Here is a 144,179-nt window from a genome sequence, read left to right on the forward strand (position 1 = left end):
GAGTTGGAAGGGACCATGTGGGTCATCAAGTCCAACCCCCTGCCCAAGCAGGAACCCTATAGCATCCCAGCCAAATGGCAGTCCAATTTCCTCTTTAAAATGTCCAGAGTATTGGAGTTCACAATGTCTGCTGGTAGGTTGTTCCACTGGTTGATCGTTCTGACCGTCCTTATTTCCAGGTTGAATCTCTCCTTGGTCAGCTTCCAGCCGTTGTTCCTCGTCCGGCCCTCTGGTTCCCTGGAGAATAAAGTGATCCCCTCTTCTTTGTGGCAACCCCTCGTATACCTGTAGACTGCTATCATGTCCGCTCTGCCCCTCTTTTTCTCTAGGCTATCCATGCCCAGTTCCCGCAGTCTCTCTTCGTAAGTCTTGGTTTCTAGACCCCTGATCATTTTGGTTGCTCTTTTCTGCACCTTCTCCAGAGTTTCAATGTCTTTTTTGAAGTGTGGTGACCAGAACTGAACACAGTACTCCAGGTGTGGTCTGACCAGGGCGTAGTAGAGTGTTCAGCATGTATTTTCTCCAACTATCTTAAATCAACTAACGTTTAACAAGTTCAAACTGGACATGATCCTGCAGTTCTTCCAGTCCAAACCACCCCCCACCCCCCGCTCAAGCAGAATTCAGTCTTCTACATTATATAAATTTCTATATACTATTTTATTTTTTAATTTTCTCATATCCTAGAAATGGACTACTGGACTCTCTGCTGACAGGAAAGAATTTACTATTTTCATCTTCCTGGGATAACCCAGTCTTGTTTTACTCGGGCACCAGGAAAATGAGAGGCTTCCAGATCTCCCCCCCCCCATCAGCTGTTACTTTAAAGCAGATGCTCCCTCTCACTTGTGGGGCAGAGGCTTCTCCAATGAGATCATCGGGCTAAGATTAGCATGGAAGAATCAGCAGGAAATTGATGAGGTTCAGTTGCTTTTACAGATGCACCTTGTCTTAAGACCACAGCTGAGGCCAAAATTTCTGTTGCTAAGCGAGACATTTTGTTTGTTTGTTCGTTTGTTTGTTTATTTATTTATTTATTTATTAAATTTGTATGCCTCCCCTCTCTGTAGACTAGGGGCGGCTCACAGCAGTGATAGAAACAATGTACAATACAAATCTAATAATACGAAGTTAAAAGCCCATAATTTAAAAAACATGCACACAACACACCATACATAAATTATATAGGCCTGGGGTAGATATTTCAATTCCCCCATGCCTGATGGCAGAGGTGGGTTTTGAGAGGTTTACGAAAGGCAAAGAGGGTGGGGGCAATTCTGATCTCTGGGGGGAGTTGGTTCCAGAGGGCCGGAGCCGCCACAGAGAAGGCTCTTCCCCTGGGTCCCGCCAAATGACATTGTTTAGTCGACGGGACCCGGAGAAGGCCAACATTTGTTTAATCGGTGAAATAAGTTTTGGCCCCATTTTACAACTTCCTTCATTACACTGAATCATTGCAGTTCTTAAATTAGTAACCTGATTGTTAAGTGAAGCTGACTTCCCCATTGACTTTACTTGTCAGAAGGTCTTAAAAGGAGACCAACTGGCCTTGGGACATAGCAATGGTCATAAGTATGAACCAGTTGCCAAGCGTCTGAATTTTGATCACGTTACCACGGAGATTCTGCTACGGTCGTAATTATGAAAACTGTCATAACTCACAATTTTCAGTGCCATTGTAACTTTGAACAGTCACTACACCTTGCAACGCCTTGCTCTCTTCATGCTTGAAAGACGGCGTTGAAGGGGTGACTTGATCGAAGTGTATAAAATCATGCATGGGATAGAAAAGGTGGATAGAGAAAAATTATTTTCTCTATCACACAATAGTAGGACAAGGGGACCCTCTCTAAAGCTCACAGGTGAGAAAGAGAGGACAAATCAAGGGAAATATTTCTTCACCCAGAGGATCATTGGTTTATGGAATTCACTTCCAGAAGAGGCCATGACAGCTGTCAGCTTTGATAGCTTCAGGGCAGGATGAGACAGATTCATGGATGACAAGTGTATCGGTGATTATTGAAATGGATGTCCATGTGCCGCCTCTATGTTGGTTGAGGCAGGCAGGATTCCCTTGAGTACCATTTGTTGGGGGTCCAGGGAAAGGGAGGGTCTTGCCTTCTCTTTCTGCTCAAGATCCCCAAGGACAATTGGGCCACTGTATGACACAGAATGCTGGACTCGATGGGCTTTGGCCTGATTCAGCATCGCTCTTCTTATGTTCTTATGTTCTTACTAAACGAATGGATGTAAGTCGAGGACTACTTGTACTGGTCTAACTGGAAAGCTGTTTGTTTTTTTCTCCCTCCCAATTATTGGAAACTTGTTAAAATGAGGTTATTTTCTGGATACTTTATTGTCCCCTAAGCATTAGGCACAAAATTCAGTTTTGGTAGCCCCAGTGCAAAAAGGATGTTGAGACTCTAGAAAAAGTGCAGAGAAGAGCGACAAAGATGATTAGGGGACTGGAGGCTAAAACATATGAAGAACAGTTGCAGGAATTGGGCATGGCTAGTTTAATGAAAAAAAGGACCGTTGGGGTGGGGGGGGCATGATAGCAGTCTTCCAATATCTCAGGGGTTGCCACAAAGAAGAAGGAATCAACCTATTCTCCAAAGCACCTGAGGGGAAAACAAGAAGCAATGGTGGAAACTAAACAAGGAGAGAAGCAACTTAGAACTAAGGAGAAATTTCCTGAAATAAGAATGGTTGATCCGTGGAACAGCTTGCCTCCGGAAGTTGTGAATGCTCCAACACTGGAAGTTTTTAAACAGATGTTAGATAACCATCTGTCTGAAGTAGTGTAGGGTTTCCTGCCTAAGCAGGAGGTTGGACTAGAAGACATCAAGGCCCCTTCCAATTCTGTCGTTGTTATTATTATTAAAATTGAGAAGGGAAATATACAGACAGTCCTTGACTTACAAAGGTTCATTTAGTGAACATTTGACATTACAATAGCACTGGAAAAAAAATACATACGATCTTTTTTCACACATATGGCCACTGCGGTGTTCCCAGAGTCACATGATCAAAATTCAGAGGCTTGGCAACTGACTCCCATTTATGACAGGTGCAGTCTCCTGGGGTCGTAAATCGAGGACTCCTGGTCATAGTTACCTCTAAGGTGAGCAGTGAGCAATCGCTCACTTAAAAATCATCATCAACTCAGAGTTTTCCAAACCTGCCCAGAAGCTGAGAGGGAAGGAGTGAGAGGGAAGGAGAGAGAGAGGAAGAGAGGAAGAGAGAGAAACAGATAGAAAAAAGAGAGGAAGGAAAAGAATGGGAGTAAGGAAGAGAGAAAGAAAATCAAAATCTAGTTTGAAATTAGCTCAACTATTTAAGTGGCATTTTCATATTGATAGAGTTGCCCTATTATGAGCTCACTGTTATAGACACACAGTACAGTATTTTATTTTGAAATTCTCTGAGGCAAAACAAGGTGGGTTTTTTGTTTGTTTGTTTGTTTGTTTATTTGTTTAATTACTTACTTACTTACTTACTTACTTATTATTTCTGTGCCGCCCAGTCCCGAAGGGACTGCCGCTCAGACACTATACTTTTCTGCCCACCCCCCAAAAAAATTAGAGGGAACACTGCTCCTGGTGGTCCCATTTTGAAGACTGCGATGGAATTATTTCCTTTGAACAAGGCAAGGTTGGTTCCTAGGAGCCCCAGTATCGGTTTTCATTGAGAAAAAGACTGAGATGACAACAGCTGCTATGCACGATGGAAGTAGAATTTAAATCTGGATGCAAAATTCCTCCCCACACCACCCTCCAACCCAGATTCCCCTCCCGGTTGCTTACTTAATCCTAAAAGAAATTTCTTGGAGCTTTAGAATAGCTAAGGACTCAAATCATTCTTACCAGGCCTCAATGATGTGACTATAATGCTATTTTTTGAAAAAGGGAACAGCATGGAGCCATGTTTAAAATCTTTGTATCGTTGTGGCTGTTCTGTCCCAACAATGAGCCCTTCAAGAAAAACACACACACACACACACACAGAGATTTTAATCATATAATTCTAATATTTATAAAGCAGAGGAATTTTTAAAATGCAGCGACAAGCAAGGAGTGTCTTTTCTGTGCAATTCTGTGTAATTATCATCCGAGAACAGATATCCAGTTCATAGCTATGTCTCCTTTGATCTCACATTATCAATGACTCACTTTGAGTTGGCAGGCAGCCTGAGGATAAGAAGTTTCTTCTTCTGGGTTGGTAATTTCATTCTAATAAACTAATTAGTTCCACATCTAACTCCGACCATCCATCACTCATATTATACAGTTGACTTCTGCACTCGCTCGTCTTAAGACTAACCCTTACATAGCCAGAAAATGTCCTGATTTTTCTAGAGAGCTATTCATGCATAGACCTCTTCCTGTTCAGCCATTCCTGTCTGCTGATACCCCTGTGCGCTCTTGCATCGAGCTCTTTCTCTTCTCCAGAGTTACTCATGGGAACCTCTGGAGGTGCAAGAGGCCCTGGTTGGCTTTCAGCCTTTGGCCCCACATCCTCTTCATCCTCCTCTCTCTCAGACTCAGGTGCTAAATATACTGGCCTAGGATACCAAGCCACACCCATTTCTCGATCCTCAGAATCTGTGCTCAGCTGAGGGGGACGCAGTGGGTATCTCTGCCAATTGGCCCCCATCTTCACCCAAATCTTCAACAAATCACTAGAGTTGTGCTATGTTCCTTCCTGCTTCAAACGCTCGACTATCATCCCAGTGCCAAAGAAACCCTCCATCAAGGAACTGAATGACTACAGACCAGTTGCTCTAACATCTGTAGTTATGAAAACCTTTGAAAGGCTAGTGATGTTCCATTTGAAAGCCATCACGGATCCACTATTAGACCCCCTGCAATTTGCATACCGAGCAAATAGATCAACAGATGATGCTGTTAATATGGCTCTACACTACATCCTTCAACATCTTGAATCTCCAATGACCTACGCCAGGGTCCTCTTTGTGGACTTCAGTTCAGCATTCAATACCATCGTACCGGACATTCTCTTAACCAAACTAAATCAGCTAGCGGTACCTGAACACACTTGTAAGTGGATCACAAGCTTCCTAACAGACAGGAAGCAGCAGGTGAAGCTAGGAAACATCACATCAGATATATGTACAATTAGCACAGGTGCCCCCCAAGGCTGTGTACTCTCACCACTTCTCTTCTCTCTATACACTAATGACTGCATCTCCTACGATCCATCTGTTAAACTACTGAAGTTTGCAGATGATACAACAGTGATCGGACTAATTCGAGACAATGATGAATCCGCATACAGACGGGAAGCTGAACAACTATCCTTGTGGTGTGACCAGAACAATCTAGAACTGAACACACTCAAAACCGTAGAAATGGTGGTAGACTTTAAAAGAAACCCTTCCACCTCTCACAATACTAGACAACACAGTATCAACAGTAGAGACCTTCAAATTTCTAGGTTCTATCATATCTCAAGACCTAAAATGGTCACCTAACATCAAAAACATCATCAAAAAAGCACAACAAAGAATGTTCTTTCTGCGCCAGCTCAGGAAGCTCAAACTGCCCAAGGAGCTGCTGATTCAGTTCTACAGAGGAATCATTGAGTCTGTCATCTGCACCTCTATAACTGTCTGGTTTGGTGCTGCAACCCAACAGGACCGACACAGACTTCAGAGGATAATCAGAATTGCAGAAAAAACAATTGCTGCCAACCTGCCTTCCATTGAGGACCTGTATACTGCACGAGTCAAAAAGAGGGCCGGTAAAATATTTACTGACCCCTCACATCCTGGACACAAATTGTTTCAACTCCTACCCTCAAAACGTCGCTACAGAGCACTGCACACCAAGACAACTAGACACAAGAACAGTTTTTTCTCGAACGCCCTCACTCTACTAAACAAATAATTCCCTCAACACTGTCAGATTTTCTACTAAATCTGCACTTCTATTCTACTAGTTTTTCTCATAATTCCTATCACCCATTTCCTCCCATGTTGACTGTATGACTGTAACTTGTTGCGTATATCCTGAGATTTTTTATTAATATTGCTTCTTCATTGCTTATTTGACCCCTATGACAATCATTAAGTGTTGTACCACATGATTCTTGACAAATGTATATTTTATTTTATGTACGTTGAGAGCATATGCACCAAGACAAATTCCTTGTGTGTCCAATCACACTTGGCCAATAAAAATTCTATTCTATTCTATTCTATTCTTATCAGATAAAAAGGGTTTAATACAGGGAGTCCTCGATTTACGATGGGGCACCCTCTCCTAAATGGGGCACCCTCTCCTAAATGTTTCACTTGACAGAAAGTTTGGGTTCAATTGTGGTCATAAGTCAAGGACTGCCCCATAGAGGGAATTTTGATCATGGGGTTACTGCAGAAGTAAATGGAAAAAACATGCATGTCACTTTTTTCTTGACGTCGTATCTTTGACCATCACAGAGGTGGGTTTGGACCGGTTCATGTAAACTGGTAGCAACCCCCTGGTGATGTCACAGTGACGCCATGGAACCGGTTCTGTCGGTGCCGGTCCATGGACGCTGGCATATTTTTGGGAGGATTTTTTGCTGTCTTTTTTTTTTCTTTTGCGAATGCACAGAATCTGAGTTTCTGGCACTGCGCCTGTGTCACCATCTTGTTTTCAGCTTTTTTTGGTGGGGGGGGGTTATTTTATATTTTGGCACTGCGCATGCACCCCTGAGGCACGCCCACACAGCATGGGAGTAAGCGAACCAGCAGCAAGGTAAGTTAGACCCCACCCCTGGACTATCACTAAACAAACCGTTGGAAGTCAGGATTACCCGCACTTTCCTAAGATTTTTCATCAAACCTCTTTTATCTTTTTGATTTAAATGCAAATGAAAAACTCCGTGGGCACCTCACCGTCGAGAAATCTCCCACAGTTTTGACAATTGTTCTGCCTTCTTAAATACACTGCTGAAAAATAAACCAAAGGGAACACTTAAACAACACAATATAACTCCAAGTAAATCAAACTTCCGTGAAATCTAACTGTCCACTTAGGAAGCAACACTGATGGACAATCCATTTCACCTGCTGTTGTGCCCATTCAACGTTGTACAGAACGAAGTATTCAATGGGAATATTTCCTTCATTCAGATCTAGGGTGTGTTATTTTGAGTGTTCCCTTCATTATTTTGAGCAGTATATTTTGCACTAAACTCATTTTAGATGTGCTTGGTCTGATGTAAACTACCTTCATGTCTGACCTAGCAATTTTAATACTTAAGATGGGAGCAAGCCCTTATCTCTTCATATAAGCCAATCGTTCTTTGACAGGATTGTATGGTGGGTTTTATAATGGGGTTTTTATTTTATTTTTTTATTTATTCATTTGTCCAATACATAAATACATAGGAAGAAAAATAGACATGTAGTAATATATATAAGGGTAAAAGTGAACTTAGAGGAGAGGATATATGAAAGAAAGAGAATATATATGATAAGTGAGAGAAAGGAAAGACAATTGGACAGGGGACGAAAGGCACACCAGTGCACTTATGTACGCCCCTGACTCGCCTCTTAGGAACCTGGAGAGGTCAATCGTGAAGAGTCTGAGGGAGAAATGTTGGGGGTTAGGGGTTGACACAATTGAGTCCGGTAATGAGTTCCACGCTTCGATAACTCGATTGTTGAAATCATATTTTTTACAGTCAAGTTTGGAGCGGTTCATATTAAGTTTGAATCTGTTGCGTGCTCTTGTGTTGTTGCATTTGAAGCTGAATTTTATAGTTTGGTATTTATATTTGACTTCTTACTATTGTTGTTGTATTGCATTTTATTTTGTTGTAAGCCACCCTGAGTCCTAAGGGATTGGGTGGCATAGAAGTCAAATTAAATAAATAAAATAAATTATTCCTTTGTGCAACACATCCATCCATATCCATTTCATAACTTCTGTTCACCAACCAGGGTAGCACATGGGACCAACAGCTGCTTCTAGGAAAGATGCCTCTAAATTTAGGCATCCTGGTTTTCTGCTGCCTGAACCATTGAACTTCGGCTCTCTGAGAAAGCAAGTAAGTGTGGTTCTCTTTTTTCTTCCTGTAAAGTTTGGGGACCTGGGTAGAATTAATTTCATTTTCTATATACTCTGCAATATCTCAGTCGGCTGCTTTTGAGACTCTTGAAGGATGGCGATGATCTTAATAGATGTGAGAAATGAGGTGAGAGAAATGAAAGCCGTCTTTTAATTAAAAAAATAAGATGTAATGTAATGTCTTCTGCCTTTTTAAGGTTTATAAATTTAAGTGAAAGGTTTGAGGCTTGGTGGAATCTCTCTTCTCCACCAAATGATATTCTATGGCTGTGAATTTGAAAGCTTCTCTTTGTTAATGTAAGCGGGATAAGGAAAAGAGCTCAGTTGAATGAACTTTGTTTGTTTGTTTGTTTGTTTGTTTGTCTGTCTGTCTATTTATTTGATTTGATTTGATTTGATTTGATTTGATTTGATTTGATTTGATTTGTATGCCGCCCCTCTCCGCAGACTCGGGGCGGCATACAAATCCAATAAATAAATAAATGAATGAATGAATGAATGAATGAATGAAGTTCATTCAACTGAGCTCTTTTTATGCAATGTATCAAGACAATTGAACAGTGGTTTCCTTTCTCTGATATTGTCATTTTTTTAAAAGGGTCAAAGCATAGAAACATAGAAGATTGATGGCAGAAAAAGACCTCATGGTCCACCTAGTCTGCCCTTAACACTATTTTCTGTATTTTATCTTAGGGTGGATCTATGTTTATCTCAGGCAGGTTTAAATTCAGTTACTGTGGATTTACCAACTATGTCTGCTGGAAGTTTGTTCCAAGCATCTACTACTCTTTCAGTCAAATAATATTTGCTCACATTACTTCTGATCTTTCCCGCAACTAACCTCAGATTGTGTCCCCTTGTTCTTGTGTTCACTTTCCTATTAAAACACTTCCCTCCTGAACCTTATTTAACCCTTTAACATATTTAAATGTTTCGATCATGTCCCCCCTTTTCCTTCTGTCCTCCAGACTATACAGGTTGAGTTCATGAAGTCTTTCCTGATACGTTTTATGCTTAAGCAATTGCAGCTGTATATGCATTTTGAGGTGGGAATAAGCTATCTGGTAGATTAAGTCTTTTCTTAAAAAACTGAGAACTTAGGTCAAAATAAATAAAACCAACACTTTTTGTTGAATCAAATGTTTCAAAGTAATTAGTTTGTTGCAATTTTAAAGAGGGATTCTCTTTCCTGTTCTACCACAACAAGAAACAAATTGTTATATCTTAATGGCTGATACACAGTAGTATCTCGTGATACGAACCCCTCATCATATGAACTTTTCGAGATACGAACCCGGGGTTTGGAATTTTTTTGCCTCTTCTTACGAACTTTTTTCGCCTAACAAACCCGCCGCCGCCGCCCGTTTTTGCAATCCTGGGGTTCCCCTGAGGCTCCCCTCCATGGGAAACCCCACCTCCCAGGTTCGCAAAAACAGGCACTCCGCTGGGCGCCGCCGCCCGTCTTTCACCTTCCGAAATAGCCGGGGTGCTTCTCAGCGTTCTCCCGAACGCTGAACCTGAAAGTTCAGCAAAAGTTCGGGTTTGGCATTCGGGTTCGGGAGAATGCCGAGAAGCGCCGTCACCCGGCTGTCACCTTCACAGAAGAACCGTGGAGCTGTCGGCCAGTCGGGAGGCTCAAACGGAGGTGGGGAATCCCAATAGAGAATTCCAGGGGTGGAGCTTTGACGTCCTTCATGGAGACGTCCTTCCTGGCCGACCGAAATGTGGACTCCAGGAAGGACGTCTTCGTGGGAGAACGCTGAGAAGCCCCCTGGCTGTTTATTTATTTATTTATTTATTGGACTTGTATGCCGCCCCTCTCTGTGGACTCAGGAAAGTTCACAACATATCAATTAAAAAACAGCATACAATAATACATCTAAATCCAATTAATATAGATAATTAATTTAAAACATTATAAAAAGGGTTAAACATTAAAAATCATTCATTCAAGTGCACACTATGAACATACTATACATTCAGTGACCAGAGGCTGGGATCTAATGACCCCAAGCCTGGCGGCATAAATAAGTTTTCAGATTCTTACAGAAGGCAAGGAGGATGGGGGGCAGTGCGAATCTCTGGGGCAGCTGATCCCAGAGGGCCGAGGGCCCCACAGAGAAGGCTCTTCCCCTAGTCCCTGCCAAGTGACATTGTCTAGGGACCTGGAGAAGGCCGACTTTGTGGGACCTAACTGGACGCTGGAATTCATATGGCAGTAGGCGGTCCCGTAAGTAATCTGGCCTGATGCCATGTAGGGCTTTATAGGCCATAACTCCTTGCCTTTCGTAAACTTCTCAAAACCCACCTTTGTCGTCAGGCATGGGGGAACTGAGATATTTCCCCTGGGCCTATATAATTTATGTATGGTATGTTTGTATGTATGTCTTTTTAATAATGGGGTTTTTAAATATTTTAAATTGTAAATTATTAGATTTGTCATGAACTGTTTTATTGTATTGTGAGCCGCCCCGAGGCTACGGAGAGGGGCGGCATACAAATCTAATAAACAAACAAACAAACAAACAAACAAACAACACTTTGAATCGCATCCAGAAACCAATAGGCAGCCAGCGCAGTCCGCAATACTTCATTTGGGCTCTTTATTTGTTAAAAATGAGAGAAACAATCCATTTCTCTCCCAACTTCCAAATCTTCAACATATATTCTTAATAATCTTGTGTAGTTTTAGGTATCATTATTAAATCTATGTTTGTACTACGTCTTATTGCTTTGTCTAACCTAAGATTTGTTGTATTTAGCATGTTGATATTTATAATGTCAATCACAATATTTAACTCACTCATATCTCTACTCTATTGTACATCTCTAAAAATTCGCAATTATGTCACCTCTATACTGCTAATCTCAATTTGTTTTATTTTTCTTATTCAAACACTCATGAATCCTTTTCTTCCCAACTTAGGCGGCCACAAGCAAGAGGATGGCCTCGTGTCTGTACGAATGTCTCTGTGAGGCCGAGCTCCAAAAGTATTACCCGCATTTTACCGCCCTCGGCTTCGAGAAGATCGATGAGCTTGCCAAGGTCTCCATGAAGGATTACAGCAAACTCGGGGTCCATAACATGAAAGACCGCAAGCGCCTCTTCCAGCTCATTCGAATTATCAAGATGCTGCAGGCCGAAGACGAAGCGGTCAGGAAAAAACGGGAAGATTCCCAGAAAAGCTCCCGCCGCCTGCGTCCCCAGCTCACTCGCTCCGGCCCGCGGAGACAGCTCCATTTTGAGTCCGAGGGAAAAGAGGAACAGAAAGAGTTTGAATCTGGGCCGTGTGCCTTCTCCCATGGTTCTTCAGCTGAGGAGGGTAAAGAGGAGGAGGCCGCTTCGGGGTTCAGCCATGATTCGGTCCACAAAAGACCCAGGAAGGAGTCCTTCAAAGTATCTGCAAGCTGGACGGAGGAGGACCAGCCGGTGGTTCCAGCTCCAGGCTCATCTAATGATGTTTTAGGAGACACGGACGTTTCCTTTGTACAGAGAGTAGCTCATATCTCGGGCTACAATTACGGGGTGCCTCGCTCTTACACCAGGTAATAACGTTTCATTCGCATTTCTCTTCATGGACGAGGGGCTAAGGTTCTGTCCTTTAGAGCAGTGTTTCCCAACCTTGGACACTTGAAAATATTTGGACTTTAACTCCCAGAATTCCCCAGCTGGCTGGGGAATTTTGGGAGTTGAAGTCCAGATATCTTCAAGTAGCCACAGTTGGGAAACACTGCTTTAGAGAACATAGAACAAGAGAGTCCAGCAGAATAAATGGCATATATGTTAATTGTTAGATGCTTAAGTTCTGATACCAAAGTAACCTATATATTATAAAGTTGTATGCTTTTATATGTTATGTTTTTGTTTGTATGTTTTTTTGTCTCTGTTTCTGTTGTTTTAAATGTAAATATTCAATAAAGATATTTTTTTAAAAAGAAAAAAAGAAAGAACAACAGAATGACGTGATAACAGCCCATTTGAAACCCTCTCTTTTCGTAGAGTGACTGCTGGTGAGAAAGAGACCCCGTGGATCGAAACGGACAAGATCCGCGTGTGCGTGCGAAAACGGCCCCTTGGTTTACGCGAAGAGCGGCGTGGGGAGGTGAACATCCTGACGGTGGAGGACAAGGAAACGCTTCTGCTCCACGAGAAGAAAGAGGCCGTGGACCTCACGCAGTACATCTTGCAGGTGGGGGAGGGGGTGAGCTGTGGCAGGCAGCAGTCGCTGCGGTCTGGTGCTCCATCTTGGTAGAAAATTCCGGGGTGCCCACACCCATGATTCAATGCCTGGGGAGGGGGAAAACAGCCTTCCCCACCCTCTGGAAGCCAGAAATGGTCGGTTTCCCATCATCTGATAGGCCTGGTAAACCCGTTGTGTACCCCTCTCAGGCTCCACTAGCTTCCCTGGAGACCAGGGAGGGCAAAAATACCCTCTCCCACCCCCCCGGAGGCCCCCTGGAAGCCGAGAACACCTTCCCAGAGCCTCCATGCAACCTGAAAATCAGCTGGCTGACACACACATGTGCAGTGGAGCTGAGCTAGGGCAACAGCTTGCATGCCGGCATGTTCTGCCGGGCTTCTTGTTGCGAGCCCCCAATTAAGTCCAAAAAGATAAATTCAAACACACACGTTTGTAAAGGAACTAAAGTTGTTCTATCGAAAGGAAAATACTTCCAGACACACTGTTAGTCAGTTAAAGTGCTCTCCCACAAGTCAACAGCCTTGAATGCTGTGAGGAACACAAAACTAAAACAGAGCAGAGAAAAAGCAGCTGCGAAGACGTCACAGCTACCCCCTTTTAGAGTCCTTGAGTCAAAATGTAAATGTACAATTGTTATTTTAGATTTTAAATTATTAGATTTGTCAATACAGATTGTTTTTTATCACTGTTGTGAGCCGCCCCGAGTCTGCGGAGAGGGGCAGCATACAAATCTAATAAATAATAATAATAATAATAATAATAATAATAATAATAATAATAAAAACTTAACTGAGTTAATCCAATAGTCCTGGAAAAACCTTGAAACAGGTCAAAGAGTCCTTGTGAAATCCTGATGTAAAACGCAGTTCTCACTATCATCAAAGGGATAAACTTCCACGCCCAGAGGCAGCAACGCTGGCTATTTAACAGCAGCTCCATTAGCCTAATTACCCCGGCCACAGGTGACATCACCCTGTGTCTGCGCACATCTATGAATGTCTCCCCTTCAGAAACTAATGATGATAAGAAAGATGATTCACTAACGGGGCAATCATCTGATGGGCTGCCTGTCCTTCTCTGTTGACCCCACTTCACTTTCAGAATCCTCCCCAGACACTTCACTGTCGGAAGCAGCCGGCAGCAGGATTCGCTCCTCTCAACCCCCACAGTCCTTGGAGCAGGAGCTGGCCCAGAGCCAACCACAACACCGGCAGATATGGCTCTGCGCGCCACTTGTGGCACACGTGCCATAGGTTCATCATCAGAACAATCCAACTCCTCATAACTTTGAATAATGAATCAGACCATATCCTGGGTTATTTCCGCTGCCATTATACCTAGATAAAGGAATTAAAACACTTTTTCCTTGCGCTAACTGCCCTTTCTGTGGTTTGCAGCATGTGTTTTATTTCGACGAAGTCTTTGGGGAGTCCTGTTCCAATCAAGACGTGTACATGAAGACAGCCCATCCTCTTATTCAACATGTCTTTAGTGGGTAAGAGTATCCTGGTTGAATATTTCTTCACTTTCATTGGCCTTCAGTCTTCAGAATCATAATCCGAATAGAGCTGGAAGGGACCTTGGAGATCTTCTAGTCCAGCCCCCTGCTCAAGCAGGAAATCCTATAGCATTTCAGACAAATGGTTGTCCAGTCTTTATCCAGTGTTGGAACACCCAAGATTTCTGGTGGCAAGCAGTTCCACTGGTTAATTCGCCTGCTAGAACATTTCTCCTTAATTCCAGGTTGCTTCTCTCCTTGATTAGTTTCCATCTGTTTCTTGCCCTGCCTTCTGGTGTTTTGGAAAATGAATTGACCCCCTCTTTCTGGCATTTTTGAATTTTGAAGGCACTCTTCAAATAAACATAGAGCATACCTAGCATGGGACATACTTGCTGTATTATTCGGAGTATAAGACGCACCTTAGTTTTGCGGGGAGGAAAATAGGAGGAAAAAATCTGCCTACCAGGTATTCACCTAGCTAGCATCCTTAGTCTGGTCAGCTTCAGCACATTATTTTATCCTCTGGTTGGGGTTGAAAAAACCTTTTTCGGAGGGAGTATCAATGAAAACAAGCCTGCAAGCAGGGAAGATCATTTGCAGCTTGTTACGGCTGGGGAAAAAAAGCTTTAGAAAAAGCTACATTTGGAGTACAAGACACACCCAAATTTTCAGCCTCTTTTGTGGGGGGAGGGAGAGGTGCATCTTATATACCAAAAAGTATGGTAAGTCATAAACAAAAGGTTTATTAATAATAATAATAATAACAATAATAATTTATTTTTATTTATTAATATATAATAATATTTTATTCACACAAAACAGTAATACACAGCAAACAAGATTGATATGCTGGATTTATTATTCTTTCCTTTGTTGCAGAGGCAATGCCACTTGCTTTGCGTACGGACAAACAGGGGCAGGGAAGACCTACACCATGTTTGGCACTCCTAAAGCCCCCGGCCTCTACGCGTTGGCTGCGAAAGAGATCTTCAAGCAACTGGAAACAACTCCGGCTAGGAAAGATCTCCACGTCTGGATCAGCTTTTATGAGATCTACTGCGGGCAGCTTTATGATCTGCTAAGTGGAAGAAAGAGGTATTTTAACTCTGGAAAGACACATCATTGGGTGGGGTGGGAAATGACTTAAATTGGAGGGAAGTTCGGTGGAATGACAGCTTCACAGAACACTCCACAAAGCTAGAGAGATTAGCTTGCTTTTTTTAAAATTGAAGTGTGCGCAATTGTGCAACTTGCTTGAACTATTTTATAAGGAGAGTCCTTGACTTCTGACAGTTCGTTTAATGAGCATTTGAAGTTACAACAGTGAAAAAAGTGACTATATAACTGTTTTTCTTTATTTGTCTTTATTTTCATATTTTCTACATCTTAATATTTCTAAACAGATCCACATCCATATTTATACATTAATATTCATTACCATATTTTTCAAAATATAAGACACACCGGAGTATAAGAGGCACCTTAGTTTTTGGGGAGGAAAATAGGGGAAAGAATCTGCTTACCAGGTATTCATCTCGCTAGCATCCTTGGTCTGCTCAGCTTCAGCACATCATTTTATCCCTTGGTTAGGGCTTAAAAAAAACCCTTATTCATAGAGAGTAACAATGAAAGAGCTTGCAAGCCGGTAAGAACTGGGAACATTGTTAGCAGCTGGTTAGGGCTGGAAAGAAACATTAGGAGCAAGTAGAGAATGGAAAAATAAAAACTCTACAAAGACTTGGAGCTTAGAAAACATTCTTTGCAGAGAATAACAATGAAAGAGCTTGCAAGACGGTAAGAGCTGGGAACATTGTTAGCAGCTGGTTAGGGCTGGAAAGAAACTTATTCAGAGCAAGTTAGAGCAATGAAACAAAACTCCTTCGGACTTGAAAAACATTCTTCACAAACAATGAAAGAGCCTTCAAGGTAATAATAATAATAATTAATTAATAATAATTTATTGGATTTGTATGCCGCCCCTCTCCGTAGACTTGGGGCGGCTAACAACAATAATAAACACAACATGTACAATCCAATAATAAAAAACAACTAAAAACCCCTATTATAAAACCAAACATACACACAAACATACCATGCATAACTTGTAATGGCCTAGGGGGAAGGAATATCTCAACTCCCCCATGCCTGGCAGTATAAATGAGTCTTGAGTACTTTACGAAAGATAGGGAGGGTGGGGGCAGTTCTAATCTCCGGGGGGAGTTGGTTCCAGAGGCCTGGGGCCGCCACATTGAAGGCTCTTCCCCTGGGGCCCGCCAAACGACATTGTTTAGTCGACGGGACCCGGAGGAGGCCAACTCTGTGGAACCTTATCGGTCGCTGGGATTTGTGCGGTAGCAGGCGGTTCCGGAGGTAATCTGGTCCATTGCCATGTAGGGCTTTAAAGGTCATGACCAACACTTTGAATTGTGACCGGAAACTGATCGGCAGCCAATGCAAGCCACGGAGTGTTGAAGAAACGTGGGCGAATCTGGGAAGCCCCACGATGGCTCTCGCGGCTGCGTTCTGCAAGGTAAGAGCTGGGAAGATCACTAGCAGCTAGTTAGGGCTGGGGGGGGGGGAAGCTACCCCCAAATTATCAGCCCCTTTTAGGGAGGAAAAAGGTGTCTCTTATACTCTGAAAAATACGGTAATACATTAATATTAATATTTATATAGTTTATACATTGTACGTTGCTTTTCCTCATTGTCAATTCTTATGTTCCCATCCCACACTGTCTCCTCATCTTTCTTTATCCACTCACACCATTTAATCCATATATTATGATATTCAGAGTCGTTTTGTCCATTTAGCTCTATCGTTAGTCTATTTTTTAAAGCCATTTGTCAAAACTTCTTCCAAAGTTTCTCTACTTATCTCTGAGGGCTTCTCTGCAGGCTTTATGCGAGGGAAGACAGTAAGCACGTGGTACAAATTGTTGGGCTGCGCGAAGTCCACGTGAACACAGTCAACTTGCTCCTGGAGGTAATTTTCGACCACTTGGAATTAAATTTTATCCTCTTGGGTTTATGATTGTCTTCCGCCTCTTTTTTTTTTTAAAAAAACCTTTATTAATTATTTACATTTAAAAAAAGAAAAAAACATTTACAGAAGAAGAAATAAATTACAAAAAAAAGAAAGGTACATACACTCAAGAGGAAATAAAGCATTACGCTTTATACACAGAGTATTTTTGGTATCAGAACTTAATAAGTGCAGCTGCTGGATTGCAGGATAATTGGTTTTTGCAGCTTATTCATTTATAACAATTTTTTCCTTATTTACTAATACACATAGGTCTCCTCAGTTTATTAATATCCATCTCTCTGCCATTACTTTCATTTCCTCTATATTTATTCCATGGTATAATGGTGCCTTGAAACAACAATATTTACATTTAGCAACAGTTTTGATTTTTCTCTCTCCCTTCTCCCCCCCCCTTTTAATTTGAATATGTATTCACGATGACAGTTTTAGTTATTTGTATAATTTGTGGGGGGGGGGTTTGTTATCCAGACATACCACCTGTCCCAGATGTTGTGAAATTCCTTGGTATCTTTGTCCTGTAGTTCTTGGGTGTCTTCCGCCTCTTGCTGTCCTCCTACCTCCTACCTTATCAGATGAATTTTGAGATAGAGGTCAGCAGTGAGGACCAGCAGCGAGGACCATTTTATAGTTATAGTTTATTAGATTTGTATGCCGCCCCTCTCCGAAGACCCTCTGAAGACGAAGATTTTGGAGAATTTGGGAAGCTTCAGTTAAATTGCTCTAGGGGCACAATGGGGTGGTGGGTGGGATGGAGAGGGACTGGAAGTTGAAGAGGAAGGTGTGGCTTGGAAGACCCCACGGCTCAGATCTTCCCCATGCTTGACTATGACATTATCCCATAATAGTGTTCTGTCCCAGCGATGAGCCTCCCCAAGAAATAGGCCCCCACACGCAGATTTTACAAGATTTAAGCATGCAATTCTAATATTTTAGGAACAGGGAAGTTTGGATTTTTAAATCCAGCAACAAGGCAAGGAATAAGTCCGTTTGGTGCCAGCTGCTAATTAGAATCCAAAACCGAAACCAGCTCATGGATAGTTTCTTTGATCACGCAGCTCTCTTTAACTGGCTCACTCTGAGTTGGCGGGAAGCCCTGAGATAAGTGATCCCAACTGCTCCATTCAAAAATCATCATTGCTGCTGTGAGCCGCCCCGAGTCTACGGAGAGGGGCGGCATACAAATTAAATAAATAAATAATAAATAAATAAATAAATAAAGATAATTTATTTATTTATTATTTGATTTGATTTGATTTGTATGCCGCCCCTCTCCATAGACTCGGGGCGGCTAACAACAATAATAAAACAACATATAACAAATGTAATATTTAAAATAACTAAAAACCTTTATTAAAAGCCAAACATACACACAAACATACCACGCATAAATTGTAAAGGCCTAAGGGGAAAGAGGATCTCAATTCCCCCATGCCTGACGGCAGAGGTGGGTTTTAAGGAGCTTCCGAAAGGCAAGGAGGGTGGGGGCAATTCTGATCTCTGGGGGGAGCTGGTTCCAGAGGGTCCAAGGGAGAGGTCCTAGCAGACATCTGGAACATAATGAAAGTTGACTTCTGCACTGAAGCGTCACATGGCTCAACCTTAAAAAGCCTAAGGGTTTGGCCAGTTGTTCTAGAGCAGTGTTTCCCAAACTTGGCAACTTGAAGATATCTGGACTTCAACTCCCAGAATTCCCCAGCCAGCGAATACTGGCTGGGGAATTCTGGAAGTCCAAATATCTTCAGGTTCCCAAGGTTGGGAAACACTGTTCTAGAGATCTATTCACCCAGAGACCCCCGGGGTAATATCAAGAGTGCTAGAAGAGAGGCGAATTTGCTCTCTACTTACCGTATTTTACGGAGTATAAGACGCACCAGAGTATAACATGCACCTTAGTTTTTGGGGAGCAAAATACGAAAAAGAATCTGCTTACCAGGTATTCATCTGACTAGCGTCCTTAGTCTGGTCAGTTTCAGCACATCATTTTATCCCTGATTAACGCTTTTTAAAAAACCTTATTTGGAGAGAAAAAACCCCTTATTTGCAAGCTGGGAACATTGTTAGCATCTGGTTAGAGCTGGAAAGAAACTTATTTGGAGGAAGTTAGAGCAATGAAAAAAAGCCTGCACAGACTTAGAGCTTGGAAAACATTCTTCGCAGAGAGTAACAATGAAAGAGCCTGCAAAGTAAGAGCTGGGAAGATCGTTAGCACCTGTTTAGGGCTGAAAAAATGCTTCGAAAAACCTACATTCAGATCTAAGACACACCCAATTTTTTAGCCTTTTTTAGGGAACAAAAAGTTGCGTCTTATACTCCAAAAAATACAGCACATACAAATATGAGTCCTTTGGGATTGGGCGGCATAGAAGTCAAATAAATGAATGAATGAATGCCCTGTCAGTGCTGGTGGGAGGGTTCTTGGTGGTTCATTGACTAGAGTGTCATTTTTTAATTGCTTGATTGTTGGTCTAATATTAAGGTGAGAGAGAGAAAGGGAAAGGGAAAGAGAAACCAACTAATAGAAGAGAACATTCGTAGCTCAGGATTGAAATGAGGGGTCCTTGGTCTTTGATCTCACCTGCTTTCTTGCAGACGTTTCACTACCAAACTGGGTAACATCATCCATGCTAGGAGGGAAGGGGGCTTGCTCTCTCTCTAGCTTGCCCATACTGACTGGATAAACCACTTATATATAAACAGAAGGCAAATCCATTCCTTTCTTGCACTTTTACTTAATTGGGTTGTATCTGCAAAAAAAACCCAGCCATGCTCAGGGAATGTGAAGGATCCTGCAATTTTATTACTGTCCAATTCCCCCTCCCCCGTACTTACCTGCTTTCAACACCCTCCACCCCCAGGTGATTCTGAAAGGCGGGAAAGAGCGCAGCACAGGAGCCACTGGAGTGAACTCTGATTCTTCCCGGTCCCACGCCATTATCCAGATTCAGATGAAAGACCCCGCAAACAGAGTGTTTGGGAGGTGAGTACAGAAGAAGGGGAAATAACAGGCTTTCCTGGAAGGTATGAGCAGAGTAATCCTTGTTTAAACCAAGGCTGGGCACACACAGAAACATTTAGATTGAGATTAGTTGTGAATAACTACTCAGCCACATACAGATATACAATCATAGCTCGTCTTACGAACCTAATTGGTTCCCAGGGGAGTTCGTAAGACGAAAGGTTTGTAAGACAAAACATTGTTTCCCATAGGAAACAATGTAAAGTCAATTAATCCGTGCGACAACAAAAAAAACCCTGCAAAAAAACGCTGCCGCCCGGCTGTCACCTTTTAAAACAGCCCGGGGGCTTCTCAGCGGTGTCCTGAACGCCGAACACCAAACCCGAACTTCCGGGTTCGGCGTTCGGGAGGCCGCTGAGAAGCCCCCCGGCTGTTTTAAAAGGTGACAGCCGGGCAGCGGGGCTTCCCAGCAGCCTCCTGAACCCCGAACCCGGAAGTTCAGCAAAAGTTCTGGGTTCAGGAGGCTGCTGGGAAGCCGCGCAGCCCGACTGTCACCTTTTAAAACAGCCGGGGGGCTTTGCAGCAGCTTCCTGAACGCCGAACCCGGAAGTTCGGGTTTGGCGTTCGTAAGACGAAAAAAGTTTGTAAGAAGAGGCAAAAAATTTCTGAACCCCGGGTTCGTATCTCGGGTTGTTCGTAAGACGAGGGGTTCGTATCTTGAGGTACCACTGTACTAACAAATTGAGAAGGAGAGAAAAGTGAAGGAGAAGGAGGAAAAGAGAAAAAAAAGGAAAGAGAGGAAAAGAAAAACTATACACATATACAACAAAGACATGTCAACCTCTCTGTTGACTATCCTATCACTCAACCTTTATTGTCTTGTTACATTTTTACTATTTACTGATGTTTTTAGTAATCATTGGTTTATCTAATTTGAATTTCAAGTTCTAAAACTGAAAGTTTATCCCATTGGTGTAGTCTATTAAATTACCTATCTACGGTTTCAACATTGTAAATGAAAGTGTCTGTCCTACTGTTAGATTCTATTTTATTGTAAAATTTAGGTCATCATTTTTGGTGGAGTTGTAGAATGAAAGTTTCACCACTTAAACAGGCTAGGGGAGTGGCCAGTTACCCCAAGCCTTACTCTCGAGTAGCCTTTCTCTGCATGCCCATGTATTGAGGACTAGGCTCCTCTTCTTCGTCTTCACTTATGGCAGCCTCTGGAGGCTGTGAAGGCCCCAGATGAATCTCTGCCTCTGGCACCGAGTCTTCTCCAGCCTCTTCATTGTCCCACTCTGGCACCAGCTGTGGGACAATAAATGAAGAGGCCACAGCAAAAACCTCATTGGGCAGATGAGCAACCAATCATGAACCTTGTCTTCTAGAATCTCATTTATTGACCTGGCTGGAAGCGAGAGGGCAGCTGATGCCAAGGACTCCGACCGACAGACAAAAATGGAAGGAGCAGAAATCAACCAGAGTCTTCTAGCAGTAAGTCATAAACGCAGGTTCTTCCCTGCTGAGTTCTTCTGAAGGCTCCACTTTATGACTGTTTGTTTGGTTAGGGCTGGGCTGGGTGGGTGGGGGATTTTGCCACACCTTCTTGACCCTCTGCCGGATCCTCGATGCCTTCCAGTAAAAGGCACTCCCAGCAGGTGACCCTCAGGATCCTCCAGCCATCCTACACCTAGTGGCCATCTGGCTCAGACTGGTTAGTCCTCAAGTTCCAATTCCTCCATTCAATTCCTCTATTCTGCATTCTATTCTATTCTATTCTATTCTATTCTTATTCTATTCTTCTATTTTCTATTATCCTATTCTATTCTGCTCTACATTCTTATTCTATTTTATATTCAATTCCTCTATTCTACATTCAGTTCCTCTCTTCTAAATTTTATTCTGCATACTATTCTATTCTATCCTTATTCTATTCTACTCTATTTTCTATTCTATTCTATTCTGTTCTACATTCTTATTCTATTTTATATTCAGTTCTTCTATTCTAAATTCTATTCCATTCTATTTTATATTCTATTCTATTTGGGCAATCCAACTGGGTTTTGTGGGAGCAGGGCCCCATCACTAAGTATTGATGAGTAAAGTCTTGTTTAATGTGTTTTTTCCCCTCTCTCTCTCTAGCTGAAAGAATGCATCCGTGCGCTCGATCAGGAACACACCCACACACCCTTCAGACAAAGCAAACTGACCCAGGTACTATTGGAGACTGACTTGGCTCCCCCCCTCCCCTAAGTTCTACAAACTTCGCTCCCTTTCTTTTTTCCAAAAATTGAAAACAGAGAATAACCCAGAAACAGAGGGAGCTCTTGATACAACAGTTCATTTAGGGACAATTCCACATTCCATTGCAGCATCTCCGAGGTCACGTGATCAAAATCCAGAATGGTTGGCAACTGGCATGTCCTTGTGATGGTTGCAGCATCCTGGGGTCCCCTTTTGCATTCATGGGGAAGCAACGTTCACTGAACTGCCATGTCACTAACTCCAACAACTGCAGTGATTCAATTACCATATTTTTCAGAGTATAAGACACAGCTTTTTCCTCCCTAAAAGAGGCTAAAAATTTGGGTGTGTCTTATGCTCTGAATGTAGCTTTTTCGAAGCATTCCTCCCCCCCCCCCAGCCCTAACTAGGTGCTAACGATGTTCCCAGCTCTTACCCATTTGCAAGCTCTTTCATTTGTTGCTCTCTGCAAAGAATGTTTCCCAAGCCCTAAGTCTTTGCAGGGTTTTTTTCATTGCTCTACTTGCTCCAGATGTTTCTTTCCAGCCCCAACCAGGGGCTAATGATTTTCCCAGCTCTTACTGGCTTGCAAACTCTTTCATTGTAACTCTCTCCGAATAAGGGTTTTTTTAAGCCCTAACCAGGGGACAAAATAATGCGCTGAATCTGACCAGACTAAGGACGCTAGCCAGATGAATATCTGGTAGGTAGATTTTTTTCACCCTATTTTCCTCCCAAAAAACTAAGGTGCATCTTATACTCCGAAAAATACGGTAACAGCTGTGGCAAGAAAGGTCCTAAACTGGAGCAAAACTTAACAAACATCTCACTTAGCAACAGGAATGTTGGGCTCCATCATGGTCATTCTTCAAGGACTATCTGTCGCTAACCTACCAAAGAGCTTTAAAAAAATTTGTGTCTCTCCTGAAGGTCCTGAAGGACTCTTTTGTGGGCAACTCCAAGACATGCATGATCGCCAACGTGTCCCCCAGCCACGTGGCCACAGAGCACACCTTGAATACTTTGCGCTATGCCGACAGGTAAGTGGCAGAACCGGCTTACAACCAGAGAAGAACGATGGCCAGACTAGAGCCTCGGTGGCACAGTGGTTAGAGTGCAGTGCTGCAAGCTCCTTCTGCTGATCCCTGGCTGTCAGCAGTGGCAGAACAAATCTCAGTGAACTCCAGGTTGACCCATCCTTCCAGGGTGGGTCAAGTGAGGGCCCAGATTGTTGGGGGCAAAATAGTATGACTCTCTAAACTGCTTAGAGAGGGCTGGAAAGCACTGTGAAGTGGTATACAGTATAAGTCTAATTGCTATTGCTATGTCCCGGGAGTTACAGGTGGTCCCCCTCCCCTTATGCATTTTTGGTTTCCCAGCATGCCCCTGGACTCTCTGGAAGTTGGCCTCCCTCTTCTCCTGCAGCCTCGGAAGCCCCAAAGACCCTGCACAGAGCCCTCGTGGGTGATTTCTATAGGGGCTGGAGAGGAAGGAGGGGAGGAAGGAAAGAAAGAAAGGGAGGAAGAGGAAGAGAAGAAAGAAAGGGCATTTGCAGATACCGGTAGCGGCGATTTGAAGTGGTTTGAAGTGGTTCACTGCTGGAGGGGCCAGGCAGCCAACAGGCCATAACAAGCATCTTTGAAAAGTTGCCTAGAAATCGTTCAGAATGACCTTGAGCCCCTCCTTGAGGGAAATGGGCCATTAAGAAGATTCCTGTACAAATAAATCATATCATCATTCATATCACCTGTCTCCAGACACAATTTAAGATGTTGATTATCGCCTATAAAGCCCTATGTGAATCAGCCAGACTATTAGGAAATACAAGTAGAAAGCTTGGCTGCATAGTTAGAGGTATAACAAGCAGGAAGAGGGAGATTGTGATCCCCTTATATAGAGCGCTGGTGAGACCACATTTGGAATACTGTGTCCAGTTCTGGAGACCTCACCTACAAAAAGATATTGACAAAATTGAATGGGTCCAAAGACGGGCTACAAGAATGGTGGAAGGTCTTAAGCATAAAATGTATCAGGAAAGACTTAATGAACTCAATCTGTAGAGTCTGGAGGACAGAAGGAAAAGGGGGGACATGATCGAAACATTTAAATATGTGAAAGGGTTAAATAAGGTCCAGGAGGGAAGTGTTTTTAATAGGAAAGTGAACACAAGAACAAGGGGACACAATCTGAAGTTAGTTGGAGAAAAGATCAGAAGCAACATGAGAAAATATTATTTCACTGAAAGAGTAGTAGATCCTTGGAACAAACTTCCAGCAGACATGGTTGGTAAATCCACAGGAACTGAATTTAAACATGCCTGGGATAAACATAGATCCATTGTAAGATAAAATACAGGAAATAGTATAAGGGCAGACTAGATGGACCATGAGGTCTTTTTCTGCTGTCAGTCTTCTATGTTTCTATGTTTCTATTTATGGGACCGCCTTCTGCCGCATAGCTCCCAGGGGCTGATAAGGGCCCACAGGGTTGGCCTTCTCCGGGTCCTGTCGGCTAGATCAGGGATAGGCAAAGTTGGCTCTTCTATGACACATGGACTTCAACTCCCAGAATTCCTGAGATAGCATGATTGGCTCAGGAATTCTGGGAGTTAAAATCCACAAGTCATAGAAGAGCCAACTTGCCTACCCCTGGGCTTGACAGTATCAGTTGGTGGGGCTGCAGGAGAGGGCCTTCTTTGTGGTGGCGCTAGCTCTCTAGAACCAGCTGCCGCCGGAGGTCCGTACTGCTCCCACCCTACTGGTCTTGTGGAAAGCCGTGAAAACCTGGCTCTGCCAGCAGGGCTGGGGCCGTTGAGCAATGTTACCATCTAGATTCAGCCAAAAAGATATGAATGACATTATCTTTTTTTAAATGGGTTTATTATTATTTTTTATACTATTTTTAGATGTTGTACACTGCCCAGAGTCCAGAAGGAGTAAATTAGAATAAATAAATAAATTACCTAATTAGATAGATAAATACCATATTTTTCAGAGTATAAGACACACCTTAGTTTTTGGGGAGGAAAATAGGGGAAAGAATCTGCTTAGCAGGTCTTCATCTGGCTAGCGTCCTTAATCTGGTCAGCTTCAGGACATTATTTTATCCCCTAGTTAGAGCTTTTAAAAAAAACCTTATTCACAGAGAGTAATCATGAAAGAGCTTGCAAGCCAGTAAGAGCTAGGAACATCATTAGCAGCTGGAAATAATCATTCAGAGCAAGTAGAACAATGGGAAAAACCCTGCAAAGACGTAAGGTCTTGGAAAACATTCTTCACAGAGAGTAACAATGAAAGAGCTTGCAAGGGAAGAGCTGGGAAGATCGTTAGCACCTGGTTAGAGCTGGGGGGAAAGCTTAAAAAAAAAAAAGGCTACTTTCAGAGTATAAAACACATCTGAATTTTCAGCTTCTTTTAGGGAGGGAAAAGGTGCATATTATTATTATTATTATTATTATTTATTGGATTTGTATGCCGCCCCTCTCCGTAGACTCGGGGCAGCTAACAACAATGATAAAAACAGCATGTGACAATCCAATAATAAAACAACTAAAAAACCCTTATTATAAACACATGCAAATGAAATGCAAATGAAACGTTATTACCCTTATTATAAAACCAAACATACACACAAACATACCATGCATAACTTGTAATGGCCTAGGGGGAAGGAGAGGGGCGGCATACAAATCTAAGTAATAAATAAAATAAATAAATAAATATCTCAACTCCCCCATGCCTGGCGGTATAAGTGAGTCTTGAGTAGTTTACGAAAGACGGAGGGTGGGGGCAATTCTAATCTCCGGGGGGGAGTTGGTTCCAGAGGGCCAGGGCCGCCACAGAGAAGGCTCTTCCCCTGAGGCCCGCCAAACGACATTGTTTAGTCGACGGGACCCGGAGAAGGCCAACTCTGTGGGACCGTATCGGCCGCTGGGATTCGTGTGGTAGCAGGCAGTTCCGGAGGTAATATGGTCCAATGCTATGTAGGGCTTTAAAGGTCATGACCAACACTTTGAATTGTGACCAGAAACTGATCGGCAGCCAAATAGAGAGAGAGAGAGAGAGAGATAAATAAATTCTTGGGTTTTTTTCGTTGTCAGGGTCAAAGAGCTGAAGAGGGGGATGAAATCTTGCACCCCTGTTGCCAGCAGACCCCGGGCAACAGGACAGACGTCTCCGAAGCGCCTCCAGCATTCTCCTTACCTCCAAGTTGGAGGGAAGAGCTCTCCCAAAAAAGTCAAGCTAGGCTTGCCTCACCCTCTGATGCTGACCCCCTTGATGTCCAAGTTGAAGACCTCTTCGCTCTTTCCACCGGCTCACCTTCCTTTCTCCTCCACTCCAAAAGGACAGGGGCGCAAAGAACCGTTGGGAGCTCCGTGGCCATCGGGTTGCCCCAGCGCAGAACAAGGGATGCCGAAGGCGGACTCGTCATCCAAGAATCTGGCTGAGGGACCTGTGGAAACTTCTGAGAAAAGCCAGCTTCGGAAGGACTCGGTGGCCAGGAGAGAAGGCGGCCCGGAGGATAGGCAGCGGGCGAAAGTCGAGGCGGTGCAAAAGCAACTGGTTCCCAGGGCCGATTTTTCCCATCACGGCTCAGATGGCCTGCCGGATCGCGAAGAAGATCCCGGCAGAGTCTTTGCGGATCGGTGCGTGGCCGCCTGGACGGACGCTTCCTCCCGTCAGAAAGACCGAGAGCAGCACCTGCGGCTCTACCACGAGCAGTTTCAGCAGCCTCCCCTCCTCCAGCAGAAATTAAACTACCAGCCCTTGGAAAAGTTTCTCGCTCGGTACAAGTCCCAGGAGGTCCAGGTGCGGCCGGAGGCCCCCTGCCCTGACTCCGTGTCCCCCCAATGCCGGGATGAAACCATGCAGCTGGAGGAACTGGACGACAGTGACTTCAGCGAGGATTCTTTCACTGCTGGGCCCGGTCGGAAAATGACGGATAGGGAAGCTGGAAAGCAAAGCAGCCAGAATTCCTTTTTCCTCCACCGGAGAGATTTCGGGGCTCGAGAACGGGACGGAGAAGACGAGCGGGAGCTCCTTTGTAAATGGTATGCGTTTGAGAAGGAAGGAAGGGCCTCGCCAAGCGCGGAAGAGTCCAGCAGCTACGAAGACAGTGGGAGAAGTTTAGGTGATTGGAGCTCAGGAGAAATATCAGCGGTGGGTTCTTTCCCACACAGGGGCATCCCTGAGAAACCTTATTGCTCGAAGGAAGACGGAAGGAATTCTCAAGGGTGGCCCATTGAGCAGAAGACGCCGAGATCGTTGGATCCGTCTCATGGTTTTCCCGACCCGCACTGCTCCCCACCAAGGAAGAGAACCCCAAGTCCGTCTCTGGCTGCCATCTTGCTGGAGCCTCCATTTTTTGAAAGAACCGGTCTGTCCAAAGAAAGAGACTTCCGCGGAGCTTTAGACTTCCCCATGGACCTGGCTGATGACTCAGGGACCCCTTTGTCCGTATCCTTCCTAAACTGGAGATCAACCGAGAATCAAGGAAAGAAGGAGACGGACGAAAAAGTCCTTGGCCTCCGCAGGCACCGGGAGGAAGACGTTCATGAAAGCAGGCCACCCGCCGCGTCCAGCATCTACGAAATCAACCACTGGGGGAGGAGAAGCGAACTGGGTCTTTCTCCAGGGTCCAAATTCCAGTGGCTCCCACGGTCTTGTCGCTGTCCGGCCGATGCCGCCATCTTGGAAACCGCATCGGCTTTCAGTGACTGCGTTTGTGGCTACCCCGGTGAAGATCCCCTGGCTGAGCTCTTTCCTGGGTGCGCAGACAGGGCCTCGCTTAGTGGGAACCTACGCACAAGCGAATACGCCACGATCTACGACTCCGATCCTGAAGTGGGAAAGATTGGCGTTTCGTGGCGCTATTCGGCTCATCTGGGTTTGGGGGGAAAAGAGACCCCTGTGCTCTTGGCCCCGTCCAGCCCGGGAGACAAGGGAGGGCTAGCTTCCCCTCCAGATGCTTTATCCGGTTCTGATGAGGCAGGAGACCAACCGGTCCCAGAACGAAGCCCCCCGGCACAGTCGGAGTTGCCTCACAGGACTCTGGAGCTGCAGAATTTGGAGGAAGCCTGCAGGAAGGAAGGAAGCCAGAATATACACCATTGTGAGGAGACGGAGCAGGAGGCGGGGGCTGAACCCCAGGGGACAGTTGTCAAGACTACAAAGAACTGGCGGAAGGTGGATGTGGCTGAAGATGCCCTGAAGGAGAAGGACGCTCTGGGAAGGTGAGGGAGAGACACAGAGAGAGAGATGGATAGAGAAAGATATTGAGATAGATAGGAGATAGGGATGATGGATGGATGGATGGATGGATGGATGGATGGATGGATGGGTGGGTGGGTGGGTGGATGGATGAGAAGGACGCTCTGGAAAGGTGAGGAGAGAGAAAGAGAGAGATGGATGGAGAGAGACATCGAGATAGATAGGAGATAGAGATGATGGGTGGATGGATGGAGGGAGGGAGGGAGGGATGGAAGGAGGAGGACACTCTGGAAAGGGTAGCCTATCTTTGAGCCCAAACCTTAGAGCTGATAGTGGCTGAGATCATCCTCGATTTACAACCACAATGGGAATCAGAATTTCCGTCGCTAAGCAAACCGGTTGAGTTCTGCACAATGTTAGAAAAAAATTGCCATGGTTGTTAAATAAATCACGCGGCCATTAAATGAACCCAGCTTGCCCCATTGAATTTGCTTGCCAGAAGCCAGCCGGGAAGTCCGGGTGGCAATCACGGCATATGGCAACAGTCATAAACACAGAGTGGTTGCCAAGCCAGCTGAATTTTGATCCCATGACCCATTGACCCTGCAACGGCCGCCAAGGGTGGGTCCTTAAGTCTCTCTTTTCACTTCCCCCTTGTAACTTAATACTGTCTCTAAACGCAACGGTTGTAAATCGAGGAGTGGCCCGAAAGGCATTTGGGTCAGAGGGCGCTCTTTCCTTCTCTCCAGCAGGCAGCTTGTTCTTCGGACCCATCAGGAGCAGCTGGACGAAATGGCCGCCCTGTCTTCTCAGGAGGAAAGCTTGATGGGCATGATGTCGGATTTGGTGAGTCTTGGGGATGAGCTTTGTTCATGTATGAGCAGAGGAAACCTTGTTTATACCAAGGTTGTGCACACACAAACCTTTAGATTGAGACCAGTGTGAATAACTACTCAGCCACACACAGATACACTAACTTGAATTAAAGTTTACTTTGAGAAATAACAAATTCAGATAAACAGTCTAAAGTCATACACGTAATAGGTCAGAATAACAATCCAAATATGATCAGAAACATAGAAACATAGAAGACTGACGGCAGAAAAAGACCTCATGGTCCATCTAGTCTGCCCTTATACTATTTCCTGTATTTTATCTTACAATGGATAAACATATATCCATTGTAAGATAAAATACAGGAAATAGTGTAAGGGTAGACTAGATGGACCATGAGGTCTTTTTCTGCCATCAGTCTTCTATGTTTCTATGATCAAGTACATAGTCTTTCTTACCAGTTGTCTTTGTCATAATCAGCAGACAAAGATCTCAAGCCTAAACACATTTTAGCTCTAATACATGACTACAACACAGAGAGATTGCAGAGTCAATGCAGATCATACCTAACAGTGAATAGTCAGACAAAGAGAAACAAGGTAGCAGGCAGTCCCATAGATAGTCTGGTCCTAAGCCATGTACAGCGTTAAAGGGGATAATCAACACCTTGAATTGCGTCCAGAGACTCACTGGTAGCCAATGCAGCTTGCGGAGAGCTGGAGTAATATGTGTGTACCTTGGTACACCAATGATAGCTCATACATGTTCTGCCGGGCTGTCTGGTAGGAGCCTCCTGAAAATTCAAGGGTACAAATTTCAGACACACAAACGTTTGAACATTCAAAACAATGTTCTTTATCACAAAATCCAAAATAAACTGAGCACCCTTTTTGTATTGCAAAGAGCACTCGTTCCAAAACAACCGGGAAGTCTGTACAATTTCCCTTAATCAGTCATTAAGTACTTAGCTAGCAGCTGTGAAGAAACTTCACACCCCTTCTTCTTCCAACAAAGTGAGACACACACACACTTTGCTCTGCGTTGGTTTCAAAGACGTTAAAAATCAACAAAGTCAAGGCACGATTCCTGACGAACTCCGATCAGATACTCTTCCACAACGGCCAAATCCACATGCTGCTATTTAATTACTGAAGCCCCCCCCAAACACAGGTGGCCTCTCTTATCTCCTGTAATATGTCCTTACTTGGTCTCTTCTATGCATAATTCTGCGCTTGCGTGGGTCCAAGACGTCTTCATCCGAATCAATGGAAGATAAGGGAGATTGACTGCCTGGGCTGTGTGCCAAGCCCCACTCTTCCAAGTCACTCCCACCTTCTTCTTCGTCCGAAGAAACTAAACTCTGAACTGACTCTGTCGGCAATAACACAGGCCTGTGACATGTTGAGGTTTCCCCTGCATCCACCTCCACATTCCCTGGGGCAGGAGCTGGACCACAGCCAACCACAACAATACATGTGCATTTTGAACCAGTTGAAATCTCCGAACGCTTTTCAAGGGTAGCCCCGTATAGAGCCCCATTTTTAAATGGAATTTCTTCCAAACTTTGAACTCAACCCCCAGAAAAGGCTCTCAAAAGCTCTCAAGTTCTCTATTTCTTTATTATTTATTAATTGGACTTTTATGCCCCCCCTCTCCGAGGACTCGAGGCGGCGTACAACATATAATAAAACAATGTATAACATTTTAGATCCAATTAATTAAATATAAAGTCTAAGTTCTCTTCTCCAGCAGGCTCTGAAGAGCAGCATTATCCCCTTCTCCCATTTCCCCCCCCCCTTTGATGTGCCTCTCATTCACTGATTGGTTCATTAAATTTATTTGCCGCCCGTCTCATTATCCGGCGAGCTCCCAGCACGAAAGCCACAAACATCCTTAAAAGGTTAAGATATTTCTGAAACAATAAAGAAATGGAAAACTCAAATAAAAATATTCCTTCTGCAGGTAGTCCTCGAGTGACGACCACAATTGAGCCCAAACTGTCTGTTGTTAATGGAGTCTCGCCCCATTTTGAACCCCCCCCCCCCCCGGACTCTCTTCTTATTTCTCATTTTCCTCTTAGGAATTTGAGGACTGTCTGACGAAACTGGACGAAATCCTGAGCCTGAAAGCCGAATGCATCCACCGGGCACGAAGCCAATTGCAGCTCTGCTTTGCTGCGCCCTCCAGCGGTACCACCACGCTACTACCGGTTTCCTCCACCTAGTCAGGAAGCGCCAGAGCCAGACCGGCTACGGATAGCACCTCCAAGCACCAAAGAGATCCGATTGTCAGGCTTGGCGTGTTTTCGGAAGAAACCTCCGTGCCGGTTAACAAGGGGATTTTGGCCGATGGCCCAAGACGGTTTCTCTCCCTCCCGGTTTTTGCAAAGCCCCCAAACTGCTTCAGGCTGGAATCTCCCAGGATCTGTTGAGAGAAAGGAGGGGATCTCGCCTGCTTCCCAAAGCCATCCAGTTTTTCCTGCCTGGCTGTCATTGTGTGGGTCTGAGTAGTGTCTGAGCTGTGAGCAAACACCCATGTTGGACAAAGGCAGCTGTGCGGTCACTTCCCCGCTTAACAAAAATTCTACATTAATACTTCCGCTTTCCCATTAGATGCTGTCATTCCATCAAGAGGCCCATCACGAAGCCAGAAGCCTCATCATCTGGAATTTATTTATCAAATTTAAAGGGCGACCTTCTCCTAACAAACTCAGGGCGACTTACAGCGATAAAATAGTAAAAAATATGACAATTTGAGGGACAAAAAGTGGAGAAGAAATGACTTGAAAGCCTGCAGGTGAATCAAGGCAGCTTTTCTAACCTGAAATCTTCACGTTGGCTCCACTAAATATTAGCGCTGGTGCAAACGTGCACCAGACGAGTCTCCCGATTCCTACCAACAGGTTCTACGGTTGTTACAATAGAAACTATGCAAGATTAGGAACCTGGCAGGAAGTTTGTGCAGCTAGTAGAAGATTCTCCAGACATGTTAAGGCTTCCGGGCCCTGCTCTGCAGTTTCAAAGACCGGCAATAAAGAACATTGGAAGAAATAGTAACTCCGGGGCAGGAGGCACGGAGCCGGTACCTTCAAACCTGGTGGGCTTTGAGCATCGGTTTGTGGCGAGATACACCCTTGGTTGTCCAATTCTTTCCTTGTCCAGCTCCTAAGTAGTAAGATTTAGGGGACAGTGGAACTCATAGTGAGAGCGATTCAGCCAGAGTTAGGAGCCAGTCACCGAGACCACTGAGAATGCTGCCTAAATAGCCATTATTTTGACCTCCGTTCACCTAAGCACATAGCCCAACCTTGCTACTACGCTGAGTAATTCCAATATTAGGTGCCATTTGGTCGTTGCAGGCTTGTCCCACCAAGCAGGAGATGAAAGACATCGATTTGACCTCGAGCATGTATGTTTTAGGGCCCAGAATGCAACCGCCACGCGTGCTCCTCAGCAGTGAAGAACCATGACATTAGAAAACGGTTGCAAAAAATGGAAACGGTGCAAACGGTTTAGCAAGACTTGTCAGAAACGCCTCAAAATAGATATAAACCCAGCAGATGGACCGAGGGCAGCATACCTACTGGTAATGTTTTTTTTAAAATGTAGAGATAGCTTGGTCGTTTCGCATTAAACACTTTGCCTTACCGTACCAAAAAAAAAGTGTCTTTAAATACCTTTAATATGTGGAGGTTCATGTGTTTTAAGGTTGTTGATTGCGGCAAATGCTGTGTAAGTTAGAATGAGTTTGAATCTATGCGTGTCATTTTATACTGAAGTTTTGCTTTGGAATTTGCTGTGTGACATTTCCCTCCAAATCAAGTACCCAGATCAGAATGTAATTTGATGGCTTGATTGCAAGAGTAATTCACTAGTGAAAAGAGGTGTACGTAGTTATGCCACTGTGTAATGGCGCCAGAAGTCCCCTCCAACTACAAACTTTCCCATCAGGGAACCGAGTGATGTGACACCTCAGCACAGCTGGTCCTTTAGAAATGTGGCATTTTGGGGGCGGCTAAGACAGGTGGGGCTCTCTACAATCAAACTTGACTTAGGCCATTATAAAATAAAATTTATTCATGATTGTTGGCTACGGATTTGGTAGTGTTTCCTTTTCACTAGATAGTACACGGGATAGAATTCTTTCTAGGCCCAGTGTGATTGGACACACAAGGAATTTGTCTTTGGTGCAGATGCTCTCAGTGTACATAAAAGAAAAAGAGACATTTGTCAAGAAACATGAGGGACAACACTTGACAATTGTCATAGGAGTCAAATAAGCAATCAGGAAACAATCGATCTTAAGAGGATGAATTGACATACAGTGGTACCTCATGATACGAACCCTGTCTTACAAACAACCTGAGATACGAACCCGGGGTTCAGAAATTTTTTGCCTCTTCTTACGAACTTTTTCCTTCTTATGAACCCGCCGCCGAGAAGCCCCGCCACCCTGCTGTCGCTTTTTGAAGCAGCCGGGGGGCTTCTCAGCGTCCTCCTGAACCCAAACGCCAAACCCGAACTTCCGGGTTCGGTGTTCGAGAGGCCGCCGAGAAGCCCCCGGCTGTTTCAAAAGACAACAGCCGGGCAGCGGGGCTTCTCGGCGGCCTCCTGAACGCTGAACCCAGAAGTTCGGGTTTGGCGTTCGGGTTCAGGAGGACGCTGAGAAGCCCAGCCTCCCAGCTGTCACCTTTTGAAACAGCCGGGGGGCTTCTCGGCGGCCTCTCGAACCCGAATGCCAAACCCGAACTTCCAGGTTCGGCATTCGGGAGGCCGCCGAGAAGCCCCCCGGCTGTTTCAAAAGACGACAGCCGGGCGGTGGGGCTTCTCGGCGGCCTCCCGAATGCCGAACCCGGAAGTTCGACAAAAGTTCGGGTTCGGGAGGCCACTGAGAAGCCCCGCCGCCCGGCTGTCACCTTTTGAAACAGCCGGGGGGCTTCTCGGCGGCCTCCCGAACGCCGAACCCGGAAGTTCGGGTTTGGCGTTTGGGTTCAGGAGGATGCTGAGAAGCCCCCAGGCTGTTTCAAAAGGTGACAGCCAGGCGGCAGCATTTTTTTTTCCCCGTTGCATGGATTAATTGATTTTACATTGTTTCTTATGGGAAACAATGTTTCGTCTTACAAACTTTTCGTCTTACGAACCTCCCCCGGGAACCAATTAGGTTCATAAGACAAGGTATTACTGTATTTCACACAATGACATTTCTCGTCTCTATAAGCGTGTTTCAAGGTCTGTACTGCTTTATGATATATTTACAACTCCCTGCAGCTTTAGCATCGGTGTCAACGCTCTCGGCTCCAAAGGTTCCAACCCTGAGTAGAACAGTTGCACATTCCACATTATCTTTTTTTCTTCCTCCCGTTTTAAAAAGCACTTTTTGTGTGTTCTCTTTGCTGCTGTGTTTATATTTGTAGGGCTTTTTTAAATGCTTTTTTTGGTCACTACTTTAAAAGTTATTACACACACTGTATAAGACACACTTTTTTCCTCCCTAAAAGAGGCTGAAAATTCAGGGGGGTCTTATATTCTGAATGTAGCTTTTTTCAAAGCTTTTTCCCCCCAGCCCTAACTAGGTGCTAATGATCTTCCCAGCTCTTACCTTGCAGGTTCTTTCATGGTTACTCTTTGCGAATAATTTTTTTCCAAGCCCCAAGTCTTTGCAGGGTTTTTTTTTCATTGCTCTCCTTGCTCCAAATGTTTCTTTCCAGCCCTAACCAGGTGCTAACCATGGTCCCAGCTCTTACCCACTTGCAAGCTTTCATTGTTACTCTTTGCGAATAAGGTTTTTTAAAGCCCTTAACCAGGGGATAAAACGAGGTGCTGAAGCTGGGAAGACTAAGGACACTAGCCAGATGAATACCTGGTAGGCAGATTCTTTTCCCTATTTTCCTCCCCAAATACTAACGTGCGTCTTATACTCCGAAAAATACAGCATGTATTTATGTATAGGTTTCCCTGTCTGTCTGAATCTAGGACAGTGTGCTCTCTCGCTCTCTCTATATACATAACCACAGCACACACACAAAATGTTTAGATGAATGCAAAGGCTGCCCTATCCAGCTGCGTCTGTGCTCTTTCTCTCTCTCTCCATATATATATATATATATATAGTGATACCTCATCTTACGAACGCCCCTTCATACAAACTTTTCATGATACAAACCCGGGGTTTACGATTTGTTTACCTTGTCTTAACAACCATTTTCATTTTACGAACCCTAGCCCGGGTGTGTGGGCTTTCTTACTGCGTGTGCGTTCCCTGCCACAGGGATTTCCCTGTCTTGTGACTCACCGCTGGGATTTCCCATTTGATTATAGCCCCCCCGGGATTCCTCACTCGGAGAAAGCGCTCTCGCAGCCACTTCACTGGGAGTGCTTTTGCCAAGCGCTTCCGGAATGCCCGCCTCGCCTCTCCTGCAGCCCCTTCGCTGACAGCCCTGGGCGAAAGCGCTCCCAGTGAAGGGGCTGTGAGAGGGGAGGGGCAGACGTTCCTGAAGCGCTCGGAGAAAACCCTCTCACGGCCCCTTCGCTGGGAGCGCTTTCACTGAGCCAACCCCTTCGCAGCTGGCCCTCTGCTCCAGCCCTGCCCTCCCAAAGGGTGGCGCTGCCATGTCCCGGCGGATTCCATCCCTCTGGCCAGGACAAGAGGATAGTGGCGGCGGCGGCGGTTTCCCTTTGAGAAGCAGCAGCAGCGCCAGGAATGTCACATCCACCCCCCGCCCCCGAACAAGGATCCAAATGCCGGCAGTATTGGGCAAAAGGGGTGAGTTTTGGGCTTGCAGGCATTATTCACTTTTCCCATGATTCCTATGAGAAACATGGTTTCATCTTATGAATTTTTCACCTTACAAACCTTTCCGAGAACCAGGTATTACTGTATATAAACACACTAACTTACCTATGAATCCCCCCTGCAGCCAGGCCATCTAAACGGAAGGACTTTCCACTGGCCTGCCTACAATTATACATTTGTTTTATTTAATGACTGGGCCAGCAAATCCCCATCGGCTCTAGAGCAGTTTGAAGATCCTAAGAAGGGTTAAAAAAAACAATAACCCAAACAAAACTGACACTCAACCCTGGCGAGGCGTCATGAGGCATTCATCCCAAAGGACAGGTTCAGGGTTACTCAGGACTACAAGGCCCCTGGGGCACCTACCTCCCCTCCCTGGGATGGGAAGGAAATGACTTGGCCTTGGGAGGTGTGTTTTTTCCAGATTCAAGTTCCGGAGTGCTGGGTCAAAGGCCATCAAAGCCAGCCCCTCAACGGGCTTCAATCAAACAAACGGGGGTCTTGAGGTTTAACAGAATTTTATTGTTGGGATTATTACAGGCAGACCTCGATTTATGACCAGGTTAGGAAGTTCTGACACCAGGGTCCCTGGTCGCATGACCGGATGCTCGGATGCTCGTCGGGGTGACTCAACCTTCCGAGGTCGGTAAAATGAGGATCCAGGTTGTTTGGGGACAACAGGCTGACATTGTAATGTTGTGTAGCCAGAGTGTGTTAAAGGACTGTGGAGTGGTGTGTTAAGTCTTAAATGCTACTGCTATTAGCAAACCGCGTTTACAGCCACCAGAAGCGTCCCACAATCACACAACCACAATTTTGAGGTTTTGGGTTGAAACCAGTGTTTACTTCTGGTTTCCAGTTAATTAAAAAAAACACCACAAAATGCCCCTTCTGGACCCTGGGTTGATGATGGCAGTGGTTCACTCAATGGCCACTACAAGAAAAGTTGTAAAAGCTGACCTGTCAACGCGACTTACAAAGCTCTACTCGGGTTATAAGTCGAGGACTATCTGTCCCTAGGAAGGGTCCCTCAAGGAACAAAACCCCAGGTGGCAGTTCTCGGAAAGAGACAGACAGCTGTCATGAGATCGATTCCCACACAGTATTTTAGGATGAAGAAAGGTCAGTCAGCAATTTGCCCAAATAATGCTAATTATTGACAGCTCGCCAATGGGGGGAAATCATAAAGCTGGATTTTCATAAAGGGGGTGGGTGGGGGGAAATGAGACTAGTCTCCCCTAAAGCCCGAGAACACATTTTAAGATTTTATTAGTATCTTTTCTGCAGAGCCAAAATAGCAAATCACTTTGAGGATCAAGACCGCTTATATATTTCTTTGTACGAATTTAAATCTTTAAACATGTACAACATAATACTTTTTCCGCTATCAAAAACCCCAAAGGCTGATTCCTACGACTAGATTAATCATTATAATTGTGAAGGGAAAACAAAAACGAAACGGAACCAACGAGGTGAATATTATAAAGAAAGTGCTTGAAAAAGAGAGACGACCCCCCCCAGCCCATCGCCAATTTTACACGGTTCTGTTAAAAAACCTGACCGTCACGTCATTTCTCCAGAACGACGTGGCTTAAATAGGAGCACAATGGTCAGCTTGGGTGGGGCAGAGCCAAAAACCTCTGGGTCAGATAGAAGAGCCGAGGGGCAAAAGATTTCACAGCTTATTATTTTGGGGGGAGGGGGGCTGTGAGGGGAACTGGTAGAAATCCACGAGCAGCCCAGGCCGCCACGGCAGCAAAAGCCACAAAGTTTCTTTCTCTGGGACGCACAACGGCCGTTACCGAACCAGTGTTGCGCTACGTTGACTAAGTTCCTTCTTCCCACCCTCCCCGCCTGGAGTAAAACTGACTTCCGTTTTCCTTTTTTTTTAAGTCTCACAATGTTTGCGGGAGGAGCAGGCAGACCAAGGAAAGCGGTTGCAAGGAAGTCGAGGGTAGAACCTTGCGGGCGAGGGTCCGGTTGATGCGCCTCGGAGTCCATTTTACAAAGGGGGAGGGGTGTGTGTGTGTGTGTCAGGGATGGAATTGGGGTGGGAGGATTGGGAGAAAAGGAAAAAAAACCAGCCTGTCACTTGCCTGAAGAACTCAGTCCGGTGTCTCTGGCCTCCCCAAAAAACCAAACGTGGGGGGGAAGGGCACTTAAAACTTTAATCTGATAAAAGTGGTTGGAACTCTGGGTGGGTGGGGGCACAGCCGGCCGGAGGGAGGGAGGGAGGGCGTGGAAAGGGACTGGCTCTTTCCGCTGCGACAGCCTCTCGAACGCAGGATCCTAGGGCCGTTCTCCTTCCCGAGGCAACACCAGAGAAACGTGGCTGGTGATGGTGGGAGGGGGGGAGGGAGTCCTGTGGCCCGCAGCGAGGGGCTGCTCCCCGCTCCTGGTGCCTTTCAGCTGGCCCCCGCTCGGGTCATTAAATCTTCCAGGGCGTCGTCCTGGTCGTTGTTGTGTAATAACAAAACTTCTTTAATGTCTTTCAGTTCGAAGCCCATTTCTTTAAATTTGCTCATGAGGTGGAGCATCTCGGTGGCCTGTGGAAAGGAAGGAGGGAAGGAAGGAGGAAGGAAGGGAGGGAGGAAAGAAAGAAAAGCAGGGAAGGAGGAAGGGAGGAAGGAAGATATAAACTATCAACTTAGTTTATGGAGTCTTAGTGGATAACGGAGTATTATTATTATTATTATTATTATTATTATTATTATTATTTATTATTATTATTATTATTTCTATGCCACCCTTCTCGAACCGACTGTTTTGGCTTCGAGAAGGTCTTGAGGCAGTGAAAAAGATGCCACATCAGGAGTGTCTCTGCATGGCTGGCTGAGGAATTCTGGGAGTTGAAGTCCACAAGTCAGTCAATCCAATCAGAATAGAGCTGGAAGGGACCTTGCGGGTCTTCTAGTCCAGCCCTCTGCTCCAGCAGCAGATCCTGTACCATTTCATACAAGTGGCTGTCCAATCTCTTAGCAATAGCAATAGCATTTAGACTTATCTACCACTTCACAATGCTTTTCCAGCCCCCTCTAAGCGGTTTACAGAGAATCAGCCTCTTGCCCCCAACAATCGGGGTCCTCGTTTGACCCACCTCGGAAGGACGGAAGGATGAGTCCACCTTTGAGCCAGTGGTGAGATTTGAACTGCTGAACTACAGCTAGCAGTTAGCTGAAGGAGCCTGCAGTGCTGCACTCTAACCACTGTGCCACTTAATATCAACACACATACACACTAAGCCACAAATCCAGCAATGGCTACAGTGCCATGTGTTGAGCCCCCTAGCCTGTTCCAGAAAGAGATTCAACAACATCACAACCAGAGTGATCTTTGGTGGCTCAGTGTTTAAAATGCCATATTACAGGCCAACTCACTGCTCACTACCAGCAGTTCGATTCTCACCGGCTCAAGGTGGACTCAGCCTTCCATCCTCCCAAGGTCAGTAAAGTGAGGACCCAGACAGCTGGGGGCAACAGGCTGAATCTGTAAACTGCTTAGAGAGGGCAGCACCATGAAGCAGTGTATAAGGGTTATTGCCAAGTTTATTGCTAACTCTGTTCACACTGGCTCAAGGTTGACGCAGCCTTGCGAGATCGATTGATGGTTGGGGCCAAAATGCTGACCCTGCAAAATTTATTTATTTATTTATTTATTAGATTTGTATGCCGCCCCTCTCCGTAGACTCGGGGCGGCTCACAATACAATAAAACAGTTCATGACAAATCTAATAATTTACTATTTAAAATATTTTAAAACCCCATTATTAAAAAGACATACATACAAACATACCTACATAAATTGTATAGGCCCAGGGGAAATATTTCAGTTCCCCCATGCCTGATGACAAAGGTGGGTTTTGAGAAGTTTACGAAAGGCAAGGAGGGTAGGGGCAGTTCTGATCTCTGGGGGGAGCTGGTTCCAGAGAGTCGGGGCCGCCACAGAGAAGGCTCTTCCCCTGGGGCCCGCCAACCGACATTGTTTAGTTGACGGGACCCGGAGAAGGCCCACTCTGTGGGACCTAATCGGTCGTGGGATTCGTGCAGCAGAAGGCGGTCTCGGAGATATTCTGGTCCGATGCCATGAAAATGCTTAGCGAGGGCTGTCAAGCGCCATGGCCAGAGCCATGAAGTCTCACCTTCTCTTCCGAGCACTGGTGCATTTCAAGAGCAGTTTCTACCAGGAGCGGATCAAAGCCCTTCTCACAGAGATGCCCACGGACAACCAGGTACTCCAGAATCTAGAGAGAGGATCCAGACAGAAGACGAGTTCAAAGGTTTGGTCTGCGAGTCCAGTTGCAACTTTTCCAGAGCGGAGTTGCCTGAGTTGACCAAGATCTCACCTGGTCCTATCAATAACTGGTTTCAGCTACCCACACATTTCATTCCCAATGGTATTCTTGTTCTGGTTGTCACTTAAGTGCAATTAGTCTTCAACTTAACATCAGTTCGTTTAGTGACTGTTCAAAGTTACAATGTTATTGAAAAAAATGTGACACGGCCATTTTCCAGAGTTGTGACCTTTGCATCATGCCTGTGATCATGATCAAAATCTAGATGCTTGTTAATTGACTCAGACTTATGACAGGACAGCTGATTCCCTTTGGTGACCTCCTCACAGATTCACCTAACAACCATGTCACTAATTGGATGATTGCAGTGATTCACTTAACAACTGTGGCAGGAGAAGGCCGTAGAATGGGGCAAAACTCACTTAATAACAACAAGAGAAATTTTGGGCTCAATTGTGATTGAAGGCAAGGCCTAGCTGTATTACTTAGCTATATGTTTAATTTACATCCCACCTTTTATTATATTTATAAATAACTCAAGCCTGTGAAAATAGCTAATACTCCTTCCTTCTATTTTCCCTACCGTAACCACCTGGTGAGGTGAGGTTAGGTAGAGGGACTGGCCCAAGGTCATCCACCTGCTTTCCATGCCTAAGGTGAAACTAGAACTCCCAGTCTCCTGGTGACTGACCCAGACACATACAACCAACTTTCATGCCTAAAAACAGGACTAGAACTCATCATCTCCTGATGTTTGGCCCAAGGTCACCTAGCCAGTTTTCATGGTTAATGTTACCGAGTGTGCAGAGTAACCCTTGAGTAACCAGAGATGCACAGAGAAAACATGGAGGTGGCAGTTATCCAGCTGATAGCCCAGAAATACAAGTAGTAATTTATTTATTAATTGGATTTGTATGCCGCCCCTCTCCGAGGACTTGGGACAGCTAGTTCAGATAACCAGCTACATTCAGTGTATAAATATTATTTACTTTGGCAAATAGCTTAGTCAAGAACAATCCTAGTCATACACAATGACATCAGTCAATATTCTCAGTACATAGACAATATTATAAACTTTCTCAATACATATAGCACAGACAAAGTAGCAGAAAATAAAGAGAGGCAGGCTTCTGGCTCCCTCTTGTGGCTAAATGCAATACTAACTCTTAAAGCTACAGTGTTTTAATTCATTTAAACATACATTGATAGTTGTACTGCCAAACCCAACCAGTTATGCACATACTACTAACAGTTAAGGCAGGATTCCTGGTGGCTGACCCCAAATTCCCCGGCCAACTTTCATGGCTAAGGCAGGATCAGAACTCAGCAGCTCCTAGTTTCTAGTCCATCATCTTAACCACAACCCACCCACCCCCTTGACTCACCCCATGTTGTTTGCTATGAAATGTTTCTGAAAGAGTCTGGCCATTTCTGGTGGTTGTTTAGATACAAAGAGGGATACTACCCTGTATCGCGTGACATACCACCACAATGGAGGCCAACATTTCTACTGCTAATTGCAGTTCATTTAGTGACAAGGTTGTTAACTGAATCTGGCTTCCCTACTCACTTTGCTTGTTGGAAGGCTGGCAAAGGGGATCACGTGACGCCAGGAGACTGCAAGAGTCACAAACAGAGCCTGAATTTTGACCGCAGGATCACAGGGATGATGCAACGGTCAGGACTGTGAAACAGTCAAGTCACTTTTTTCAGGGCCAGAGTAACTTTGAACTGTGTGAAGGGGAGGGATACCTCTACTTTCCCAAGCTCAGGGCTGGGTTTTACTTACCTTCCCTGCCGGTCCACATCACAATGGACATGCATGTTTTGCACGCGCCCCTCCCTGGAAATGACTCTCTGCGCATGCCCAGACGATTTGGCACATGCGTAGAGTGGGGGGGGGGGGGGGGTTGGCAATCGGCAGTGACTGGAGGACCAGTTTGGGAATGTGGACAGCAAGTTCGGTGATTGATGGGAAATTTCTGCTACCAGTTCTATAGAATTGGTCAGAACCTGCAGCAACCCACTGCTGCCCAGGCTCCCCCCCCCTCCATCAAAGCTCTTGAGTCGCTGTTGGTTTTTTCTCTGCCATAACACAAACACAATCCAAAAAAACCCCAACAACAACAAAAAAAGGAACTGTACAAATAACAGTTCAATGGGGGGGAGGGGTTATGTTCTGGCAGTTTTGCAGTTTCTTTTATAGGATGTAAGTACAATATTTCAACAAACAATTATGCCTTATCTATCTATATTTATAACGCTTGTATAATAAAAATTATTTTTTTTTAAAAAACACAAACGCCATCCTGTAAGTGCCACGAGGCGACTCCAAAATGACAAGGGACCAACGGGGCCTCTGAACACCCAAGCCAAAGCCAAGGTCAACCTGGGATCCCTTCTCCCGGGTGTCTGGGCAGAAGGGCATCTCCCTCTCACCTGTTCGATGCCCTGTCGGTTCCTCTTCATCGCTTTTAAGACATCTTCGTGCGAGTAGCCCATGCCCACGATGATGTCAAGACACTGCAGTTCGCTGGAGGTCAAGGCCTGCCCCACATCCCCATAGGAGACGCTGCTGGGCCCTTTTACACAGCTGCTGGTGGTCTTGGGCACTTGAGAGGTGAGGAAACTTTGGTGAGTTACCTAAGGGAGGGTCAAGAAGGGGAACATTTGAGGGGGAGGCAGAACACGGCTGGTGCCCCTAAGTCAAGGAGGAAGCTTTCAGCCATCCATCACCTATTTATCTATATCTAGTCTGTCTAGTCTGTCTGTCTATCTTTCTATCTGTATTTATCTCACCCCCTCTCTCCCCATCTCTCTATCTAATCTATCTGTATCTATGTATCTATGTATCTATGTATGTATCTATGTATCTATCTACCTACCTAACTACCTACCTATCTACCTACCTACCCTCTCATCTACCTATCTACTGTCTACCTCTTCCTTTTATCTCTTCTGTCTTCACTTATCTATGCCAACTATCTCTTCCAGCTCCTATCTCTTCTATCCTATGAGCCTTGGTGGTGCAATGGTTAGAGTGCAGTACTGCAAGCTGCTTCTGCTACTGCTGGCTGTAGCTCATCAGTTCAAATCTCTCTTGTGCAGTGCAGGTGAGTTGATTTCCTGTCCCAGCAGCAGACAGAGGAAGAGGTGCCGGGGAGGTGGAGCGATCTGGACACATCACACAGCCGTAGGAAAGTCAAGTCGGTGGGCTGGAGCGGGTGGGTGGCCGTGGGAGATTCATTTTCGGAGGGTGGCACTGGCAGCAGACGGAGGCAGAGGCAAGGGGTGGAAGGCAAGTCTCCCATTACCGTCCACCACTCCAGCCCACGGCCTCTTGGTTTCCTGCAGCACCTCCAGACCATGTACCTCTTCTGCGCCACCTCTGCCTGCACCTGGTGCTTGGACAGGTAATCAACACACCTATGCTTCACAGGCTGCAGCTGTTGACAGACACTGTTGGTCCATGCATGCTCAACACCTCCTTTGCTGGCCATGCCCCGTTCTCTCTGGGCGGGTCAAGGATCAGAGATAAAGAAGCCACACACACACTCGCAAAATTTGATCACAGCAAAAGTCTACTGATGAAACAAGTTCCTGCAATAAACTGGTGAACTCTAAAGAATTCCATGCTGACAGCGCAAAGATCTGGAAGCAGAAAGTCCTCTCAGCTTCGGTTCTCCGACCGCCATGATACAAAAGTTGTTCACCACGCCCGCTTTTTCTCAGGCGGTCCCTTATATACTGACAAGGCGTGGCCAAGTGTCCCATAGAGCTACTAATGCCAAGAACCGCTTCTTTTCAGATACTCATGTCTAGACACCGTCCTCCTGACTCTTGCATCTAATGGGGGGGGGGCTCCTCCTCTAATTCCCCATTGTCCTCCTCTGACTCACTCAATGCCATAACTGCAGGTGCTATAGTCTCTGGTGGGTCCCCAGTCTCTAACTCCCCCTCACTCTCAGACTCGGGTGCCAAGAACACTGGCCTTGGATACCAATACGCACATCTATCTCCTGGTCTTTGAAATCCATGACCAGCTGAGCTAGACGTGGACCACCCACAACATGCCTCCCTTCACTAGGGCTTATATTCAAGGTAGGGTTTATGTTAAGTGCATGCTTCAAAATCAGGCTAAGGCTTATTTTCGGGACAGATGGATGGCTGTAGACAGATAGATGTTAGCAACAGCACTTATATACAGTGTTCCCTCAATTTTTGCGGGTTCGAACTTCACGAATAGCCTATACCACGGTTTTTCAAAAAATATTAATTAAAATAATACTTCGCTGGTCTTTTTCTATACCACGGTTTTTCCCGTCATATGTCAGCGCCATATCGTCTGAATTAAGAGCTGTGGTAGTGCTGTGGTTAGAATGCAGTACTGAAGGCTACTGATCACTGACTGCCAGTAGTTTGGCAATTCGGATCTCACAAGGCACAAGGTTGACTCAGCCTTCCATCCTTCTGAGGCGGGTAAAATGAGGTTTAGAGTAAGCATATTGTTGGGGACAATAGGCTGACTCTAAATCACTTAGAGAAAGCTGTAAAACACTGTGAATTGGTACAGTGGAGAAGTCTAAGTGCTATAGCTATTGCTATTCTATGTGTCTGCACGCACATTTGTGTGTCTTCCTTTTTTGGGGGGGTACAATCAATTTAAATTCAAAATCTGTCAGAGTATAGGCAAATAAATAACAAAAATAATTATTGTTAATAAATAATTATGTTTATAAATATCAGGATCGCCAAGTGTCGTATTCAATGGTGAGTACCAGTAATAATGGTGAGTAAATGGTTGTTAAGGGAATGGGAAGTGGTAATTTAGGAGTTTAAAGTGTTAAGGGAAGGCTTGTGATACTGTCCATAGCCAAAAATGGTGTGTTTACTTCTGCATCTCTACTTCGCGGAAATTCAACTTTCGCGGGCGGTCTCGCAACGCATCCCCCGCAAAAATCGAGGGAACACTGTACTGCTTCACAGTGCTATACAGTGGTTTACAGAGCCAGCCTATTGCCCCCAACAATCTGGGTCCTCATTTTACTGACCACAGAAGGACGGAAGGCTGAGTCCAGGAACAAATATCTGGCAGTCAGCAGAATTAGCCTGCAATACAGCATTTTAACCAGTGTGCCACCATGGTTCCCCATAGTCCCAGGTTTGCCCAGGTCTTCATACCAAAGCATAAAAAGCCCACAAAAATAGCTTCACAAGGTAAAACCACTAGGCCAGGCCCGCAGGGGCAAAACTCGAGTTCAAAGAAGCAGTGTTAATAAAAATAATTCCTGTAAGACCCACAGGATGAGGGTTTAATTAACGCAGGCTCTACAGGAAAATCCACTCTCCCTTCATTGCAGGGGTCAGGCAACACAGCAATGACTAGTTTCCGTGCAGGAAGGTATATGGGCACCGGTGTTTCTTGTTCCTGGCCACTTGAAAGTCTGTGGACTTCAACTCCCAGAATTCCCCAGCCAGCATCTGAATTTTGGTTACATGACCAAAGGGATGCTGATGCAAGGGTTGTAATGTAAAAAAATGGTCATATGTCACTACCATTGTAACTCCAAACAGTAACTAAATGAACTGTTCTAAGTGGAGGGCTACCTGTACTTACCACCTGGAATCGGAGGCGACTAAGTCTGCTAATTGATACCAGATTGTTCCAAGTGATCTTCAATTTATGACTATTTGCTTAGTGACCATTTGAAGTTACAAAGGAAGAAAAAATAAGTGCAGTGGTAACCGTCAGTTCGGATCCTGTAAAAAGAGGATCAACGCTAAGAGAGCTGATTGATGAAGGAGATCTGGAAGGCTAAACAGCTCAATAAAAGGGTTGACAGGACGTCCATCCACCATTTTAAAAAAGGCTGACATATGCTAGGGATTATTAAAAATTATCCTTTTTCTTCCATATGGAAAATGTTGAGTCCCCTATGTTAGCTGCCTTCCTCTGCCCTCCTTCCAGCTGCAGGTGGGGAACTGGGCTTTGGGTGGGGAACGTTCAGTGCCAATGTAACTTTGGTCACTAAACGAATTGTAAATCGAAGATGATCTGTATTCCATTTCTGCCTTCCAAAAATTGATCCAGATTGATGGCTTTATTTGTACCTAAATTTGAGAAGATCATACTATTTAGAATAAGGGACCTTGGATGTCTTCTAGTCCAATCCCGTTTTAAAAATTCCATTGTTGGAGCATTCACAACTTCTGGAAGCAGGCTGTTCCACAGATTAACTGTTCTAACCGTCAGGAAATTTCTCCTTAGTTCTAAGTTGCTTCTCTCATTTAGTTTCCACCCATTGCTTCTTGTCCTACCCTCAGGTGCTTTGGATAATAGGTTGACTCCTTCTTCTTTGTGGCAACCCCTGAGATATTGGAAGAGTGCTCTCATGTCTCCCCTGGTCCTTCTCATGAAACTAGCCCTGCCCAGTTCCTGCCTCCATTCTTCATATGTTTAAGCCTCCAGTCCCCTAATCCTCTTTGTTGCTCTTCTCTGCACTTTTTCCAGAGTCTCAAAATCCTTTTTGCATTGTGGTGACTATAACTGAATGCAGTATTCCAAGGCATTATAGAGTGGTATTTAGAGACATAAATATATTGTTTTTGTTTAGTGTCGTTCTGTGTCTGTTTGATTCCTCCCCCACCCCCCATGGATCTTAATCTTTTGAACAAAATAAAAATTATGACAGAGAAAATTATACAGCCCCCACCATCAAGACCCCCCTCCTCTTCTTCTACTCATAGAAGCTCATGATCTACACCCCAAAAGCGCACTTCCTCTGTTGTGCAGCGCTTACCGCTGTGGCTGTAGTGAGCACCGGAATGTCTTCTGTACACGCTACGGAGGTGGTCTGGGAAGGGCCTCGGGACACGGAGGATAACGTTTGCGTGTCTAGGCCGGGGTCCACGCTGAAGGCGGGAGCCTCGATCCCATGGTGTCCGTTCAGTTCACCGGCTTTGTCCGGTAAAGCGCCCAGGAAAGTGCCATTGTGCCTGCGGTAGGTGCTTGCCAGCCTCGCCGCCCGCAAATCGCTCTCGTCCAAATCCAGCTTCGGGAAGGAGAGGGACTTGATGTTACTGACCGAGGTCGCGGGCGGGAGGGGCATCTTCTCGCAGCCGCCCAGCTGGGGCAAGGCCACGAGACCGTTGGGTTTGTGGAGGGGCTTGAGGTCCAAAGCTGCCCTTTCCAAAGAGGCCAAGACCTCCTGGTCTTGCAGGACCGACGGAGGCGCCACTTTGGGCAAGCCGCTGCCGTTGCCGCTGCCCTCGAGCAGTTGGGCCGCGATGGGCCCCGTGGTGTCGACGTGGATCTGGAGGATGTTCTTGAGTTCTTCCCGGTCGTCCAGGGTCTTCAGCTCCAACTTGTCGAAGGGGTCTTCTTCGCACTCAAAGTCCGCCGGGTTGAAGTCAGCCTTGGAGTGAGGAGGGCTCAAAGCCTTTTGCTTCAGAGCGCTGCTGTTGGCCGGGGTGGGAGTGAGGATGGAGTTGTGGTGCATGCCGGCCAGGATGGGGTTGATGGGGAGGGGCAGGGCGGCTCCTGGGCCACAGCCCTCGGGCAGGTGTTCCTCCGAGGCCCTCTTCACACTGGCCAGGGTCTCCTTGGCTTTCCGCTCCATCTCTTGCTGGACGGCTTGGATCCGCTTAATGTTCTCGGCCCACTCAATCGTTTTCCTTTCGAGAGAGAAGTCATACTGAGGAGAGAGAGAGAAACCATGGTTAACAGACAAATGAGAAGGTTTTGTATTTGGGGTTCAACAGTGGGGGTCCGTGGGGGGTCCCCAAGATTGGTGGGTTTTTCTTGCAGGCATTTCATGACCCAGTCAGGTAACATTATCAGTGCTAGAAGGGAGGGAGGTTTGTGGAATGGAAGAGGAGCGGTGATGGTGGAGATGGAAGCTGAGGAGGAAGATGAAGAAAATTAGAGAGGGGGAGGAGGAAAAGAGGAGGAAAGAGAGGAGGAAGAAAAGAGAAGAGGAGGAAAAGAGAGGAGGGAAAAAGGAAGAGATTAGATAATATCATCAGTGCTAAAAGGGAATGGGATTTGCTCTCACTTTTATATATTAGTATATAAAATAAGAGCAACCCCACTTGCTCCTGACACTGATGGTATTATTGTTATTTATTATTATTATTATTTATTAGATTTGTATGCCGATTTGTATGGTATTGCCCAGCTAGATTGCGAACCGTCTGCAAGAAAGCCACCTAGTCCAGAGAATACCGAGGATGCTACATACTGGAATATTGCAGAAGCTAAGATATTTCCCTAAAGGAAGAGCACCTATTGATAAATGCACCATCAGCTCCTTTTGGGTCGTTTATGGAGAACCACACAAGGGGCCTTTATTAAGGTGACTTCTGCAAAGGCTAGGTATGAAGTGAGAGCCCCATGGCTGTGAGGACACGTGGGGGCATTTTTCCCCCTACCAATCTAAAATCTTCCAAAGAGGAGGAACTTCAGAACAAAGAGGATCTCTTCCTTTGGCCGCAACTTCCACTTAAGTTCTCCCTGGTGAGGATTAACAAAGAGGTAGTGACAATTGCAGGGCTGTTGTCTGTTATTTGGCTTCTGCAAACAACACAACAGACGTGCAAACAAATCGAAGCAGTTCCGTTTGAGTCCCTTCGACATTGGGCGGCATATAAGTCAAATAAGTTAAATTAAAATTAAAATTAAGGGAACAGAAAGAATCCACCCAAACGAGGCCAACTAGAGAAGAGCTTTAAACCGAGGTGAGTCTTATCAAAGGCAAGAACTACAATGTACTATGTGTTAAAATAAAGCATCGTTTATTTTAATAAATGTCCAGAGTGGATGACTCACCTGGGCTTCCCGTATCAGTTGTAGAGAATCTGGCAAATAGAAGCCAATGGGGAGGCCCACTTTCGCCGGCCTTCTGAACTTTTCTCCTATCTTGAATGGAACATCATCAAGGTAACTGAAGGGCCCTGGAAGGAAGAAGACATATTGCTTCACCAGTTTGCTCAGGAAACGGTTAAAATCCTGGACTCAGTCCAGACCAGGGGACTCCAACTGTGGCCGCTTTTAAGACTTGTGGACTGCAATTCCCAGAATGCCTCAGCCAGAAAAACAAAATTCTGCTTTCACCACTCATGGTAGATGAAAAAAATGCCCAAACGGGCAAACCAGAAGTGCATTTTTCCAAACTTCCGGTCTGTCCGTTGGGGAAATTTTTTTGCTTCAGGAAGCTTCCCTGAAGCGTTCAGAGGACGAAACGGCCTTTCCCAAGGCCGAAAATCAGATGGCCAGCGTGCACATGCGCACTGGAGCTGAAACATGGAAAAGTCTCGTGTCTCCTCCCATATGGCTCCGTGTGCCACCTATGGCATGCATGCCATAGGTTCGCCTTCACGGAACTGGGCCATTAGGAAGGTTAAGCTCAGCCCAACTGAATTATTATTATTATTATTATTATTATTATTATTATTATTATTATTTATTAGATTTGTATGCCGCCCCTCTCCGTAGACTCAGGGCGGCTCACAACAATAACAGGAACAATGTAAAAAACAAATCTAATAATTTAAAAAACACTAAAAACCCCATTATTAAAAGCAAACACACACACAAACATTCCATGTATAAACTGTTCCAGCTGTAACACAAAAGGAGCATTATTGCCACTTCAACGGCAGGGCCGGTCTGTTTCTTGGTTCCGTCTCAGGAAAGTTCATTCTCCAGTGTTTGGATTCAACTGACCAATTTAAGTGGCTTGAGCTGCTCCCTGTCCTCACTGGATCTCCCCAATCTCAAACTCCTCATTTTCAAAGGGTTAGAAATTGTTTTGCCCACTTCCAAAACTGCCACTGCTTCAGTATACAGTAATTCAGTATACTGAAATAATTCCTTCAACACTGTCGAACTGTTTACTAAATCTGCACTACTATTACTACTAGTTTTTTCTCATCATTCCTATCACCCATCTCATGTAACTTGTTGCTTGAATCCTTACGATTTATATTAATATTGATTGTTTCCTGATTGCTTATTTGACCCCTGTGACCATCATTAAGTGTTGCACCTAATGATTCTTGACAAATGTCTATTTTCTTTTAGGTAGACTGAAAGTATCTGCACAAATTCCTTCTGTATCCAATCACACTTGGCCAACAAAGCTATTCTATTCTATTCTATTCTATAGAAAGCCCCATGACCATTTTTCATTGTAGTATCCCTGTCCTCATTTGGTCAAAATCTGCAAGCTTGGCAACTGATGTGTATTTATATGACAGTTGTCGTGTCCCTGGGTGATGTGACTAATCATCTTTTGTGTCTTTCTGACAAGCACAGTCGACAGGGAAGCTAGATCCATTTAACCTGTGTTACCAACTTAATCACTGCATTGAGTCACTTAACCAGGTTGGCAAGAAAGGTGATAAATCGGGCAAAACTCACTCCACGACTGTCTTGCTTAGCAATGGAAATTTTGGGCTCAAGTTGTGGTCGTAAATGGAAGACAATTTCTAAAGCCTATTAAGTTTCCATGAATAATTAAATCCTGTGGTCAGAATTCTTCATTTAATAGCCAGGGACAAAGTACACCCAGATGGGTAAGACAGATCCAGCCCCGGCCATTCACTTACCGTGAAAATCAGACCCCGACTTCTTAGAAGCCATTGAGAATCTGAAAGACATTTTTAAAAAGCAGAGTTAGCAACCTTCAGAAGAGTTATGGCACAGGGCACGTAAAGACAAAACTCCATTGTAGACGTTGCTCCATCTTATTGCAATGCACCAGGAATGCCCCAAAGCCCTGCTTTACAACAAGACTGGGTGGTCCTGGATTTAACTGTGGACCCCCAGGTAGGTATTTCAACTCTAACTCAGATTAAGGGAGTGGCACAGTGTCCAAACGGCTGATTGAAATGGCCTAGATATCCCATAAATGAGATTATGATTCAAAATTAACAGCTGAGAGAGCTTTGCTGCTGGTGACTAGGGGGGGAAGGTCCATTGGGGTTTCTCCAAAGCACCTGAAGGTAGGGCAAGAAGCAATGGGTGGAAACTAAACAAGGAGAAAAGTAACGTAGAACTAAGGAGAAATTTCCTGACAGTCAGAACGATTGATCAGTGGAACAGCCTGCCTCCAGAAGTTGTGAATGCTCCAACACTGGAAGTTTTAAAGCAGATGTTGGATAACTATCTGTCTGAAGTAGTGCAGGGTTTCCTACCTAAGCAGGGGGTTGGACTAGAAGACCTCCAAGGTCCCTTCCAACCCTGTTATTATTATTATAAATATCTGATTTCCACACCTTAATCCAGGGATGGTGACACAGGACAACATTCCACAACTATTCTTGAAAGCAGGCCCTGTTGCCATGTGCTTTTTGGAGGCTGGCTGAGAACAGGGCCTATATGTGCATGCAAACAACGCAAGACGGACTTTCTGAGAGGCCACAGTGGCACTAGGGAGGAAGCGGAGGCCTAGCTCCCCATTTCTGGCCCAGCCGGAGGGCTGCTAGCAAGTGAATCTGCTCAGAGCGCCCAGATTTGGAATAACAATAGCACTTAGACTTATATGCCGCTTTGCAGTTCTTTACAGCCCTAAGCAGTTTACAGTCAGCCTCTTGCCCCCAACGATCTGGATCCTCGTTTTACCCACTTTAGAATGATGGACGACTGAGTCAACCTGGAGCCTGGTGAGATTTGAAATGCCAAATCACAGGCAGCTGACAGTCTGCAGAAGTAGCCTGCAGTACTACACTCTAACCACCGCACCACCGAGGCTCAATAGCAATGGGACAACTTGCCCCAACCAGCTTATTGCAGCCAATTCACCGTGGGCAGTTTACCTTGGTTAACTTGCCATGGGACAATTCAACAATGTTACTGAATTAAAATAATTCAAGTGGGTTTTTTTGGTCGTCTGTATTTTTATTTAATGATCCTATTTTACCATTTATTCAATGTTAGTGTAACCCTTGTCCTGTAGCAAGTTGTCTGGTGGGGAGATGACCGTGGCATGTTGCCCTAGACCAGTGGTGATGAACCTTTTTTGCCTTGGGTGCCGAAAGAGGGTGGGTGTGCGCTGCCACACATGCGCGAATGCCCACACCCTTAATTCAATGCCTGGGGAGGGCAAAAACAGCTTCCCCTTCCCTCCAGAGGCCCTCTGGTGGCCAGAAATGGCCTGTTTCCCGACTTCTGGTGGGCCCAGTAGGGTTGTGTTTCGCCCTCCCCAGGCTCCAAAGGCTTCCCTGGAGCCAGGGGAAGCCAAAAACGCCCTCCCGGAGCCTCTACTTGAGCCAAACATCAGCTGGCCAGCACACACATGGAGCTGAGCTAGGGCAACGGCTCGTGTGCCAGCAGATATGGCTCCGTGTGCCACCTGTGGCATCCATGCGATAGGTTTGCCATCAGTGCCCTAGACTTCCTAGATTTGTGCGGGGGGGGGGGAAGGGAGAGAAAGACAGGAGAGAAAGAGATAGAAAAAACAGATAGAAGAGAGGAGGGAAAGGGAAGAGGGGGCAGAGAAGATAAGAGATAAGAGGAGAGAGTGGTGGTATAGAGGGAGGCGTGAGAGAGGAACAGGAGAGGAGAGGGACCAGCAGAGTCAACTTAGGTATTTTCCAAATTTTGGGCACATCACCATCACTATCCTAGTCTAACTTAAATCCCATCCAGGTATCTAGTGGGTTATAAACTATTAACCTCTAATAGCTGATCACCATTGGGTTCTTTTGAAAGCTTTCTTCAAACCTTGCTTAGGCAACTTGTACATCAAGCTACGTCTTCAACGTATTTATTCTGCTCAACTGCAAATTATTTAAAAAATGGAAGGTTGGAAGGCTTAAAGATCCCACTACAATGGGCAAACCAGGGTGGCTTTTATTGACATCACTGGTCGGGAGATGTCAGTTCAAAGCTTTAAATCATGGTTTATACATAAATCAAGAGGATTTTATCATCCTTTCTAATAAAAGTCTATTTTTTTTTGTTTGAAAGCACATGAATTATTTATATACTTTATTTATTTACAAATATAATTAAAAACAAGGAAAGGGGTTGGGAGAAGGGGGACAGAACGAAGGGTTGGGGATGGGGTAGAGTGGGAAGGGGAGGGAAAATTCAAAAACAAAACATTTATGATAGAATTGTAATACATGTGAGTTATAATACACAAGTGTCTTAGAGGGAGTGTAATAATTCTTACTTTCCTAATCTTACTATTTATATATGAAAATAACTCAAATGTCGTATTTCTTAATATATATAGGCAATAAAATTCTAGGTGTGAAAAGGAGGAGGAAAGAGAAAGAAAAGAAGAAAGGAAAAAAAAAGGAAAAGGGGGAGAGAGAAGAGTCTGCATTTAATGCAGACGTTTTTATGGACGACTTTTGTTTAGTTGTAGGGTGGGGAGTATATAGGTGATATAATGGGTGTATATAAAGATTAGTTATTCTAAGGGTAGTTAATACGTTTATAGTGTGTATTGAGTTAGTTAGAAGACAGATAAAAAGAGATTTAATATATTTTCTTGTTGCAAATTTGATTAGTTTTTGGTGCTTCTTTTCTAATTTATTTTAATATTAATTTAAGTGTTGAAGGTAGTTTTGGGTAGGATAGAGTATGAATTTTACAATAAAAGTTTTTTGTATTTTTTCTGAGAAACCCATTTATGCCAATTTTCCCATGCTTCGTAATATTCTGAGTCTTTTTTGTTTTGTGCTTCCATTGCTATTTTAGACATTTCAGCACATTCATTAATTTTCGTAATTATTGTGAAGAAAGAAGGTACTTGATCAGATTTCCAAAGAGAGGCATATGATATTCTGGCTGCAGTTATAATTTGTAATATCAGATATTTTTGTGTCTTGGTAAGATTTTGTCTGAATATCCCTAAAAGATAGAGCTCGGGTTTGAGTGGTAATTTGATTGACATGACTTGGTCGATTAGGGATTGTATTGTTGTCCAGTACTTTTGTGCAATTGGGCATGTCCACCATGTGTGGTAGTAAGTTCCAGATTTGGTCTTGCACTTCCAGCAGATCGGTGAGAAGTTGGGAAACATTTTGGATATTCTTGCTGGGGGCAAATGCCAACGATAAAACATTTTAATTTGGTTCTCCTTGTAAGACATTGCCGTTGTCATTTTATAATTTGATGTCCATGTTTTCTCCCACTCAGTTAGGTTAATCGTATATCCAAAATTCTGAGCCCAAGCTATCATACAACATTTCACTTGCTCTTCGGGATTTTCTTGGATTAGTAAGTAGTTATACAATTTTGAGATCATTTTTGTAGAAGGACCGAAAAGAATCGTGTCTATTACATTATTATTTTGAAATCCAAATTGCTTTTTGTGTTGTTCGTATTTTAATTTAATTTGTAAATATGTTAACCAGTCTATATTAATTCCTTGATTGTTCAGTTGTTGTTTGGGGATAAGAGCATCTGATTCGTCGAGTAGTTGTTGGTACCTCAGAATTTTAGAGTGCGAGAAAAGATTGGGAAAGATTAGTATTTCATTGGGGGATATCCATTTTGGTATTGAGATGTAATAATTTTTTTTAATAGTAAACCAGATTGTTATTAGTGTTTTGCGTAAGTAATGATTTTTAAAGTATTTGGGTATTTTGTGGTAGTCTGCTGTCAAGAAAGTGTGCCACCCAGCAAGAAGGTCGAATCCTTCCAGAGTTAAGAGTCTTGTATTTTGGAGCGTAATCCAAATATCCTTCTATCAAACTCTCAATATAACAGAACCGAACTGTACCGAACTTGATCAATTTAATAACACCATATTGTTGAACCACGAACCCTTTGATTTGGATTAATTTGGATTGAATTTCTTCTAATTTATTTAAATCTTATTTTGATATTTTTGGACTATATATATTGACAAAACCTCCTTATTCAATTGTGTAATACATAAAATATTGTAATATTTACTCTAGCTACTGAACTATTTATATAGATTATATTATATTATATTATATTAAGATAGATTGTACTATATTTAGGTAGAATATACTGATAGATTACTTTGAGTTGATAGCTTTACTTTATATTAACATTAAACTTTAGACTTTAGACTTTATTATTATTTATCCTTAATTAACTTTAAATAGCAAATAGTAACTGGATTTCTTTTTGATTCTATAACTTATAGTAACTTATAGTAATTCAATGTTTTAAGACTTATCGGATTTAATCAACTTAACTGATTCAACTGATTTAAACCCTTAATAGAGTAACCCCCCGATTGATTGACTGTCTTTCCCCTTATATTGAATATCGAATAATTGTACTACTGAATTATTACTTTCTCCCATTCTCTCTCCCCTTCTTTTTCTTTTCCATACATTGAGATATTATTACTGGAATCATACTGATTCAAATGCTATTTTATTGATAATTTGAACCCTAAATATAAATTGTCTTTCTCTTGCTACTTCTCAAGTGTAACAAATTCTGATATTCTCTTAACAACTCTCTACTAATTGTATCTTTAAAAAAAAACAATAACAAAAAACCTTTACTACATATACTGCAACTTTCTATACCACCTTAATCACTTTAACCTCATTACTTCCGACAACATTACATACATATTACACATTACATACACATTACATATACATTACATACACTTCTCTACACCACATAAATCCTTTTACTACATTATACACACCATTTATATATTGTTCTAACGACCTCTCCTTAACATAAAAATGTCTGCCTCAAATCAACCAACCCTTATGAAATCTTGGAAGAAAAACCCCAATCAGCCTGCAACACCAAATTCAACCCAGCAACGTTCAACTGACTTGTCAGACAAAACATCTCTCCAACAACAAACACAGGAAATTCCCAATATATCACTAAACGCCTTACTGGAGAAGATGAACAAAATGCAAGACACATGAATTATTTAGTGTTTATACATATAGTTCATTTTCAGAAGTTATGGTATTGTATGTAACACAATTATTTAACCAGGTTTTTTTTCATATTTGTTTTCATTAACAATTGAAATGTGACTCGGCATCAAGCTAGAGATATCCTGGAGTCTTTAGGAGCTGAATCAGCTCCTTTCGAGAACGGTCCTGAAAGCTATTTTTACCCTGAGAGCCTAAGAGGGCAGGGAATGATCACCAGATTTTAAATTGCATTAATGATTTTGCTTGCCTTTGGTTATTTCACTGTTAAATCAAAGTTGGTTATCGGAATGACAGTTAACATTTCATCTCCATATTAGCAAGCACCAGCAAATAAAACCAGTAGTTATTTTCATAATTATCTCTTTGATCCCTGTTTGTTTTTTTAAATAGGCACTTAACATACATTTTCAACTCTGATTCCAACTGTAAACTCAGATTCAAATTAACCAACTTTAAAATTCTTTATCTACTTTTCAACTTTGGCATGAAAGATCCACCAATGTGGTGGGAAATTTCAAAATATTTAAGCTAGAGGGATTTTTCTTCCAAACTAGATGGCTGTCTAGCACAGTTTTTGAATCTAAACTATTTCCAATTTAGTCAAAATATTTATTTAATTTACAGGGAGTTCTCGACTTACAACAGTTCACTTAGGGACCTGTCAGCATGTCAAAGAATTATGTACAATATTCCTAAGATAAAACTATATAGAGTTTTAGTAGACAGCCAGCCTAACTCAGACCAATCCAATTTAAATATAAATATTATTTACATATATCCAATAGAATAATTGTCAGTAACAAACCAAGTCATTCACAGAGACATCATCAATCAATCAATCATATACAAATACAAACAGAGATCAGAACACACAGTTCTCTACACCAGCGTTTCCCAACTGGTGTGCCACAGCACACGGTCAGGTGTGCCGCGAAGCTCCTAGGGAAGCTCCAGCTGGGCGGGGCGCTGCCGGTGCCTCCGACCTGGAGCTCCCACTCGCAGCTGTCCCCCGGCTCCTGCCCGATGGGGCCCAGCGCGTTTTATTAACCCTGCCCAGGAGTCAATCACCTACCTTTTGCAAAAGCCTACCTTTGGCGATTGGCTCCTGGGCAGGGTTCAAAAACTGAAAGATGCAGCTAAGTGCGCCATGGCTAAGTGCGCGTGGGGGGAATTTCACTGGCGGTGGCAGCAGCGGCATCAGGAGTAGCCGCCTCACAGCTGACCACCTTGCTCCTGCTACCGCCGGCAACCATCCCTCCCTCCGGGCCCCAAAGCTCACACTCTGCCGCCGCCAGAGAAGCTGCAGCTGGGCGGAGCGCACCGTATAAAACATGAAGAAAAGGTCCCGCGGAAAGGCGGGGTGGGGGGGTGCCGCCTCACAGCTGACCTTTTCTTGTTTTACGGTGCACTCCGCCCGGCTGGAGCTTCCCTGGCGGCGGCAGGGTGTGAGAAAATGGCTCCGGCAGCAGGTAAGTCGGCCTGGCTACCGGGAGGCGGAGCATGGCCGGGCGCCGCCTGGGAGGGCGAGGGGGTTGATGGCTGCTGCCTCTTAGCTGCAGAGCCGGGCGGAGGTGAAGACAACGGCGCTCTCCGGCTCGAGCTCTCTTTTTCTCTCTGTTGCCGGCAAGTCATCTCCCACCCCAAAGGGGGAGGCGGCTGCAGTCCCACGATGCCCTCCCACAGGAGCAACAATAAATACCAGGGCGGTCTATGTTTCAAGCCCCCCTTTTGCCCCTTGTCAGCTCCTCTGCAATTCTGCCCCTTCTTGGCTGAATCCCCAGCATTTGCTCCGATGGTTTTAAACACTGAGTCCGTGCTTAGGGCTGGTTGGTTCCCCTCTGAAGAAGCCTCGGTTAGGTTGCAGATTTTCCTGCTGCGTTTCGTTCTTGGAGAGCCGCTGGAATGAAGTTATGATGTGTTTCAATGGCGTGGTGAAAGAAAGAGAGAGAGAGAAAAAGGAGGGAAGAGAGAATGAGAAAGAAAGCAAGAGAAAAAGAGAGGGAAAGAAAGCAAGAGAGAGAGAAAGAGGGGGGAAGGAGGGAGAGGGAAAGACATAGAGGGAGGGAAGGAGGGAGAGAGAAAGAGAGCAAAAAAGAGAGGAAGAAAGAAAGAAAGAGGGATGGAGAGAAAGAAGGGAAGGAAGGAAGAGAGAGAAAGAGGGAGGGAGAAATAGAGCGAAATGGAGGAATAGATTTTTTTTTGTCCAAACTTTTCTTTAGCCGCCCCCCGCCCCCCCAATTCAGTGTTCCCCAGGATTTTGAAAATATGAATAATGTGCCGCGGCTCAAAAAAGATTGGGAAACACTGCTCTACACACAGCAATTCTACAATAATTCTCCCCTGAGAGGAATGCTGCTGGCTCCCTCTTATGGCCAACTGAATCATTACTCTTAAAGAAACATTATCAAACATACATTGTTGGTTAATTATAGCATTAACAGGACCATTCCAAATTACAACAGCATTGAAAAAAGTGACATGCGCATTTTTCAGACATGACCATTGCAACATCCCTATGGTCACATGATCTAAAAGTGGATGCTTGACAACTGACTCACATTTATGATGGTTACAGTGTCTTGAAGTCGTCTGATCCCCTTTTGCAACCTTCTGACAAGCAAATTCAAGGGGGGAGGCCAGATCACTTAACAGCAGTGTTATTAATTTAACAGCTGCAGCGATTGGCTTAACAACAATGGCAAGAAAAGTTGCAAACTGGGCTGAAACTCACCTAATAAATTTCTTGCTTAGCAACAGCTGAGGACTAGCTGTACTTGGAGAAAAACAACTTGTAGTCTTCCTGATCAGGTGTGCTAAATTGTGCTGTGCAAGGTCACACACTTGGATTATTCATCTGGTTGCCCTTTTTCAAGTGAGGGAATGTGGCAAAATAGAGCCCAGTTTTAAGACAAATTATGACTGTGTCCATGATTCAATCAGAATAGAGCTGGAAGGGACCCCAGAGGCCTTCTAGTCCAGCCTCCTGCTCCAGCAAGAGACCAATGTCTGTGATAGCGAGCGTATGGCACATGTGTCAGAAGTGGCATGCAGAGCTATCTCTCTGGCCACATGAACCATCACCTTTGGAATACTGTGTTCAGTTCTGGAGACCCCATCTACAAAAAGATATTGATAAAATTGAATAAGGTTCAGGAGGGAAGTGTTTTTAATAGGAAAGTGAACACAAGAACAAGGTGGCACAATCTGAGGTTAGTTGGGGGAATGATCGGAAGCAACGTGAGAAAATATTATTTGACTGAAAGAGTAGTAGATGCTTGGAACAAACTTCTGGCAGACGTGGTCGGTAAATCCACAGGAACTGAATTTAAACATGCCTGGGATAAACATCTATCCATCCTAAGATAAAATACAGGAAATAGTATAAGGGCAGACGAGATGGACCACGAGGACTTTTTCTGCCGGCAATCTTCTATGTTTCTATTGCTCTTCTGGGTTCCAGCGCACTGGACAGCTGGTCTTTATTTATTTATTTATTTAATTAAATTTGTATGCCACTCACTCCCGAAAGATTAAGGGCGTCTTCACGTGGGAACGGGGGACACTGGAAGAGCAGCTGCCCGTGCGCATAATCTTCTGGTTTCCACTGCACATGTGCACACCAGCCAGCTGGACTTCACGTGGACATGCATGCCAGAAACCGAAAAGCCAAGCAAGCATGCGCTGGCCAGGAGTGTCATGGGAGTTTTACCCCATTTCACAAGCTTCCATGGCACAGTTGTGAAGCGAATCACTGCATGGTCATTAAATGAATCTGGCTTCCCACTGACTTTGCTTGTCAGAACCTCGCAAATGATGATCATGTGACCCAGGGACACCGCAACTGTCATCATGCCAGTTGCCAAGCAACTAAATTTTGATCGTGGGACCATGGGGTTGCTGGAATGGCTGTAAGTGTGACAAACTGTCGTAAGTCACCTCTTTCAAGGTTGTAAGTCAAGAACTATCTGTACTGCAACCTTTGCAAGCTAAATAGCCAATAGGAAATAGAAAATTTTATACACATAATCCTAAAAATCAAATTAAAAACAGAGTAGTGTAAAAGCGTTATTTCCTAATTTTTTTTTGTTCATGGTCAGAAACCACAACTGAAACGAACCAGATCAGGGATAACAAAATGTTCCATTAGTGCCACCCACAAATTCATTCCTAAAGAGATGATATTTTGCAAAGGCCTGTAGCAATACTGAGACAGCTTGTTATTACAATTTTAAGTCGGCACATAAAACACAGAGACAAGTTGTATTGGCTGGCCATTTGTTGGCATCGTCCCTCCCTACACAAGACCATCTACTCTCTATAAATAGGTTGCACTGATAGCTGAAAGCTACACAGAACACCAGGATGGATCACAACTGAATTTGTGCGGTCGATGCGGTTTTACTTCTTGTTCACAAACTCAGCCAATTGAGAGTCTGGAGAAATATGAATATATATGTATATTGTCTTTGAACCGTGTCATGTCATATTAGCAAACTGAAGTTTTCTTGCTGTCCAAAGAATGAGATGCATCGTCTTTTGTTAAGGGTTGTTATTCTCACAGTTTGTGATTTCTAGTCCTGTCCTAGGTGGGAAAACTGGCCTGGGTGGCTTTGAGCCCATCACCAGGTGACTGGGAGTTCTAGTCCCACGTTAGACACAAAACCTGGCTGGGCAACTCTGGGCCGACCCCTCGGAAGCAAATGAGTTTCAGTCTTGCACAAAGCACAGAAGCTGGGTGACTTTGGACCAATCACCAGGAGATTTATTAGATTTCTATGCCACCCCTCTCGAAGCCACTCAGGGTGACATACAACATAATAAATACAAACAATATATGTGTAGAAATCTAATTATTTAAAAATATATATACAAAATTAGCAAAATTCTAAAAAAACCAAAACCCTGCAGTCATCCACATTCATCCAACTCAATCATTCACGACATCAGCCGTAGACAATCTCGTCGCTCATGGCCCCCTTGCCCGCCAGCAGAGTTAAGTCTTCAGAGCTTTATGAAAGACACGGTGGGAAGGGGCGGTATGTATCTCCAGAGGGAGTTCGTTCCAGAGGGCCGGGGCCCCCACAGAGAAGGTTCTTCCCCTAGGACAACACTGTCTGGCTGACAGGACCTGGGGAAGGCCGACTCTGTGGGACCTAACTGACCGCTGGGGTGCATGAGGCAGAAGACGGTCCCGGCGGTAATCTGGTCCTAAGCCATGTAGGGCTCTGTAGGTCATCACCAGCACTGGTGAGTCCTAGTCTGCGAAGTGTGACAAATGCTCATAAGCCACATATGTTTCAGCGCTTTGTAACTCTGAATGGTCCATTAAACAAACAGTTGTAAGTCCAGGGCCACCTATAACGACTGTCTCTGCCTTTCAGCCTCACTGGAGTTGTGTACAAGGCAGCATTTGGTTTCCACAAACCTCGAGGGCAGTGTTGGCAAAATGGGGGCATGTGCAGGAACATTAGAGCAGCTGACCAGTGCGCATGCATGCACCAGGAAGATGATTTTCTGGTTTCTGGCACACATGCGCACAAAGACCAGTTTGACGGTGCGCATGCATGCACCAGAAACCCAAAACCCACCTTCCTGGCACATGCATGCGCACCGGGAGGCTGCTCTTCTGGTTTCCGCCGTTCCCGCGCCTGTGAACACCAGGCGCCCGGCATGTAGGAACCCAAAAGAGTGATGGCTCATGTGCCTAGAGAAATGGCTCTGCATGCAACTTCCGGCAGGTGAGCCATAGGTTCACCATCATAGTTCTAGGGATTCAGTTAAAGTGAAGCACAACTAGAAGGCAAAAAGCTACGGTTTCCTTCAACAGACCTGTGTAATTGTTGCATTGTCATGGGATCCCTCCATCTATTTCTCTAATGAAATGGAGTAAATTTGAGATCCTGTGAGCTTTGCTATTGATAAAGAGTCTTGGTAGACAAAACATAAGTGACTCAGAGGGCAGATCTGTTCTCCTCCCATCCAACTTTCAAATAAACGACGGTTGGTTTTTGGAGAAACGGGGCTAAAATTAAAAGAGTCTATTCAGCTTCGTCTCAAAGGCCTTTTTGTTCCCAGCCCGAGCCTGCTGCAAATTTGGGAGATGTGGTGACTCTCCTAGCAAGGAGGGTTCTTTGTTCTTGGCACACACCCCCAAACCCAAGAATTATGAGAAGATGCAGCTACTCAAGCTATTTCCTGACATTCCTTGGCAACTCAGGCATTTTTTTTAAAAAAACCTTTTGGGGAAGATTAAAAGAGCAACTGTGATGCTTAGACTGGAGGTTTAGCGCAATAAACTTTAAATCCGGGTTGGCAAAAATCTGCAATAGATTACGCTAAAACAAAACATCTTAAGTGAGGATCTGGCTAGTTCAATGTGTGAAAGCGATCAATGGGATCCCACAAACTACACAGTTGTCGTGTGTCATTGAAATTCAGCCAAAGAGATTCTTTGGCACGAACCACAAAATGACATTTGCTGACTCTCTGCCTCCCCAAAATGTCCAGTTATTTGGATGAGTAATGACATGCGTCCGTTTTAAGAAATTCCAGATAAACTAAAGGAACTTATGGGAGTCCTGCTCTGCGGGAGAATAAACATATGGCTATCATATGATTTTAAGCGAGTGTTGGTTCTTCGTAACCACAGTTTTTGTCCATAATGATCTATCCCTAACCTGGCCTTCCAACATTAGTCTTCAAGTCAGCACAATTAATTTTGAGCTATCAAGCTGTCTCTTAGGACAGGAGTCCCCAAACCCCTAGTCTATTGACTGGCACTGGTCCGAAGCATGCCAGAAACCAGGCGAACAAGTGACCCCCCATCCGTGGGATGCTTGGGTTCTTTTTGGATGAGAAGCAAAACGTCTTCCAAGGAAAACCAGAAAGTCCGGTTGCCTCTTGGAAAAGGACCTCTGGGACAAACAAGACCTGGAGGACTCAGAATTTCCATACAGTTCCTTAAAACTTTCTCCAGTAGGTTTAGCTTTCAAAGTTCTCCCACGCCCTTGACCAGCCTTCTTTGAATCTGTTGCCATTTCTCTGAACTCTTCTTAAAATATGCAGGCACCTTCTCCAGCATCACAGCTCAAACAGGTCGATTTTCTTCCTGTCTTGTTATTTTTTTAAGGTCCAACTTTCACAACCCATTGGTAGCTCCAGGGAAGATGACAGAGAGGACTAATCTACATTTGACTGCCATGATGTCCTTGTTTTTCCAATAACCTGATTACGTATTTTTAGATCCCTTGCCTTCCAGTTGTTAGGCAGAAGCAACAACGTGCTAGATGATCCCATTGGTCATCAGCCAGAGGAAAACTGGTCAAATTATTAACAGATTCAAGTCAAAGTTCTTCCCAGCAGCCTGCATTTGATATTTCAAGGCTTTACAGTTCTTGCTTAAAAGGAAGATACAGAAGGAAAAACTTTGTTACAAGCTGCTCCCCTTATGCCTTTGTCAGGGAAATGAGGACTCTTCATAGACCAGCTCCAATCTGAGCTCAAGGGGTCTGACTCTGCTATTGGCCAGTAATACATGGTGTAACATCAATCACCTTTTGTTAATGTCTCCTGCATTTTTAGTATTGTCTCTTGTAAAAAATCTATAGATGCTTGTCCATCTTGCATATTTACGTTTGCACCTATCTTTTCATTGCTTACAGTGTTTTCCATTGTTTTCTGATTTGCTAGTGGTGCTGCTGCCGGTGTCTGCTATTTACCCCCTTTAGTTAATGGTGTGGTTGTAATTGTCCTCTGGGTAGAAGACTCTAACAACAGTGACTGGCAACACAGGTAGAAATTCATATTAATTATTATAATTTCTTTAAAGTTGTTGCATAGTAATAGTTTTTATAACTAATTAATCAATTGATCTTTGGTACAATCTGTAGTATATCAAGGTATAGGTAATAATTGCAGATCTCTATTTAAGTATAAATATAATATTAATATAAATATGGGTAGATACAGTGGTACCTCTACTTACAAACTTAATTCGTTCGGTGACCAGGTTCTTAAGTAGAAAAGTTTGTAAGAAGCAGCAATTTTTCCCATAGGAATCAATGTAAAAGCAAATACTGTGTGCGATTGGGGAACCACATGGAGGGTGGAGGCCCTGTTTTCTCCCAGGAGATTCCTAGAGGCGCCCCATGGAGGCTTCTCCCTGCCTTTTCCAGCCCTGTTTCCTCCCAGGAGATTCCTAGAGGCACCCCATGGAGGCTTCTCCCTGCCTTTTCCAATTACAGTTTCAGAGGCTCAGGTTTGTAAGTGAAAAATCGTTCTTGAGAAGAGGCAAAAAAATCTTGAACACCTGGTTCTTATCTAGAAAAGTTCATAAGTAGAGGTATTCCTAGGTAGAGGTACCACTGTACTTATTATGGTTGGGGTGTCCTGTCATCGTGTGATCCCCTTTTGCGACTGACAAGCATATTCAATGGGGAAGCCAGATTCACTTAAGAACCATGTTACTCACTTACCAACTGAGTGATTCACTTAGCAACTGTGATAAGGAAAGTTAGAGAACGGTGCAAATCTCATTTAATTGCTTCGCTTAGCAACAAAACTTTTGGGTTCAACTGGGTCACCTTTATCTCCAAACAAACAAGGTCAGAGGACATCAATGACTCTATAGTTCAACCCTAAGCTTATTAGCACAACGCACTACATCTTCAAGTTACATCTCGCTAAATGTAAACCTGACTTATAAGTGACAATGGATTAGGCTTATGAGTCTTTGATAAAAGTGTGGGATAGGCGGCAAAATAAAAATTACTCTTCTGCACATGCTTGCTTTCCTTTAGATCCAATTACAGATAGTCCTTATTTAGTGTCTGCTTCATTTAGCAACTGTTTGCAGTTATGATGGCTGATGAAAAAGTAACTGTGACCCACTCCTTGCCTTTACCAAGGCAGGTGTGTAAAGCAAAAGAGAGCTGAAGCATGATCATAAACATGGCTGCTGTTTCACTTAACAATCGAGTTGCAGCTCCCTCCTTTGATGGCTAAATAAGGACTCTTTCATTTTAAGACATTTCTCACCATGACTATAGTGGAATAAGGAGACCTAATGAAAGACTTCCTTCATTTCATGAACTGAAGAACCTGGCTCTAAAAAGGTAGAAAAACAAAAACTAAAATCTATGGAGAAAATTTGCCACTATGCAAAATCCTTACTTTCTAGAGACGGCAAATCTCCATATAAGGAGCTGAACCCTATTCTGTTATCAATCATACAGACAGAAAACAGAGTGTTCAAAATAGGGAATTACACCCAGTGGAAAGCAAAGTTAAAAGACACATAGTACAGCTAGAGTCCTTAACGTTTGACCACAATTGAGCCCAGAATTTATGTTATGAGAAATTCATTAAGTGAATTTTGCCCCATTTTAAGGCTGTTCTTGCCACATTTGTTAAGTGAATCACTGAAGTTGTTAAATTAGTAACACGACTCTTAAGTGAAATCCGGCTTCCTTGCTCACTTTGTTTGCCAGATGTTTTCAAAAGATGACGACATGATCCTGGGAAACATGAACTAGTCATCCAGCACCCAAATTTAAATCCTGTGACCATGGGAATGCTGCAAGGATCCCAAGTAACTTATTTCCCCCACAAAATAAGACCTTCCCTGATAATAAGCCCAATCGGGCTTTTGAGTGTATGGCAATAAGGCCAAGCACTTATTGCCAGGTTCAAAAATATATAAGATAGGGTTTTATTTTCGGGGAAGCACGGTATGAAAAATGATCATAACTTACTTTTTTCAGTGCTGTTGAAAAAAGCTGCTGTAAGTTGAGGACTAACTGTATTGAGATACACCCAGCACTTTTATCACTGCACAGGAAAATTAGGCTAGATGGTTTGCAATAAAATCAATTTTCTAATCGATGCAACAATTCCAGTTCTTGAAAAGGTAACTTTATCCCATCTTATGCCATGCTGTGATTACGGCACTGAACAGAAATGATACTGTACAACAAGAAAATAACACTTTATGAATATACAGGGGTATTATATTAGTTACAAGAAAAGCACGGTCAAGGAATTTAGCTTCTGTGATACATCCCACATGTATTTACACTCACAAACTGGAACCAAGAATCAAAAGAATAACTGGATTCTACTGGGCTAGCCAAACAATTGCAAATGATAATTTGACATTTCAACTCTGTACTATTTTGCCATGTACTTTCATATTGAAAAAGTAAATAACTGAATAAATAAATTTACATAGCATTTAATAGCCACTCCTGAAACCCTTATTTTAAAAAATCAAATAAGCAATTATCTCTATATAGTGGACAATTTGGGAACTGTGACAATTATATGAGAAAGAGGAAAAAAATCTGAGTTGGGGTGTTTCAGATCACAGCAAAGGTAAGAAATGTGTTATAATCAAACTGCAAGTGAGTAGGGTGAGTTAGTCAATCTGATATTAACTTTACGCAATTGAATTAGAGTAGCATACGGTATTAGGATAAATGTGGAAGCATAAAAAACTGTGAAATTTATCCATATTAAAAGGTAACAATAAATCACAAATTTGGTCTAACCAGTAAGAATGTAATGCTGAACAATCCTTAATCCCCACAAACATGACAAACTGTTACGACATCTCTTTCATGCAAAGCTAAAAGCCAAGAATATTGTTTTTTAAGTACAGAAAGGAAACCTCTGCCGTTTTGTGAACATTCTTTACAAAATTATCCATTTTACAACTGGAATCGCTAACACCAGGAAAGAACCATGCCAGCAGTAATTCAGTCCACAATCACATCACTGTGTCAGCATTCAGGCAGAAGTCATCATTTTGAGTAAGAGATTTTGGCTAGCCGCATTGTTTATTTTATTATTCTATTATTTTACTTTCGCTTGTTTAAAGTTTTTTTATTTCTTCATTATGGTTGCTAGCTGCCCCAGAATAGACCCAATGAAGAGTTAGGTGGCTAATAAATTTAATTATTATTATCATTTTCTAAAAAAGCACAGAGCATGGAAACTCCCTGTTTGGTAAGGTTATGATTTTTTTCCCCATTCAAGTCAAGACAAATAGTAGCTCAATATGGATGAATCTGAAGCTCAAAATACTATTTTAAGATGTTTCCAAAAGGATCAAAACATATTTTTAATGTTTAAAGTAAGTATTTCAAATTCAAAACAGGTCAAATCAAAAATATTTTGACACTGTTAACTAGCAATCTTGACTTTCTGGAAAGTTCTCAGAACTGGTTTCAGAAATCTTGCCTGATTGACAATAAATATAAGATAACGAATTTCTGTTTGGAAAACCCCTTGATATTTTGCAGTTCAGCTTCCGTAACACAGTGAGGATTTTTCACAAACTTCCAAAACCTGTTGTTCATATGTGTAACTGTTAAACAATCTATCTTTTGAAATCTCTTAAATCTCTTTCAGTAAATATTTTGGAAGTCTAGTTTTCCCATTCTAACCAATAGAAAAATAAAAAGAACCATAAAAATTATTTCCAGCTATGACAACAAGGACCCGTGCAATAAAGATAGGCCTGGCAACAGTTCAAATTAAAGACAGCCTTGGAAAAGGTGCTTTATGGCTAATAAAGAACTTCCAACTACAGTGGTACCTCGAGATACGAGTTTAATTCGTTCCGGACCTGGGCTCTTAAGTCGAGCAGCTCTTATCTCGAACGACTTTTCCCCATAGGAATTAATGTAAATAATTTTAATTGGTTCCAGCCCTCAAAAAACTCACAAAGTTAGTCTAAATTATGCAGAAAGACATGTTTTTAATGAAGAAATGTACATGTACATATAAATGAATAATGAAGTTTCTTTCACTTAACTTGTAAACTTTCTTAAACTTTTAAATTTACATATGTTCAACTTCTCTGCCACCCAATCCTGTAGGACAGAGGTCCCCAACCCTTTTTGCACCAGGGACCGGCTTTAAGCGATCAAGAGAGGAATGGGTGAATGAATGGACGGAGGGTGGGAAGGAAGGAAGGAAAGAGGGAAGGGACAGGAACAGAGGAAGGAAGCAAGGAAACTTATGAAAGGGGAGAGTAAGAGAGGAATGAGTGAAGGGAGGGAGGGAGGGAAGAAGGTGGGAAGGAGAAAGAAAAGAAGAAATAGAGGAAGGGAAGGTAAAAGAGAGAAAGAAAAAGAGCAAGAAAGAAAGAAAGAAAGAAAGAAAGGGGGAAGGGACAGGAACAGAGGAAGGAAGCAAGGAAACTTATGAAAGGGGAGAGTAAGAGAGGAATGAGTGAAGGGAGGGAGGGAGGGAAGAAGGTGGGAAGGAGAAAGAAAAGAAGAAATAGAGGAAGGGAAGGTAAAAGAGAGAAAGAAAAAGAGCAAGAAAGAAAGCTGCAAGCACCCCCCCGAACCCCCCAGGCCGGCTGCAACCTTTTAAAACACGTGCGCCGCTTCGCAGCTGTCTCCTGAAGCCGAACGCGGAAGTTAGCGTTTGGCTTCAGGAGACAGCTCCTTGGCGCTTGTATCTCGAATTTGGGCTTGTAAGTAGAACAAAAATATCTCTCCCCTCCCAGCTCTTATCTCGAGTTGCTCTTAAGTAGAGCAGCTCTTATGTCGGGGTTCCACTGTACAGTATTACAAAACACCACATCACACCACCACCTTGTGATCATGATCTGAGTGCTTTGCAACCTATTTGCACTTAGCCAAACACCCCTGCAATCATGTGATCCTGATTTGCAAGTTTCTCTATTGGCTTCCCCAATGACATTCTGGGGAAACTGGCAGGAAAATTTGGAAACTGCAAGAGAGAATTTCCTCTTGCCTCTGGGGCTGGTTGGAAGAGCTCTGGGCCTGTTGGCTCCTAGCTGAAAGAGTTTTTGGACGAAATCCAAGCAGGCACAGGGAATAGAGGCAAGAGCCAAGTAGGCTTTTCAGCTGCTGATCAGAGGCAGCACAGTAAATAAGAAGTGCAAGATGCTTTGGGGTGGGGGAGGTGGGGAGAAGTTCCAGTGCAGGCTGCACACAAGTAGAGCTCCTTTCAGAGGCTGAAAAAATCCTGGTTTTGACAAGGATAATTTTTAGCTTCTCAGCGGAGAGACATTCAAAAATGGTCTGTGGCAGTCTCCTCCACTTCCCTGAGGTGATTCCCACTACATACCTGGTTATCTGTCTGCTTAATAACAGGTAAGATCACTGAACAATTGCAATGAGGAATGCCAGATTTGTGATCATTGGCGAATCAGCCATGTGACATTTAATTACTGCATCACTCAACAACAGAGATTCTGGCCCCAAATGTAGCTGCATGTCCAGAACAACCTGTACTTTAAAACATATTGTATTACGTGTAAGTTAGTGGACTATGGCCTTTCAAATAAGGGAGCTTCAAGGAAATATAACTTTAGCAGAGACCTAAAACCACATGGATATAGATCTTTTTAACTATAAGATGTCCAAAATCATTAACGGGGTACGCAACGTATTTATTTATTGAGAAAATATATAAACAGGTAAGCAGCAATATAAACCAGAAAATTCAAATGGAACAGAAGCACAATGATAATTACCCTCCTGATAACCTACCAGCATCTTTTGTATTTTAATGCAGACACTTCTATATTGGAAATTATGGATGGTATTATAAAAAGTGTTGATGCTCAAGTTGTTTAGGAAAGTTTAAATATCTTAACTGTAGCTACTCAATAACTGAAGGACTAAATAAAATCATACATACTTCAAAATAAAAGGAATGTACTGTTCATATTCCAATATTCATGTTCTAATATGAGTACCCCCTTCTAATATCTAATGTTTTCAAGGATTATTCCACCGATAAATTATAATAATATTTCCCTACTTAAAAGCCTTCTTTGACAGTTCCTGAAATTTGTTACAAGACAGCAAGACTTTTCACCTCTGAACCTAAACAACACAATTGACCTTTCTGCATTCATGATATTTATTATGCCAGTTTGATGAAGGTCAATACTTTCTATAATCTTCCAATATTTCATGGAATATGTTAATTACTCGAATATATACTATACAAATACTGTAGTTTATTTTGCAATAATTTTTTTAAAATGCTTTGGTCCTCTTCCTTTGCCCAGCTATCCTCTGCAAATCCAAACTGAAAGTTCTCCATCTTCAAACCCATTTTATATCATAGGGATCATTAGGCTTAAATGTGGGTAGTTTTAGGTACTGTAGTAACCATAGTTCCCTCTAAGCTGAGCAGTGAGCAATCGCTCACTTAAAAATCATCATCAACTCAGAGTTTTCCAAACCTGCCCAGAAGCCGAGAGGGAAAGAGTGAGAGGGAAGGAGAGAGAGAGGAAGAGAGGAAGAGAGAGAAACAGATAGAAAAAAGAGAGGAAGGAAAAGAATGGGAGTAAGGAAGAGAGAAAGAAAATCAAAATCTAGTTTGAAACTAGCTCAACTATTTAAGTGGCATTTTGATATTGATAGAGTTGCCCTATTATGAGCTCACTGTTATAGACACACAGTACAGTATTTTATTTTGAAATTCTCTGAGGCAAAACAGGGTGGGTTTTTTGTTTGTTTGTTTGTTTGTTTGTTTGTTTGTCTGTCTGTCTGTCTGTCTGTCTGTCTGTCTGTCTGTCTGTCTGTCTATCTATCTATCTATCTATTTGTTTATTTATTATTTCTGTGCCGCCCAGTCCCGAAGGGACTGCCGCTCAGACACTATACTTTTCCGCCCACCCCAAAAAAAATTAGAGGGAACACTGGTAGTAACCAATTCTTTTTTTACCAACAACCATAATGTTTTAAATGTCCTTCCTCAATACATCATTTAAACAACAACAAAAGGTAATTATGTGTGAAAATTAATGCCCAAGTCTGGGAAGAGTAGAACATCAATGATTCGTAAAAAAAATAGCTGAGTAATTCAATCAGCACTGATTGAATCCAGTTCCTTTTTGGTGCCCCCCCCCCAAAAAAAACCATACACTATATTAATATGCAACTTCCCTCATAAGCCACACTATATAAATTATACAAGAGCTTTCCATCTCTATTGGTTATAGATTAGAATCTCAGTGTGAGAAACAGATGCATGCCCTTATACAAGTTGTGATTACTTCAAGGAGAAAAGACCGGTTTTATCTAGCAAAATACAGTACTGCCAAGACAATAGGAAACCTGTACTGTATTTGAGAATGGTGAAGAGGGATCCTCCCAATTCAGAAAGGGCTTTGCCTCTAGTTAAAACCCACTGTTTTTCATGTTTAAGTATTTATAGGACTATAATTTAAGTGACAGGACCCTGGAGATCTTAGTCAGTAACAAAGAACAATAACCCTGACTTGAAAATAGTTTTCTAGCCTTCAATTCACAGAAAAACATGTCAAAATATTTATAGAGCCCTTCCAATATATAAGGTATCTTGGGGGAGTTATCACAACCTATCTGTTCTGGTTCGGACCTAACCGGATTGGGACAAAGGAGAACCCACTCGCAAAGATTTCAGATCAAACACATTTATTTTTAAAAATGATTTGTACAAACTCTCTGACTCATCTGTCAAGAACACTGGCCTAGGGTACCGGTTCATCCTCCTCAGAATAGGTGACTAACTGACCTGGTCTGACTAACTGAACTGGTTGTGGACCATTCACAACATCACCAGGCAAGCATGGATTTATAGTCATGCACACAGAGAGATTGTTATCATATTATGTATTTCAAGCCTTCAGCAAAAATATGAATTTCATTTTTTGCAGACACAGTACCTTCCCCCCACAACAAAATCATGCTTATTCCTACAGAAACTATAATAAAGTACTGAATTTTTCAGAGCAGGAAAAGGGCACTCAGTTCTCATGTGCTAGTGCCTTATTTATAACCCACAGTCAGGCATACCAATATCAGTATAAAGCCTGGATTCATCTAGTCCAAACTAGGTTGCTTAGTAATTAAATGTTCAGACCATAACAGATCTTGATGTTCTCTGATCTTGGTTATTTTCTTGCAAATGTTTCATTGCTCAAGTAGATAACATCATCCGTGCTAGAAGGGAGTGGGCTGTGCTCTCTGTTTATATACAGGTAATCTGAGCCCAAAATTTCTGTTGCTAAGTGAGACATTTCTTAAGTGTGTTTTGTCCCATTTTACAACCTTTCTTGCCACAGCTGTTAAGTGAATCACTGCAGCCAATAAGTGAGTAACCTGGTTGTTAAATGAATCTGGCTTCCCTGTTGACTTGGCTTGTCAGAAGGTCCCAAAAGGGGATCACGTGACTTTGGGACACTGCAACCGTCATAAGTATGAACCAGTTGTCAAGCATCTGAATGTAAGAAGTCACTTTTTTCCGTTCCAATGTAACTTTGGTCACTAAGTGAACTGTTGTAAGTCAAGGACTTCCTGTACTGTACAAGAGTTTGTTTACTGACTGTTCAAAGTTACAACATTACTGAGAAAAGTGGCTTAGGATCTTTTTGCACTTATGACTATTGCAGAATTGCGATGGTCACATGATCAAAATTCATATGCTTAGCAACTGACTTGTATTTATGACGGCTGAGCTGAGTCCCTTTTGCAACCTCCTGACAAGCAAAGTCAATGGGGAAGCCAGATTCACTGAACAACTGTGGGGCAAACTTAACAACTGTGCCACTCAAATAACACACCCTAGACCTGAACGAATGAAATATTCTCCTTGAATACTTAGTTCTGTACAAAATTGAATGTGCACAACAGCTTGAGAAATTGATTGTCAATCAGTGTTGCTTCCTAAGTGGACAGTTTCATTTCACAGCAGTTTCATTTACTTGGAGTTATATTGTGTTGTTTAAGTGTTCCCTTTATTTTTTTGAGCAGTGTAGTTTTATAGCCTTCAATTCACAGTAAAACACATTGAAAGATTTACAGAGCCCTTCATATATATAAAGTATATTAGGGAGAGTTAGTACAACCTACCAAGAAAGAATGAATTTATAGCCATACACACAGAGAGATTGTTCAACTCTGAGCTAAGAATATTCCCCTTTTTTATCTTTATTCCCCTTTAGAGCCAGGGTGGCGCAGTGGTTAAGTTGACTCAGCCTTCCATCTGATTGTTGGGGACAAGAGGCTGGTTTTGTAAACTACTTAGAGAGGACTGTAAAAGCACTATGAAGTGGTGTGTAAGTCTAAATGCTTATTGAAAACATGCATGGTTTGCCCTAAGCGTCCTATCCGTTTCCCCATTTCCAGCCCCTTTGCAAGCCACAGAATAGCAGGGTGTCTAGGGGGGAAGCATTTTGAAATTCCCTGATATTTCCCTGCCATTTCCCTGTAACTTACAATCTAGTTAAGGTGCGGTCATAAATAACCTCATACTAAACAGCTAAGCCTTCTTCTAAGCCATAGAGAAATATCCCTAGCTGAGGAAGTTAAGTTGTTGCCACAGTTATGCTCATTTTTGCTTGACTCTGACAGGCAGCGCGATCCTTTTTTTTAAATAAGTTTTTTCCCTGACTTTTAAATACATACGTTTTTTCCCCTGACTTATTCTTTTTCACAAATTCCCTGATAATTCCCTGATTTCCAGGTTTGCTGGACACCGTGGAATGGGGCCGCAGATGGTTGATGGTCACCCACGAGTAGCAAGGCAGGCGTCTCTCCTTAAGACCAGATATTTCGGGGGAGAGAGACAAGGGCGGATCTTGCCACCCCAACTCCCCCCCCCTTTTTTTTGGCAGCAGCCACACCAACCAGGAAGTCTCCTGTTCTCGCTCTTTTCCTAATCCATCCCCCCAGTAAGATCAGGCTTTGGAAACTCCCCTCGGTCGCCCAAGTCTCTTATTTGTCTCAAAGCAGGAGGCCGGGCAGCCCCATCCGCCCCAAAATCGATTCCCACCCCCCCTCCAAAAAAAGAATACTGTCCGGGCAAAAGGGGAGCTACCTTCTCAGCGAGGCGGCCCGAGAGGGCGTCAAGAGGCCCATTCGAAGGCCGGAGTCCGATCTCAACTCGGAAGGCGGGTCCAGGGGGCATCCAGGCCAGCTCCCTGGCAACCCCGGGCCGAGAGAAAAACGGAGGGGCCGGATTTTCACCACCCCCGGGCCGAGCGTCACACCCCCGGCCACACTGCGCCGGCGCAGACTCCGAACCCCCTCCCTTCCCTGAGGAGAAAACGGCCTCTTTTTTTACCTCAGCGGCGCCCGGGAAATATGGGAAGACCGGCGCTGAGGCCTACTCACCCCGGCGGCTCCGCCTCGGACCCTGCGGCCGCTCGTCCTCCTCCTTCCCCTCTTCCTGACCCACGCGCGGCGGCGGCTCCGGCTTAGAATTCGCGGCCGATGACGGAGAAGGCCCACCGGCTCCCTCCTCCAGACGGTCCTCGGTAATGGGGCAACGCCATCTTGTCTCTCCGTCCCAGCCCAGCCCCTTCCGCCTCTGCCTCCACTTAGTCACGCGACGCGGAAGCAGGGGGCCAATAGGAGTTGGGAGACGGGGGAAAGGGGGCGTGTTCTTCAGCTGGGGTGGCGTGATTGGAGAGGGGGGACGCCCTTCGCTCGGAGGGGACGATGGGAAATGTGGTCCAAACCTTTTAACCAGGAACTCTGAGAAGCTCCTTTAGGATTTTTCTATTCCCCCACTTGGGGAAAAAATGGTTGGGTTTTGGGCTTTAAAAAATAAAGATTATATTAATATACAGGCAGTCCTTTACTTACAACCGTTCGTTTAGTCACTGTTCAAAGTGACATCACTGAAAAAGTGACTTGGGACCGTGTTTTTCACACTTAGCGACCGTTGCAGCATCCCCAAATTTTGATCACACAAACGTGGAGATGCTGTAAATCTCGTAAGTGTGAAAAACACAGTCCGGAATCACTTTTTCGGTGATGTTATCACTTTGAACAGTCACTAAACAAATGGTTGTTGTAAGTCAAGGACTGCCTATTTTTTAAAATAGATTATATTATTACTTTTATGTTATTAAAAGTAATATTTATATTATTTTAAAATAGATTATTATTATTACACTTAATAGATTGCAAGTTTGAAAAAATGCTAATCCCTTTTTTTAGTGAGGTTGTCATTTTGAATGGTCACTAAATGTTGTGAGTTGAGGTCTGCCTTTGTTTAAAGTCACTTTGACTTGCAGTGGATCAGTGATGGCGAACCTTTTTTCCCTCAGGTGCTGAAAAAGTGTGGGTGTGTGCTATCGCCCATGCGCAACTGCCCACACCCATAATTCAATATCCGGGGAGGATGAAAACAGCTTCCCCCCCCTCCAAAGGCCCTTGGGAGGCTGGAAACGGACTATTTCCCATCTTCTGGTGGGCCCAGTAGGCTCATGTTTCGCCCTCCCCGAGCTCCGAAGGCTTCCCTGGAGCCGGAGGAGGATCAAAACGCCCTCCCCCATCCCCCTGGAGGCTCTCTGGAAGCCAAAAACGCCCTCCCAGAGCCTCTGTGCAAACCAAAAATCAGCTGGCCTGCATACACATGCATGTTGGAGCTGAACTAAGGCAATGACCCATGTGCCAGCAGATATGGTTCCACGTGCCCATAGGTTCGCCATCACTGATCTAGATGGAACTAAATGGAACTACAATTGGCGGGATCCAGTCTGAGGAGCATCACACTGCAATGAAGGCATGTATTCAACCTTATCCATCTTTAAACAAATGGTTGCAAATCGAGGACTACCGCAGAGGAGGGAGACTGGGCTTGACACCCATCCTGAGTCCCAAAGCCCGCTGGCTAAACCTGTGCCAGTCCTTCTCTTTCAGCCATGGAAGAAGAAAACAAAGCGCTTCTGAAAACATGCCAAGAAAACAGCAGGGATTTGTTCAGATAATTGCCAGGACCTGAAGGCACTCAACAAACAAAAGGTTGGCCAGGATGAAGTTTCTAATCCTCTTCAATTGAAAAAGGAAACAAAAAAGATCAAAACACCTCCCGGTCAACAATCAACACCCAGGTAAACAAGAATTAACATCAGGATTAATGCCACACCGACAATCAGGCATGAAATGATACCCCAATGAAGGAAGAACCTGCTCAGGCAAACAAACTGGCATTAAAGAACAGCATATTCAAGGGAACACAAAGAACATTCCCATCAATGCTGACAAGCCTTGTTGCCGATCAGTTTTCGGTCACAATTCAAAGTGTTGGTTATGACCTATAAAGCCCTTCATGGCACCGGACCAGAATATCTCTGAGACCGCCTTCTGCCGCACAAATCCCAGCGACCAGTTAGGTCCCACAGAGTGGATCTTCTCTGAGTCCCGTCAACTAAGCAATGTCGCCTGGCGGGACCCAGGAGAAGAGCCTTCTCTGTGGCGGCCCCGGCCCTCTGGAACCAACTCCCCCCAGAGATTAGAACTGCCCCCACCCTCCTTGCCTTTCGTAAACAACTTAAAACCCACCTCTGCCGCCAGGCATGGAGGAATTGAGATCCTCTTTCCCCCTAGGCCTTTACAATTCTATGCATGGTATGTATGTATGTATGTTTGGTTTTTATATTAATGGATTTTTAATCATTTCTAATACCAAATTACTCTTGTACACTGTTTTATTGTCACTGTTAGCCGCCCCGAGTCTCTGGAGAGGGGCGGCATACAAATCCAATAAATGAATGAATGAATGAATGAATGAATGAATAAATAAATAAATAAATAAATAAATATCTCTCCCCCTTCTAGTACTTACTTAGTGTTCTCTCCAGCGACAAGCTCCCCCCCCCCCCAGAAATAGGCCCAAACACACCGATTTTACAAGATTAAAGTATGTAATTCTAATATTTTAGGAGCAGAGAGGTTTGGATTTAGAAACCCAGCAGCAAAGCAAAAAATAAGTAGGTTTGGTGCCAGCTGCTAATTAGAAACCAAAACTCAGAGATATTTTCTTTGATCACACAGCTCTCGTTAACTGACTGAGTTGGCAGGAAGTCCAGAGAGAATGAGTCCCAACTCCCCAGTTCATAATTCATCATTGAAATAATAATATCCCAAGAAAGAAATATGAGCACACATCTGGAATATAATGAAAGTTGTCTTCTGCACTGAAGCATCATATGGCTCAACTTTAAATAGCTTAAGGTCATTTCCAATTGTTCTAGAGATCTATTCACGCAGATATCTCCTCTTACTTAGTCACTCGTGCCATCTGGCAACTCTGCGTACCCTAGCATCAAGAAAAGATTACTCCTGACTCATGCACCTCGGGAGGTGCAGAAGACCCTGGTTTCTGACACCACATCATCTACAATCTCCTCCTATTAGACTAGGGTGTGAGGTACACAGGCCTACACCCATTTCTCGAACCTTGGGATCTGTGACCAGCTGTGCACGACACAGATGGGCCACAATACCTAGTTGGGTCATGGAACATCTGCAAGAAGAAAACCAAGCTCAGAGAGCACCAAGGATCCCACAGTTCTCCTCCCATCTCTTCTCCTCCATCATTCCACAAATCTCACTCCCTTCTAGCACTGATGATGCTACCAGGTTGGGTCATAAAACACCTGCAAGAAGAAAACAAAACTAGGAGAACAAGAAGGATCCCACAGTTCTTCTTCCTCCCTCTTCCTTCTCTTCTCCTTCACCACTCCACAAATCTCACTCCCTTCTAGCACTGCTGATGTTACCTAGTTGGATCATGAAACATCAACCAAGCTCACAGAGCACCAACCCACACCTCTTCATTGTCTCCATCAATTAACCTTCCAGGGACTACTTAAAACTGAGTTATTCTGAATGGCCTAATTGTGACCAGGTCAATATTGTGTACATTAAACTTTAATTCAACTTCTCTTCATTTGAAATTTAATTTGCCAAAGCTGTTTCATTGCTATGCATTGTAAGTGTTAGGAAACACCTTGAGTTTTAGGTTGCAGCACTCTATAAATTCAGCAAACCAATAAAAGAATAACAAGCAAGTTTGGTTTTATATTTCCATGTGGCCCAAAACATTCCTTCAAAATTAAACCTAGTAAGTCTCAAAAAGAATATAAGTCGCTGCTACTTAAATTATGCTTTTGAAAATCCCTTTTTCAGATGCTAACCTATTCCCCCCCCCCTCTAATTAGCTCAGTGGAAAATAGATTATACTTCCTGGCTCTTTTCTATGACATATTTTCCATGATTAATCAGAATAATTTGGTCAAATTTTTCTGGGATTGCAAAATGCTTCAGCGTTAATCAGACATTCATAGCAGGTATCAAACTAAAATGTACAGTAGTTGGTTATTTTGTTTAGAGTGTTGTATAAACACAGTTCCTCCTTTTCTATTAATAACTGGTGGCTTTTGTAATATTTTGCTTGTTCCTGATTACAAGAGTAATATTTAATATCCCGCAGTAATTTGGTTAAGAAATGTACCAAGAAAAGTCATAAGATGGAGCAAAACCAACTTACCAAATTTCTCACTTAGCGACATAAATTTTGGACGGAGTTGTGGTCGTAAATTGAAGAGGACCTGTACTTTTTCCAGCCTCAGAAAGACCTTGCAATAGTCTCTGGAGTTTCTCAGTCATCCAGATTGATCAATGCTTCAGATCTGACTGGATGGTGGGGAATGGAAGGATTTATGTTCCTTGCAGACAGCTGGTCATTTGCATCTTTTTAGAGAATCTGTTGAGGCCACCTGGAGGTTTATCTGTGTCTTCAGCTGCCCCCTAGTGGTGCAACTGGTTCCTGCAGTCTGCAATTTGGGGGAAATCCGTTCATACTCCCACACTATCCAAAGGGCGTGCATCCCAAAGTGCACGGCTAAAAATCTATGGAGCTTCTCAATCATCCAGGTCTCCCAAACATACTTTTTAAAGAGGCAACTTGACTTTCTCGTTTTTTCTTTGAAGATGTGTTGTTTCTCATCCAAGAAGCCTCTTCAGCTCTGACTGGATGGTGAGGAAGCGAAGGATTGATACTCTTTGCAGACAGCTGGTCATTTCCATCCTTTTTAGAGAGCCATTGAGGCCACTTGGAGGTTTGTCTGTGTCCTCAAGGTCACCTGAGTGGTGTAAATGATTCCTGCAGCCTGCCATTTTAAGGAATTCTGCAGTGAAAGCAGTGATGGCGCATGTTTAGAGTGCAGTACTGCAGGCTACTTCTGCTGATCACCGGCTGCAAGTAATTTGGCAGATCGAATCTCACCAGGCTCATAGTTGAGTCTCAGTCTCCCGTCCTTCCAAGGTGGGTCAAATGAAGACCCTGATTGTTGGGGGCAAGAAGCTGTTGTAGTTAGCTCTGGCCCAGCTCCTGCCCCAAGGACTGTGGATGTGGGGGAGACATCCACATGCTGCAGGCCTGTTTTGGCCCCGGTGGAATCTGATAATAAAGGCTCTTCTGACCAAGAAGACATGAGTGACAGGGAGGAGGAGAGTGTGGCAGACAGCTCAGAAGGAGATCAATTATCTAGCTCCTCCTTGGATTCAGAACAAGAGTTAATGATACAGCCACACATGCGGAGAGCGATGCATAGGCAACAACAACTGAGAGATTATTATCAAAGAAAATGAGGCCACCTGTGGTTGGATAGGGCTGTGGTCATTAGTGAGGCTGCTATAAATAGCAGCCTGTGGGTTTGGCCATTGTGGAGGATTATCTGATCCTTATGTTTCGTGACTGCTTTACTGACTTTGACCTTTTGTGTGCTGATTTCCCCCCGCTTTGAAACTAAACCAGAGCAAAGTGTGTTTACTTTGTGAAAGAAGAAGGACTGTGAATTACCTCACAGCTGCAAGCTAAGTATCACAGAACTGATAAGGGACTTGTACAAATTACCAGTTTGTTTGGAGACAGTGCTCTTTGCTATCCCAAAAGAGGGATTGGTTTAAGTGACTTTTCATTATAAAGAACATTGTTTTGAATTTTCAAACGTGTGTGTGTCTGAAATTTGTACCTGTGAATTTTTGGGAGGAGTCTACCAGAAAGCCCGACAGAACAGAGGCTGATTCTGTAAGCTGCTCAGAGAGGGCTGGAAAAGCACTGTGAAGCGGTATATACAGTAAGTCTGAGTGCTATTTATTTATTTATTCATTTATTTATTCATTTGTCCGATACACAAATACATAGGAAGAAAAATACACATGTGGTAATATATATAAGGGTAAAAGTGAACTTAGAGGAGAGGATATATGAAAGGATATTGCTATCCCATAGTGCATTGCTAAAAATTTATGGAGATTCTTAATCATCCAGATCATGATTATCCCAAAAGGTGCTTTTTCGGGAGGGCAACCTAATTCCCCACCATCCAGTCAGAGCTGAAGAAGCATCTTGGAGGGGAAACGAAATGTCTTCAAAGAAAAAACACGAAAGTCCAGTTGCCTCCTGAAAAAAGCACTTTTGGGGAGACGCTGCAATGCTTTCAGCTGCAGTAATTTTCCAACGAAGATTAAGTCTCAAGCATCATGTGCTTCTGATAAATTACACAGAACAGAGGAGTATGTGATTTTCAAAGATCATAGAAACGTTAACAGGAATCATGCGATTTACAGACTTAAGCCGATGATTGGAATCAGGAATAACATTGAAAAAATCTAGGCAGCGGGTGAGAGAAAGAAAGAAGCAATTGATAAGGTGATAATACACAAACGTTTTCATGACTGCTGTTGGGAATGGGGTCCAAAATAATGATGATAATTAAAAAAACAAGGCTCGTGGCAAGTGGTTCCTACTTATGACTGTTGCAGAGTTCCCAAGGTCACGTGATGCCCTTTCATGACCTTCAGACAGGCAAAGTCAGTAGTGAGTTGCTACCGGTAGGATAAGCCCAGGTGATGCAGTGGGTGGAGTGCAGTACTGCAGGCCACTAAAGCTGACTGCTAGATCTGCAGGTCAGCGGTTCAAATCTCACCACCGGCTCAAGGTTGACTCAGCCTTCCATCCTTCCGAGATGGGTAAAATGAGGACCTGGATTGTGGGGGCAATAGGCTGGCTCTGTTAAAAAGTGCTATTGCTAACTTGTTGTAAGCCGCCCTGAGTCTAAGGAGAAGGGCGGCATAAAAACCAAATAAATTGAATAAATAACTAAATAAATAAAGGACGGTGCACTGGTAGCGATTGCTGTGGTGTGCATTCAGCTTTAGTTAGCTTGCATATGAACGTGCGTCCAAGTGTGTTTTTCTTTCTGCGCATGTGCAGGAAGCAACATCTTGTGAAGGGACATGTCTGTGTGCGAGATTTCTGTGATTTTTGGTTTCATCCGCGGAAGCAAAAATATCACAGAAAATTGTTGAAATCTCGCTCTGGTGCACGTCCTCACGTGAGAGTTCGCTTGCTGTACATGTGTGGAAGCCAAATCCTGCGCTGATGCGCTTGTGGGCGCACATCCGCCTGCAAAGTCCTCGGAGGGCACACCTGTGGGGGGCAATTCTAGCGGCCTTTTGCTGGAAAGCCTGATTCACTTAACAACCATGTGACTAATGTAACAACTGCAGTTTATAATTTTATAATTATTATACAGTTTTATAATTTTGGCAAGAGAATTCGTAAAATTGGCCGAAACTCGTTGAGGGATAAATGTTTCACTTAGCCACATAAATCCTGTCCTCTGCGGCGGTCATAACTCGAGGACTACCTGTAACAACTGGAGGAAATCCTAGCGGGGCCTTTCTTAGGCCATCCAAGGTCCCCTGGCGACGCATAGGGGGCGCCATAACAACCACAATGGCGCCCTCCCCAACGCGCGCTTTGACCAATCAGAGAGTATTCCGCGGCCCAACCCCCGCGCTTGCCCAGTGCAGGGTGGTTAACCCCGCGGGCAGAAGCAAAGTCGGGCCCTGGAGCGGAGGATTCGGTTGCCGAGCAACCGCGAGCGGGCGTGGTCGCCTCGCGCGCCTGCGCAGTCTCCCCCACCCAGCCGGGTTGCCGTAAAGCGCGACGTCGTCGACCCGTTTGGCTGGCCTCCTCCCGCCGCGGGCGGGCGCGAAATGTCGTGAGCCGCCTCCGGCCGGTGGACGGCGCGGGAGCGACGGCGGGCGGGCGAGCGGCGGCGGCGGCATCCCATGCTCCGTCGCGGGCGGCGGCGGGCGTCCCTGTCCTTCCCCTTCCCCTTCATGCGGGGTCCGGGCCGGGGCCGCGCCCGAGTCGCCCCTGCCCGTTATGGCCAGGAAGACAGTTAGCAGGAAGAGGCGAGCGGCCGCCCCCGCGGCGGGGCCCGGCGGAGAGCAGGTGGGTGGCTGCCCTTCGCTCCTCCCCGAACTACAGGTCCCATCATGCGCTCCGCGCCGGGGAGGGACCTTTCCCATCACTCGCTGCCCCGTCTGGCGGAGAAGGCTGGGGGGGGGTTGTTTTTCTCGCTGCTATCCTGGACTACAAACTCCATCGTTCCCCTTCAGATGGATGGGATGACTACAGCGCCCATCGGCCTCTCCCCCCCTTGCTAAGGACGCTCGTTTGGGGGCGGGAGGGCCGGCTGGACTCGTAGCTATAGCTCCCAGGCGGGACTACAGCGCCCATCACTCCCGTTCTAGGCTTGATGGGATGACTACCGTTCCCTATCGCTCGCTTGCCTATTCTGAATGTGACTACAATGACTATGATTCCCGCCGGAACTACAGCCTCTATCCTTCCCACTCGGGGGGACGCGATGACTACAGTCCCCATCGTCCCCCGACCCTCTTCTAAGTACTCTCACGGAGAGGGATGGGCGGTGGACTACCTTCCCCATGGTCCCCAGCCAAGAAATGGGGATCATCGCTCCCTCCCCTTTTCTAAGCGCGCTAGGGGACTGCAGGTCCCATGCTGCCCGCCGGACCCTTCCCACCGCTCCCATTCAAGAGGATGGGATGACTACAGCCCCCATCGGTCCCTCCCGTCTTCTAACCGGGGCTGCGCTCCCAGGACCGCAGCTCCCATCCTCCATCCGGCGGGCGTTTGCCTTTCGGACCCGTTGCCCATCGTTCCCTAACCTCCAGGGCTCATCCTTGCCCATCGCCTTCAGCCGGTACTACAAAGCCCATCGCTCCCTCCCCTCCCTAACTGAAGTTCCCATCCTCCCGGGGGCCCTCTGCTCATCGCTCCCCGCCGGGACTACAAAGCCCATCGCTCCTCCTTCCGGACCCCTTGCCCATCGCCCCCAGCCGGGACTCCGGAGCCCCCGTGGGTGGGTGGGTGGTGTGACTTGGGGGCGCGGGCGGGTTGGGCGTTCGGAGCTCCCTAACCGACCGGGCGGCGATGCTTCGGAGCCGGCGGAGGGAGCTGGGGCGGCGGCGGGGGTCGAGGGCCCCGTCCCGGGGGAAGGTGGGCGGCCAGGGCTGCTCTTGGGGCCGGTCTCGGCCTGGGGAGGTTCCCTCTACGGTGAGGGCCCCCAAGATCTTCTGCAAGGCTTGGAGTTGGCGCTTTGGTCGTGTGAACGCGTGTCTTCTCTCTCGCGTGTTGGCAGGAGGGGAGGGCAGGGTAACGCTTCTTGGGCTGAAGGGGCGGGGCTAGAAGTGTTGGGCTGATTGAACTGATGAATGACAACCCTAGCTCTGGTTTAGCTCAGCCTGGCTTCACCAGCTCTGCTTTCAGATGGCTGGACTGCAAGTCCCAGAATTCCCCAGACAGCATGGCTGGCAGGAGAATTCTGGGACTTGAAGTCCACAAGTCTGAAAGTTGCCAAGGTTGGAGAGCCCTGCTCTTTTAGAGAAAGGTAAGGGAAATTTGAACCCTCACCCCACCCCATGTTTAAGTCGCTATGGTTAAGTAATGGTGGTTTAGCCCAGAGGTCTTCAGACTTACTAACTTTAAGGCTTGAGGACTTCAACTCTCAGATTTCTCCCCCTAGCATAGCTGACCTCTGACTTAGTTGACCTTTCTGTCTTCTTCCAAATCTTATCATTCATGGCTGGCTAGAGAATTCTGGGAGTTGAAGTCCACAAGTCTTAAAGTTGCCAAGGTTGGAGAGCCCTGCTATTAAAAGAAAAAGTAAGAAAAATTTGAGCCCCCCCTATCTTTAATAATTAATCTAATAATAATAATAATAATAATAATAATAATAATAATTATTATTATTATTATTATTTATTTATTAGATTTGTATGCCGCCCCTCTCCGAAGACTCGGGGCGGCTCACAGCAATAATAAAAACAATATTATAGTAGAACAAATCTAATATTAAAAAACATAAAACCCTATCATATTTCAAAAAAACCAAACACATTCATACCAAACATAAAACAAAATATAAAAGAGCCTGGGGGAAAGGTGTCTCAACTCCCCCATGCCTGGCGGTATAAGTGAGTCTTGAGTAGTTTACGAAAGACAGGGAGGGTGGGGGCAGTTCTAATCTCCGGGGGGAGTTGATTCCAGAGGGCCGGGGCCACCACAGCGAAGGCTCTTCCCCTGGGGCCCACCAAACGACATTGTTTAGTCAACGGGACCCGGAGAAGGCCAACTCTGTGGGACCTTATTGGTTGCTGGGATTCGTGCAGTAGCAGGCAGTTCCGGAGGTAATCTGGTCCAATGCCATTTAGGGCTTTAAAGGTCATAACCAACACTTTGAATTGTGATTGGAAACTGATCGGCAGCCAATGGAAGCCACGGAGTGTTGTAGAAACGTGGGCGAATCTTGGAAACCCCACGATGGCTCTCGTGGCCGCGTTCTGCACGATCTGAAGTTTCCGAACACTTTTCAAAGGTAGCCCCATGTAGAGAGTGTTGCAGTAGTCGAGCCTCGAGGTGATGAGGGCATGAGCGACTGTGAGCAATGACTGACTCCCTGTCCAAATAGGGCTGCAACTGGTGCACCAAGCGAACCTGGGCAAACGCCCCCCTCGCCACAGCCGAAAGATGATGTTCCAATGTCAGCTGTGGATCAAGGAGGACGCCCAAGTTGCGAACCCTCTCTGAGGCGGTCAGTAGTTCCCCCCCCCAGGGTAATGGACAGACAGATGGAATTGTCCTTAGGAGGCAAGACCCACAGCTACTCCGTCTTGTCTGGGTTGAGTTTAAGCTTCAACTCCTAGATTTCTCCAGCCAGCATAGCTGACCCATGACTTAGTTAACCTTTCTGGCCTCTATCACTCATGGCTCGCTGGAGAATTCTGGGAGTTGAAGTCCACAAGTCTTAAAGTTGCCATGTTTGAAGACCTCTGGTTTAGCCAAAGCTTTTTGTGGGAAGCACACAAGCCCTGGCCACCCCCTGCCAGCCATTTGGGCTTGGACCAGGACTTTATTAGTTAGGGTTGAGTATTTGTCTTTTTTATCTCATAAAATATGTACCATAAGGTATATAAGATTTATTATCATATCATAATGGTCAATAATATATTAGATTTCTGTTCTGCCCGTCTCGTCTGCAGATGGCTCTGAGTGGCCCACAGAGTTTCCTTTGTAGTTTTCAAACGTAATAATTGAGTGCAGGTAGTCCACCTCTACGACTACGACTACAATTGAGACTAGGATTTTTGTTGCTAAATGTGAGACATGTTAAGTCAGCAAAAGTCACTTAACAAATTTTATTTTATTTTTTAATTTTATTTAATTAGATTTATAGGCCGCCCTGCGTCTGTTTGCAGAAGGGCGGCCTATAAATCTAATAAAATAAAATAAATAAATAACATAAACTTTGTTAAGTGACTTTTGCTGACTTAATAGGCGGGGTGAGAAACCATTTAAAATTATGCAAAATGTAACTATGCAAATTAGGACAATAGAAACAGACTCTGTAAAAGTAAATTGGGAGATAGTCAGGCAGAAGCTTTTTTGGGGGGTGGGGAATCTTCCACAGCTGATGGGGGGGGAAATTAGGCTTTTTAAATAAGCACCCCTACATCACAGTCCCCAAGAACACAACTCCCTGGCCCCCATGGTTTTACAAAAAAACCCTGTAGAGTTGGTGGCAAATTGACAGAGTTTATTAGTTTATTAGGCCAGTGTTTCCCAACCTTGGCAACTTGAAGATATCTAGACTTCAACTCCCAGAATTCCTCAGCCAGCATTCGCTGGCTGGGGAATTCTGGGAGTTGAAGTCCAAATATCTTCAAGTTGCTACGGTTGGGAAACACTGTATTAGGGGATCTGGTAGCCTGGGATACTGCAACTGTGATAAATCAGTTGCCCAACAACTGGATTTTGGTCACCATGGGGATGCTATAATGGTCATGAGCGTGAAGAACAGTCATAAGTCACTTGTTTCAGTGCCGTTGTAACTTTGATGAAACTGTTGTAGGTCGAGGACCACCTGTACAGTATTAACATACAGGCTCAGCTTTTTATTTATTTTTCCTAATAATATATAGCAGCCATTTCTATCACAACAATCTGCAAAAAGTCCAGAAACGGTTTCGAAGTAGAGACACAAGATATTGTATTTTTTGTCTTTAATCAAAGCAGTTGGTTTGGCCATCTTTGCTTCCTCCGTTGGCTTTTGTAGGCATTTGTCCACTGTGGGAATCAAAGTACCGGCAGTCTTCAACTTACAACAGTCCATTTAATGATTGTACGACCATTTTTCACACTGTTGCAACATCCCCAAGGTCATGGGTTGGCAACTAACTCATATTTATGACGGTCGCCGTGTCCTGGGGTCATGTGATCCCCTTTTGCGACCTTGCGACAAAAATCAAATAAATAAATAAAAACAAACAAATAAATAAATAAATGCAGCACAAATCCCAGTGCCCGGTTAGGTTCCACAGAGTTGGCCTTCTCTGGGTCCTGTCAACTAAACAATGTCGGCTGGCGGGATCCAGGGGAAGAGCCTTCTCTGTGGCGGCCCCGACCCTCTGGAACCAGCTCCCCCCTGAGATTAAGACTGCCTCCACCCTCCTTGCCTTTCGTAAACTTCTTAAAACCCACCTCTGCTGTCAGGCATGGGGGAACTGAGGCATCTCCCCTTGCCTATGTAGTTTTATGTATGGTATGTTTGTGTGTATGCTTTTTAAATAATGGGGGTTTTAGGCTTTTAATGTTAAATTGTTATTTTAGACCTCAATATTAGATTTGTTATTGTATATTGTTTTATCACTGCTGTGAGCCGCCCCGAGTCTGCGGAGAGGGGCGGTATACAAATCTAAATAATAATAATAATAATAATAATAATAATAATAATAATAATAATAATAATTATTATTATTATTATTATTATTATAAATAAAGTCAGTGGGGAAGTCAGATTCAATTAACAACTATGTGACTAACTTAACAACTGCAGTGATTCATTTAACAACCGTGGCAAGGAAGGACATAAAATGGGGCAAAGCTCGCTTAACAAACATCTCTCTTAACAATACGAATTTTGGGATCCACTGTCATACATTAAGGACTTACATGTATCCTTCCAATTTTGTGCAAAGATCATTCTTCCTCCCGCCAGGGTATATAACATCGGAGTTCCAATTTTATTTTTCAAGTGTTTTGTCCATTAAGCGGAGGCCAAATGGCGCTTCAGGTTGGGCTTTTCTGGGGGGCAGACGTACCCAACGGCAGATCAAACTGATCTATTTCAACCCCTCAGAGCAGTGTTTCTGAACCCTGGCAATTTTAAGACACGTGGTCTTCAACTCCCAGAATTCCCCAGCTGGCTAGGGAATTCTGGGAGTCGAAGTCCACATGTCTTAAGTGGCCGGGCAGGGGAGCACAGCTTGTGCGTCACAGCTCATTAGCGAATCATGTGGGATCCGCAACCGGGGTGCAATTTATGGGAAAAGAAATGAGATTTAAAAAAAAAAAAAGAAAATAGAAAGAATGATATTTCACTCCAAATTGTATGGGACCACAGCAAAAGCAAATATCAGAGGATTGGATAAAACATATATGAATACAGTGTTCCCTTGATTTCCGTGGGGGATGCGTTCCGAGACCACCCGCGAAAGACGAATTTCCGCGAAGTAGAGATGCGGAAGTAAATACACCATTTTTGGCTATGAACAGTATCACAAGCCTTCCCTTAACACTTTAAACCCCTAAATTACCATTTCCCATTCCCTTAACAACCATTTACTCACCATTATTACTGGTACTCACCATTGAATAAGACACTTAGTGATCCTGATATTTATAAACATAATTTATTAACAATAATTATTTTTTTGTTATTTATTTGCAAAAATTATTAGTTTGGCGACGACATATGACGTCATCGGGTGGGAAAAACCGTGGTATAGGAAAAAACCCGCAAAGCATTTTTTAATTAATATGTTCTTAAAAACCGTGGTATAGGCGAAAATCGTGAAAATCGAGGGAACACTGTAAAAGAAATAAGCAGAGAAGACAAAATACAAAAGAATTAGAAGAAGAATACAAGAAATTAGAAAAAGAAATTCAGAAATTTTCACAAAATAAAAAGATTAAAAATGTGATGGGGCTCAAGAAACATAAGATGAATATGATGGAAAATGAAGAGGTGGTAAGGAAAATAAAAATGTCTAAACAGAACTTTTTTGAACACACAAATAAACCAGGGGGATGGTTAGCCTACAAACTGAAAGAAGTAAAGAGAAAAAAATGGATTAAAGAAGTGGAGGATACTGAGGGGAACCATCAATATCAAAACGAGGAGAAAAGAAAGATAGTGTGGATATACTATCAGGGTTTATATAAATAAGAAAAAGCAAATAAGGAAAATATAACACAGAGGAAGTAAAATTACCTAAAATACCAGAAAGGTTCAAGAGCTAGTTGGATGATAAAATAACAATTATGGAATTAACAGAGACAATTAAAAAACTGAAAAATGGTAAAGCACCAGGCCCAGATGCGTTGCCAGAAGAAATATACAACACTTTAGAGGAAACATTAGGAATTGTAATATTGGAACTTTAGAATAAACTTTTACTAGAGACAAAGATAGTGGATTCATGGTCAGAAGCATTTGTAACCCTAATTCTGAAAGAAGAGACTGATTTACAGAAAATAGGCCTATAGGCCAATCTCACTTTTGAATGCGAAATATAAAATATTTACTTCCATAATGGTGAGTAGACTTAAAAAATTCTTAAGTGAATTTATACATTCAGACCAGAATGTATTTTTACCTAAAAAGCAGATTAAGGATAATATGCAAATAATTTTGAATATGTTAGAATGCTATGAAGTGCATTCTGGAAAACAAGTGGCATTGATGTTTTTAGATGCACAGAAGGCATTTGATAATGTGAACTGGCAATTTATGGTAATGCAACTTCAAAAATATGGATTTTGGAAACATATTTATTAATGCAATTAAAACAACTTATTCTAAACAATCAGCAAAAGTAATGGTGACTGGAGACAGGACAGAGACTGTGGATATAATGAAAGGAACAAGGCAAGGATGTGCTTTATCTCCACTTTTATATGTTTTATATAGACAAATACATAAAAGGAATGAAAATATAAAAAGAGGAATATAAATTGCAAGCATTTGCAGATGATTTTGTATTTATTGTAGAAGAACCATTAGAGACAGAACAAATTTAAAAATATAAAGTGGCGGAATTAAAAATAAAGATAAAACAAAATTAATGGTGAAAAATATGACGGAAAAACAAAAGAAGGAATTAATGGGGAAACTAAATATATAGATAACAAAAAAGGTAAAATATTTGGACATCCAGCTATCAGCATGTATAACAAGGAAGATAATTATTACAGATTTAAAGAAACGGACTGAAATAGATTTGGAAAAATGGAAAAATTATCATTGATGTGAAAAACTGCAACAATTGAAATGAACGTATTGCCACGATTGTTGTTTTTATTTTTCACAATACCAATAAGAATAGAGGGAAAATTCTTTAATGAGGTAAATAAAATAATTTTGAAGTTTGTTTGCTAGGAGAAAAAGTCAAAGATCAATATAAAAATGCTGCAAGATGCAAGACTTATAGGTGGATTTGGACTATCAAATTGACAGTTATAGTACAGCATTATGCGGCAACATTGACATGGATTAGAGAATGGATTCTGCTAAGGAATACAAGACATTTGACTATGGAGGGACATGATTTACATATAGGATGGCATACAGTTTTATAGTATGGAAGAAATAAAATACACAGCTATTTCCAGAGACATAAGGAATGCTTTGTATGTGGTGTGGAAAAAGATAAAAGAAAAACATTATCTGAAAATACCATATTGGGTTATCAACAATAGAAGCATTAACCCACCCAAATAGTCTTCATTAGGGGAATATTGCAAGATATTAAGATATTTTAATGGATAAGGGGGAATTTAAATCTACTGAGGAACTGGAGAAACAAGGGATAAAGATGGATTGGTACATGAGAATGCAGATACAATCAAGATATGATAAGGGCTTTAAAACAGGGTATTAATTTAGAAAAAACAAAATTCAATGGAATATTCACAGGAACGGAAGACTAATAAAATTGTATAACTATTTATTGTATATTAAGTTAGAGCAAGAGCAAGTGAAAGATACAGTGATAAAATGGGCAAGGAATTTTGGATATCCGATAGAATTGGACCAATGGCAGCAGCTTTGGGAAAAGAATTACAAAATGACAATGGCAACAGCATATAAAGAAAATATGTATAAAATGTTTTATAGATGGCACACGTCACCAGAAAGGATAGCTAAAATGTTTAAAGAGAAATCTATGAAATGTTGGAAAATGTCACCAAATACCTGGTACTTTTTATCATATGTGGTGGGCATGTGCGGAAGCCAAAGCTTATTGGAGTTTAAATTCAAATGTGGGTAGAAAAGAGATTCCTGGGTATATTACCAGAGAAATATAATAAAGAAAATACATATTTAATTATTATATAATTACATATTATATAATTACAGCAGCTAGAATTGTATTTACACAAAATTGGAAAACAACAAAAGCTCCCTCCGAAGGGGAGGTAATCAAGAAAATACTGGATTGTGCGGAGATGAATAGATTGACAATGACAATTAAAGAAAAGGATGATTCAGAATATTATATTTTGGGGGAAATTTTATGATTGGATGGAAAATAAATATGTATAGATAATAAATAACACCGATCAAATTGGAGGAAAAGTGAAAGTTAAACCCAGGTGACAAAATTAGGCAGAAAAGGACGCAGCATTAAGGTAGTGATAAAAATATAACTAGAAAAAATAATATGGATATCGAAAAAAATCTAAGCTTAATAGTAGTACGTTAATTAAGTGAAGTTAGGGAGATAAGCTACCTGTTAACCATAAGATGGATTACAAATGGATTTACTCAGGGAAGGAATAGGTGTAAGAGGAAGTTGAGAAGAGGAGAAGGAAGAGTGTAGGTAGAAGAGGAGGAGGTTAGAAGGAAAGGAAGGAGAAGGGGGAAGTAGGAAGGAGGAAGAGAAGGAGAAAGAAGATAGAAGGAAGAGAAAGAGGTAGAGGGAGGGGAGTGACAAGAAGTATTAGGGGAAAGCAGACAGGTAATAAGATTGTAAAAGGTAGAAGATTAGGATGCTTGTTAATTGTTTATTGGATAGTAATGTATAACTGTAAAGTTTGATATAGTTAATGGTATATGTATTGATGTATATGTAGAGAATGTTAAAAAAATTAAAAAATTAAAAAAGAAAAAAGAAGGGCAACCAAGAGGATTAGAGGACTCAGGGTGTCTTACAACAATAAATTAATTATATAAATATATAAATACAATACAGTGTTAAAAACAGGGTGTCCAACAAACCTGAAAAACAAGGAAATCGGAATTATCAGAGAAATCGGCGGCTCAGGAAATATCAGGGAATTTGTGAAAAAAACAGAATAAATCAGGGGAGAAAACCAAACTGTATTAAAATGTTCAAAAGTCAGGGAAAAAATCAGGGAAAAAATGGATTGCGCTGCCTGGCAGAGTCAAGCAAAAATGAGCATAACTGTGGCACCAGCTTGCTTCCTCAGCTATTTCTCCACGGCTTAGCTGTTTGGTATGACATCACCTATGACCACGCCTTAACTAGATTGCAAGTTACAGGGAAATATCAGGGAATTTCAAAATGCTTTCCCTCTGGACACCCTGTTAAAAAGTCAAATATAAATAGTAAACATTTGAGGTGCGATCAGTCCTGATAGAACAATTAACCAGTGGAACACAAGTTGCCTTCGGAGGTTGTGGGAGCTTCATCACTGGACTGCAATCTGTCAGAAATGGTGTGGGGCAAGGGGTTGGACTAGATGATCTACAAGGTCCCTTCCAAAGCTGCTAATCCAATCTAATCTTGTAAATTTTCCCGCAGTACGGCTGGGATCACTCTGTTCACAAAAGGAAGAGGCTTCCGCCAGTGAAGCGGTCCCTGGTATGCTACCTGAAAGGACGGGAGGTGCGCCTTTCCAATGAGTCCAGCTACCACCGCTTGCTGCACGCCTACGCGGCTCAGCAGCTGCCCGGGCTGCTAAAGGAACGGGAATTCCACCTGGGCACTCTTAACAAAGTCTTTGCGTCGCAGTGGCTGAACCACCGGCAAGTGGTGTGCGGGACGAAATGCAACACGGTAAGCACGCGTTCCCAAGTTACTGCTTTGCCAGGGATGGATGGCGCAAAACTTAATGCCCACTGTTAGTCCTTCAGGGTTACATCCAGGCAGGGGTTCCTCTTTGCCGGCGCTACCAGTGTGCTACCAGTGCCTGCCAGCGTGCGATGGTGCATGCGTTGGCATGAGATCCAGCTTCGGCACATGCGACAGAAGCTAAATCTTGTGTGAGGATGGGCGTGTGAGCCAGATTTCAGCAATTTTTGTTGATATTTTTGCTTCCGTGCATGCGAGGAAGCAAAAAATCGGCAAAAATTGGCAAAATCTCACTTGCACATGTGTCTTCCTGCAAGATTTGGGTTCCAGTGCATGCGCAGAAGCCAAATCTCGTGCCGACGCCTGTGCGCACCTGCTGGTCAGCTGGAGCTGTACATACAGCTCCATTTTCGCTACCACACTATAGTGTGGCTCGTACCAGTAGGAACCCATTACTGGTTACACCAGGCAGTAGGGCGAGAGGAAAAACGTTAATTATTTAATTAATATGCTGCTCATTCCAAACGGACTCTTTGAATTTGTGAATTTATGAAATCACTCTGGACTATACAGGTGACTGCTGGTGGCTATAGGAATGAGGCAGGGATCTCCAATGGCAACTTTAAGACTTGTGGACTTTGACTCCCAGAATGCCCCAGCCAGGTTGAGTAGGGAATTCTGGAAGTTGGAAGTCCACAAGTCTTAAAGTCGCCAAGTTCGGAGACCCCTGGATTAAGAGAAGATACCTCTCCCCACCTTTCCATGTGCATCTAGCTCCCTTCCTCCCTATCTCTTCCTTGCAAATTACGGCTCATCCCTGTTATCCAGATGTCCAGGCAGGATCTGGCATTTTTAACCATGTATCGGGTTTTCCCCAAGGACCTGGGAGAGGCAGATCTGGATGTTTTGCAGATGTTGATGTTTTATGGTGTTAAAAGATATTGCAGGATGTAAACGCGGGAGTCCTTGGAGAAGGGCAGCATAGAAATCCAATATTTATTATTTATTTATTTATTTATTGGATTTGTATGCTGCCCCTCTCTGTAGACTCGGGGCGGCTAACAACAATGATAAAAACAGCATGTAACAATCCAATCCAATACTAAAATAACTAAAAAACCCTTATTATAAAAACCAAACATACATACAGACATACCATACGTAAATTGTAAAGGCCTAGGGGGAAAGAGTATCTCAGTTCCCCCATGCATGATGGCAGAGGTGGGTTTTAAGAAGTTTACGAAAGGCGAGGAGGGTGGGGGCAGTTCTAATCTCCGGGGGGAGCTGGTTCCAGAGGCCCCGGGCCGCCACAGAGAAGGCTCTTCCCCTGGGTCCCGCCAAGTGACATTCTTTAGTTGACGGGACCCGGAGAAGATCCACTCTGTAGGACCTGACTGGTCGCTGGGATTCGTGCAGCAGAAGGTGGTCCCGGAGATATTCTGGTCTGATGCCATGAAGGGCTTTATAGGTCATAACCAACACTTTGAATTGTGACCGGAAACTGATCAGCAACCAATGCAGACTGCGGAGTGTTGGTGTAACATGGGCATATCTGGGGAAGCCCATGATTGCTCTCGCAGCTGCATTCTGCACGATCTGGAGTTTCCGAACACTTTTCAAAGGTAGCCCCATGTAGAGAGTGTTACAGTAGTCGAGCCTCGAGGTGATGAGGGCATGAGTGACTGTGAGCAGTGAGTCCCGGTCCAGATAGGGCCGCAACTGGTGCACCAGGCGAACCTGGGCAAATGCCCCCCTCGCCACAGCTGAAAGATGGTTCTCTAATGTGAGCTGTGGATCGAGAAGGACGCCCAAGTTGCGGACCCTCTCTGAGGGGGTCAATAAATAAATAAATAATAAACTGTTCCAAATCAAGCTTCCCTTTGCAATTGACTGATGGGGATTTTGTCAGTGCCAATTGTGTTCAAGTGGTGCTCCAGTTGTTTTGGGATTGAATCCAAATCCCTCTTTGGCCACAGTCGTCATACTTCTCTTTGCAGAGCTTTATATTTTGTGCTCTTTTCTGCTGTCTCCAGGCACCACCACATCCAACTATCCAGACTCTTTTGTCTGTCTTATCAACAGTTGTTAACTTTGAGGTGTGATGTGGCAGGTGCCTGTCTGTTTGAATTCTAAAGTCGCAGAGCACTTCTTCATTTTCTATGTCTTTCCCTATTCTATGATCCCACCAAGTCTCGCTTGGAGATTTTGCAATGCCCCACTGTTGCTACTTCCTGTTTTTGCCCCATCTTGCTTCCAGCGTCCCCGTAAAGGAGGTCAGGAGACCTGGTCTGCCCTCTAGTCACAACAGGTGTGTCCCTTCTTGTTGTCTGTTCCTTAGCAGGGCTGGGGAAAATGCAGCCAAACCGGATCGGCCGGGATGAAGTTTAACTTTTTTTATGGTGTCTTGTTGACTGTCACACCTGACTTGCCTTTCTGACTTGACTTTGGAACAATCGCAAACGTCCGTCTGGGCCTTCTGCCTCGGGGTGCTTAAGGAAGGTTTGGGCACTCCTGAATTTCTGAAGTTCTGCAACCCAACAAGACCGACACAGACTTCAGAGGAGAATCAGAACTGCAGAAAAAACCATTGCTGCCAAGCTGCCTTCCATTGAGGACCTGTAGGCTGCACGAGTCAAAAAGAGGGCAGGGAAAATATTGACTGACCCCTCGCATCCTGGACATAAACTGTGTCAACTCCTACCCTCAAAACGTCGCTACAGAGCACTGCACACCAAAACAACTAGACACAAGAACAGTTTTTTCCCCTGAACGCCATCACTCTGCTAAACAAATAATTCCCTCGACACGGTCAAACTATTCACTAAGGCTGCATTACTATTACTATTTGTCTTCTTATTTCCCCCTTATGATTGTATGACTGTAACTTGTTTCTTGTATCCTTAAGATTTTTATTAATATTGATTGTTTCTTGATTGCTTATTTGTGCCCTATGACAATCATTGTTGTACCTTAGGATTCTTGACAAATGTCTCTTCTTTCATGTACACTGAGACAAATTCCTTGTGTGTACAATCTCACACTTGGCCAATAAAGAATTCTATTCTATTCTATTCTTGTTTCCTGATTGCTTATTTGTAGCCTATGAGAGCCATTAAGTGTCGTACCTCATGATTCTTGACAAATGTCTTTTTTCTTGTATGTACACTGAGAGCATCTGCACCAAAGACAAATTCCTTGTGTGTCCAATCACACTTGGCCAATAAAGAATTATATTCTATTCTTCTTAAGCAGCTACATCTAAGGTTTTGAGGATGGTTTACCCCATACAATGTTCATCTGTTGTGTGTCCAATCACACTTGCCAAATAAAGAATTCTATTCCATTCCATTCCTTTCTTTTCTATTTCTATTTCTACTCTTTCTATTCTACATTCCAATATTCTACTCTACTCTACTCTCTGCATTTTCTATTGTGTTCTGTTCTATTTTTATTCCTATTCTATTCTACACTCCAATATCCTATCCTATCCTATCCTATTCATCTGATGCTATTGCCTTGTTGAATGATGAAATGTCTGCAAGAAAACCACCAAACCCCGAGAGCGCCAAGGACCTCTCCTCCGTTCAACCCTGACCTGCAAATATTATCTGCTATAAATGAGCCCATTGTTCACCTTTCTGTGTAGCTTTCTAATATATAATATCTTTCTGAAATGTCTGCCTTTTGTCTCTTGCAGTTGTTTGTAGTCGACGTCCAAAGTGGGCAGATCACCAAGATTCCCATCCTGAAGGATCGGGAGCCCCACATCGTCAACCAGCAGGGCTGTGGGATCCACGCCATCGAGCTCAACCCTTCCAGGACCCTCTTAGCCACCGGGGGCGATAACCCCAACAGCCTGGCCATTTATCGCCTGCCCACTCTCGATCCTGTCTGCGTGGGAGATGTAAGTTCCCTGCAGAGATTAGGGAAAGCTTTTGAGTTTAAACATCCAAGGGGTCAGATCGCACTCGGGAAGTCCTCGACTTCAAAGCAGCCCGTGTAGTGGCTGTTCCAAGTTGCAATGGCACTGAAAAAAAGGGGCTCGAATATCAGTAGGATTTTAGAATGCGCCAAAATGTATAGGACGACGATGGAATTTAAAGAAAAAGAGGAATTGGACTATTATAGAATTTGGAAGAGATTTTACAATTGGCTAGAAATTAGGAATCAAAGTAAGAAACGGGGGGGAAAGCCCTAAAACCCGAATGATAAAATATTCATGTATATATGAAACTATAAGTTAAATAACTAATGGCAGAAAAATTTCCCAGGAAATTTGAGAGCGGCACGAAGGCCCAGCCACTTTCCTGCCATTCCCCCATTAATCCCGGACATCTCGGGCTTTTCTGGGCTGCCAGAGGAGCCTTTCAGTGGCGCTTAAGGAGGCTTTGGCAGCCCAGAGCGAACGAAGCATTTTCCTGTCTCTGGGCGCTTCTACAAGGAATAAACCTCTGCCAGCGCCCAGAGAAAAGAAACACTCCCTTTGCTCTGGGCAGCCGAGGAGTCACCACAGCAAAGGAAAGGTGCCGGCTACAAAGCGAGCAAGCGAGAGGAGAGGGGAGCCCTTCAGCATGGGAAGGAAGAGGCAGCAGTAGCCAGTGTATGGGAGGCAGCCTCACACTGGGTGTAATGGAGGCGCGTGCTCCTCCTCGCCGCCTCAGAGTCCCTCTTTTTAAAAAAAAAAAAAAACCTTAAAATTTTGGATTTTTTAAAATTCCCCTCACCTTACCTTCTTCCTTCAGCAGCGACTATCCTCCTCTTCTTCTTCCTACTCCTCCCACCCAAATTCCACGCTTTTATTTCTTTCCTAATGGGTTTGCACACATTATTTGCTTTTACATTGATTCCTATGGGAAAAATTGGTTCTTAAGAACGTTTCTACTTAAGAACCTGGTCATGGAACGAATTAAGTTCTTAAGTAGAGGTACCATTACGTATATATATATATATTCTGCTCAAAAAAATAAAGAGAACACTTAAACAACAACATATTATTCCAAGGAAATCAAACTTCTGTGAAATCAAACTGTCTACTTAGGAAGCAACACTGATTGACAATCAATTTCACCTGCTGTTGTGCACATACAGAACTAAGTATTCAAGGAGAATATTTCATTCAGATCTAGGATGTGTTCTTTGAGTGGTCCCTTTATTGTTTGAGCAGGATAGATAGATAGATAGATAGATAGATAGATAGATAGATAGATAGATAGATAGATAGATAGAGATAGATAGATGGATGATAGAGGATTTTCTTTCCTGATCAGCAACCGTCAAAAACTGAGTTCTGAGATAGTGGGAAACCACGTTAGATAAATAGATGATAGATAGGTAGGTAGATAGGTAGGTATTGTCTTGCTAACTTAGGTGACAAGCCGGTTAAAATTCTTGCATTGTTGAGGCCTTGAAAGGTAATTGATATGTGTCAACTTGTTCTTTTTTTGATTACGCATTTAGTCCTTGACTTACGACTGTTCGTTTGGAGGCCATTCAAACTTATGACAGCACTGACAAAAGGGACTTAAGGCCACTTGTCATGCTTAATGACGCTTAATGAGTCTCCATAGTCTCGTGATCAAAATTTGGGTGCTTGGCAACTGGCATGTACTTATGACTGTTGCACTGTCCCGGGGCTTATGTGATCCCTATATGTGACCATCCCAGCCAGCTTCAGACAAGCCAACTCAATGGGGAAAGCTGGATTTACTTAATACATGGTTCATTTAACAACCGGCAGTTTTTCATTTAATAATGCGGTGCCAAAAAAGGTCGTAAAATCAGGTATGGTTCACTTAAGAGAGGCCTTGCTTAGCAATGGAAGTTCTTGTCCCAATTGTCATAAATCAAGGACTGTACTGTACTAAAGTACTATAAAAATATGTTAAAATTGCTTCATTGATCCTTGAGAACTGACAGTGCTACAATCACCGGATTTCTTTATCTTGAATTCATTCTTTCTTTCTTTCTTTTTAGGATGGGCACAAAGATTGGATATTTTCTATTGCATGGATCAGTGATACAATGGCTGTTTCTGGTAACACTCAAACTTTTTATTATTATTATTATTATTATTATTATTATTATTATTATTATTATTATTATTATTTAGAGGAGATATGTTCAAATTTATTAATTACAGACATGAGGCCACATATAAATAAAATGTGGAATAATAAAAGTTACAGCGTTCTGTATTAGGCTATTTTACGGTTTTATAGGTTTCAACTCCCAGAATTCCCCAGCCAATGCATGCTGGCTAGGGAATTCTGGGAGTTGAAGTCCACAATTGGTAAACAAGGTTGGAGGCCCTGTGTTCTATATATATCTACTGTATATAGATATAAATAGAATCTCTCTATCTCTACACCTATATCTATACCCCCTATATCCATCTATCTCATCTATCTATCTTTTCTATCATCTATTAATTGATTATCTATCATCTAGCTCAGTGGTTCTCAACCTTTCTAATGCTGCGACCCCTTAATGCAGTTCCTCATGGTAGCGGTGGCCCCCAACCATATGTCTAGCACCAATTCTCCCAGCAGAGCTTGAAGCTGATTGGTAGGAAGGTCAGAGGGACACCCCCACTATAAACACCTGATTGGTCGGATTGTAAAAATATGTCCCAAGGCGCTAGAATAGAAGCTTTAGTTACTAACACCAAGGGAAATTTGCCTTTCCCCATGGTCTTAGGGGGCCCTGTTAAACAGTTGTTTGACCCCAAAGGGTTCCTGACCCCCAGGTTGAGAGCCACTGATCTAGCTGGTTTCTCCAGAGAGAAGGGGTAAAAACATTTTGCCAAGCATATGGTATTCATATTTTTATAGTATTTTATTTGCAATATATGCATGTTACATATACAGTGATACCTCGTCTTACAAACGCCTCATCATACAAACTTTTCAAGATACAAACCGGGGGTTTAAGATTTTTTTGCCTCTTCTTCCAAACTATTTTCACCTTACAAACCCACCACCACCCCTGGGATGCCCCACCTCCGGACTTCTGTTGCCAGCGAAACACCCGTTCTTGCACTGCTGGGATTCCCTTGAGGCTCCCCTCCATGGGAAACCCCACCTCCGGACTTCCATTGCCAGCGAAGCACTTGTTTTTGCGATGCTGGGATTCCCCTGCAGCATCACAAAAACACAGAAGTCCGGAGGTGGGGTTTCCTATGGAGGGGAACCTCAGGGGAATCCCAGCAGCGCAAAAACGGGCGCTTCGGCTGGCAAAAGGGGTGAACTTTGGTCTTGCACGCATTAATTGCTTTTCCATTGATTCCTATGGGAAACATTGTTTCATCTAACAAACATTTCACCTTAAGAACTCGTCCCGGAACCAATTAAGTTTGTAAGACAAGGTATCACTGTAGTTTTATCCTAACATTCTAAACAATCCATATTTACTGGATGGCCTACAAAGTGGAATAGGATAGGTCAGGATAGGATGAGTTGGGGGGGAGGACTTTGAAGGTCTTCTAGTCCAACCGCCTGCTTAGGCAGGAAACCCTACAACACTTCAGACAAATGATTATTCAACATCTTAAAAACTTCCAGTGTTGGAGCATTCACAACTTCTAGAGGCAAGTCATTTCACTGGTTAACTGTTTTAACTGTCAGGATAATTCCTCTTTAGTTCTAGGTTTTATTTATTTATTTATTGGATTTGTATGTCGCCCCTCTCCGAGGACTTGGGACGGCTTACAACATATAAAGGAACAATATAGCATCCTAAATCAAATTAGTTTTTAGGTTGCTTCTCTCTTTGTTTAGTTTCCATCTGTTGTTGTCCTGCTTTCTGGCGCTTTGGAGAATAGCTTGACTCCCTCTTCTTTTCATTAAACTAGACAAGCCCAGTTCCAGGAACCATTTTTAAAATTGAATAAATAAATCAACCTTCTCCTTTCTTGGACCTGCATCCGATGCGTGCTTGCGTGTGCTTCTTTCTGGTAGGCTCCCGAGATGGTTCAATGGGCCTCTGGGAAGTGACGGATGACGTCTTGGCCAAGAGTGACGCACGGCGCAACCTGGCGCAACCTGTCCCCGTCTATGCGCACATCACCCACAGGGCCCTGAAGGACATCCCCAAGGAGAACACCAACCCTGCCAACTGCAAAGTCCGGGCGCTTGCTTTCAACAACAGGAACAAGGTGAGGAACACGAAGCAATTTCACTGGAAAAGCAGATGGTTCTCAACGTACGACGTCAATATTGAGCCCAACATTTCCATTGTTAAATTGGGACATTTTTAAAAGTAGGTTTTGCCCTGTGAATCACTGCAGGTGTTTTACGTTAGCCACGTGGTTCAGTATTGGGCTGCTAGCTGCAATGGGCCACACTGTCTACCAGTAGCAAAAATAGAGCTGCACGTGCAGCTCTGTGTTACTGGTGTGCGTGCGCGCTCCAGCGAGATTTTACTTCTGTGCATACACAAAAAATCTCACGAGAGGATGCACGCGTGTGAGATTTGGGCAATTTTCTGTTTCTATGCATAAAAGGGAAAATCACACGACACAGCGTGTTCTCGTCTTACAACCATTTATTTAGTGACCGTTTGAAGTTTAAACAGCACTGGGGAAAAAATCAATTTTTCAGACATGACTGTTATGGTGGGTTTTTTTGCTTCCCTATGGTCACGTGATCACATATTAAAAAAAATATGACTCTGCTGAGATGGGCAGACTAACAATAGAGTTAAATGGACAAAAGAACTCTGAATATTACAATACATGGGCTAAATGATATGAAGGGATAAGGAAAAGAAAGACAACGAAACAATGTGGGATGGAAACGTAAGACTTGACAATAAGGAAAAGCAATGTACAAACTATATAAGTATTAATATTGTTCTGTCCAAGCGATGAGCCCCCCCAAGAAATAGGTGTACACACACAGATTTTACAAGATTTAAGCATGTAATTTTTAATAGTTTAGTAGCAGAAGGTTTAACTGTGTAAAATGTATCAGCAAAGCAAGAAATGAGCCCATTCTTATCCAGCTGTTCTTTAAATCTCAAATATAAAGCAAAACTCCCAAATTTATTTTATTTATTTATTGGATTTGTATGCCGCCCCTTTCCGCAGACTCGGGGCGGCTAACAACAATGATAAAAAACAACATGTAACAATCCAATTTAATAAAACAACTAAAAACCCTTATTATAAAAACCAAACATACACACAAACATACCATACATAACTTGTAACAGCCTAGGGGGAAAGGATAACTTAACTCCCCCGTGCCTGGCGACAAAGGTGGGTCTTGAGTAATTTGCGAAAGACAAGGAGGGTGGGTGCCGTTCTGATCTTTGGGGGGAGTTGATTCCAGAGGGCCGGGGCCGCCACAGAGAAGGCTCTTCCCCTGGGGCCCGCCAAACGACATTGTTTGGTCGACGGGACCCAGAGAAGGCCAACTCTGTGGGACCTTATTGGCCGCTGGGATTCGTGCGGTAGAAGGCGGTTCCGGATGTATTCTGGGCCAATTTATTTATTTATTTATTATTTGGACTTGTATGTTGCCCCTCTCCGAAGAGAGGCTTTAAAGGTCATTACCAATACAGTAATACCTCATGATACGAACTTAATTGGTGCAAGGAGGAGGTTCGTAAGACGAAAAGTTCGTAAGACGAAACATTGTTTCCCATAGGAAACAATGTAAAGTCAATTAATCCGTGCAACCAAAAAACCCCCCGCAAAAAAACGGCTTTCTGGCTGTTTTAAAAGGTGACAGCCGGCCTGGGGGGCTTCCCAGCACCCCCCCGAACCCGGGGTTCGGGGGGGTGCTGGGAAGCCCCCCAGGCCGACTGCGACATTTTAAAACACCCGCGCCGCTTCCCATTTGTCTCCTGAAGCCGAACGGCAAAGCCGAACTTCTGCGTTCGGCTTTAGGAGACAGATGGGAAGCGGCGCGGGTGTTTTAAAAGGTCGCAGCCGGCCTGGGGGGCTTGCCAGCACCCCCCCGAACCCCGAACTTTTGCCGAACTTCCGGGTTCGGGGTTCGGGGGGGTGCTGGCAAGCCCCCCAGGCCGGCTGCGACCTTTTAAAACACCCGCGCCGCTTCCCATCTGTCTCCCGAAGCCGAACGCGGAAGTTCGGCTTTGCCGTTCGGCTTCGGGAGACAGGTGGGAAGCGGCGCGGGTGTTTTAAAAGGTCTCAGGCAGCCTGGGGGGCTTCCCAGCAACCTCCCGAACCGAACCCGGGGTTCAGCAAAATTTTGCCTCTTCTTACGAACTTTGTTCGAGTTACGAACCGGCGTTCAGGAGGCTTCTGGGAAGCCCCGCCACCCGGCTGTTACCTTTTAAAACAGCCGCGCGGCTTCCCAGCAGTCTCCAAACGCAGGTTCGTAACTCGAAAAAAGTTCGTAAGAAGAGGCAAAATTTTGCTGAACCCCGGGTTCGTATCACGAGTTGTTCGTAAGACGAGGGTTTCGTATCTTGAGGTACCACTGTACTGAATTGTGACCGGAAACCAATCGGCAGCCAGTGCAGGCCGCGGAGTGTTGCAGAAAGGTGGGCAAATCTAGGAAGCCCCACGATGGCTCTCGTGGCCACATTCTGCACGGTCTGAAGTTTCCGAACACTTTTCAAAGGTAGCCCCATGTAGAGAGCATTACAGTAATTGAACCTCGAGGTGATGTGGGCATGAGTGACTGTGAGCAATGACTCCCAGTCCAAATAGGGCCACAACTGGCGCACCAGGTGAACCTGGGCAAACGCCCCCCTCGCCACAGCCGAAAGATGATGTTCCAATGTCAGCTGTGGATCGAGGAGGACGCCCAAGTTGCGAACCCTCTCTGAGGGGGTCAGTAGTTCCCCCCCAGGGTAATGGACGGACAGATGGAATTGTCCTTGGGAGGCAAGACCCACAGCCACTCCGTCTTGTCAGGGTTGAGTTTGAGTTTGTAAATACTTCTCTTTGATCCAATCTCTAATTAATATGACTCACTCTGAGTTGGCAGGAAGCCCAGAGACCAAGATTTCAGTTTCTTAATAATAGTCCAACAGTTAAATCCAAGCAGCCATCACTCACATTTGAAAGTTGATTTCCGCACTGGCTCATCACGAGGCTCACCCTTCAATAGCCAAAAGGCCTGGCCAAGCGTTCTATAGAGCTTTTCACACATAGATCTCTTCCTCCTCCGCTATTCTTGCCTGCTAATACTCTTGGGCACCCTTGCATCAAGAAGAGTCTCTTCCTCTTCTCCTGAGTTACTCATGGGCACCTCTGAAGGTGCTACAGGCCCTGGTTGGCTCTGACCTCACTTCCTCTACAACCTCCTCACTATCAGGTGCCATGTACACTGGCCTAGGATACGAACCAACACCTGTCTCTCGATCCTCAGAATCCATGATGTGGATGGGCCAAACAAATTTATTTATTTATTTATTTATTTATTTATTTATTTATTTATTTATTTATTTATTTATTTATTTATTTATTTATTAGATTTGTATGGCGGCCCCCTCAACCCTGATAAGACGGAGTGGCTGTGGGTTTTGCCTCCCAAGGACAATTCCATCTGTCCATCCATTACTCTGGTGGGGGGAATCACTGACCCCCTCAGAGAGGTCCGCAATGTGGGCATCCTCCTCGATCCACAGCTCACATTAGAGAACCATCTTTCAGTTGTGGCGAGGGGGGCGTTTGCCAAGGTTCGCCTGGTGCACCAGTTGTGGCCCTATTTGGACCTGGACTTACTGCTCACAGTCACTCATGCCCTCATCACCTTGAGGTTTGACTACTGTAATGCTCTCTACATGGGGCTACCTTTGAAAAGTGTTCGGAAACTTCAGGTCGTGCAGAATGCAGCTGCGAGAGCAATCATGGGCTTCCCCAAATATACCCATGTTACACCAACACTCCGCAGTCTGCATTGGTTGCTGATCAGTTTCCGATCACAATTCAAAGTGTTGGTTATGACCTATAAAGCCCTACATGGCACCGGACCAGATTATCTCAGGGACCACCTTCTGCTGCACAAATCCCAGCGACCAGTTAAGTCCCACAGAGTGGGCCTCTCTGGGTCCTGTCAACTAAATAATGTCGTTTGGCGGGACCCAGGGGAAGAGCCTTCTCTGTGGCGGCCCCGGCCCTCTGGAACCAACTCCCCCCAGAGATTAGGATTTCCCCCACCCTCCTCACCTTTCGTAAGCTTCTTAAAACCCACCTTTGTCGTCAGGCATGGGGGAACTGAGATACTCTTTCCCCCTAGGCCTTTACAATTTATGCATGGTATGTTTGTATGTATGTTTGGTTTTATAGGTTTAGGTTTAGGTTTATTGGATTTATATGCCGCCCCTCTCCGCAAACTCGGGGCGGCTCACAACAATAATAAAAAACAGTACAGTACACAATACCAAATCCAATGCCCACCCATCCAGATTCCAATTGAAATTAATAATCTCATAAAAAAAACAGTATATATAAAAAACAGGCACACAGTCACTCAATCAACAAAACAACATGGGCAAGGGGGAGGTGTTTTAGTTCCCCCATGCCTGACGGCAAAGGTGGGTCTTAAGGAGTTTACGAAAGGCAGGGAGGGTGGGGGCAATCCTAATCTCAGGGGGGAGCTGGTTCCAGAGGGTCGGGGCCCCCACAGAGAAGGCTCTTCCCCTGGGTCCCGCCAGACGACATTGTTTAGTCGACGGGACCCGGAGAAGGCCAACTCTGTGGGACCTAACCGGTCGCTGGGATTCGTGCGGCAGGAGGCGGTCCCGAAGATATTCTGGTCCGGTGCCATGAAGGGCTTTATAGGTCATAACCAACACTTTGAATTGTGACCGGAAACTGATCGGCAGCCAATGCAGACTGCGGAGTGTTGGAGTGATATGGGCATACTTGGAGAAGCCCATAATTGCTCTCGCAGCTGCATTCTGCACGATCTGAAGTTTCCGAACACTTTTCAAAGGTAGCCCCATGTAGAGAGCGTTACAGTAGTCGAGCCTCGAGGTGATGAGGGCATGAGTGACTGTGAGCAATGACTCCCGGTCCAAATAGGGCCGCAACTGGCGCACCAGGCGAACCTGGGCAAACGCCCCCCTCGCCACAGCTGAAAGGTGTTTTTCTAATGTGAGCTGTGGATCGAGGAGGACGCCCAAGTTGCGGACCCTCTCTGAGGGGGTCAATAATTCCCCCCCCAGGGTAATGGACGGACAGATAGAATTGTCCTTGGGAGGCAAGACCCACAGCCACTCCGTCTTGTCTGGGTTGAGTTTGAGTTTGTTGACACCCATCCAGGCCCCAACAGCCTCCAGGCACCGGCACATCACTTCCACTGCTTCGTTGACTGGACATGGGGTGGAGATGTACAACTGGGTATCATCGGCATATTGATGATACCTCACCCCATGCCCTTGGATGATCTCACCCAGCGGTTTCATGTAGATATTAAATAGCAGGGGGGAGAGGACCGACCCCTGAGGCACCCCACAAGGGAGAAACCTCGGGGTCGACCTCTGACCCCCCACTAACACCGACTGCGACCGACCGGAGAGGTAGGAGGAGAACCACTGAAGAACAGTGCCTCCCACTCCCAACCCCTCCAGCCGGCGCAGAAGGATACCATGGTCGATGGTATCGAAAGCCGCTGAGAGGTCAAGGAGCACCAGGACAGAGGACAAGCCCCTGTCCCGGGCCCGCCAGAGATCATCCATCAACGCGACCAAAGCAGTTTCCGTGCTGTAGCCGGGCCTGAATCCAGACTGCTGAGGACCTAGATAATCGGCTTCATCCAAGGACCGCTGGAGTTGAAGTGCCACCACCTTCTCGACAACCTTCCCCATGAAGGGAAGGTTGGAGACTGGACGGTAGTTATTAAGCACGGCTGGGTCCAGGGAAGGCTTCTTGAGGAGGGGGTGCACAACCGCCTCCTTATAAAGTGGCGGAAAGGACCCCCCCCCCAAGGAGGCGTTGACAATCTCCTGGACCCAGCTCCGTGTCACCCCTCGACTGGCCGAAACCAGCCAAGAGGGACACGGATCCAGTAAACAGGTGGCGGAACTCACAGCTCCAATGGCCTTGTCCACTTCATCAGGTGTCACCAAGTCAAACTCCTCCCAGACAGATGGACAAAGACGTTTAGCCCCAGTCACCTCGACTGACTCATTGTCAGTCGACTCTGTTTCACAATTGGAGTCGAGGTCTGCTCGGATCCGGGCGATTTTATCAGCGAAAAACGTGTTAAAATCCTCGGCACTACTCTGCAAGGGCTCCCCAACTCCCCTCTGATTAAGAAGGGAGCGGGTTACCCTAAACAGAGCGGCCGGGCGGGATTCCGCTGATGCAATCAAGGCGGCATGATACGCGCATCTTGCCGCCTTGAGCGCCACTTTGTAAGTCTTAATATGAGCTCTTACAAGTGTTCGATCGGATTCGGACTTACTCTTCCTCCATCGCTTCTCCAGACGTCTCTTCTGGCGCTTCAACACCCGGAGCTCCTCGTTGAACCATGGAGCTCTACGGGGTCTAGTGCCGCGGAGAGGTCGCAACGGCGCAATCCGGTCAAGAGCCTCCCCTGCAGCCTTGTTCCAGGCCTCAGCAAGAGACTCTGCCGAACTGTGGACAAGTGTATCTGGAATAACCCCAAGCGCCATCTGGAAGCCTTCTGGATCCATCAGGCGTCTGGGGCGGAACCTCCTAATTGGTTCCGCCTCCCTGCGGGGAAGGATTGGAGCCAGGAAGTTAAGCCGCAGTAGGAAATGATCTGACCACGACAAAGGCAGCACTTCTAAGCCCCTTAATCTCAGATCATTACTCAGTTGCTCAGAGAGGAATATCATATCGGGTGCGTGCCCACCCTCGTGAGTCGGACCCTGAACTACTTGAGTCAGGTCCATGGCTGTCATGGTGGCCATGAACTCCTGTGCCAGTCCAGAGGAACCGCCGAGCGACGGCAGATTGAAGTCCCCCAGGACGATAAGTCCGGGGAACTCCACCGCCAGCCCGGCCACCTCCTCGAGCAGCACAGGCAGGGCTGTTGACACGCAGCTGGGAGGCAGGTACGTGAGTAACAAGCCCACCTGAACCCCTAAGTCCAACTTCACCAGGAGGGACTCGCAACCCGCAACCTCTGGAGCAATGAGCCTACGCAGGCCAAGACTCTCCCTGGCTATAATAGCCACTCCTCCCCCCCTTCCCTGGGGTCGAGGTTGGTGCCATACCCGAAACCCAGCTGGGCAAATTTCAGAGAGAGGAACTCCTCCCTCCGGGCCCAGCCAGGTTTCGGTCACACAAGCCAGGTCGGCCTCCTCATCCAGGATCAGATCCCGGATGAGGAGAGCTTTATTTACCACCGACCTGGCATTGAGTAGCAACAACTTGAGCCCAGGGCCAGAATTACACTCATCACCAGTGCTTTGAGTTAAGCTCATGGAGCCTGAAGAAGGGATCGCTACTAAGCAGCGATTCCTCCTTCCCCTGGAACGGCTAGTTCCATGGCTTCCGCCATACCTGCCTCTCCCCAGCAAGACTGGGATATTTTGACCCTCTGCCACCCCAGAGATAAGTGTCCCCTCCCCTCCTGCCCCTCCAGCGTCAGGTGTGCCAAAAATTCCATTCATGTCATATTCATTCATTCCATACATATTATAATCCCTCCCACCCACTCCATTCCATCTATCACTCCCCTCCCATTCATTTTCATTCACAGTATTCCATTCATTCCAATAATTACTAAAATAGTCCCATTCATTCATGCCATCACTACCATCCTCCCATCCACTTAAAAATCCCCACAATAATTTAATTAAAAAGAGTTAATATAAAACTAATAGTTCATATTATTAAAATATTAATTATTAAAAATATAGATAAATATAAGTAATAAAAATAAATATATAGGTAGAAGATATTTCAACTGGTCAGTTAATTAATCAATTAAGCCAAGTTCATATAGATATCATCCAGTCTAAAAAGGTGAGTCTGAGGGATGTATGATGTTATTAGTAGGACAAACAGTCCTGAGTATAAACTCTGTCCTCTGTCGTCCCAGGTTTTCTCTTTGCCACTGTCGTTGTTATCAGCTTTCTCACCTCCACGACACCCCCGGTCTCTCATGGGTCGCCCCAAATGTCTACCAGTACCTCTGCTGTTATTTGAGAGGTATCTCTGTATCCCCTGGTCTTCAGTTATAGCATCCAGCAGCCACAAGGTTTTCATACTGTCAATTTCAATCTGGCAGTTTCTTTCTCACAATCTCCTTGTTCACTATAATGGCAGACCCTCCTTCTTCCAGGCACTCCAGCACCGAGTATGTCCACCGCAAAGCCCTCCGACGTCAAGCGTGCCCACCATGTAACCACTCGACGTCCAGCGTCTATCCGGTAGATCCCGTTGTTTTTGGGAACAATAATAATAATAATAATAATAAACAATAATAAGGTTTTTTATAATAAGGTTTTTTTTAGTTGTTTTAATATTGGATTGTTACATGCTGTTTTTTATGACTGTTGTTAGCCGCCCCGAGTCTACGGAGAGGGGCGGCATACAAATCCAATAAATAATAATAATAAAAATAATATATGGATATGGATTTATTTAGAAATATTAAGATGTGGAAAACACAAAAAGCAATAAAAATAATTTTTAAAATTTGGTTGCTTGGAAACTAACTCATATTTATGATGGTTGCAAGGTTCCAACATCAAATGCAAAATAATTGGGGAAGCCAGATTCACCGAATGACCGTGTTCCTCAATTAACAACCCAGGGATTTGTTTACCTGTGAGAAGAGAGTCGCAAAATAAGAGTTGTTAAGCTCACTTAACAACTGTCTCGGTTAGCAACGGAAATTTCAGGCTCTATTGTGGCCGTAAGTCGAGGACCACCAGCATATGAACTCAGCCTTTTGTTTTCAGAAGAAGCAAAATGGCTAATTGCTGGTGGGGCAAGCGGAAACTTTCGCCTCCTGGTCGCCTAACTGCGTAGTGTTTTTTCTCTTTCAGGAACTGGGAGCTGTTTCTCTGGACGGATATTTCCACCTCTGGAAAGCTGAACACATGCTGTCCAAGGTAACTCCCTTCACATCTGCACACAGAAGTTAGTAGAACAGAGCAGTTTAGTTGGAAGAAACCGTAGAGGTCTTCTAGTTCAACCCACTGCTCAGGCAGCAAAGCCTTTATCTGGGATGGTGATTTTTTCCCCTAGAATTTGTTTAAATATCTTTTTGTTTTTAAGAAAGAGCGTAAGAACAGCATGGTGGCAAAATTACTTTAGCTTCTCAAAAGAGTTGTGCTTTCCAAAAAAAAAAAAAAATTCTGTTGGGTTGTAAAACTTCACCATCCTTTGAAATGTTCTGTACACATTTCTGACGTAGAGAATAAGGAAAATTTTGTTGACTTAAATTGCACACATAACATCAGTCGAAACTTGAGTGCTTTTTTAAAACAAAGGATTGTTTGTGATCAAAAGGATTGATGGCAAATTTCTGCATTATAGGTACTCTTTTAGTTATGACCGGTCACTTAATGACTGTAGAAAGTTACAACGGCCGTGCCAATATTTAGGAATACTATTAATCAGAATCAAATCAGAATTGAACTTGGGACTTTGGAGGTCTTCTAGTCCAGCCCCCTGCTCAAACAGGAGATCTAATAATAGACCTGGGTTTTTTATGTTTCCTGGGCCATACCTGGCCCTTTGGTTGTCCTTATCCGGCCTAAGTGAGATCAATTGGAAATTAGACATCAAATGTGAATATGTAAATGTTCCAGTTTCTCCCTCCTTCACAACTCTATTGGTTTGGCCCTCCAGAAGAGTTCCAGTTTTCATATGGCCCCTCAGGAAAACTCATTGCCAATCTTTGCTCTATAAAACGGTTCTCTGTTAAGAGTTGTGGACTTCAACTCTCAGAATTCACCAGCCAGCTACTGTCTAGGGAATTCTGGGACTTGAAGTCCAGACGTTTTAAGGTTGCCAAGTTTGGAGAGCCAAAGCTTAGGCTTGCCAGCCTCTTGTATGTCTTATTATGTGTAGTCTGGTCCATATCCCAGGTGTGTTGCAGATTGCCTACCTTCTGCAAAATCTCAGCTAAGGATGGTGTTTATGTCGTCCAGCTCTAAAATATATCCAGAAGTGCCTCCGATTTGGGTTCTCTAATTTAAGCTTCTGTGGTTCATGGTGTCCTCTGGTTTTCATTAAGGTTTTTTTCCCCCTTTCTCGCTTTTGCAGCTCCTCTCTACTAAGTTACCCTACAGCCGGGAAAATGTGTGTCTGGCCTATGGTCAGGAGTGGTCAGTGTACGCCGTTGGGTCTCAAGCCCACGTCTCTCTCCTGGACCCCCGACAGCCTTCCCACAAGGTTAGGTCTGTCTGCTCCAGAGAGCGAGGAAGCGGTAAGGATGCCTTCCGTGGAACATTCGGGTTTGATGTCAAAAATGTGTGGAGATCCATCACTTTTTGTTTTCCAACTCGGAGCCCTGCAGATGCTTACTGATCTTCCTTCCTTCCTTCCTCCCTCCCCCCCCTCTTTTTAAGAAGAGACTAGACAGTCATTTATCTGAAACAGTATAGGTTGTCCTGTTTGACCAGGGGGCTGGACTAGAAGGCCACCAAGGTCCTTTCCAGCTCTATCCTATCCTATCCTATCCTCCCTTTTCCTTCCTTCCTTCCTTCCCTCCCTCCCTGTATTTACAATGGTTGCAGTATCCTGGGAATTCTCATTTGTCTATTTGTTTGTTATTTGTACTTATATGCCGTCCAGCTCCCTGAGGACTCTGGGTGGCTCACAGCTAAATACAGATAAAAAAGATATAACAGAAAAACTTCCTAAAAACAGTGATGAACATCTAAAAACAGCTGTCGGACAATTTAAAACAGTTACAAATGTTTGCAACCTTGGGGAGGTTTCCTGAGAAGCAAAAGTCAATGAGGGAAGCCAAATCCACTGAATGACCGTGTCATTGACTTGAGTTCAACGATTTGCAAAAATCTCACTTTAGCAACTACAGTGATCCCTCGTTTTTCGCGGGGGATGCGTTTCCTGTGAAAAACGAATTTCCGTGAAGTAGAGGAAAAATATTTTTTTATGTATTTAACAAGTATTTGGACTTTCAAAACCCACCCTTTGCATTAAACAGTCATTCTATAATGTTTCTCAGCTGGAACTACATGTGACATCCTACCAGTTTCTTGAATAGAGTACAGTAGTACTGTAGAAGAATTTTATGAATTTGGATTTAAAATGTTCAATGGATTTAATGGATTTAAGCCCCCTTTGAAAATCCGTAAAGTAGCAAATCCGCGAAAGATGAACCACGAAGTAGCGAGGGATTACTGTATCCTGCTTAGCAATGGAAGTTTTGAGCTCAATTGTGATCCTCCTAAATCCAGGATGACCTATAGGGCCAGGATTTGTTTCCGGTTCCCTGTGTAATGCCTCCGTCCCTCTTCCGCGATATAGGCATTCGCTCTGTGAGCTTCTACGAACACATCATCACGGTGGGGACGGGACAGGGCTCCCTGCTGTTCTACGACATCCGAGCCCAGAGGTTCCTGGACGAGAAACCGCCACAGAATTTCTACGGATCCAAATTGGCAGGAAGTGAAATCCTCAAACTCTCCACTGGCAAAGGTTGGCTGGTGAGTAGCTGCAGGAGGAGGAAACTGGGGGGGTGGGAGGGGGGCAGGTAGGCTCCCCTATCTGGGAGGTGAGGTGTTGGGGGCATGAGAGGCCATCAGGTGGTGTCATCAGCCTAGGAGATGCTTAGAAACCAGGTGCTTTGCACAGGTTTGTCCATCTGCGTTATTAAGGTGGAAGTGATTGTCGGTCAGCTAAAACAAAGCTATGATGGATTCCAAAACTTCACCAGCCATCACTCAGTTGGTCTAGTGGTGAAGGCACCAGCTAGAAACCAGGAGATGGTGAGTTCTAGTTCTGCCTCACGCATGAAAGCTGGCTGGGTGATTTTTCTGCCAACGCACCAGGAAGCTCTTGGCTGGGTGATTCTGAGCCAGTCACAGGGGGACAGTGAGTTCTAGTTTCGCTTTTGGCATGAAAGCTGAAAGGGGGGATGTGATCGAAACATTGAAATATGTTAAAGAGTTAAATAAGGTTCAGGAAGGAAGTGTTTTTAATGGGAAAGTGAACACAAGAACAATGGTGCATAATCTGAGGTTAGTTGGGGGAAAGATCAGAAGCAACGTGAGAAAATATTATTTTACTGAAAGAGTAGTAAATCCTTGGAACAAACTTCCAACAGACGTGGTTGGTAAATCCACAGGAACTAAATTTAAACATGCCTGGGATAAACATAGATCCATCCTATGATAAAATACAGGAAATAGTATAAGGACAGAAGAGATGGACCAAGAGGTCTTTTTCTGCCGTCAATCTTCTATGTTTCGATTTCTTAACGTGACGTCTGCTTCCTTCCGACAGAATCATGACGAAACCTGGAGGAATTACTTTTCGGACATCAGTTTCTTCCCCAACGCCGTTTACACGCACTGCTACGACTCGTCGGGCACAAAGCTTTTTGTGGCCGGAGGCCCTCTTCCTTCTGGACTCCACGGGAATTACGCCGGCCTCTGGAGCTAATGACACTTTCTCCCCGAGACAAAAAGCCTCTAGAAGCCTGACTTTCTCCCCCCTCCTTCTTCGTCTTCTCCCCCCTCCCTTACCTTCATTTTCTCTCCTTTTTTTAAAAAAAAAAAGGATTTGCGTGATGGACATTCCCGTCTTCTGGTTTTGATGCCACTCGGCTTTTCAACATAATTTTTTTTTTAAAGGAGGGGGTCGGGTCTCCCGGATGTTTTTGTACATTTTTAAAAATGGGGTGTGTGTTATTTTTTTTTTGGGGGGGGGGTTGTTGATGTTGTTGTGGTGGTTGTTGACCTGCTTTGACCTTTCTACAATAGACTGAGGGTTGGCGCCCTTTTTATTGCATTTCCTAAAAATGGCGCCGTCTTCGTCCCCGAGCTTAGGCTGACCGACCGGCCATAAATCTCATTTTTCTTTTCTTAACTTCACTGGGAAGTAGGATCCCTCGAGTTGATCGGCTGCTGCTGAGCTTTCTATGAAAGCCCAGGGGCTCTGTGTGTGTGTGTGTGTGAATGTGCGTGTGTGTGTGCACGTACGCATATGTTTGTACATGTACGTGCAGGTACTTTGCCGGTCACCTTTCCTGGAATAAAAATAATCTAATTAAAAATCAAAATGTATTTATACCTAACCTACAGAGTTAGGTCTGCCCCCCCCCTTAACTTTGGGTCAATCTTTTAAAAGTGCAGGTTATACAATGATGCCGTTTTCGTCGCTGATCCAATGTGGGACTTCCGTCGTTGTTTTATTTTAAATATATAAAGTCTATTGCATTTATTCAATAGAGACACATTAAAGACAATCCCTGAAAACCAGGAACACAACCTCAATACTCCGTTACAAAGTGTACATATTTGTGTGTGCGTGTATATCATCCATCTGTCTGTCTGTCTGTCTCTCTTTATCTATGTTATCTATCTAGCTGTTTGTCTGTCTATCTATCTATATCTCTCTCTCTCTCTCTCTACCTACCTACATCTATCTATCTATCTATCTATCTATCTATCTATCTATCTATCTATCTATCCTATCATATATCTCTCTCTCTCTCTCTCTCTCTCTATCTTATCTATCTACCTACCTACCCACCTACCTACCTTATCTCTCTATCTTTTTATCTTATATCTATCTTTTTTCTCTCTCTCTCTCTCTCTCTCCATATACAATAAAAGCGCTTATACACATACGGTACCTAGCTCACAACTGCTTCTAAATCAGTGTGTGCACACGCACATAGATATATACTGTATTTTTCAGTGTATAAGACACACTTTTTACTCCCTAAAAGAGGGTAGAAATGCCAGTGCGTCTTATATATAGAATACAGCCATTTTTAGCCAGCCGAAGCCCCATTCCTGTGTGCCATTTTTGTAAAAAATGGGCCCTTTTTCACAAAAAGGGGGCATGCAGACAGTTTGGGAGGCCTGCAGAGTGCTCCTGGGGGCTAGGGGAAGGCAAAAATGCCAGTTTTGTGAGAAAATTGGTCATTTTCCCCCCCAAAAATGGGGGTGTTTTTGCCTTCCCTCAGTTCCCAGGTGCACTCTGTAAGCTTCCCAAACCTTCTGTGTGCCCTGTTTTTTGCAAAAACGAGTGAAAAATGTGTCCATTTTTGCAAAAAACAGGGTGTGCAGAGGGTTTGGGAGCTTGCAGAGTGATCCTGGGGGCTGGGAAGGACAAACACTTCTTTTTTCTTAATTACCTCTTTGAAATCTTGGTACGTTTTATAGTCTGAAAAATATGGTATACTGTATACCCATATTTTTTTTTCTTAAAAACAAGCAATTAGCTACCTTCTGTGAAAAGAGTTCTTCATCCACAATCTTAAATAATGTTCAGTTGAAGCTAGCTGCTTTCCAACTTTTAGACTGGTATTTTGTTTTTTGAAAAATAGCTTCCTGTAGATTGTGTTTCTAGGGTGTGTTTTTTTTAAATAAACAACAACAACAACTATGGATGCCCCAAAGAAGAACAAATTGCAGAGGGGAGGGTGCAGACAGGCGTCTTCAGAAATGGAATTTTCTTCTTCAGCTAATCAGAAAGAGGCGCAAGATTTGTTTCCCCTTCTTTTGGGGCATATAGATTTGCCACGACATACAGGAATCAAGAAATGACATGATGGCAGCGGTCCAATATTAGAGGGGCTGTCACAAAAAAGAGCTATTCTCCAAAGCACCTGAGGCTGAGGGTAGAACAAGAAGCAATGGGTGGAAACTAAACAAGGAGAGAAGCAACTTAGAACTAAGGAGAAATTTCCTGATAGTGGAGACAATTAACTAGTGGAACAGCTTGCCACCAGAAGTTGTGAATGCTCCAACACTGGAAGATTTTAAGAAGACGTTGGGTAACCATTTGCCTGAAGAGATGTAAGGTATCTTGCCTAAACGGGGTTAGACTAGATCTTCAAGGTCCCACCTGTTTTATTCTATGTTCTGTTCTGTTCTATTCTTCTAAATTGAATTTTCTATTCTAAATTCCCTTCCGCTCCCTACCCTACCATACCATATGGGCAAAACTCAGTGAATTACTGTCTCGCTTAGCAACGGAAACTGGTCTCAATTGTGGTGGTCAGTTTGAGAGTTATCTGTGTCAAACAGTTTAATACACACACACTCTTCAGGAGGTTGAATGAACTCACAAGTTAACCTCACATGATGTGTGTTTCTGGTCACACAACAATTAATGAGGCTTAATCGCAATTTCTTCCAAGTACTGTACAGTATTTGCTTTTGGTTCCATAAACAATACTCAACTCAAACTTTGGGGCTACAGCTCCCATAACCCAGGTCAGTCATGACCTATGCTGCTACAGGTAGTTGTTGAATTTCTGCAATTCATTTATTGACCGTTCAAAGTTACAACAGCATTGAAAATTAACTCGGGGCCATTTTTTGCAGTTACACAACCTAAGGATCAAAATCCGGACGCTTGGACACCGACTCATATTCATCACAGTTGGAATGTGTGATCTCCTTTTATGACCTCCTGACAGTCAAAAGGGAAGCCAGATTCACTTAACCGTGTTACTAACTACAGCGATTCAATTAACAGGGTGTCCAGGGGGGGAAGCATTTTGAAATTCCCTAATATTTCCCTGACATTTCCCTGTAACTTGCAATCTCGTTAAGGCGCGGTCGTATATGATGTCATACCAAATGACTAAACCATGGAGAAATATCAGGAATTGAGGAAGCAAGTTGTTGCCACAGTTATGATCATTTTTGCTTGACTGCCGGGCAGCGAGATCCGGGGTTTTTTACGTGATTTTTCCCTGACTTAAACATTGTAATACAGTTTGTTTTCCCCTGTGATTTATTCTGTTTTTTTTCACGAATTCCCTCATAATTCCCTGATATTTCCCAGACCGCTAATTCCCCTGATAATTCTTTGATTTCCCTGTTTCCCAGGTTTTATTTATTTATTTATTTAATTCATTTATTAGATTTGTATGCCGCCCCTCTCCAAAGACTCGGGGCGGCTAACAACAATAAAAAAGACAATGTAAACAAATCTAATATTAAAAATAATCTTAAAAACCCCAATTTAAAAAACCAATCATACAAACAAGCATACCATGTATAAATTCTATAGGTTTGCTGGACACCCTGATTAATCTCTGGCAAGAAAGATTGTGAATTGGAGCAAAATTCACTTGAGTGTTTCACTTAGCAACAGACATTTTACACTCAATTATGGTCATAAATCCAAGTCTACCTGTTCTTCAGCAGCTGAGGGTATTATGGGTACGGTATTTGTCTTCATACAAAGTCCACTGGTAGACAAAAACACACCTTTACTCTGAGATCTGGGAAAAAATAAAGCATACGGGTAGTTCTTAACCTACAATTATTTGTTTAGTGACTGAAGTTACAACAGCACCGAAAATAAATGACTTATGACCGTTTTTCACACTTTGGGTCCATTGAAGCATGGCTGTGTTCAAGTGATCTAAACTCAGATGCCTGGCCACTGATTCATATTTATGACGGTTGCAATGTCCCCCATTTGTCATCTTCTAAGCTGGTTTGTGGCAAAACAGTCAGTGGGCAAAACCAGATTTGTTTAATGACTGCATGATTCTCTTTAACAGCTATGGTTCACTTAATAATTATGGCAAATAACTATGGCAAATAACGGGAAAAGGCTATGCTGGCATTTAAAGTCTGCAGAGTTTGGAGAAAAGGAAGAAGAATCTTCCCATAATTCAGACGCTGAATTATGGACTCAGGATGGGACTACATTGAAAAACGATAGTATTTTGCATATGTCTTTAATCCTTTTAAAAATCCAAAGAGAAGCCATATAGTTAAAAAGAGGACTTTTGTTTTCAGCTGTATTTCTACAGTGTCGCTGGGTGCTTCATGGAGTTAAGTGTCTTCTTTCTGAGATGGATTTTATTTATTTATTAATTGGATTTATATTTATAAATATATTTATATATTTATATATGTTCTGAGTCTTCGGAGAGGGGCGGCATACAAATCTAATAAATTATTATATTTATTTATCCTCCATACATACAGGTGGGTGAATTTGCCTGAGAGAGAAGGCAAATGGTTAGCTGCAAAAGTCTGTTTTATTGCCAAATATGAAATAATATGCATGTAGATTTTCAGTGGAAATATTTGGAGTTCAAAGAGTCAATTGCTGGGTCCTTGGTGCTCTATGAACTTTGTGGTTTTCATGCAGATGTTTCATGACCCAACTAGGGAACGTCATCAGTGCTAGAAGGGAGAGGAGGACGAGGAGGACTGTGGGGTCCTTGGTGCTGACTGAGCTTGGTTGTTTTCTTGCAGATGTTTCATGGCCCAACAAGATAACATCATCAATGATAAAAGGGAGGGATGTTTGTAAACAAGAGGAAGAGGGAGGGAAAGGAGGAAGAGGGGGAGGAGAATAGAAGGACGGAGGGGAAGGGAAGAGAAGGTGGATGGGAGAGAGAGGAGGAAGAGAACCGCCTTGGGGTCCTTGGTGCTTTCTGCGTTTGGTGGATTTCTGACCATTCATGACCCAACCTGGGGGACATCATCAGTGCTACAAGGGAATGAAGTCTGGAGTGGAGGAGAACTCTCAGATCTTTGGTGCTCTCTGACCTTGGACGTTTTCTTATATTTTATTACCCAACTAGGCATTGATGATGTTACCTAGTCAAGTAATAAAACGAATGTGAGAAAACACCAAGCTTAGAGAGCATCAAGGACCTTAGAGCAGTGTTTCCCAACCTTGGCAACTTGGAGATATTTGGACTTCAACTTCTGGAATTCCCCAGCCAGCGAATGCTGGCTGGGGAATTCCGGGAGTTGAAGTCCAAATATCGTCAAGTTGCCAAGGTTGGGAAACACTGCCTTAGAGTATTGTAGATGTAGTTTGGGTTAAATTGGATTTCTTGATGCTCTCTGAGCTTGATGGTTTCGTTAGCCAACTGTATAATATCAGCGTAAGGGAAAGTAAAGATACGCATGTAAAAAATATTGAAATTTAGTTCATGAATAGTTGAGAACTGGATCACATTCCATACACACCCAGAATTTCATCTTGTAAAAGTTCCACGGTGTTTCATAAGTGGAAGTTGGTTCAAAGATAGGCGGCTGTAGAAATGCTTTAAATAAATAAGCACACAAATAGGTTTTGGAATGAAAAGTGACTCCAGCTGTATTTATCAGGTTGAAGAGCCTTCTTGTGGTGTTTCCCTTTCTGGCTAGTCATTGGATGCCAACAGGCAATCTTCATTAGAAGAGCAATGCTGCATGACGATTAAAGCTCTCTAATGACCATCCTCAGGACTGAACAGATTAAGCTTTGCAAAAATGTGGAGATCTGTAATTATCCCTGCCTGCAAACAAAGGGCTACCAAATCCCCATCAGCAGATTAGAATCATAAGATTCTAAGGCTGAGAGGCACCTTGGAGGTCTTCTATCCAACGCCACCCCTGCTCATGCAAGAGACTAGTCTATATCATCCTGTACAGATGGTTGTCCAGTCTCTCTGCATTGGCTGCCAATGTGTTTCCGGACACAATTCAAAGTGTTGATTATGACCTATAAAGCCCTACATGGCATAGGACCAGACTACTTCCAAGACCGCCTTCTGCCGCACGAATCTCAGCATCTGGTGAGGTCCCACAGAGTTGGTCTCCTTAGGGTCCCATCAACCAAACAATGCCAGCTGGTGGGACCTAGGGGAGGAGCCTTCTCTGTGGGGGGCCCCACCTTCTGGAATCAGCTCCCCTGGAGTTTCGGACTGCCCCTACTCTCCTCGCCTTCCGAAAGAGTTTAAAAACTCATCTTTGCCCCCAGGCCTAGGGTTTTAGTTCTTTCCCCCTGACCAGTGAACGTTCTTAGTATGATTACTGAATGAATTGTAATGATAGCTTTTAAAATTAGAATTTTAAGGATTGTTTTAATGTATTATTAATTGGATTGTTTATTACTGTTCTCTGTTTTTTGTATATGCTGTGAGCCGCCCCGAGTCCTCGGAGAGGGACGACATACAAATTCAATTAAATCTTAAATCTTCCTGAAAACATTGGAGCATTCCAAGTTCTGCAGGCAAGCTGTTCCACTGATTAATTGTTCTAACTGTCAGGAAATTTATCCTTACTTCTAAGTTGCTTCTCTCCTTGTTTAGTTTCCACCCATTGCTTCTTGTTCTACCCTCAGGTGCTTTGGAGAATATCTTGACTCCCTCTTCTTTGTGGCAACCTCTGAGATTTTGGAAGGCTGCTACCATGTCTCCCCTGGTCCTTCTCTTCATTAAACTAGCCATGCCCAGTTCCTGCAACCGTTCTTCCTAAGTTTTAGCCTCCAGACCCCTCATCATCTTTCTTGCTCTTCTCTGCACTCTTTCTAGAGTCTCAACATCTTTTCTATATTTGTGGCAACCAAAACTGGATATAATATTCTAAGTTTGGTCTTACCAAGACATTATCAAGTCTTCACGTGATCTTGATGCTTTCCGTATGTTCATGCAGCCTGTGACTGTGTTGGCTTTTTTGACGGCTGCAGTCCCCTGCTTGCTCCATCCATCCATCCATCCATCCATCCATCCATCCATCCATCCATCCATCCATCGTCTAATTTACTTGCCATCCATCAGGTAAATAAATGGATGAATGAACAAGTACTTAACCATACAAGTTCTGGTCCACCAAGACTCCAAGATCTGAGTCCTTGGAGAGGGGTGGCATATAAATCCAATAAATAAATAAATCCCTCTTGAAATTATTATCATTAAGCCAGATACCTCCTAGTCTGAGTGGTCCCCAGTGCCTTGCTGGTTTAGGCCTGTGAGGTCTTTCATTTTATCTGAATTTGGTAGTTTTCTTGTAGATATTTAGTTTAATTTAGTTTATTAGATTTGTATGATGCCCCTCTCCGTAGACTTGGGGCGGCTCACAGCAATAATAAAACAATGTACAACAAATCTAATATTTAAAAGTAACTAAAAATTCCTTATTTAAAAAGCAAGACATACACACAAACATACCATGTATAAACTATATAGGCCAGGGGGAGACGTCTCAATTTCCCCATGCCTGACGGCAGAGGTGGGTTTTAAGGAGTTTACGAAAGGCAAGGAGGGTGGGGGCAATCCTAATCTCCTGGGGGAGCAGGTTCCAGAGGGTCAGGGCCGCCACAGAGAAGTCTCTTCCCCTGGGTCCCGCCAGACGACATTGTTTAGTCGACAGGACCTGGAGAAGGCCAACTCTGTGGGACCTAACTGGTTGCTGGGATTTGTGCGGCAGAAGGTGGTCCCGGAGCCGCCCCGAGTCTTCGGAGAGGGGCAGCATACAAATCCAAATAATAAATAAATAAATAAATTCTGGTCCGGATATTATAACTCTACTAGGCACTGATGATGTTACCGAGTTAGGGTCATGAAACATCTGCAAGAAATTGGACTGCCATTTGTTTGAAATTGTGTAGGGTCTCCTACTAGATTAAGGGTTGGACTAGATGACCTATAAGATCCCTCCCAATTCTAATAATAATCTAAGCTCATAGAGCACTCAGGGCTCCTCATCTCAACCCTGATCTACAAATATTCTCCTTTATTGGCACCTCCTATTCTATCCCTGCACATTTGGCTTTCCCTGTCTTAAGTGTAAAACATTGCTTTTCTCACCATTGAATTGCATTTGGAGTAGAACAGAATTCTTTATTGGCCCAATGTGATTGGACAAACAAGGATGTTTTTGTTTGTTTCTTATCCTTTTCCTAAGATGTCCTCCAATTGTGGACTTCTAGGCTATTTTGTGAGTTTTTTGCACAAGGCTTCCAACACAACTATGCATTCAAATGTCTTAAATTTTCATGATAGGCGTAACAGTAATCTTCCAATTACAATGGCAGTTTGGGACCAAAATTTCCATGACTAAGCAAAATAGTCATAAAGTGAGTTGCACCCAATTGTACCACCTTTTTCTACCCGGATTGTTATTGCTATTAAGGGAATTGTCACAACTCAGGACAGTGAACATTTCTAATAAGTCTGTCCTCTATTTTCTCCACAACAACCCTGTGAGGTGGGTTGGGCTGAGCAATTTATTGAATTGAATTTATATGCCATCCAACTCTCTAAGGACTCTGGGCAGTTTACAACAAAAAATTTAAAAGAATAATTTTAAAAATCCATTAAAATCATGCATATCTGCCATGGCAGGATCTAAATAACTCATTTGATGGATTAATATACCCATATTTACATTTTCTATATAATTTCTGGGTGTGTGTGTACACATATATAAACTTGGGTCTTTTAATGATTTTTCTTTGGTTGTCTGTTATTTCGTTCCATTTTTTCCCCTTTTATCCGGTTCAAAGTCACTAAGGGATTTATTTATTTATTTGATTTTTTTAATGCCGCCCTTTTCCTTAGACTCACGGCGGCTACACATTAGCAATAGCACATTTTAACAGAGCCAGCATATTACCCCCACAATCTGGGTCCGGATAGCCAGCTGTATAATAAATTTACCAAATGAAATATATTTATACTACATAAGGGTTAAAAAAATGCCTCTTTAACAAACACACACACACAGAAAGAGAAGACTTTTGCGGTATCACTTTTTCCCTCAGGGAGCCGCCGAGCCCGCCTTTTTATTTTGGTCCGGAAGATCACGTGCCGGTGACGTCACCCGACCCATCCCCGCCCTCCCTCGGAATTCACTAGTAAATCGTTCGCGTTGGTTAGGGGGAGCTCCAATCCGGAACGAGATGCACCCTCCCACTTCCCCGGCTACCCCCCTTCTTTTTTCCTCCCTCTTCCTGTCAGGATCACGTGGCCGAAGGCGCCGAGCGGGGAGAGGCTTGCTGAGGAGGAGAAGAGGGCGCTAGGCGGCAAGGAGGCTCGCTTGCGCAGGCGCCAACGCCGGGTGGGCGGGGCCAGACAGGGCGAACGCGCGCGCCTTCCCCCGGCTTTGGTCACGTGCCGCGCGAAGGGAGGAGGAGACGGAGGAGGAGTGTAATAAGGAGAGGTCACGTGACTGCGGGGGGGCCCGCCGCCGCCGCCGCCGACAGTGCTGCCGCCGACGCTTTGTGAGCACGTTGGGCAGGTAACGAGCGCGCGCGTCCGCGGGCGGGGGCCCCTCGCGGGGGGGGGGGCGGTTTGTCCGCGTGCGCGTTGGGGGCGGGTGGTCGTCCGTTCTCCCTCAGGGCGGGAGGGGGGAAGCTGAGGGGGGGCTTCGCAATCGCCTCAGCGCTCCCCCTCCTTTTTTTTTCGTCCCCTCAGAATGGCGCCTGGCGGGGGGGGAGGGGGAGGCGGGCCCGCGAGACCCCTTGAGAGAGACTTTTGGGGACAAGCTCCCCCTAAAAAAAACCCTCTTTCCTGAGGGGAAACCTAGAGGAGGGAGAGGGTGGGGGAACTTTCCCCCTCACGCGGACTACACTCCCCATGCTCCCCGGCGATGAGTAGGTATATATGGGGCCTATCAAAGGGGGCTTTGCCTGGTTAACCCCCCCCAACAACCCTCTTCCCCTCAAAAAAGAGGCAAAATGAGTGAAATTTTCGGAGGGAGAAAGCAAAGGGGGTCGGTCTTCAATCCCCCCTCCCTTTTTTCCGGGGTCACTTTCTACTTTTTATTTCTTTATTAATCTATTATTTCATTTCTATAGGTAGCCCCTTCCCCTCTGGAGACCGCTTTCTACTTTTATTTAATTTATTATTTCATTTCTATAGGCAGCCCCCTCCCCTTTGGAGAACGCTTTCTACTTTTATTTAATTTATTAATCTGTTATTTCATTTCTATATGCAGCTCCCTCCGCTTTGGAGAACGCTTTCTACTGCCAGCTGATTTATTTATTTGTTATTTATTCAATTTCTCTGCAAAGCCCCCCCCCCCAATTCTCTTCCCCCCTTTTTGAGGTCACTTTATTTTTTGTTATTCCATTTGTCTGCTCCCCCCCCAATTATCTCCCATCCTTTTTTGAGATCACTTTCTATTTTTATTTATTCAATTTCTCTGACACCCCCCCCAATTCTCTCCCATTCCTTTTTGAGATATTTGTTTGTTTGTTTATTTGTCTGGAGGGCCCCCCCCCAATTCTTTCTCCTCCCCCTTTTCGTGGTCACTACTTTTATTTATTCTTATTTTTTTGTTTTATTCCATTTCGCTTGCTCCCCCAAATTCTCTCCCATCCCATTTTGAGACCACTTTTTAACTTTTATTTGTTCTTTATTGTTCCATTTCTATGCCTCTCTATTTCTCTTCTCCCCCTTTGTTTGAAATCACTTTTTTACTTTGATTCATTAATTTATTATCCCATTTCTATATGCAACCTGATTCTCTGCCTCTCCCTCATCACTTTCTAGGTGTATTTATTATTTATTATTCCATTTCGCTGCCGCCCTATTCTCTCCCCCCTCCTTTTGAAATCGCTTTTTACTTTTATTTATTATTTATTATTCCATTCCTACTCAGCTCCAGTCTCTCTCCTACACCCCCCCCCCCTTCAGCCTCCGAGGTCACTTTCTACTTTTTATTTAATTCTTATTTACGATTCTATATCTTGCGGTCCTATTTGAGGGGACGAGAAGTTGATGTGGGGCACACCCTGCCCTTGCCTGGCTGGCCTGGCATCTGCCACGGAAAATCCAAAACTCTGCTCCCTCCCAGCTTCCCCTTCTCCGAGCCCAGTTTTATTTTGGGAGGAGAGCAATCCCCTCCCAGGGTGGGTGCCTCTGCTGCCTTTGGCTCCCTTCCCGGGGTTGACCATCTCCCCTCTCCTGCTGGGACCAGGGGGTCTCTTCCTCTCCCCCCCCCACCCCTCCGAGTCCACCCTGGCACAGCCTGGGCACAGAAGGGTTGCCTGTCACCTCCCTTGCTTGCTTTGTGTGCGTCTTTCTGTGTCAGCCAGGTGGGAGAGTGGTTTCAATCTGGCTCTCTTCAAAAGAAGTCCTTCAGTTTGGACTTATTTATTATATATGGCTGTGATGGTGAACCTATGGCACGCGTACCATAGGTGGAACATGGAGCCATATTCGAGGCTTATTTGTTTGTTTTGTCCAATACACCATAATACACAATGAGGGTTATAGAGCAGTGATTTTCAACCTTTTTTGAGCCGCGACACATTTTTTACATTTACGAAACCCTGGGGCACATTGGGGCTAAAAAAAGTTTGGACAAAAAAATTCTCTCTCTTCCTCCCATTCACTCTATTTCTCTCTCCCTCTTTCTCTCACTTCCTCTTTCTCTCTCTCCATCCCTCTTTCTTTCTCTTCCTTCCTGTTTTTTGCTCTTTCTCTCTCCCTCACTACCTCCCTCTATGTCTTTCTCTCTCTCTCCTTCCCTCCCTCTTTCTCTCTCTCTTGCTTTCTTTCTCTCTCTTGCTCTCTCTCTTGCTTTCTTTCTCTTGTTCTCTTGCTCTCTCTCTTGCTTTCTCTCTCTCTCTCTCTTGTTCTCTTTCTCTTTTAGTCGCTCTTTCTCTTTCTTTCTTTGTCTCTCTCTCTTGCTTTCTTTCTCTTTCTTTTTCTCTCTCTTGCTTTCTTTCTCTCTGACCTTCGCGGCACACCTGACCATGTCTCGCGGCACACTGGTTGAAAAACACTGTTATAGAGGATATAATCAGGTAGAATGTATTAAAGGGGGAATAGAGGAGAAAATAAAGGAGTAAAATATAACTCTGAGAATAGCAGAAAAAGATATAGAAGAGAAGATATAGGAGATATAGGCGAGACAATAGGACAGGGGATGGTAGGCACTCTGGTGCACTTATGTACGCCCCTTACTGACCTCTTAAGAACTTGGTGAGGTCAACCGTGGATAGTCTAAGGGTAAAGTGTTGGGAGTTAGGGGATGATACTACAGAGTCCAGTAGTGAATTCCATGTTTTGACAACTCGATTACTAAAGTCATATTTTTTAAGGTCAAGTTTAGAGCTGTTAATATTAAGCTGCTTTCTGTTGTGGGCTCTTGCATTGTTGTGGTTGAAGCTGAAGTAGTCTTTGACAGGCAGGACGTTGCAGCATATGATCTTGTGGGCAATACTTAGATCATGTTTGAGGCATCTTAGTTCTAAGCTTTCTAGGCCCAGGATTGCCCTAAGTCGGTTCCAGCACTCCTGTGTGTGCTGGACAGCTGATTTTCAGCCTTCTGGAGGGTTGGGGAGACTGTTTCGCCCTCCCCAGGCTTCAGAAAAGCCTCTGGAGCCTGTGGATGGTGAAAGACGGACCCAGCGAGCCTACTGGAAGTTCAGAAACAAACTTCTGGTAGGCCCATTGGGTCTGATTTGGCCCTCTCCAGGCTTCAGGAGCATTTCCTGAAGCCTGGGGAAGATAAAAAACAGCCCAACGTGCCTACCGGAATACCGAAGGCTTCAGTGAGGCCTGCACACATGTGCAGGTGGGGGGGGCAGCATGGGTTGATTGTGCGTGCATGTGTAGGGGGTACGTGTGCGTCCTTTTGGCACCCGAGCAAAAAAAGGTTTGCCATTACTGACATATGGGTATAGATAGTCGTCAACTTATGACCGCAGTTGAGCCCAAAGTTTCTGTTGTTAAGTGAGGTATTTGTTCATTGAGTTTTGCCCATTTTAGGACTTTTCTTGCCAGGCCGGTTAAGTGAATCACTGCAGTTGATAAGTTAGAAACTTGGTTGTTAAAGCAAACCTGGCTTTGCTGTTGACTTTCCTGGTCAGAAGGTGGCAAAATGTGATTACATTACCTCAGGACACTGCACCCATCATAAATATGAACTAATGGCCCAAACATCTTGCTTTTGATCACATGATCACGGGGAGTTTGGAAGTCATAAGTATGAAAATCCTTCATAAGCTACTTTTTTTCAAATGTCGTAATTTTAAATGGTCGTTAACTGTTGTAAGTTGAGGACTACCAGTAAGTTCATTTAGTGATCATTTTTCACACTTAAGACCATTGCAGCCTCCCCATAGCTATGTGATCAAAATTCAGATACTTGACCACTGACTCATAGTTATGACGGTTGCAGTATCTTGGGGTCACATGATCTCCTTTTGGGTTCTTCTGACAAGCAAAGTTAATGAGAAAGCCAAATTCACTTAACAATCATGTTACTCTCCTAATAATGGGTCATAAAATGGGACAAAACCCACTTAACATAGAGACATAGAAGATTGACGGCAGAAAAAGACCTCATGGTCCATCTAGTCTGCCCCTATACTATTTCCTGTATTTTATCTTAGGATGGATATATGTTTATCCAAGGCATGTTTACATTCAGTTACTGTGGATTTACCAACCACGTCTGCTGGAAGTTTGTTCCAAGCATCTACTACTCTTTCAGTCAAGTCATATTTTTTCACGTTGCTTTTGATCTTTCTCCCAACTAAGCTCAGATTGTGCCCCCTTGTTAACAAATGTCTCACTTAGCAACAGAGATGTTGGCCTCAATTGTCAACAATTATAGTACCTGTAGATAAAGCTGCCCAACTCACAGCTAACTAGGTGACTTCTGGAGACTGAACAGAATTTAAATAAACGTCTTGTGTTTCTGAAGTCTGTTCTTGTTGACTAATGAAACCTTAGTACAGGGGTCGACAAAGTTGTTCAGAATCTAGGAGCCAGCCAAAAAATTTAGGAGCCAGAATTTTTTTTAAGCAAACTTGGTTTTTTGCCGAGTCTCCACCTGACATCGCTTTCACCCCCTCTGTCTCCTCCTTCCTCTCTCATCTCTTTCCTTCCTCTCCCTCCCTTTCTCTCTTTCCTTTCTCTCCCTTTCTGTCTATCCTTTCTATCTCTCACCCCTTCTCCCTCTTTCATTCCCTTTCTCTCCCTCCCTTTCTCTCTCATTCCTTTCTCTCCCTCTTTCCTTCCTATCTCTCTTTCTTTTTCTCCCTCCATATCTTCTTTCTCTCCCCCTTCCTCCCTCTTTCCTTTCTACTTCTTACTCTTTCTTTCTCTCCCTCCTTCATTCAATTTTCTCTCCCTCCCTTTCTCTCCCTTTCTCTCTCTTTCCTTTCTCTCCCTCCCTTTCTCTTCCTTTTTCTCTATCCTTTCTACTTCTTACTCTTTCTTTCTCTCCCTCCTTCATTCAATTTTCTCTCCCCCCCTTCCTCCCTCTTTCCTTTCTCCCCCTCCCTTTCTCTTCCTTTTTCTCTATCCTTTCTGCTTCTTACTCTTTCTTTCTCTCCCTCCTTCATTCAATTTTCTCTCCCTCCCTTACTCTCTCTTTCCTTTCTCTCCCTCCCTTGTTCTCCCCTGGGGCTGCCTGTGCCTGCCCTGCACCACCCAACACGGACGGACAGCCCCCGGTCGTCGGTTCGTCGCCCCCCACCCCCCCACGGAGGGAGATCAGGCTGGCGAGGGCGGTAGAACTACGTCACCAGCCACTGGAGGGAGATCGGGCTGGCGGGGGCGGCGAATCCACCTCCCCAGCCGCGCGGAGGGAAATCCGGTAGGCGGGCGGGTGGCCGCGGCTCCCTGCGCGCCCCTGGAAAAGCGTACAGGGAACGGTGCCCGGGGCCGCTTTAGCCGCCCCCCCTCCCCCCGCCATCTCCCCGCGACTGCCTGTGCCGCTGCAGCCGCGGCCCCCCCCCCCCCGCTCCCACCGCCAGGAGTATAAATCCTTCGCTCCCACCGCCAGTGCCCTCCCGCCGGGCAACCAAAGGACACTTGCCGTGCCGGTGCCTCCGACCTTCAGCAGGGCGGGCGCTGCCGTGCCGGTGCCTCCGACCTCCCGGTTCCTGCTCGATGCCGCGGTTTCTGGCACTCTCCTGCTGGGCCCCAAAGAAGGAAGGCGGGAAAAAGGCGCGAAGAATGGAGGTCTCCTTCCTGCCTGCCTTCTTTGGGACCCAGCAGGAGAGCGCCAGAAACCGCGGCATCGGGCAGGAGCGGAGAGGTCAGAGGCACCGCAGCGCCCTTCTAGGCGCCAGACAACATTTTCTAGGCGCCACTGGCGACCAGGCGCCTGGGTTTGTCGAACCTTGCCTTAGTAACAGTGGTGACTCATTTCTTTTTGGGGCAGTGAGAGTTAAAAAGCAGTTTTCAGGTTTAGCTGCGTGGAGCATAGCTGAATCTATTTGGCAGGGGAGCCTTAGTAACTGTATATAGGTAGTCCTCGACCTACAACTATTTTCTTAGTGACTGAAACACTGAAAAAAGTGGCTTACAGCTGCATTGATTCACTTAACAACTGAGGCAAAAAAGGTTGTTCGGTGAGGCAAAACTCACTTAACAACTGTCCTGCTTAGTAGTGGAAATTTTGGGCTCAGTGGTGGTCATAAATTGAGGACTGCCTGTATGTCCCATCCTATAGATATTCTGCCTTAACCATTGAGCTTTGTTAGGGGGTTGAAAGCAGGATTAGTGTTTTTTCAACCTGAGCAAAAGTTGAAATTTATGTGTTTCGATTCTTGGAATCCCTTAGCCAGCCATGCATGCGCCAGGAGAGATAGAATAGAGCAGTGATGGCAAACCTTTCTTTCCCTCAGGTGCCGAAAGAGAGAGTCCGCGTGCTGTCGTGCATGCACGAGTGCCCCCACTCATCATTCAATACCTGGGGAGGGTGAAAACAGCTTCCCCCTCCCGGAGGACCTCTTGAGGCTGGAAATGGCCTGCTTCCCAACTTCTGGTGGGCCTAGTAGGGTTGTATTTTGCCCTCCCAGGCTCCAAAAGCTTCCCTGGAGCTGTGGGGAGGGTAAAAACGCCCTCGCCCATCCCCCTGGAGACTCTCTGGAAGCCAGCACACACATGCATTTGGAGCTGAGCTAGGGCAACAGCTCGTATGCCAGCAGATATGTAAGTGACCCTGTGGCACTCCTGCCATAGATTCGCCATCACTGGAATAGAAGAATGGAGGAAAGGGACAGAAAGAAGGGAGGGAAGGAAGGAAGGAATGGTGGGTTCCAGAGGTTGAAGTCCACAGGTCTTAAAGTTGCCAAGGTTGGGATGCACTTTCCAGAGGGAAAGAGTGTTCTAGGTGTTGCACTACTATCCTGGACAGGTGAATTAAAAGTCAAAGTGTTCACATATAAATTGCTTATATCTAAAGTAGATGATTCCACAAAATTGAAACTAGTATTTCTTGTGGAGTGACTTTCCTGATTGTTAACTGGTCTCCAGTAAGTGAGTCTTAGAAACAATTATGGTAGTTGCTTGATAGTAAACAATTCAGAAATTAAAAGACGCTTGTTCCTGGGGAGGAAAGCTATGGCAAACCTAGACAGCATACTAAAAATCAGACACATCACCCCGCCAACAAAAGTGCCTATAGTCAAGGCTGTGGTGTTCCCAGTTGCAATGTATGGTGCTGAAAGTTGGACTATAAAGAAGGCTGAGAGCCAAAGAATTGAGGCCTTTGAACTCTGGTGCTGAAGAAGACTCCTGCGAGTCCTTTGAACTGCACGGTGATCAAACTGATCAGTCCTAGAGGAGATCAACCCTGACTTCTCTTTGGAGGAGGGTCAGATTCTGAAGATGAATCTCAAGTACTTTTGTCACCAACTGAGAAGGAAGGACTCAATGGAGAAGAGCCTAATGCTGGGAAAGATTGAGGGCCAAAGAAGAAGGGGACAACAGAGGAGGAGTTGGCTGGATGGAGTCACTGAAGCTGTAGGCATGAGCTTAAATGGGACTGGTGGTGGAGGACAGGAAATCCTCCATCGGGTCTGGACGGGTCAGACAGGACTAACAACAACAAACAATTCACAGCTTTTCTCTTAATTTGAACTTTGAAAAGGAAATTAAAATGGATGAATGGCCGTTGAGGGATAATTTTGGCTGGAAAAATGCAATGCCTATCTTGACTTTTGAAATAATTGTTATGCTATGGCCACCTTTTCATGCCAGGATGAAGGGATCAAAAAAATATGCAAACCTTTTTAAAAAATCTGTTATTTGCTTTACTTTTTGATAAATTCTTCATAGTAGTTTTTGGAGTGTTACTACATATTTTCTGCAAAATTTTGAGTTTGTTTTTAAATAAAACAGCAAACAAATATTGGATGGCATTTGGTCCCTTTGAAGTGCAGTTAAATGATAAATCTGCAAACCATAGAAATGCACTTGCTAAAGTAGAGTAGTGGAAGAAATAGTGCTTTAGCATTTTTTTATTCCACCAGTATTTAAAGGTTTTGCTATAAATTTCAAATTGTTTTTTTTTCTATTTTATGTGGTGTTAGTTTTGAAGCACATACTGAAAATTCTTTTTAAGTTAGTTAAAAAAAAACCAGGACTTCACGTGGAATTCTGTTTGTCTTTCCTTCCCTTTCTGTGATATGTTTGTATTTTGCAGTTAAATTTTTAGTAACATCTAGCAAGATACCAATTCCTTATTTAGCAAGTGACTGTATTGTTTTATATCAGCTGCATTCTTCAAATCTTGGGAAGAAGCTGTTTAACTTTTAGACTTTTTATAACAAACTTATTCAGAGGATGTTCTCTCTGTTTTGCCAAACTAGCTTTTAGATTGAGCTGTATTACATATGTAGCATACCTCCTACATATCTCATATGAAAAATGGATGTAGTGATTCGAAACCTAGATGGAGAAGTCAGGTGGCATAATTAAAAGTTAGAAAGGAGATGGAAACTACAGAGAGGGAAGTCAGTGGAATATACTGTATGTCTTTATATAATAAGGTGAAGTAGTAATAAGAGGGGAAATAATCCGAATGATGGTAGTATTGAGAATGCTTGAACAATATAGTGATTGCCATAAAAATAACACTGAAATGTGGAAAAATTAAACAATGGAAGATTATAATTTAATACACATATGTGTATTACTATTAGAACTATATAAGTTTGTTAAATGCAACAAATATTAATATTTTATTTATAGTAAAAGGAATAACATTTAGAATATGGTGATTGGCATAAAAATAAACCATTGAAATATCAAATAATCAAATAATGAAAGATTATAATTCAACAAAAATATGTGTACTGTTCCTAGAACCCCCAAAACATTACCCTTAGACTGTCCACTGTTGACCTCACCCGATTTCTAAGAGGTCAGCAAGGGGCGTGGATAAGCAGATCAGCATGCCTAGCATCCCTGTCCAATTTATTTATTTATTAGATTTGTATGCCGCCCCTCTCCGTAGACTCGGGGCGGCTCACAACAACAATAAAACAATTCAAGACAAATCTAATAATTTAAAAACATTTAAAAAAAATCCCGTTATTAAAGCAGACATACACACAAACAGACCATACATGAATTGTATAGGCCTGGTGGAGATGTCTCAATTCCCCCATGCCTGACAGCAGAGGTGGGTTTTAAGGAGTTAATGAAAGGCAAGGAGGGTGGGGGCAGTTCTAATCTCAGGGAGGAGCTGGTTCCAGAGGGTCGGGGCCGCCACAGAGAAGGCTCTTCCCCTGGGATCTGCCAAACAACATTGTTTAGTCGATGGGACCCGGAGAAGGCCAACTCTGTGGGACCTAATCGGTTGTTGGGATTCATGCGGCAGAAGGTGGTCCCGGAGATATTCTGGTCCGATGTCATGAAGGGCTTTATAGGTCATAACCAACACTTTGAATTGTGACCGAAAATTGATTGGCAACCAATGTAGACTGCGGAGTGTAACATGGGCATATCTTGGGAAGCACATGACTGCTCTCGCAGCTGCATTCTGCACGATCTGAAGTTTCCGAACACTTTTCAAAGGTAGCCACATGTAGAGAGCATTACAGTAGTCGAATCTCGAGGTGATGAGGGCATGAGTGACTGTGAGCAGTGAGTCCTGGTCCAGATAGGGCCACAACTGGTGCACCAGGCGAACCTGGGCAAATGCCCCCCTCGCCACAGCTGAAAGATGGTTCTCTAATGTGAGCTGTGGATCGAGGAGAATGCCCAAGTTGCAGACCCTCTCTGAGGGGGGTCAATAATTCCCCCCCCCCCCGGGTTATGGACGGACAGATGGAATTGTCCTTTGAAGGCAGAACCCACAGCCACTCCGTCTTATCCTGGTTGAGTTTGAGTCTGTTGACACCCATCCAGACCCCAACAGCCTCTAGGCACCGGCACATCACTTCCATTGTTCCCTCTTATCAGTACCCATCTTATGTATATAAACAATGTTATATCTATGTATATAAGAAATACATACTTGACTAAAATAAATAAATAAATACATAAATATAAAATTGACAACTGTAATAAATATGAAGAATATTTTATTTGTACTAAAATGTAAGACACTCAGGTGCCACACTGATCACACATTGATATGTTTGTAAACAAAAAAAAATAAATTAAACCCCAGTTGCCTTGGTTAGCAATTTAAATTTTTGGACTCAATTCTGGTCCTAAATTGAGGACTCCCTGTAATTAATGAGGTTTTCATGTCCGCTGATAACACCATATGAAGAAGTAAGCTTTTAATTTTCTCCTTGACCAAAAGCTGTTTGACCTGCTATTAATGAAAAGGTCTTTGAGGGAGAGGGGAGGGGATTAGATATATTCCTTGCTGAGTAAATTTTAGAATGAAGCAGTCAAAAGTGGAGAACTGTAATGCATGTTCACTCACTTTATATTCCTGAAAGTCGGCCTATGAATGGGGCATTTAAAAACACAACAAAGAAATTAGATCTGTTGCTATCTGTAAAAAAAGTATATCCCAAACTGGAAATTATTTTTGTTTGGGTCACAACATAGTCCTGAAATTCAGCCTATGGAACTTTGTTAGGACTGTTCCTTGCTGTATTTAATTTACACATTTGGGCTTTTAAGATAGTACTCATTGGTGAACTTCTAAATTTGATCTTAAAATACAAAGAACAGAGTTGAGAGGACCTTGGAGGTTTTCTAGAATAGAATTAGAATAGAATAGAATTCTTTATTGGCCAAGTGTGATTGGACACACAAGGAATTTATCTTGGTGCATATGCTCTCAGTGGACATAAAAGAAAAGATACATTTGTCAAGAATCATAACACGTAATGATTATAGGAGTCAAATAAGCAATCAGGAAACAATATGAATAAAAATCTTTTTTTTAAAAAATATTTTATTGGTTTTGCACATAAGGTTACATAAAACAAACATAAAACAGTGCACAGTGCATGTGCCCATCACCCGACTGACAAAATAAAAATCTTAAGGATACAAGCAACAAGTTACAATCATAAGTGGGAGGAAATGGTTGTTAGGAATAATGAGAGAAAATTAGTAGTAATAGTAGTGCCGACTTAGTAAATAGTTTGATAGTGTTGAGGAAATTATTTGTTTATCAGAGTGATGGCATTTGTCTTGGTGTGCAGTGCTCTGTAGCATCATTTTGAGGATCGGAGTTGAAACAGTTTATGTCCAGGATGTGAGGGGTCCGTAAATATTTTCACCTCCCTCTTTTTGACTCATGCAGTATACAGGTCCTCAATGGAAGGCAGGTTGGCAGCCATTGTTTCTTCTGCACTTCTAATTCTCCTCTGAAGTCTGTGTCGGTCTTGTTGGATTGCAGAACCAAACCAGACAGTTGTAGAGGTGCAGATGACAGACTCAATGATTCCTCTGTAGAACTGGATCAGCAGCTCCTTGGGCAGTTTGAGCTTCCTGAGCTGGCGCAGAAAGAACATTCTTCACTGTGCTTTTTTGACGACATTATTGATGTTAGGTGACTATCTTAGGTCTTGAGATATGATAGAACCTAGAAATTTGAAGATCTCTACTGTTGATACTGTATTGTCTAGTATTGTGAGAAGTGGAAGGATGGAAGGTTTCTCCTAAAGTCTACCACCATTTCTACGGTTTTGAGTATGTTCACTTATAGATTGTTCCGGTTGCACCACAAGTTTTGGTGTTCAACCTCCCGTCTGTATGCAGTTTCATCATTGTCCAATCCCTTTGCTTAACCAGGAGATTCTATACCATTCCTGACAAATTGTTGTTTAGTCTCTTAAAAGCTTCCAGTAATGGAGCAACCACAACTTCCTGAGGCAAGCTGTTCCACGGATTAATTGTTCTAACTGTCAGGAAATTTCTTCTTAATTCTAGGTTGGGTCTCTCCTTGATTAGTTTCCATCCATGGTTTCTTGTCCTGTCTTCAAGTGATTTGGAGAATATATTAACTGCCATCTTCTCTCTGGCAGCCGCAGCCCCTTAGATATTAAAACACTCTTATCATGTCATCCCCAGTTTTTCTTTTCCTTAAACCAGACACAGAGTTCCTGCAACTGTTCTTCATATGTTTTAACTTCTGGTCCTCTAATCATCTTTGTTGCTCTTCTCTGCACTCTTTTCTAGAGTCTCCACATCTTTTTTACATTGTGGCGACCAAAACTGGATGCAGTATTCCAAGTGTGGCCTTACAAAGGCCTTGTAAAGTGGTACTAACACTTCATGTGATCCTGATTCTATCGCTCTGTGGATGAAGCCAAGGATTACATTGCCTTTTTTGGCAGCTGCTGTACACGGCTGGCTCATATTTAACTGATTGTCCACCAGGGCTTCTAGATCCTTCTCGCTTGATGGTAAAGATTACCAAATGTTGGAAATCTTTATCAGCACATCCTAAAATTTATTAATTTCAGCATGACCTTAATGCACAGGCTTATTCATTTTTTGTTTTCTGTGCATTTGTATCACTAAAACAATGCCAAATTTGCCTCACCATAGGTACAACTTAGAATAGATAGACACAATCCTTCCAGGGTGTTTGTTTACTTACTAAGTTTCGTTTACTTTTTTGTTCGATTGTGAAAAACCCTATTGCTGGATTTGTGACCTCTTCAGTATTTCCTCCTTTTCCTGTAATGACAAGATGTGCAGTTGCTTGTGAGTAAAAATCAACAACAAAAGAAATGGAGATTGTGAAAGCATTACCATGCAGCTTTTCCTGCTGTTGATGAAATGCCTTCGGATTGAATTCCTGCTTCCTTGAAAACGGTTTGTTGAATGCATTAGATTTGCATTCCTTCAAGCTATTGTTTTAAAATCATTTGGTAGGGTGAAGGATGCAGTTAATCTCAACTGCCCCATTCTTTTAAAAAGCAAAATACACAGATTTAAGATTTCTTATATATTCTAAGCTTTAAACGCTTGTAAGCTGCAAATTAAGAAATAATCAAGGCATAATTAATCTTGAAAATTTCCAACAGGTGCTAAAAACATTTTTATCTCTTGATAACATTTCTACACAAAGCCCTGAACTAATTTACTCTTCTTGCTCAATCTGGAATTGTATCTTCTGAAACCCAAGGTCCTTATATTTTAATAATTCACCCCATCAGCACCAATAACTGTCTTTTTTTAAGAAAAATTTTTTTAATTAAATTTTATTACAACAACAAAAAAATACTTAAAAGAAAAAGTGCCCAACACCAATAAAACCCCACCACCATTTAAGGGGTTAAATTATTTGCAATAAGTTTCAATTTCTTCCTTAGCTCCGGTTTACATTTCTTTACATACAAAAAGTGATTGGAATTTATTTTTCACATTGTCGTCATCAACTCTACTTAAGATATAATTTTTCACCTTATTCCATCGTGCCATCAGCTTCTCCAATTTATTTTCATCAAAGTTATTTAATCTTATTTCCATAATTTCGAAGTGGATGTGGTCCACCATGTACCAGTACCAATTCTGGATTGTCCATTTATAGCTATCCTTCCACCCTAATACCACTACTGCTTGAGCGCTTTCCAAAGCTCCTGTTTTGATTTCTTTAAATTCTCGTAATTCCCCATATTTAACTAGTATTGCTAATTCTTTCGTAATTATCCAATTAATGTTTAGCATATTATTTATTTCATTCTGTACTTCCTTCCAAAATTTTTGAACTTCAACACATTCCCAGAAGCACCAATAACTGTCAAAGGTACTCTCACACAGCAAATTGTTAGGTCTAGACCGTGCACTTGAGGGATGTCCTTTGAACTGGTACGTTTTTATGGAAAGAAATGTATGGTAATCTGCCATACTGCTAGAAGCTCTAGGCTACTAAGATCATTTTTAGTTTATTCAATAATCCAGCCATGGTCAAAATAATTTCCCTTTCCGTTTTCTCAAATCAAGGTAGTATGTGGGCACCTTCACATTTCTGTACTATTTTTTTCACTGAGGCTAAAATATTTCTATGCTGCAACATCTCATCTTCAATGCTTCTCGACTTTAGAGTAGAATAGAATTCTTTATTGGCCAAGTGTGATTGGACACACAAGGACACACAGTCATAAGTGGGAGGAGATGGATGATAGGAACGGTGAGAAGACTAATAGTAATAGTAATGCAGTCAGTGAATAATTTGACAGTGGTGAGGGGATTATTTGTTTAGCAGAGTGATGGCACTCGGGGGGGGGGGACTGTCCTTGTGTCTAGTTGTTCTGGCGTGCTGTAGAGCAGTGTTTTTCAACCAGTGTGCCGTGGCACACTAGTGTGCCGCGAAACACAGTCAGGTGTGCCGCGAAGAAGGAAGCTCAGGTTCCGGTCTCGCAACTTTTTGTTGAGAGAGTGAGAGTGAGAAAGAGAGAGAGAAAGAAAGAGAGAAAGAAAGAAAGAGAGAGAGAGAGAAAGAGTGTGAGAGAGAGAGAAAGCAAGAGAGAGAAAGAAAAGAGAGAGAGAGAAAGAAAGAGTGAGAGAGAAAGAAGGCAAGAGAGAGAGAAAGAAAGCAAGAGAGAGAAAAAGAGGAAGGGAGAGAGAGAGAAAAAATGAGAAAAAAGGGGGAGAAAAAAGGAGAAATGAGAAAATGATTGAGACAGAGAATGAGATGAAAGAGAGAGAAACAAAAGAGAGAGAGAAGTGACTCTTGATTTAAAGCATATGATAAAAAGCACCCAAAGAATAAGAGAGAAAAAAACCCAGCCCTCACCTGTTTTTGGAAATGGTTCAAGAGTGTGTATACACACATACACACACACACACAAGGGTGGGGAGGAGACAGGGATGGAAAAAGAGAGGAGAGTGTCTTAGGGTGTCATTTTGTGTCATTTTGGTTGGTGGTGTGCCCCAGGATTTTGTAAATGTAAAAAATGTGCCGCGGCTCAAAAAAGGTTGAAAATCACTGCTGTAGAGCTATAGCGACATTTTGAGGGTCGGAGTTGAAGAAACAATTTATGTTCTTTCTTACTGTTCTGTCTGGCCTCGAGCCACCCAGGGACAAAGTAATTAATCAAACACACGCACTCAGATTTGTAAAAATTGAACAAGGATTGTTCTTTATATACAGAAAACTGCAAACCGTGAAGTTTCACAGCAATGTTAGTTTAAGAAGTCAGTAGGTCAGAGTTAATTACTCCAGTCAGAGTAGGAGCCTTTCAGGCTTACGTCAGCCAGAAACAACTCACAATTGGAATGTCAGATTGTCCAAAAATCCACAGCAAACACCAAACCACAATTCATCAAACTTTCTTCAACGCTGAACGATAGCCTCCCACACAGATCTTGCCAACCCTCCCTTTTTTCAAGGTTGCAGCAGCGTCATTAATTCTTATCACCTGTGACCTATAATTTGTTTCTGTGTTTGCGCAGCTGCTCTTCCCAGCATTCTTCTGACCCGAGCATTCAGAATAGGGTTGTTCATTAATTCTTCCTCTTCTGATTCAGATGAACTTCTGGCTGGAGATCTGACTGACTCCATTCCCCTCTCTGTCTCTCCAGTCCCTTCCTGCTCCCTTTCTCTCCCTGTCTCAGCATCTGGTTTACTCTCTGATTCATCCTCCAGCCAGTAAGGTCTTCTGTGAACAGACGGCCCCCACTCCTCTGCGTCAAAATCAGCAGCCACAGGAGCTGGCCTGAAGCCAACCACAACATTTACTTATTTACTTACCACCACAGTTGAACCCAAAACTGGAAAAGGCAGGGAGAAGCCTCCGTGGGGCCTCTCTAGGAATCTCCTGGGAGGAAACAGGGCCAGAAAAGGTGGGGAAAAGCCTCCGTGGGGCCTCTCTAGGAATCTCCTGGGAGGAAACAGGGTTGGAAAAGGCGGGGAGAAGCCTCCGTGGTGCCTCTCTGGGAATCTCCTGGGAGGAAACAGGGTTGGAAAAAGTGGGGAGAAGCCTCCGTGTGGCCTTTCTAGGAACCTCCTGGGAAGAAACCGGGCCTCCACTCTCCCTGTAGTCTCCCCAATTGCACACATTATTTGCTTTTACATTGATTCCTATGGGGAAAATGGCTTCTTCTTACAAACTTTTCTACTTAAGAACCTGGTCATGGAATGAATTAAGTTCATAAGTAGAGGTACCACTGTATTGATGAAATTTCTGTAGTATTGAGTAAGTTTTGATAATTCCTTATGATTGAGGGAAAAATCTTTTTTAAGAATTAAAAAATGTTTCCACGGGCCTATTTAAATATTTATCCTGGCTTGCTTTTTACCTTATGCTTTGTATGCAATTTTATTGTGCTTGGAAATATAAATAGGAGATGATTCTAAGTATGGACTTTTATAAATATTTGTGTGACCGAATGAAGGGAAATACTCCTAGCTATTTAAATAATTGGGAGTAAGATTACCGTCTTGCATAAGGTTGCTCTCTCAGATTTGTAAAGCAGAAAATCCTTATTACCATAGTCCCAAGATACTGTTTTCCACTAAAAAAATTAATCTGCCCACTATCACAAGGTCATCTAAGGACATCTAGGTTCTATTTCAGGTCCCTACTAAATCTTTCTTTTGGTTTATTGATTTTAGAATCTGTGACAAGGAACTAGACCTCTCTGTTGTGATTTTCATTTTGGACCAAATTTATATTTTGAGACATTCCTCATCTTCCTTCTGCTTTTTAAAGGAAGCTAAAATCAACTTGTGACAGGAATTTATCCCAAGGAGCATAAAACATTTGTCCAGGAAAGATTTCAAAATGTTAATCCATCTATAAAGGTAGAATTAGAATTATAAAGATAGATGGTGGCGGTATGTTGCTATAAAACTCAGTCGTGTCTTTTCAGAACTGAGAGACTCAATTACTGTAAATTCCTGTTAGTGGGAGGGTAAAGAATCCTTGAAAAATGCTGAAGCTCCAGTTGTTGACATTGGAAGGGGATCAAAATTTCCTTTCATATCTGAAAGCCCATCAGAAATTGTGCTTTCTGTTGTTGTTGTTCTTATTTCTCCAGAGCAAAAGTGAAGCTTGTGAACGGCTCAAGGCCAGCCTTGAACTAGCAAAGGACACGGTTTAGAAAGAAGGGTACTTGAAAAATGGAAAGCATTTTGTGGTTCAGAAAACAAACCCAGGCCTGAGCAATTTGTGTTTCCATGCTTTGGTGAGATCAAAATCCAAAATAGCTTAGGATGTTTTGGCCCTGAGGGACAAGCTCCTTGGGTTGCAGCAGATCTGGGCGACTGAGGGCTGGCAGGTAGAAGACAGAGATACGCAGCGCTTCAGTGCCATCCTTGACTTAATTGTAGCCTCCCTTGCAATTTTTATTTATTTTGTATATGATAAGAACGTGACAGAAGAGAAGTACAGTGATCCCTCTATTATCGCGAGGGTTCCGTTCCAAGACCCCTCGCGATAATCGATTTTTCGCGATGTGGGGTTGCGGAAGTAAAAACACCATCTGCGCATGCGTGCCCTTTTTGTTCTATGGCCGCGCATGCGTAGATGGTGGAGTTTGCGTTCCCCGCCGCCCACGCAAAGGGGAAACCCCGATTCGGCTCCTCGCTGCTTCTGCGCTACCGAGCAGATCAGCTGCTGGGCGGCCGAAGGAACCTTCCCTGGGTCTTCCCCCTCTTGCTGGCGGGCGGGCGAGCGGCGGGCATCAGCGAGGAGCCGGGGTTTCCCCTTTGCGTGGGCGGCCGGGAAGACCCAGGTTGGGGGTTGGGGGGGTGCTGGGAAGCCCCCCAGGCCGGTTGTGACCTTTTAAAACAGCCGCGCCGCTTCCCAGCTGAGTCCTGAAGCCAAACGCGGAAGTTCGCCTTTGGCGTTTGGCTTCAGGACTCAGCTGGGAAGCGGCGCGGCTGTTTTAAAAGGTCGCAGCCGGCCTGGGGGGCTTCCCAGCACCCCCCCGAACCCGGGTTGGGGGTTCAGGGGGGTGCTGGAAAGCCCCCCAGGCCGGCTGCGACCTTTTAAAACAGCCGCGCCGCTTACCAGCTGACTCCCGAAGCCAAACGTGGAAGTGGGTTTTTTTTTAATTAATATTTTTTAAAAAATCGCGATATAGCGTTTCGCGAAGATCGAGATCGCGAAACTCGAGGGATCACTGTAAACATATACAGTGTTCCCTCGATTTTCGCGGGTTCGAACTTCGCGAATAGCCTATACCATGGTTTTTCAAAAAATATTAATTAAAAAAATACTTTGCGGTTCTTTTCCTATACCACGGTTTCCCCCCCCCTGATGACGTCATATGTCATCGCCAAACTAATAATTTTTGCAAAAAAATAACAAAAAAAATTATTATTGTTAATAAATAATTATGTTTATAAATATCAGGATCACTAAGTGTCTTATTCAATGGTGAGTACCAGTAATAATGGTGAGTAAATGGTTGTTAAGGGAATGGGAAGTGGTAATTTAGGGGTTTGAAGTGTTAAGGGAAGGCTTGTGATACTGTCCATAGCCAAAAATGGTGTATTTACTTCCGCATCTCTACTTCGCGGAAATTCGACTTTCGCGGGCGGTCTCGGAACGCATCCCCCGCGGAAATCGAGGGAACACTGTACACACAGTTATAAAGGTTGCAAGGGTAGAGCAGGGGTCCCAAAATTCAGTTGGCCCCAATTCAACTGTCCCAGGGATTAGCTCTGGAGTTGCTTCATGCAGTTCTTCTAGGGCAGTGTTTCCCAACCTTGGCAACTTGAAGATATTTGGACTTCAACTCCCAGAATTCCTCAGTCAGCGTTCACTGGCTGGAGAATTCTGGGAGTTGAAGTCCAAATAGCTTCAAGTTGCCAAGGTTGGGAAACACTGTTCTAGGGAATGATGGAACACACGTTGTGGTGGGAAATCTCATCCAATATGTGTCATACCGGGATGGCGCAGTGGTTAAGAGTGCAGCCCTGCAGGCTACTTCAGCTAACTGCTAGCTGTAGTTCACCAGTTCAAATCTCACCACCAGCTCAAGGTGGACTCAGCCTTCCATCCTTTCCTAGGTGGGTCAAATAAGGACCCAGATTGTTGGGGGCAAGAGGGTGAGTCTGTAAACCGCTTAGAGGGGGTTGTCAAAGCACTATGAAATGGTAGATAAATGCTATCGCTATACCATGTCATCCCCCCCCAGGGTCTTATATTTTATGAACCGTGAAATAAATGCTTGGCCTTATTTTTGGGGAGGTCTTATTATTTGGGGGCGCTTGGAGCAAGAGGAGGCTCCTCCTGCTGTCTTGCCTAATTTCCAGCTCTGTCTCCCTAATTCCAGCCAGAGGAAATGGCAGGGACCGGCTGTGCATGTCGTTAAATATTTTTGGGAAGGGCTTATTTTCATGGAAGGGCTTATTTTCAGGGGATGTTTTATTTTGGGGTAAGCACGAAAGTTGGCCTATCAGCACCCTTGCATTTGAAGGTGCCATTTGTCATAGAATCATAGAGTTGGAAAGCACATCAATGAATCAAAACTAGAGGTGGAAGGGACCTTGGACATAAAATAACAATATTATTATTATTATTATTATTTATTAGATTAGTATGCCGCCCCTCTCTGAAGACTCGGGGTGGCTAACAACAATATAAAAAGACAATGTAAACAAATCTAATATTAAAAACAATCTAAAAAACCCCAATTTAAAAAACCACTCATACATACAAACACACCATGTATAAATTCTATAAGCCTAGGGGGAAGGGAAAGTATCAATTCCCCCATGCCTGACGATAGAGGTGGGTTTTAAGGAGCTTGCGAAAGGCAAGGAGGGTGGGGGCAACTCTGATATCTGGGGGGAGCTGGTTCCAGAGGGTCGGAGCCGCCACAGAGAAGGCTCTTCCCCTGGGTCCCGCCAGACGACATTGCTTAGTCGACGGGACCCGGAGAAGGCCAACTCTGTGGGACCTAACCGGTCACTGGGATTCGTGCGGCAGAAGTTGGAAAGGGCCTTGGAGGTCTTCTAGTCCAGCCTCCTGCTGAAGTAGAAGAACCTCTACCATTTCAGACAAGTGGCTGTCCAGTCTCTTGTTAAAGATCTCCAGTGATGAAATACTTACAACATCCGGTGGCAAGCTGTTCCACTGGTTAATTGTGCTCACTGTGAGGTAGTTTCTCCTTAATTCCAGGTTGCTTCTCTCCTTGACTAATTTACAACCTATTGTTTCTTGACTTGCCTTCTGGTGTTTTGAAAAAATAGATTGACCCTCTTTTCATCTTTGTGGCTGCTCTTCAAATACTGGAATACAGCCATCATGTCCTTCTTTGTATTGGTTACTGAACTTTGATCAGGTGACCATGGAGATGCTGCAATGGTCGCAAATTGTGAAAAACAGTTGTGAACCACTTTTTTCAGTAACTTTGAATTAAATGAACTTTTGTAAGTCCAGGGCTAGTTGTACAGTATTACTGATAATTTCAGAATACCTGTAGCTCATGGTTGAAGTGAACAATCTTTGGTGCTCTCTGAGCTTGGTTGTTTTCTTGCAGACGTTTCATGAACCACCTAGGTAGCATCATCAGTCCTAGAAAGGAGTGAGCTAGATAACTCCAAACGTAAGCAATCCAGCCTCTAAACCAGGAATGTCTAATCTCGGCAACTTTAAGACCTGTAGACTTCCAGAATTCTCCAATCCAGCTGGGGAATTCTGGGCGTTGAAGTCCACAGGCCTTAAAAGTTGCCAAGGCCGGGCATTCCTGGTTTAAAGTGATGCCTAAAATACCTAGTCGAGAACAAATTCCACTACATTGTCCATTTCCTATGTGGTGGGAGGTGGGAAGGGGGATTTCCTCTTTTTCCTGCTGTCTTCATAATGACTTCTCATTCTAATAGAAACCCTCCACAGTTTATTGGAACTTTTTATTTATTTGCTGGGGGTGGATGCGTGCATTTATTTTTTTTGTTGTTCTGGCTGGTCAGGAACCACACCTGCTTCCCTTTTAAGTTCCAGGTTTGTGGATGCGGAAGTGTGTGAGAGAAACAAAATGCTTTGATCAGGGCCCAAATCCTTGGGTCACATCCTTCTTTAGAGTTGGAATAAAAAAGGCATGGTTGTTAAAGCATCTTGATATTTTTGGACAGCCTGGCTTAACTCCACGAGGGCAGACTTCCGTGGAATCTGCACAGGGGTTTCAGAAGGTTATTTTGCACTGAATATTTTGAGATTCAGCTGTGGGGGACAGTGTGGTTCCTCCCCAGCTCCATATAGGTAGTCCTCGATTTACAGCCATCCGTTTTGTGACTGTTTCATATAGCAATAATAATAGCATTTGGATTTATTTACCGTTTCACAGTGCTTTTACAGCCCCTCTCTAAGCGGTTTACAGAATCAGCCTCTTTCCCCAAAAAATCTGGGTCCTCATTTGACCTACTTCAGAAGGATGGAAGGCTGAGTCAACCATGAGCCCTTGGTAGGATTTGAACTGCTGAACTACAGCCAGCAGTTAGCTCAGGTAGCTTGCAGTGCTGCCCTCTAACCACTGCACCATCCTGGCTCAAAGTTACAACTGCACTGGAAAAAGTGACTTATGATGGTTTTTCACATTTACGACTGCATCTTTTTGTCATGTAACCAAAGTTTGGATGTGTACCCAGATCACGTGATCTTGCGACCGTCTTACCAGCAAAGTCAGTGGAGCAGCTGGATTCACTTCACCGTTTTACTAAGAACTGCAGTGATTTGCTTAACTGACAAGAAAGCTTGTAAAATGGGGCCAAATTCACTTAACTGTCTTGCATAGGCAAAACATAATAAACTGGCTTTTTTGGAGGGGTATGGGGAGGTCTTCGTATCCTTACAGGTTTGTATCATTCAGGCAGTTCTTGACTTAATGGCCACA

The 144,179-nt window shown here is 43.9% G+C and overlaps 4 protein-coding genes across 6 annotated transcripts in view; 3 read left to right on the forward strand and 1 right to left on the reverse strand.

Moving 5' to 3' along the window:
- Positions 1-33,162, forward strand: part of KIF24 (kinesin family member 24) — a 34,907-nt gene extending 1,745 nt beyond the window's left edge. The window contains exons 2-14 of one of the 2 annotated variants that reach the window (XM_070743640.1): positions 7,952-8,058; positions 11,005-11,624; positions 12,079-12,268; positions 13,678-13,775; positions 14,661-14,876; positions 16,677-16,764; positions 19,683-19,804; positions 21,172-21,277; positions 21,926-21,997; positions 22,958-23,067; positions 26,127-28,259; positions 28,986-29,082; positions 31,151-33,162. In XM_070743640.1, coding sequence (XP_070599741.1) covers positions 7,960-8,058; positions 11,005-11,624; positions 12,079-12,268; positions 13,678-13,775; positions 14,661-14,876; positions 16,677-16,764; positions 19,683-19,804; positions 21,172-21,277; positions 21,926-21,997; positions 22,958-23,067; positions 26,127-28,259; positions 28,986-29,082; positions 31,151-31,294 — 4,095 coding nt within the window. In that variant the 5' untranslated portion in view covers positions 7,952-7,959 and the 3' untranslated portion in view covers positions 31,295-33,162. The remainder of the gene's footprint in view (positions 1-7,951; positions 8,059-11,004; positions 11,625-12,078; positions 12,269-13,677; positions 13,776-14,660; positions 14,877-16,676; positions 16,765-19,682; positions 19,805-21,171; positions 21,278-21,925; positions 21,998-22,957; positions 23,068-26,126; positions 28,260-28,985; positions 29,083-31,150) is intronic. The other variant, XM_070743641.1, reaches the window with a different exon arrangement.
- Positions 33,163-37,114: 3,952 nt separating this feature from the next.
- On the reverse strand, positions 37,115-74,422 carry UBAP1 (ubiquitin associated protein 1). Of its 2 annotated transcripts, none has more exons than XM_070743653.1 (7): positions 74,209-74,422; positions 50,762-50,802; positions 48,981-49,105; positions 46,954-47,847; positions 42,593-42,796; positions 40,001-40,102; positions 37,115-38,408 (listed from the first exon to the last, which is right to left on the reverse strand). In XM_070743653.1, exons 2-7 carry the CDS (start codon positions 50,793-50,795, stop codon positions 38,268-38,270), a joined length of 1,500 nt encoding a protein of 499 aa, XP_070599754.1. In that variant the 5' UTR covers positions 50,796-50,802; positions 74,209-74,422; the 3' UTR covers positions 37,115-38,267. The 2 variants fall into 2 exon arrangements, with proteins under 2 accessions (XP_070599754.1, XP_070599755.1); XM_070743654.1 differs by having other exon boundaries at positions 74,159-74,342.
- A 7,457-nt stretch (positions 74,423-81,879) lies between these two features.
- Positions 81,880-113,733, forward strand: DCAF12 (DDB1 and CUL4 associated factor 12). The gene is made up of 9 exons (XM_070743642.1): positions 81,880-82,135; positions 92,095-92,349; positions 96,062-96,268; positions 98,338-98,398; positions 100,320-100,516; positions 109,309-109,374; positions 110,534-110,696; positions 111,764-111,942; positions 112,742-113,733. The coding sequence occupies exons 1-9, from the start codon at positions 82,067-82,069 to the stop codon at positions 112,898-112,900; spliced, it is 1,356 nt and encodes a 451-aa protein (XP_070599743.1). The 5' UTR covers positions 81,880-82,066; the 3' UTR covers positions 112,901-113,733.
- An 8,632-nt stretch (positions 113,734-122,365) lies between these two features.
- UBAP2 (ubiquitin associated protein 2) overlaps positions 122,366-144,179 on the forward strand; it is a 161,619-nt gene continuing 139,805 nt past the window's right edge. The window contains exon 1 of the mRNA XM_070736925.1: positions 122,366-122,457. The gene's annotated coding sequence lies outside the window, so the exon portion shown is untranslated. The remainder of the gene's footprint in view (positions 122,458-144,179) is intronic.

This window comes from Erythrolamprus reginae, chromosome 2 (genome assembly GCF_031021105.1).
Source record: "Erythrolamprus reginae isolate rEryReg1 chromosome 2, rEryReg1.hap1, whole genome shotgun sequence".
Classification (NCBI taxonomy): Eukaryota; Metazoa; Chordata; class Lepidosauria; order Squamata; family Dipsadidae; genus Erythrolamprus; species Erythrolamprus reginae.

What these genes read in the sequence shown, in the direction of transcription:
- DCAF12 (XM_070743642.1), top strand. Translation starts at nt 82,067, where the DNA reads ATGGCCAGGAAGACAGTTAGCAGGAAGAGGCGAGCGGCCGCCCCCGCG. An exon ending in CTGAACACATGCTGTCCAAG is followed by an intron (nt 109,375 to 110,533) that starts GTAACTCCCTTC and finishes TCGCTTTTGCAG; the next exon opens with CTCCTCTCTACTAAGTTACC. An exon ending in CCACTGGCAAAGGTTGGCTG is followed by an intron (nt 111,943 to 112,741) that starts GTGAGTAGCTGC and finishes TCCTTCCGACAG; the next exon opens with AATCATGACGAAACCTGGAG.
- UBAP1 (XM_070743653.1), bottom strand. Translation starts at nt 50,795, where the DNA reads ATGGCTTCTAAGAAGTCGGGGTCTGATTTTCACG. An exon ending in GTCGGGGTCTGATTTTCACG is followed by an intron (nt 49,106 to 50,761) that starts GTAAGTGAATGG and finishes TCTTCCTTCCAG; the next exon opens with GGCCCTTCAGTTACCTTGAT. An exon ending in TGCTCACTACAGCCACAGCG is followed by an intron (nt 42,797 to 46,953) that starts GTAAGCGCTGCA and finishes ACCCTCCCTTAG; the next exon opens with GTAACTCACCAAAGTTTCCT.